The sequence below is a fragment of the Nuphar pumila genome, chromosome 1 (genome assembly GCF_984573655.1).
Source record: "Nuphar pumila chromosome 1, dmNupPumi1.hap1.1, whole genome shotgun sequence".
Lineage (NCBI taxonomy): Eukaryota > Viridiplantae > Streptophyta > Magnoliopsida > Nymphaeales > Nymphaeaceae > Nuphar > Nuphar pumila.
In genome coordinates this window covers 178,919,272-179,051,102 of record NC_143249.1, presented here as the reverse complement: position 1 = coordinate 179,051,102, position 131,831 = coordinate 178,919,272, and the positions used below count along the sequence as shown (strand labels likewise).

The window sequence follows — 131,831 nt, the reverse complement described above, 5'->3', positions numbered from 1 at the left end:
ATTGATTATTTTAATGTTGCTACTATTTATGAATACAATTGATTAGTTTGTCATGTATGTGTGAAACATATAAAAATACATATTTGTATATGTGTGTAATTTAATGATTAATTTCAGTAATTTTAATAAAATTAATTATGATTGCAAGATCTATAGTCAATTGATTCTGATGAGGTAACATCCCGCATGCACCTATTATACTGCAACCAAGCACACTAATGGTTCCTAACACCAACGGAGGAAGCAAAGGAATTGTTGTATCGAATGCATTTTCATAAATTCTTAGAGATCACACCATGAAACATCAGTTACACCCTCTTAGAGGCCGTTGTGCAATTTTGAAATCTGACAACCAACACATTCCAACTCAAAAATCTTGAGATGACCATCACGTTTGAGGACATGACACGAATTACCGGATTAAAGTGTCATGGAAAGCCAATGAGTGGACAACGATTGGGAGATTTCAAGCATTTGTGTGATATTTACTTAAAAGCAAATGTTGATGTGTTTAAAAGCAATAAGATCATGCTTTCATGGCTTACGTGCTACTATGTCTCCAGTAGGATGAGGAGGATGAAGGCGAAACTACCGTGTGTTGGAAGGAAAAGCGGTAATAGGGTGAACAACACGATGAGAGCATTTTTGTTATACTTCTTTGGCTCATGCTTATTCATCAACACTGGTGAAAAGTTGGTCTATGCATTGTATATTGAACTATTTCAAGACCTTGATTATGTCGATCAATACACATGGGAAGCAGCCACACTTGCACACCTGTATGCAAGTTTGAGTAGCATGATGAGTGAAAGAAAAAATGTTGTCAGGATGTTAGTATTGTGGGTGATATTTATTCCTTCATTGTACCTAAACTTTTGATTTATACTCATATTATTTAACATTGTACTATACTTGCATATTTTATATTAATCCTAAAGTTTTGATTTATAGATACATACTATGTATTAATCCTTGTTAATCATTGTATTCATCTTTATAGGTTTGGATATGTGAGCACATATCTATTGAAAGATTCATGAATTTTCACATGCCGCAATGTGGAGTCGGTCATGCAGCTTAGAGGGTTGTGATCGAACATTGGTGGGTCCTTACACAAGACGTGCCGAATGTGCTGCATTACTTCGCAGGCTGATCAGGGTAGACATAACTATTGTTAATATTTTATATATTTTTTTAATAAATGTATGTATGTAGGCCTAACCATGAAGAAAATGTAGGTAAACGGGTACCCTTATGAAGGCATGAAAGAAGATCAGAAGAATGCCAATGTGGTTGTAGGGGCGAAGGACATCACGAGGAAGGACATTTGGTTGCACAATATGATGAAGTTGAATGCCAAATGGCTAGCCAAGTCGTCCGACAGTTTGGGTTTGTTCAACAACCACCCAGTCACCCTCGTGCAATTAGCAATTTTTTGTCGCTTTTCACAAAAGATCGGACGAAGAATTATCCCACAATATTCTTCTTCAAACTTCAAGACCGATGCGAGGGTGACGAAGACATCGGCTTGTCGTCCATAGTATGTGTCACTAATGAAGATTTTGTATCTGCTCTACAAGTTGCGCATTCTCCCTGCACAAAGAGGGTCTTTCAGAGAAAGGAGAAAGTTGAGACAAAGCACAAAAGGACCTTAAGTGGATTAGAAGCAGAGTTGACTCTTGCACTTGAAGAAAACCACATGTTGAAGGATATGATACGCAGTCAAGATGGTTTTCTCGAGAACACAAATAAGGTCAGCGAAGAGCTACAATCACACCATTGACAACATCCTCAACAATGTCTACATGTAATTAATTTGTAAATTTGTCTGAAGATCAACATTGTAACACATTGATATTGTAAATAATGTCACTTGAAAAAAATTATGTAACTAGATATGTATGCTGCATATCTGATGTAATTTAAAAAACAAAAACCTATATTAAAAAATATGAACCACCTTTGTGATTAGTTTTTAGAAAATCTTCTCTATTATGAAGTATGAACCACATATGTTATATAGTTTTTGAAAAAAAAATGGTATTAATGAATATGAACTACTTATGTGATTATTTTTTAAAAAGTTTTTTGTATTATGAAGTATGAACTGCACATGTGATGTAGTTTTTGAAAAAAAATCTATATTGAAGAATATGAATCACTTATGTGATTAGTTTTTTTAAAAAAATTGTATTATGAAGTATGAACGGCATGTGACGTAATTTTTGAAAAAAAAATTGTATTGAAAAACATGAACCACCTTTGTGATTAGTTTTTAGAAAATTTTTTGTATTATGAAGTATGAACTGCATATGTGATGTAGTTTTTTGAAAAAAAAACTATATTGAAGAATATAAACCACCTATGTAATTAGTTTTTTAAAAAAAAAATGTATTATGAAGTATGAATTGATTATGTGATTCGGTTTTAGAAAAAAAAATCTGTATTGGGGAATATGAACCACCTATGTGATTAGTGTTTTAAAAAATTTCTATATTATGAAGTATGAACTGATTATGTGATTCAGTTTTAGAAAAAAGGCCGCATAAAATAATTACATAATGAGATAATTATTTGTGTAATGTGATTCAATTTTAGATAATTATTTGTTGACTTTTGTAATTATTTGCAAAACTTGACATTCCACATAAAATATTTGCAAAAGTAGACAAATATTTGCAAAACTTGACATTCCGCATAAAATATTTACAAAAGTAGACAAATATTTGTGAAATGATATTTGACATAAAATATTTGCTTTATTATCGCAAATATTTTTTAATTGCCGCAACTATTTTATGCGGACTTCCTCATTCTAGTACATTTTTGCTTAAGATTGGCAAATATTTGCGAGAATGAAGAAGTTTGCATAAAATAATTGTGAAAATTGACAAATTATGCAGACTTTCTCATTCCAATAAACATTTGCATCCATTTATTAGCATTCATTTATTGAAAATGAACCTTCTCCTACATGCTGATACAATCATTCATGTTTGCAAATATATTTATTCATACATGTGTGTGTTTGCATGTACAAACCATAAAAACCTAATCTAAACAATATAAACAACAAAAGAACAACAACAGTGTCCATAACTCATGTGTGTGCATTTACATCCTTAATGTTCAAAGTTTACAATACAAATGTAATGTACCCACAATTGTCCATAGCTCAATTGATGGGACATTGACATCCGACACCTTACTGACTGATATTGATTCAATCTTCGCCTTTTCATTTGTCTTCTTACCCTCTGGAGCCCTCTTCTTCATGTACTTATAAAAGTTAATCATATGATTCCTTATATCAATAACATAATGCTGAAAAAAAAGTTATTAGCAAACAACTAACTACAATGAAGATCCAAAAGAATTGAACAACTGACATATAAACACATACATATGTGAAATTCAATCCCTAGTTCCTGCTCGAGTATTGCATATACATCATGACAAATATACCACAATCATATACCAAGTTAAGAACATGGACATGTACAAATTGAATTAACAAACAAATACAAAGTAAATAATTGTTCTCTTGTTGAGGAATATCCTCCATGGTCAGAGTTGTCCAATCTTTGTAACACTCGACCCCAAATTGTGCTCAAAAAATGAACATACAACATATATGCAAGAAAACAAGATAACAAATATACACAACAAAACAAGTATATTATTAAATAAGTTATGTTATGATACTATTTATTTAAGGTTTTTATCTGCTAAATATGTGTGCGGCATAAAATTGTACAGCCTGAAGTCCTTTTTCTTCATATCCATTTTCCAAAGAACCTAGTGCTCATTGCCCCAATTAAAAAGAATTAAGAGTTGCAACATAAATTTAGTTTAAGGTTGTTGTGCACGTGCAAATTCAGGTTTTGTAAGTTTGCAAAGTTGTGTAAGTGATACCTTGTCAGCTTCAAGAAAATTATACAGCAAGTCTTGGCTCTCCAAGCAATTAGTTGCCCCACTTCGTTGCCATTTAGTTGCAATCATTTGCTATGAACAAACAAGGTTTGCTAGTTAGTTTTTATTAATCATTAAAAAAATAATATAAACATCGCTTTTCAGACTCACATAGAAATACAAGGTAAGCTAAAGGGTCTTCGACAAGTTGTTTATTTTTGTGTCTTAGTTGTGGGCTGCTTTGGGTCTATTTATGAATTTTGCTAGATGCTGCGTAGTATAAATCCAGTGTGGTACATTGATGCTAGATTCAAATGAGTTTACAAGAAAAAGTAACAAAAGAACAAACAAACAAACATGCAAACCTAACACTTACGTCACTTGCCAACATAGTTTCTTTGCCAAATTCATACTCTTGTCTTTTTGTGTTCTGTTATACAACTTTTTCTTTTTCATTAACCTATTCTTAACAACAAAATAAATAGTACACATCATGTACAATATGACAAATACACACATGACTCAGGATATTGATTATATCTAATGCACCACAATAACGTTAAGCACCCATATCTTTTTGTTGGAAAGTAATTGTTAGCCCAATGTTTCAGTTCATCGTCAGTGACAACATATTTATATGCATCTTTATTTTACTCTCAAACTTTCTGAATAAAATAAGTGCAATGTTCTCTCATGACTGCTCGAGTTGCACTCCATTACAGTGCACTTAGTGGTGAACCAAATTTCTTCGAAAAGTTCTCCATCAAATGCTTCAATCAAAATCCAACATGACATGTAGGCCATGTATATGGGACAACATACTTTAAACCCGGATGCCTATGTGAGATAATTGTTAATACTCTTCTCTCTAAACTCGTCGAAGTGCATGAATTCATGCTTAAGACGCTCTAAAAACTATGCCCATGAATTATTGAACTCCTTGTCAACAACTGCAAATGCTACCAGAAATATCTCACTACAAGGATCAATACTATGAGTCGACAACAATATACCCGTATATCTTTTTTTTAGAAACATGCCATATACCATAAGAACTGGAGGTCATCCTTTCAAAAACTCATCGATGCTTGGATGGAAGGATAAGAACATATACTGAAATCGATTTTTTCGATCAGTCTGAATTTACCCTAGCGATCCTCGGTTAGCCTTCATCAGATGATCCAAATAAGCGGGAAGCATCCTAAAGAACTCTTCGAATGAACCATATAGTGCTTCCTTAGTTTGTTCTCATCCACACTATTGTAAGCAACCTCCACACATTCCTCGTGAGTGATGTCATTTATGATTTTTCTTGGGGTTATCTTCAGATTATCCTATATGTGTTTGTGAATAACACCTAAAATCTACTTGAAAGACACTTTCTTCACTACAAGGTTGCCCAATGATACACCATATGTATGTTCGCTTTGATACTTCTTCACTTGAAAGAACTCTGCTCCACAAACCTTTGTACAATGAATCTTTCAAGGGCAATCAATAGTCATATGTGGGTTCTTTCATATTCATATGACAACTCTATTATTGCAGCTCTTTACGAATTTTGTTTTAGAGTTATTCCTGATTACATGATCTTTAAAAAACTCATGGCAGTGTTGGTGATCATTAAACCTTTTGCTGAAAGCAATTTCTCAATCGTTTAGTATGTTGTTAGCCACTGAAACTATTCACAATCATTAAGTTTTTTGTTACACAATTGATTATACAAATGAGATGTCTTTGCTTCAATGATTTTCAATTGCTTTTCATTGTATGAGAATTTATTGAACGAGAACATATTCAACATCATCTCATTAGTGTAAAAACATAAAGAAGTTATATTGCCCAACAAATATTCATATAATTATACAATATACCAAGGATTCAACTTCTCAAATGCCATTGATACATCGCTTTTACTCGCAATTATTTGTCTCATGTCATCATTGTCTTTGTACTATCCTATCGACATGGCATACTCATCATCAATGATATCATCCAATTTTTCACTGTCAATATTATCACAACTACCGTTAATTGATTGTTCAATTGCACAAACTAAACCAAAATTCATTGTATCTATCGTTTCATTTGCTTTTATGCATACAACATTCATGCATTTTCAACATTCAAGATTAACCATCAAAATATCACATTCATCATCATATGTACATCACAACCATAAATTACATCAAAATTATAACTTGTACCTAGCTTTGTCGTAATCCTGAAAAGGTTGCATGTTATTCAAATTACTGCGATGAAGATCACTGACTCTAGTTTGCCCACGTGGTTTCACATTTTTTGCAAGTATAGTACACAAGCACAAGACGAAAATCCAAATCCCAGCGTCGTAGGTGCAAGCGAGTCCAAGCTAACAGACATAAATGCCAATAACATCCTCGCAAGTTCTCGCTAGCCTAGCATCCCGAGCGAGCCCCCTTTGGGGGTGGCGGGCAAGCATCCCGACCGTGAGTGATCCTTTGATCATATACAACATCAATATTGTTCATTGTTTGGGACAATTAAATGACCGACAAAGGACTCAACTCGATAGATGGTATTTGAGATAGATGCACATTCTCCACTTTTTCTCTAGCTTTGCGAGCAACTAAGTAAACGTCGTCATACATTAACATCAATTTCACATCATCATTGCCCAATACAGTCATTCATATATGTTGGATATCTAGGTTTAGAGAAAAATTGTATTGGAGGCTTATTGACTCTTCCACATATCTAGTTTTACGAGACATCAAAGTCATAATTTTCATATAGCTATTGTTTGTTGAGACGATTATTGATCGCCAAGTAGAGTAATCAGTGCTACGATAATATACTCTAACCATTTCAGATTCCAACAGTAACTGCCTATACCAATTACACAACATAACATTCATCTAATAAAAATAGCATGTGAGGAAAAATTATTCATATATACTTCATACATTTAATGGTTGTGCACAGTAAATAAGGGTGTCAAAACCTGACACGACCCGCCAACCCGACTCTTAGGCGGGTTCGGGTTTGGCTATAAACGGGTTCGTGTCATAAACGGGTTAACCCGCCTAACCCGTTTATTAAACGGGTTGGGTTCGCGTTAGGGGTATGCCAACCCGCCAACCCGGCCGACCCGTTTAATAAATGGGTTAGGCGAATGGACCAACCCATTTACCCGAACTCGACCCGCCAACCCGCCCGCCAACCCACCCGCTAACCCGTTTACCAGACCCAACCCGTTTATTAAACTGGTTGGCGGGTCATGTCGGGTTACCCGTTTAATAAACGGTTCGTGTTTGCCACAGCCAACCCGTTTAATAAACGGTTCGGGTTCGGGTTGAGGTATGCTGACCCGCCAACCCCACCCCATTGCCACCCCTAACAGTAAACCTAGCCCCATTACACCAACACACAAACAACGAATATTAACTAAAGATTTAAAAAAACATAAATCATCTACAACAAAAACAAATATATAAATCTATGAAAAACCCTAAACATAATAAACTCTCAACAGTAAATCCGATGGCTGGGGAAGTCGATGACAACACAGAAAAACATACAAAAAAACATTTATAGTAACAACCATATAGAAATATGCATAGGCTATTAAATGATCGTATCTAAAAAAAAGTTCGGAGTGAAAAACAAATAATATGCATATATATTGTAAAAATAGAAGTCACCTTTCGAACTTGCGGGAAAGTCGATGATAATGATGATACCACAACTTCCTCGAAATGCAGCACTAAATTACATGGGAATCGTTGCAAGGAGAGAGGAACAATGCAGAGGGTTTTACCGAGAAGTTACTTGCACAAGTTTATATTAGGGGTGGCAAAACCTGACACGACCCGCCAACCCGACTCTTAGGCGGGTTCGGGTTGGGCTTAAGCCAACCTGTTTAATAAACGGGTCCACCCGCCTAACCCGTTTATTAAACGGGTCAGGTTCGGGTTGGGGGTATGCCAACCCGGCTGACCTGTTTAATAAACGGGTTAGGCGGGCGGGTCAACCCGCCAACCCGTTTGCCAACCCGACCCGCCAACCCAACCTGTCAACCCGACCCGCCAACCTGACCCGCGAACTTGAGAACCCGTTTACCCGACCCAACCCATTTATTAAATGGGTTGGCGGGGTCGTGTCGGGTTACCCGTTTATTAAATGGGACGGGTTCGTGTTTGCCACAACCGACCCGTTTAATAAACGGGTCGGGTTCGGGTTGAGGTATGCTGACCCGCCAACCCGTCGGGTCGACCCGCCAACCCGACACGATTGCCACCCCTAGTTTATATATAATTCGTGAACTCTGCAAATAATAAGAAAACTCGTATATATGTAATAAATTTGCAAATATTTATTATGGATATTTGCAATGTTGCGATGTTGTGTTTAAGTGGAGGTTCACACATATGTTTATGCGAATTTGTAAATATATATAAATAAGATATTTGCAATTTTAGTGGTTTCAGTCTAACCGAAGGTTCACACATATATTTATGTGAATTTGTGAGGTATATACAAAAAAGTAGGATGTTTGTGATTTTAGTGGTTTCAATATAATCAGATATACACAAATATATTTATGCAAATTTTTGAAGTATATGCGACTAAGTAGGATATTTGCAATTTTAGTGGTTTCACTTTCACCGAATTTTCGCAAATAAGTTTATGCAAGTTCGTGAGGTCCACATAAGAACATTTGTGATTCTAGATTGAAGTGTGAGTTTGCACTAGCAGACAAATGATACAATTTTATTGCAATAACCCGTCAATTCACAATTGCGCAGGCTAAAAAGGTCCTAACGATACATTAGGAGAATACTGAAAATTATAGGGTCTTTAAGAAAACATGTCAAATTAATCATACAATACAGTCATTTTTCGTATACTTATTGTGGTATAGAACATATGAAGCAACAAAAGTTCCTTTAGGTCTTGTTTGATGCCTCACCCAATATTGAATAGAACAAACAAACATAATAGACAAAACACATGTTCTGTCTATTATGTAACAACTGTATTAAAGCCAACATGTGTTTCAACTATACAAGAAGTTATGCTCTTTATGTCCAACGTTTGTTTTATGTTGTGTGCGAACAACATGAACACACATGGATAATGGGTTGAATAACTTCATTTCGGATCATACGGCTCGATCCACCCAACCATATGAGTATTTTAACATGTTTATTATAGATTTAACCCCGAATATGGATCTCAAATTGGATCTAAATACTAAAAAATATTTAAAATTAGAGTAATTTGAGAAAAATAAGAATTGATATATTTTTTATATATAAATGCTTTAATTAATGTCATATTATAGATAATTATGAAAGTTCATTATAAAAATATCAAAACTTAAAATCAAACTAACTATAAAAATCAAATTATCAAATCATAAAACCTTAAAATACAAGAAAATAAATTATAAATAAACCAAAAATTCATAAACTATAAAAAAATAAATCATAAAATTTCATAAAAAAACCCTAATCAAAGAAAAAAATAGCCCTCATAAAATACAAGAAAAGCCCTAATCAAAGAAAAAAATAGCCCTGATAAAATACAAGAAAAGCCCTAATCAAATTAACTATTAAAAGCCCTAATTTTAAAAATTTAATTCAAAACCCTAATCATAGAAAATCAAATAAAAAACCCTTATCAAATTAACTACAAAAAGCCTTAATTTAAGAAATTTGATTCAAAACCCTAATTAATGAAAAGAAAAAAAACTCTAATCAAATTAACGATAAAAAACCTTAATTTTAAAAAATTGATTCAAAGCCCTAATCATAGAAAATCAAATAAAAAACCAAATCAAATTTAACAAAAAAATGCCTAATTTAAGAATTTTGTTTTAAAACCCTAATCAATGAAAAAAATTTAATCAAAGAAAAACAAAACTAATAAAAAAAACCTAATTAATGAAAAAACTAATCAAAACCCTAAGAAGTAGAAGATCGAAGAACAATGAAAAAGAAGAATGAAGAAGAGACAAAGAGAATAACGGAGAAGAAAGGGAAAGAAAGAAGAAAAAAGAAAGATAGAGTCTAACAAAGAAAAGGGAGACTCAATGCCCGCCTCACCCCTCACTGCCCGACCGCAAGAAGAGAGAGAGTCGGGGGGGGGGTGCGCTCCCCCATTTTTTTTTAAATAACGCCCCCGTTCTAACCGTAACAGCCAGTTGGAGTGAAAATTACAGTAAATCACACGGGGACGGTGGATTCCCACATTCGCAGCATCCAAGGTTTGTTACATTCGCAGCGCAATTTCCGTCCGAAATCACGCAGGAACGGTGGATCAAACAACCCCTTAATATGCCAAAAAAGTCCAGGACAAAAATGGGAAGATAGTTATTTCTGCCTATTACAAACTATTTGTGTGTATTACAAACGCATTTTTCCATCAATATCATACCAAAACTCTTCAAAATTGAAGAAAACTATATGAACAATCAAATATGTTAGCTTGGGTGTAAGCAGCTTCTTCGTTGATACAGAACTTTGAAACAGTTCACCTATTTCTGTCTATGTACAATTCTCAAATGAACCGTCTTTAATTTTATAACACTTATTACAACATCGGAAAATGTAAGATTAGATCTATAGACAAGATTTTACATAATCTGGCATGAGATGATCACCTTAGCGGCAGAAACAAACAGAACCAGAACCAGACGCTAGTTCTTTATCCTTCTGCTGGCGGCCTTAGGAAGCTTGTCAGGGAAAAAGATGCAGGTGACTTAACAAGGATGAGATTACTGAGTACCACTGCTCCTGGAAATTCAAGACATCTTCGAAAACTAGGCAACACTTACAGGTAGCCATGTAGGCGCTAACGTTTGGATTTCACTTCATGATTTTATTGTTTCTGTAGTCACTCTTGAATAGTAGTATAAGCATCCTGCAATAAAGGAAGGTCTCAGAATGGAAGTTTATCTCAACCCTGGAACAACAAAATTTGTTGTCCAGCCTAGTGCTAAGCAGATGGTGAAAGTAATCATTTATTGATGGCCTTAAGGAAACGATTTAAAACTGGAAATCTAACTCTGACCTTCAGTTTCTTACAGTTTCTTAAAGTTTCTTCCTCCTTGTCAGGAGGATTCCTTTCCTCTGATAATATGTCAATCAAAGGCTCCTGTTCTTTGCTAGCCGCCTGCAACTTCTGCTTGTACAACTGAAGCTGTAGAAAATAGACAAATAAACAAATGTGTCAAACTCTCTGAAGATCAGAAAAATCAAAGAGGCAGTCAATAATGTCAGAGAAGTCTGATTATACATCACCAAGAAGCAACTTCATGGAATAAAGAAAAGTTCCTACACTGTTTATGTGCAATACAACAATAAGGACATGGAATTTGTGATCGTGCAAAAGTTAATGATAGAAGTGGATATATCCTGTTTGTGAATGAGCATGTACAACCAAGATCAACTGTCTCACTGTGTGTGTAAGTGTGTGCACGCATTAACATTTAATTTCAAATCTGTTGCTAAAGCATCTCTAACTTTTTGACAATGCATAAAGTTGGCATCACATCATAATAGCATTTAGAGGCAAGCCAAAACTTGAATAGCCTTTTCTTTTAATAATCAACACCAGCTTACACACAATTTACAGCAGCATTTCCTAGTAATCACTGTCACCTAACTAAAAAGGAATGCATTATTTTTCTGATGCCATTAATGCATCACCATTAACACTCCCATCCGTTATTCAGTGTCAAATAAAAGACTCAAATACAAGAAACATTTTTAAATGAATATTTCCCCTATTCTCTCCCTATACATTTTTTTATCAAGCATTACTATTGCCACTTCTAGAACATGAATTTATTTTCGTTATGGCATTCTGCCATGTGATTAGATGGTCAGTACTTGGTAAATATCTCTTAGTTTGAACTACAACTATTTATAGAATATAAATGAAACTCAGAATGGTGATTACTGATTAGGGGCCAATCAGGGAACCCCCATCACTTCAGGAGAACCCAGAAGGGTGGAAAATGGTCTAGAATTGAAATAAATAATGGATCTTTTAGGATTTCAGTTCCAATATTTAAAAATTCTGACGTTTAAACATGAATTAGTTAACAAAACATGGTCAACTATGAAAAACAAACCATGAAAAAAAAGAAGAGTACATGCTGAAAAAATGTACAAAAGAAATATTACAAGATAAGGTGGAAATTTTCTTTTTTTCAAAGAAAACCGTTTAGATGAAATCTAGTTTTTACATCTGCCAAAATGGAAAAAAAAAGCAACACATACATGAATATTTCAAGTGAGTACACACAGTACAAGGGATCAAAAATACCAAAGTTATATAACAAAGAGCACCATCCATGCATGAAGATATTTATCTAAAGATGAATATTTATCACACAAAAAGTTGTAATTCCCTAATCCCAAATTAGTAAAAAGGCATGACAAGGCTAGAAAAATGACTTAATGCAGAATATCATAAAAGCTACATTATATAAAGCCTCAAGTTGACTATAAAAATCAGCAAAAACAAAAAGTTCTAGAGAAGAATCTCACTTGGGCTTCCAATGACCTGTTTCTGTCTCTTTCAAATTGCAAACGTTGAAGCATTTTCTCCTCTAATGCTTTTAAATTTAACCTAAAAATCAACCAGAGTAAAAACAGATGTGAGTTGTCAAAATAATGTAATAGATAATGGAACAATTGGTTCAGTTAAACAGAACGTGTCTTTCAACCCATGATTTTCATCCTCCAAATGCTTTGCACTATCAGGATATGGCTTCCTAGGAACAGATTCATTTTGATGGCTAGCATTATTAGTTTGAAGATTAGCAGCAGAATGCCGCTCAGCTTCCTGTACATAGAAATAACTGAAAAACATCAGCACACACCTCTTAAATTCCAAGACATTTACCTATTTAATAGAAAGAAAGTAACACAATTACCACAATGCTAAAATCATTGTACACCCAATGATTTATGTAGCAAGGCAAGCATATGAGAAATATGTTAATAATTTCCCATGGCTAAAAGGGATTGTCACACAGCATAAAGCCCACAACTTAAACACTCCAAAAGATATGAAGTACAACGAATCACAATAAAAAATACATGCATGTTCTCTCTCCCTTTGCAGTCAAAAATCATAATGAATCAAGAATGACCATTATGAGTTTAATAAAGCACACAAACTAAAGAAATGTGAAAACTCATAAAAATCTTTGCCACTCAGTTCCAGTTCCTCCTCTACAATACAAACTCTCATATATAGAAACACACATGAACATGCACATGCACCCATCCACATATGCATGCAGCCCCACCAATGCACACACACAATTACTTATCAAGATACTGTATTTCTTTGAAAAGAAATATTTATATGTTGGTATGCTGTATGATACAAATACAGCTGGTAAGACATTCATTTTCTGAAAAAAGGTTGTGAGTGCAGCAGAGTATGCATCCTGTGTGGATATAGAATACACCATAGTCACAAATATCATTCCCAGCAATGGAATTTCTCGGGAGATTTTAAAAACTCCTGTTTTTATCAGGGAAGTATCGGTTTGTCAAAATATGATGAATAAATGTTTAATAATTTTTTTATCAAAATACATAAAAAGAATAATATTAGCAAAGAATAATATAGTGAAGATTTAATGCATAATAAGTAATGGGTAAAAAACTAAGATTTTAATGCATAATAGGTAAATAATGGCCTAATGGGTAAGAATCTAAAGTTTTAATGCATAATAGGTAAGCAATGTAAGTGATTCATGTCATATTCACTCGGAAGGAGAAACAAGGTCTCCTCCTGTTATTATTTAAAGAATATCATCCCCGTTTTCATCCACAAGGACCACAACATGGTGGCATTCAATGGGGTTACCCGCATAGCCTTTCTTGTGTGATTGGCTTTTCACAGCTTGTGTAATTGGGGAAAAAGTACTATTATGCCCTCTTATAATAATAATGTTTTTGTTATACATATAGTGATAATAACGCAAAATATTTAAAATGAGTGAGATTTTGAAAATCTCACAATAATATAAAAAAAAATGTCAAGATTTTTTTAACATTTAGTGGAGATTAAAAACCGCAAAAGCCTAACATGTTTTTTGGGTTACAAAGTTCCATCTTATCCCAACATGTCTACACGCACACACAAACACATGAGAGACAGAGAGAGCAGTAGCTAAGCAACTTTAAATATTATATAAAAAAAACTGGAATTATTAACCAGTATCAATGTCTCACACTTGGCAACACTAACAGTCCTAGCAAACAATTTAAAACTGGAAATCTAACCCTGACCTTCAGTTTCTTTCTTAAAGTTTCTTCCTCCTTGTCACGAAGATTCCTCTCCTGTGAAAATATGTGCATCAAAGACTCCTGACATTTGCTAGCCTCCTGCAACTTCTGCTTGTACTCCTGAAGCTGTAGAAAATGGACAAATAAACAAATGTGTCAAACTCTCTGAAGATCAGAAAAATCAAAGAGGCAGTCAATAATGTCAGAGAAGTCTGATTATACATCACCAAGAAGCAACTTCATGGAATAAAGAAAAGTTCCTACACTGTTTATGTGCAATACAACAATAATGACATGGAAGAAGTACCAACATTGTAATGAATGTACCAACGGGGGCTCCACATGGTTGGTAGGAGCTGTCAGTGCACGTCTCCCGGTGGTGGGGACGTCGCAGGTTCAAAACCCGAGTGGTACGATTGAATAATATCTGGTGGGGGTCTGCCTAACCCCAGATTGCCTTTCAAAAAAAAAAAAAGAACTTGTGATGATTGTGCAAAAGTTATTGATAGAAGTGGATATATCCTGTTTCTCAATGAGTATGCACAACCAAGATCAACTGTCTCACTGTGTGTGTGTGTGTGTGTGTGTGTGTGCACGCATTAACATTTAATTTCAAACCTGTTGCTAAAGCATCTCTAACTTTTTGACAAGGCATAAAGTTGGCATCGCATCATAATAGCATTTAGAGGCTAACCAAACCTTGGATAGCATTTTCTTTTAATAATCAACACCTTACATACAATTTACAGCACCATTTCCTTGTAATCACTGTGACCTAACAGAAACTTCCTCTAAAAAGGAATGCTTTATTTGATGCCAATAATTGCATTACCATTAACACTCCCATCCGTTATTCAGTGTCAAATAAGAGTCTCAAATACTAGAAACATTTTTAAATGAATATTTCCCTTATTCTCTCCCTACACATTTTTTATCAAGCATTACTATTGCCACTTCTAGAACATGAAATTATTTTCGTTATGGCATTCTGTCATAAGATTAGATGGTCAGTACTTGGTAAATATCTCTTAGTTGAACTACAACTATTTAAAGAATATAAAGGAACCTCAGAATGGTGATTACTGATTAGGAGGCAATCAGGGAACCCCAGTCACTTCAGGAGAACCCAGAAGGGTGGAAAATGGTCTAGAATTGAAATAAATAATGGGGCTTTTAGGATTTCAGCTCCATTATTTAAAATTTCTGACGTTTAAACATGAATTAGGTAACAAAACATGGTCAACTATGAGAAATAAACCATGAAAAAAATATGAGTACATGCAGAAAAAATGTACAAAAGAAATATTACAAGATAAGGTGGAAATTTTCTTTTTTCAAAGAAAACAGATAAGATGAAATCTAGTTTTTACATCTGCCAAAATGGGAAAAAAAAAGCAACACATACATGTATATTTCAAGTGAGTACACACAGTACAAGGGATCAAAAATACCAAAGTTATATAACAAAGAGCATCATCCATGCATGAAGATATTTATCTAAAGATGAATATTTATCACACAAAAAGTTGTAATTCCCTAATCCCAAATTAGTAAAAAGGCATGATAAGGCTAGAAAAATGACTTAATGCAGAATATCATAAAAGCTACAGTATAAAAAGCCTCAAGTTGACTATAAAAATCAGCAAAAACAAAAAGTTCTTAGAGAAGAATCTCACTTGGGCTTCCAATGAGCTGTTTCTGTCTCTTTCAAATTGCAAATGTTGAAGCATTTTCTCCTCTAATGCTTTTAACCTAAAAATCAACCAGAGTAAAAACAGATATGAGTTGTCATAATAATGCAATAGACAATGAAACAATTAGTTCAGTTAAACAGAACCTGTCTTTCAACCCACGATTTTCATCCTCCAAATGATTTGCACTATCAGTTTGAAGATTAGCAGCAGAATGCCGCTCAGCTTCCTGTACATAGAAATAACTGAAAAACATCAGCACACACCTCTTAAATTCCAAGACATTTACCTATTTAAGAGAAAAAAAAAGTAACACTATTACCACAATGCTAAAATCATTGTACACCCAATAATTTAAGTAGCAAGGCAAACATAAGAGAAATATGTTAATAATTTCCCATGGCTAAAAGGGATTGTCATACAGCATAAGCCCACAACCTAAACACTCCAAAAGATATGAAGTACAATGAATCACAATAATAAATACAAACATGTTCTCTCTCCCTTTGCAGTCATAAATCATAATGAATCAAGAATGACCATTATGAGTTTAATAAAACACACAAACTAAAGAAGTGTGAAAACTCATAAAAATCTTTGCCACTCGGTTCCAGTTCCTCCTCTACAAACTCTCATATATAGAAACACACATGCACAAGCACCCATCCACATATGCAGGCAGACCTACCAATGCACACACACACACACAATTACTTATCAAGATACTGTATTTCTTTGAAAAGAAATATGTATATGCTGGTATGCTGTATGATACAAATACAGCTGGTAAGATATTCATTTTCCGAAAAAAGGGTGCGAGTGCAGCAGAGTATGCATCCTGTGTGCATATAGAATACACCATAGTCACAAATATCATTCTCAGCAATGGAATTTCTTAGGAGATTTTAAAAGCTCTTGTTTTTATCAGGGAAGTGTCGGTTTGTCAAAATATGATGAATAAATATATAATAAGTTTTTTATCAAAATACATAAAAAAATAATATTAACAAAGAATAATATAGTGAAGATTTAATGCATAATAAGTAATGGGTAAGAATATAAGATTTTAATGCATAATAGGTAAATAATGGCCTAATGGGTAAGAATCTAAAGTTTTAATTCATAATAGGTATGCACTGTAAGTGATTCATGTTAATATATATATATATATATATATATATATATATATTGGATTTCTTTGTTACTTTTTGTAATGCCCACAAGGGGTAATTTAGTCTTTTTCTATTATGTAAATAGACATGTCCACTAGGGACATTTTTTGCTTTTTTGTTTTTTTGATTTTGTCAGGTCCAACCCTCCTCAACGGTCACAAATGTGACCATTAGGGAGCTCCCAACACTCTATGGGAGCCCCCCTTGGTCCCATAAAGTGTATAAAAAGGAGCCTTTTGTCCCCATCTCTCTTCAATGTTTTTCATAGCATTTCAATACATTATTTTTATTTCAAGCTCTCTCTCACATTGTGTTTGTGTGTGTTTGGTGCCTAGCCTTTTGTGGCTTATTGTATTTTGCCCATTAGAGGCTTCTTGTTTTTGTGCTAGTGCATTCGTTGTAGTCACTTTGTGACATTGTTATTTGCACTAGTACTTCATTACAATTCATGCCATATTCACTCCGAAGGAGAAACAAGGTCTCTTCCTGTTGTTATTTAAAGAATCTCATCCCCGTTTTCATCCACAAGGACCACAACATGGTGGCATTCAATGGGGTTACCCGCATGGCCTTTTTTGTGTGATTGGCTTTTCATAGCTTGTGTAATTAGGGAAAAGTACTATTATGCCCTCTTATAATAATAATGTTTCTGTTATACATATAGTGATAATATCGCATAATATTTAAAATGAGTGAGATTTTGAATATCTCGCAATATTATAAAAAAATGTCAAGATTTTTTCAACATTTATAGGAGAAATAAAATCGCAAAAGCTTAACATGTTTTTTGGGTTACAAAGTTCCATCTTATCCCAACATGTCTACACACACAAACACATATGAGAGAGAGAGCAGTGGCTAAGCAACTTTAAATATTATATAAAAAACTGGAATTATTAACAAGTATCAATGTCTTACACTTGGCAACACTAACAGTTCTAGCAAACGATTTAAAACTGGAAATCTAACTCTGACCTTCAGTTTCTTTCTTAAAGTTTCTTCCTCCTTGTCACGGCGATTCCTTTCCTCTGAAAATATGTCAATCAAAGACTCCTGTTCTTTGCTTGCCTCCTGCAACTTCTGATTGTACTCCTGAAGCTGTAGAAAATGGACAAATAAACAAATGTGTCAAACTCTCTGAAGATCAGAAAAATCAAAGAGGCAGTCAACAATGTCAGAGAAGTCTGATTATACATTAGCAAGTAGCAACTTCATGGAATAAAGAAAAGTTCCTATACTGTTTATGTGCAATACAACAATAAGGAGATGGAAGAAGTACCAACTTTGTGATGATTGTGCAAAAGTTATTGATAGAAGTGGATATATCCTGTTTGTGAATGAGCATGCACAACCAAGATCAACTGTCTCACTCTGTATATGTGTGTGCACGCATTAACATTTAATTTCAAATCTGTTGCTAAAGCATCTCTAACTTTATGACAAGGCATAAAGTGGGCATCACATCATATTCATAATAGCATTTAGAGGCAAACCAAACCTTGGATAGCCTTTTCTTTTAATAATCAACAACACCTTACATACAATTTACAGCCCTATTTCCTAGTAATCACTGAGACCTAACCGATGAAAAAGTCTATTTGTCTATGTATTCTTTACTTGTATTTGTTATTTTGTATTGCGGGTCTGGATAATATATCATACCTGACCCATACTGTAAACGAAGGATATATATATACATGTTTTAGGTCACGATTTCAGGATTGGAAATCGTGACAGCCGCAGCTCCTCCTTTCTCTTTCATCTCTCTTTTCACGTGTGACAGATCCTAGTGAAATCTGACATGATATCAGAGCAGAGATCCATCTAGGGCTTCGAAGTTGCTTCCAGAAAGTCTGACCTGAGAGATCGACCTGCATCCAATCAAAAGGTTTTCTTCTTCCACACTTTTCTTCCATCTTCTTCTTCTTTCTTTCATTTACTCCTTCTCTACTATTCTTCGTGCCTGAATATTCAGATTTCACGTGAATCTGCGTTAGACCTGAAAGGCTCCAGTTCTTCTTTCTATTCTCGTCTCACGGTTTGTATTGAATATTCAGATCTGATCGTGTATATGCATCAGATCTGAAATATTCAATCCTTGCGTCAGATCCCAAATTTTCTTGATTGTGCATATTCTCCGTCTCGCAGTTCCTCATTCTGTCAGATCTGATCATGAATATTCTTGGTCTCGCAATTCCTATTTCTACCAAACCTTGTCTGAAACAATCGGATCTAATCATCCATAAGTATTAGATCTGGAATACCATATTTCTTGATTGTTGAATCATGCAAATCGTTATGCCTACAAATCGTTGTGCCTGCAAATCGGTGTGCCTGCAAATCGGTGTGCATGAAATACACTTGTTGTCAAATTCCATATTCACTAAACCCTTTGTTCTTGAACCAGCATAGTTTCCATCTACGATTTATTAAAGTCTGTTCACCGTGAGTTGTTCTGCTCCCTTTCCTGCATTTATCACAGCAAAAAAAAGGACAAAGGCAAGAATGAACGACCGACAAGTTTCTCAAGCAGTGGACGGTGCTTCTCGTGAATACCTTGTTAACTTTTAAGCTATGGACTTCTCCCATTCTTCCCAATCTGGTCTCTCTTCGAGTTTTCTCAATCAGCTTGTTTATGAAAAATTGACCACCTCAAACTTCTTGATTTAGAAAAGACAGATCATTCCTTTTATAAGGAGTCAAGGTCTCTTAGGTCATCTGGATGAAACCGCTTCAGCTCCACTGGAATTTGTTGCGCGAGAAGAGAAGGATGATAAAGGGGCAATCTCAATTGTGTATGTCAAAAATGCAGAATATCTCAACTAAGAAAAGAAAGATCAGTCAGTGGTCGCGTACATTACCTCTACACTCTCTCAAGAGGTACTTATTGCAATTCCTGACAATTGCACAACTATACAACTTTGGGAGAGACTGGTTCAGACATATTCACAAGTTTCTCAGGCAAGAATGGTTTTTCTCAAGAGAGAATTTCAGCTACTGAGAAAAGACTCCATGACTATCATGGAGTATCTAAACAAGATGAAGACTATCACAGATCAACTTGCGGTTATAGGATGTGCAGTGAGCGATAGTGATATGGTGCAACAAACCTTGAGTGGATTGGGATAAGAATATAACATGAGATCAACTTGCGGTTATAGGATGTGCAGTGAGCGATAGTGATATGGTGCAACAAACCTTGAGTGGATTGGGATCAGAATATAACATGATTGTTACTTCATTACTGTGTTTGCCTGCTCTTCCCACCTTTGATGAGCTTCGAGCTAAATTAATTCAGTATGAAATTACTCTGAAAGTCTTTTCTGAAGATAATCACACTCATACGAATACCCAAGAGGTCTTTGCCACATGAATGACTTATGGTTGAGGACGAGGAGGACAAGGGCAAAATGGACACGGGGGATGTGGATTACTTCCCACTCCCACCGTTACTCAGGGATCAAGACCCATTCTCACATGCTTCTTTTACAACAAAAGGGGGCATATCAAGGCGAATTGTTGGGATAATCCTGAAAATAAAGGAAAGTCCCATCAAGCAACATCCAAAAGGAAGTCCAGCAACACCAAAGATAGTGGAGAGATTAAAGAGTTGTTAATATCTGCCTTGTCGAGATTGAATCTAAAGCAGAATGAACAAGGAACTTGGTTCATTGACTCTGGGACAGCAACTCACATGATCGGTGATGCAGGTAAACTTTTCAAACCTATTCTCTATTTTGGAAAAAGTAAGATTGTCACTGGAGATGGATCTTACCACCATGTTACTCACATTGGAAAGTCCATCATCCCCATGTCACATTTTACTCTTGAACTCTCCAATGTCCTTCATGCTCCCAATATCAAGAAAAATATTGTTTTTGTTTCTAAACTTGTTGATGATAATCATGCTTCAGTCGAATTTACTGTTAGAAAGTGACTTTGAATATTTTAGGTTCGATAATGAACCCATACACATTAAGTGCGAATATACCCACTTAAGGGAACAACACAAGCACATTAAGTGCTAATACATAAACCCATAAAAGGGATAAATATGACTTAAAGTCATAAGTTGAATATTATTGAAGAAATAGGAAGAAGAGGGTAAAACCCCTATACAATGGAGCATAAGCTCCTCCAAGGAGTGAGTAAATTACAAGGGGGAGACCCCTATTTATAACACAAAAGAGGAGCCACCTAGGGGGCTCCCAAAGGAGTCGTTGGGAGCCCTTTGTGACCGTTGGGGGCTCCCCAACGACTCTTTGGGGAGCCTCCCTAGGTGGCGCAAACCACAAAAAAAAGAAAAATAAAAAAGGAAAATTAAAAGTAAAATTACAAACATATTCCAAATGGAATATGCGTAAAACTGTGAAATGTCTAAACTACCCCTATGCCTATAAATAGCGAAATATATATTTTATATATATATAATTAGGATAATACATATGCATATATACCATATATGAATATGTATATACCATATATGAATATGTATTATCCTTTATATATATAAAATATATATAATATTACAAATGTTGAATGATACATTTTAACACCCCCCCTCAAGCTTTGCGTGGGGGAACGAAAAGATTGAAGAAAGCAAGAGGAAGAATCTCAAGGCTTCAAGAGCCTTCAGTACGAATGCCATTGCAAATGTCTTCCTCCAACGTCTTTAACGATGAGCACCTTCCATGATCTATCCAAGGTACTTCTTTTCCTCTTATCTTCAAGATCCTGAGGAACAACAATAAAGAACAAGTAAAAAATATCTTTGCACTGTACTAAAAAAGGAACATTCCTAACAAGGTGCAAAATTTATGCATAATAGGATCATTACTTTAGCATGAAAAGAAAATTTAGAAAACCAAAGTTTCAAAAATCAAATATCATGTTAAAGAGTGAGCGGAAACGAATTGCAAGAATACATAATGCATTTATAAGGTCCATCATTGGACAATCACAACCCCATAATGAGAAATAACAAAATGGTCCACTAAGGGACACCACAATAAGCCTACGAAGAGGCATAAGCTACATATGCTTTATTGAATGAGGGCCTTAAAAGGCCATAATAAGCATATGCATATACTATCATGAAATGAATTAACACTTAAAGAAAATTATTAATGAACATGCTCCAAACATACTTTAGTCAAAATGAACACGGATGCAAATGTTTCAAAAGCATGATGAATATGAACTTCAAGGGGCTTTATAATTTTAACACGCATAGATCAACAATAGAGTTTTTCACATCTTTAGGGCGAAGATCTATGTCAAACAAATGTCATATATAAGAAGCATGATTTGACTAAATATGTTAAAGCATCCACCCAAGATTCAAAAAAGAATATCATTTGAGACAAAAGACTTATTTTGCATATCAAATACAAAAGTCGTCGAAGAACATATCATAAATATGATCAAATGCTAAAATATCATTTTTAAAAACATATCATAAATATGATTCACTTGTATCAAAAAACACAATAAATTTTGTAATTTTCAAAAATAGTTTATCCACTACAAGCAACTACCTCATTAGTCCTCCAAAACCCGTAAATCAAGTATATAAGCTACTAGATCAAGAATATAAATATAATGTCATTAAAGGCCAAATGACACACACTAAGGTGTGTAAAAAATACCTTTTGTCTACATATAATAATACTTGAAATGAGTGCATTAACGATAAGAACAAGAGAATACACACCAACATGGACAAAAAACATCTCTTGTCTACGTAAAAATACACTCAAGATCAAGTATGTTCAGCTACTAGAACAAGAGTATTAAGCCAACTATGGGCTAAAAACACAATACATCTCTTGTCTACATAAAATGACACTTGAATTGAGTGAAAGAAGCCAACCATGGGCATATAACTCAGCGACTAGAACAAGGACACAAATGCCAACATGGACTAAAGATCACACACCATGGTGTGAATAAACGTGCCTTGTCTACATATGATAACACTCAAGACAAGTGTGTTTAGCTACTAGAATAAGAGAAACAAAGCCAACAAAGGGCTATCAACACACAAAGGTGTAATAAAATCCTTGTCTACATATGATGACACTTAGATAAGGGTTATAAAAGGAGAAGACTATTGAGACAATAAAACTTGTAATGACAAACATATAAATAAAACCTTGAATCAAAAGAACGATATCCTTCAAAAAGAATATCCATAACAACAATATTTTGAAATAAATGTGTGAATATACACACACTAAGAACACTTGTGCACAAAAGCACAAAACACAAATGTGCAAATGCACTCATAAGATCCATAAACAATAAAAGGTTGGGCAATAATCCCAAAAACCTTGATTTTAATATACCTTAAGACATTTTAAGGTTTCAAACATCATATATTCATCACATTTATATATAAATAAGAGCATCCATAAGATCAATGACCAACATTAAACTAGTGACACACTCATATACCAAATCATTCTAGAGTCCCAAGGTGCCCATAACTCACCTCAACCACCATCTATAATATGGCAAGTGGACAATCTAAAATGACATAACAAAGAGTGACACACTCATAATTAAAGATCATATACCAAATCATTCTAGAGTCCCAAGGTGGCCATAACTCACCTCAACCACCATCTATAATATGGCAAGTGGACAATCTAGAATGTCATAACACAAGGTGCCCATAACTCACCTTAACAACCATCTCTAATATAACAATAAGCCATAAAAAAAGAATTTGATGCATCATATAACATGTGATGGATAGAAGATAAAATGCCATAAAAAGACAATGAATTCTTAGGGAAAACATTTTCCAAATATGTGATTTTTACAAAGAGGGCCGATTCAAAGGTCGAACATAATTAATCACAACAATATGCCATATAACAATAATGATGCATATATACGAAATTATGTTCAATCATGATCATTATACAAAAAAAAAACTTTAATAAACACAACATGAAATATTTAAGCTATGTCATGTGTGAGAAAGGATTTGGAATAATCCAAGAACAAATCAAGCCTTTATAATTTGCAATTATATGTATACCAAGATGCAAAGTGGCAATAATCTTAAACGTGCAAATTTAGGACATGTACTAAGATATTACAAAAGCATTTTAAAAGAAACAATCTTACAAGTCCATTAAGGGATAAAAACAAACACAAGCCCTAAAGAAGGCAATAAGAACATCTCTTTATTGAAAAGAGAGTACTATGAGAAAATGTCTATGAATAGACAATACGCATACAAGCATAAATATTTTATAAAAGAAGTGTACAAAGACACTCTCACAATACTTAAACAAAATACGAAAAAAAAACGTAATAATATCAAACATGCAATAATGCATACATTTCATAAAAGATGCAAATGCTTGAGACTCTCATACTTTAATGCAATTTAAGACAAAGAAGACCATATTATGGCCAATGTAGGCATCCTTAGAGACACAATCAAGAGGTTTTTGAAACCTTATGTGAAAAATACAAACAAATATGTTTGCATTATTAGAAGAAAATCAAAAAATAAATGAAATCTTTTATACCAAAGGATGCAATAGATACACTATGCATTCTATATAGTGTGGGAAATTCTTTTAAAAGATCTTTTACAATGGTTCGAACAACCTATTTATCACAAACAAATTTTCAAAAATCCTTTAAATAAACCAAAAACATTGAAACATCTTTAGGAGTTCTCATGAATAGTTATCATTAACAAGAACTACTTATGATTCATAACAAAGATAAAGATGTGAGAGATTCTTATATAAGAATTATATCAAGATTTAAAAAAAAAACATGCACTAAAATCCATAAACAAGAGATGGACTCAAAACAAATTAGACTTTATATGAGAGAAAAGAGTTTTAAACAATGATCATTAATCAAGACATCATATATAATTTTTAAAAGGTAATTTACAGGTCAATCATGAAATACTTATGTAAACATCATAAATCCCATATAATTGAAGACAATTTTAACAACATAAATTACTATTATATATGATGAGGAATCGATAGCCAAGAATTATATATTTGAACATTAAACAAGTTCACCAAATTTAAAAATAGATATTTTAAAATATACAAACACACGAAATGTGAAAGGAAATGATTCAACTATCAAAAAACACTAAATGTGCAAGAAAAATAGTTTCATAATGCATAATATGTTAAGAAAAGAGATACATACCGAAAACTTCAAAAAAACGAGAAGGAACAATGAATACTTCACCATTTCTTGAGCACCACGCTTTCCGTTGCGCCAAGAGACAACCCCATCGTAACCGTGCTCTGATACCATGTTAGAAAGTGACTGAATATTTTAGGTTCGATAATGAACCCATACACATGCACATTAAGTGCGAATATACCCACTTAAGGGAACAACACAAGCACATCAAGTGCTAATACATAAACCCATAAAAGAGATAAATATGACTTAAAGTCATAAGTTGAATATTATTGAAGAAATAGGAAGAAGAGGGTAAAAACCCTATACAATGGAGCATAAGCTCCTCCAAGGAGTGAGTAAATTACAAGGGGGAGACCCCTATTTATAACACAAGAGAGGAGCCACCTAGGGGGCTCCCAAAGGAGTCGTTGGGAGCCCCCAACGGTCACATTTGTGACCGTTGGGGGCTCCCCAACAACTCTTTGGGGAGCCTCCCTAGGTGGCGCAAACCACAAAAAAGAGAAAAATAAAAAAGGAAAATTAAAAGTAAAATTATAAACATATTCCAAATGGAATATGCGTAAAACTGTGAAATGTCTAAACTACCCCTATGCCTATAAATAGTGAAATATATATTTTATATATATAATTAGGATAATACATATGCATATATACCATATATGAATATGTATTATCCTTTATATATATAATATATATAATATTACAAATGTTGAATAATACATTTTAACATTTACTCCCTTCCCTATGCAGGTCAAGGACCTTCGCACAAGAGAAACATTCACTGAAGGAAAGAGACAAGGCAATATGTATGTCTTTCAAGAAGATCCATGTCATTCGGCCTGTCCTACTCACCCGAATTTGAAGTCTTCATTAGAGTTATGTCTTTCTAAAAATGTTCTTAGTATTTTTTAATGTAATAAGCCATCTCTATGGCACAGTCGTTTAGGACATTGTGGGAGTCATTTTATTGAGAAACTTGTTTCTAATAATCTCATTCCAAAAGAAAATCTCAATGTAGAAGAGAGAAGTCAAAAGTGTTTCAGTTGTCTTTTATGCAAGAGTCATGTATTACCTTTTTGTTCCATTAATAAGAGAGCTTAAAAGCCTTTTGCGATAATATGTTCTGATGTATGGGGGCCTGATCCAGTCATCTCTGGATCTGGAAGCAAGTACTAACTAATTTTTGTTAACAGTTACTCTCGATACACCTGGATATACTTCATGAAAAATAAGTCTGAAGCTTTCCTTTTGTTTCAGAACTTCCTGTCCTTAGTAAAAAATCAATTCTCCGAGTTCATTCAATTTTTCCAATATGATGGAGGAGGGGAGTTCACATCCAGTGACTTCATTTCTTTTCTTCAAAATAATGGGATAGGAAGAAGAGTGTCATGCCACACACGCCACAACAGAATGGGATTGATGAGCACAAACATAGGCATATTGTTGAAAGTGCGATGAGTATGATTCATGACAGTCATCTTCCCATTAATCTGTGGACAGAAGCCTTTCATTATGCTATACATGTGATAAATAGACTGCCATGGTTGTTTTAGAAAACAAGTTTTCTTATCATTGCCTTTTTGGAATTCATCCTGATTATCATGACTTGCGTGTTTTTGGATGTGTTTGTTATGTGCATATTGATCAGTCCTTGAGAAACAAGTTTCAGGATAAGGCTCAGAAGTGTAGATTTGTGGGATATGCGGATGACTACAAAGGATACAGATGTTATGATCCCATTAGCAGACACATCAAAATCTTGAAAAATTTTGTTTTTGACAAGCTAAACTTCGATCATAAAATTGGCACAAGTGACATGTCCTCTACCTCAGTCGAAGTTTATTACCTTTGGCTAAATTCAGAGCTCTTGGATAGTTCGAATGAAGAATGTCATTCGGACTGTGTGCAACACGAAGAAGAGAGTCCCAAGATCGTTGGTACATCGGAATCGCATAACTGTGAAGCAACACCACCATTGGAATCGAGAAGGTATAAGGGAATTTCCTACACCAGACAGAGAACGACTGCTTCAGGACTCCTAAATCAAGCTCAAGAGGCTGCACCTACCTCCTCACACACCCTTGACGTCAAGAGATCCAGTCGCATGCGGCATCCTATTGATAGGTGGGTCAGCTACAACAATTCATGGATTTTCAACTCTTTTTTACTGCTCTCAACAAGGAAGATGAACCTATTATGTACTACCAGGCAGCCACATATAAGAAATGGGTAGAAGCCATGAATGATGAGATGCAAGCCTTGCATGAATGTGAAACCTGGGAAATTGTTCCCAGACTGCCTGACAGAAATGTGGTAGGACGCAAATAGGTCTACAAAATAAAATATAAACCAGATGGGACTATTGAACGATACAAGGCAAGACTCGTGGCAAAGGGTTTCATACAAGAAGCAGGACAAGACTATGATGAGACTTTTAGTCCAATGGTGAGAATGAGAACGATTCGAATCATTCTTTCCTTAGTTGTTGAGCATGGATGGACACTTAATCAACTTGATGTTAAGAATGCATTTTTGCATGGAGATTTGAATGAGGAAGTTTACATGGAACAACCACCTGGATACTATGAGGAAGATTGTAAGACAAATGCATGCAGACTAAAAAGGGCTATCTATGGCCTAAAACAGGCATCTCGCTCTTGGTTTGATAGCTTCTCTCTTGAGATTCAGAAGCATGGCTTTGCTCACTCCCTATTAGATCACTCATTGTTCATCTTTAGAGGGCAAAATGTGATCACCTTATTGCTAATTTATGTTGATGATATTGTCATCACAAGAAACTCTGAGGATCATATCAAAGAAGTAAAGGAACTACTGAGTCAGAGATTCAAAATGAAATACCTTGGTGCCCTGCGTTATTTTCTTAGAGTTGAAGTTGATAGCCAAGCTGATAGGTTGACTCTCACCCAACACAAGTATACGATGGACGTTCTAACCAAAGTAGGTATGAAGGATTGTAAACCTGTAGGGACTCCAAGTATTCTTCACCAAAAACTGAGTGCTCATGATGGAGACTTGTGTGAGGATCCCACCAGGTACCGCAACCTAATAGGGATGTTACAGTGTCTCACATTCACTCGACCTGATATTGTTTATTCAGTCAATCAGGTGTCCCAGTTCATGCATGAATCGTGTACTGAGCATATGGAGGCTGTTAAAAAGATACTCAGATATCTAAAAGGAACAGTTGGGGATGGATTGATATATTCTCCAAAACCATATGGCAAGGACATGCGCGAGATTACTGTATATTGTGATGCAGACTGGGCAGGGAATCCAGATGAACGAAGGTCTACATCAGGATATTGCATCTTCATTGGAAGAAACTTAGTATCCTGGAGCAGTAGAAAACAAAAGGTCATTGCTAGATCAAGTACTGAGGCTGAGTACAGATCCATGGTTGTCGCTACTGCTGAAGTCACATGGGTCAGGCATTTGCTAACTGAAGTGGGAGAAGGGATATCTCGATCTATCTTGCTCTGCGACAATCAAAGTGCTCTCAACATGTCATTCAATCTGGTTAATCACAGTCGTGCCAAGCACATTGAGATAGATCAACATTTTGTGAGACAAAATGTTGAAGAAAAGGAAATCGAGCCCGAATTTGTTAACACTGAAAGACAAGTTACAAACATATTCACAAAAGGCTTGACCAAGGATCGTTTTTGGACACTTAAAGGCAAGTTGTTCATGGTTCAAAACCATGATCAACTTAAGGGGGGGGGGGGGTGAAAAAGTCTATTTGTCTATGTATTCTTTACTTGTATTTGCTATTTTGTATTATGGGTCTGGATAATATATTAGACCCGACCCATATTGTAAACAAAGGATATATATACATGTTTTAGGTCACGATTTCAGGATTGGAAATCGTGACAACCGCAACTCTTCCTTTCTCTTTCATCTCTCTTTTCACGTGTGACAGATCCTAGTGAAATCTGACAACAGAGACTTCCTCTAAAAAGGAATGCATTATTTTTCTGATGCCATTAATTGCATCACCATCAACACTTCCATCCGTTATTCAGTGTCAAATAAGAGTCTCAAATATTAGAAACATTTTTAAATGAAAATTTACCTTATTCTCTACCTACACATTTTTTATCAAGCATTACTATTGCCACTTCTAGAACATGAAATTATTTTCGTTATGGCATTCTTGTTAAAATATGTATATATACATATACTTATATATATATAAGTATATATATACATATATACTTCTGTTTCTTCATTGTATATCCAAAAAGCCGATAGGAGTATTTTGGTAATTTTTATGTACCATTTTATTTTTAGGTTTTTCTTTTCTTTATTTTTTTCTTTTCTTTTTTATTTTAGTATGTAATAGGACCACATGGGGCCCCACCCATCTAGTCGTTGTTAAAATATATGTAATTCATATATATATATATTTATATATATATATAATATCCGATAGGGGTATTTCTGTCATTTCACAAGTACCCGATAGGGGTACTTGTTTTTCTTAGTTTATTTTTCTCTTTATTTTTTGTAAAATGTATTTTTTATTTTTTGTTTTTTGCTCACTCAAAAGGGGCCCCACCATGTAGTCGATGGGGCCTCCAACGGTCACATTAGTGACCGTTGGGGGCTCCCAACGACTACATGGGGAGCCCCCTAGGTGGCTCTCCTTTTAAGGCCTCTTGGCCCTCTCCCTCTCCTTCTCTTGTGTATAAATAGGGGTGCTCCCCTCTTGTATTTCTCACTCTTGAGAGCTCTCTCTCTTTCAATAAGAGGCATTTATATTTTTATGTTGTGTTGTCTCTTGTGGGTTGGGTATTAGCCCCTCTTTGTTTGTTCATTAGTAAATGTTGTAAGTGCTTAGTGCACTCTTTGCTTTTCCGCATATTTCATTACATGGTATCAGAGCCTTGGGTATGCTCTTCTTTTTAATATAGCTAGTGGTGTAGCTATATTTGTTTTCTTTGTTTCTCTCTCCTTGATATTCTCTTGTAAGTGGTTGTTATGGAAGGAGAACAAAAGATTGATCTCTCCTTCAAGCTCAATGGTTCCAACTACATGATGTGGGCCGCCGCCATGGAAAACAACCTCAAAGGGAAAAAGCTTTGGGGATACGTTATGGGCACCATTCCGGAACCACAACTCCAACTAACTAAGATGGAAGGCGATCAAGAAAAAGCTCTTGAAGGAGATGCCCGCATAAAGGCCATTGAAGATCACCAATCTAAAATAGAAGATTGGGAGAGTAAGCATGCCAAGATTCTTGCTTGGTTCATGAATAATGTGGAGCTCAAGATTTGCGCCAACATTGCCAAATTTAGGATGGCAAATGAAGCATGGTTCTTCATGAAAGGTATGTTTACACAAAAAGACCTTGCTCGTCAATTCTTTCTTCAAGAAAAAATCCGGACTATCAAGCAAGGAGAAATGAGTGTTAGGGATTACTTTAGCACTCTTGGCCCTCTATGGGATGAGCTATCCTTACTAGAACCAAAATGGGTTTCTAGTATAGATGTGGAATTAAGGAGAGAACAAATGGAAAAAGAACACTTTTTCCAATTTTTACATGGGCTTAGGCCCGAATATGAACAAGTGAGATCCTCCCTCCTACATAGATCAAAGCCTCTTCCCTTGGAAGATGCCATAGCCGAAATATGCCAAGAAGAAACCCGTCTTGGCATGATTAAAGGAGGAAATGATGTCTTGGCCGTATCCAAACCCGGCAACCATATGAAAACCTATAAACCTCCACATTTTGGAAGACAAAATAACTATAATGGCAACTACAGAAAAGCCATTTGCCATCATTGTCAAGAACCGGGTCATATAAGACCTAATTACCCTAAGTTGAATGAAGCACCAAAAAATAAAGTTGCTTCCGTTGAAGAAGCTACTCAAAAGAAAGAGGAAGCAATCAAAGGAACGGACTCTTTTTCTCTTGCTCAACTATCGGAGGCACTACAAACTCTACTCAAGATTCCATCAACTTCGGGTGCCGCCGTAGCTTCCTCCTCTCCTCCAGGTATGTCGTCTTGGATCCTTGACTCTGGAGCTTCCTTTCATATGACCCCCCTTGAAAATGAGCTTTCCGATTTATGTAATAGCTTTAAAAACTCCTATGTTTCAACTGCCGATGGTACATCTTTACAAGTTAAAAGTCTTGGAACCTTAAACTTTTCAAAAGACTTCTTTGTGCCAAACGTGAGAGTTGTACCTCAACTTAATTTAAATCTCCTCTCTGCTGCTCAAATATGCGATCATGGATGTAAAATCTCCTTCTCAACTAAGGATTGCTCTATACAGGATCTCCGGTCCGGGAAGCTGATTGGGCAAGGCCATAGAAGGGGAGATCTCTATTACATGAGCAACTTGAAACTCCCCATTAACTCTTTTTGTAACCATGTCCAAGATAAAAATATTGATATTTGACATCAAAGACTTGGACATCCAAGTTTCTCAAAAATGTACTCATTTCCATTTGGAAAGAAATTTTGTAATGAGAAACATTTTGTGTGCAAGAATTGTATTTTTGGCAAAATGAAATCTACTCCTTTTCCAAACCGGACTTTTGTTTCCAAAAGACCTTTTGAGTTAGTCCATTCGGACGTTTGGGGTCCTTCCCCTGTCATGTCTAAAGGAGGGTACTCCTATTATGTCACTTTCATCGATGACTATACTAGGTATGTATGGATCTACTTTCTCAATTTAAAATCCGAAGTCTTTGAGTTTTTTAAAAAATTTCATATGATAGTTAAAAATCAATTTTCAAGTAATATCTCTACTCTTAGATCCGATTCGGGTGGAGAATATTTATCAAATGAATTTCAAAACTATTTAGAAATAAATGGGATTTGTCATCAAAGATCGTGTCCTAGGACTCCTCAACAAAACGGCTTCCGAGAGAACGCATAGACATATCATGGAAACCACTAGGACACTCCTTATTTCCAAAGAAATTCCAAAGAATTTTTGGGCCGAAGCGGCCTTAACCTCAACTTATTTAATAAATAGAATGATATCTTCATCCTTACAAAATACATCTCCATACGAAAAACTATTTGAAAGAACACCTGACTTCAATAGATTAAGAGTTTTTGGATGTAAATGTTTTGTCCTTACTCATAAACGGGACAAATTATCTCCTAAAGCTATTGAATGCGTTTTCTTGGGTTATGGAGAAAATCAAAAGGGTTTTAGATGTTTTGATTTGAAAAATAACAAACTCTATGTATCCAAAGATGTAACATTTTTGGAAAATGAAAATGGTTTTGTGAAAACTAAAGATATTGATGAAAGTGAATATACTTTTTTATTTGATCTTCTATCTCAAGAAGATAAGACTCCTCAAGAAGAGGAAATCTCTAATGAGTCTTTGAATGACCTAGAGGAAATCCCTCTTGATAATGCTGTAGATGAGAATAATAGACCAATCCAAACATATGTTAGGCGTGGTCAACAAACTCAGATAAGTGCCTTAGAAAAATACTCTCAAGGATCCGACATTGAAGAAACATCTTTAAGGAGATCCAGTCGGATCTCCAATCCTCCAAATAGGTTTGTTTCCTATGAGTCCCTAACTCCTAGATATAGAGCATGTCTAATTGCATTACATTCATTTCATGAACCTTCACACTATAATGAGGCCAAAAATATTCCCCAATGGGTTGAAGCCATGAACTTAGAGCTTAGTGCCCTTGAAAAAGCAAAAACTTGGGAAATAACTTCGTTACCCACTGGAAAGAAATCAATAGGATGTAGATGGGTCTTCAAAATTAAAACCAAGAGTGATGGTTCATTAGAACGCTATAAAGCACGATTAGTAGCTAAAGGATATGCTCAGGAATATGGTATAGATTATGAAGAAACCTTCGCACCTGTTGCTAGAATGACTAGTGTTAGGACTCTTATTGCTATTGCGTCTGTAAAGAAATGGCCTATCTATCAACTTGATGTTAAGAATGCATTCCTAAATGGCGAATTAAATGAAGAAGTTTACATGGATCCCCCACCTGGAGTATGTATTGGTAAAAATAAAATTCTTAAACTTAAAAAGGCATTATATGGTTTAAAACAAGCTCCAAAGGCTTGGCATGATAGATTTAGTAATGTAATGACAAGTTTAAATTTTCGTTCATGTTATACTGACACTGCTTTATTTGTGAAAAGTGCAGGGTCTTCTGTAGTTATTTTACTACTTTATGTTGATGATATGATCATCACAGAAAGTGATGAGCAAGGCATTAATGATATTAAAAAGGTTTTGAAAGAAAATTTTGATATGTCTGACCTTGGTTTCTTAAGATATTTTTTAGGAATTGAAGTGGCGTACTCTCCTCGAGGGTACATTCTCTCTCAGATGAAACTTGCTGCTGACATCTGTTCCAAATCGGGTATCTCCGATGACAAGAAGACAGAAACCCCAAAAGTCATCAATGCAAAATTAAGGTTGGAAGATGGAACACCTCTCGAGGATCTTACTCCCTACCGGCAACTTGTTGGGTCTCTAACCTACCTATCCATCACTCGGCCAGACATTGCTCATGCTGTCCACTCTGTCAGTCAGTTTCAACATGCACCTACAACCGTGCACATGAGTGCAGTCTTAAGGATTGTCAGATATATCAAAAATACCATAACTAAGGGAGTTTTTCTTTCTTCTGCCTCGTCACTTGATTTAATTGCTTATACTGATGCAGATTGGGGAGGAAATCCCAATGACCGTGTCTCAACTACCGGTTTTTGTGTTTTCTTAGGTGACTCTATGATTTCGTGGAGATGCAAGAAGCAACACAAAGTATCATTGTCCTCGACGGAAGCAGAATATCGTGCTATGGCCACTACAACCATGGAACTTGTGTGGCTAAGAAGCCTCCTCAGTGATATGGGCATTGTCATCTCTACTCCTTCGAAGATGTGTTGTGACAACAAAAGCGCAATCTATATTACAAGCAATCACACCTTCCATGAGCGTACTAAACATATTGAGATGGACTGCCATTACGTTCGGGATGAATTCCTAAGAGGAACTATAGCACTACCTTACGTCACATCTGAGTACCAGTTGGCGGACTTCTTCACTAAGGCTCTTGCGGCTCCTCGGTTTTTGTTTCTCCTTAACAAGCTTTCGGTTATATCCCCGTAAAGCTTGAGGGAGGGTGTTAAAATATATGTAATTCATATATATATATATATATTTATATATATATATAATACCCGATAGGGGTATTTCTGTCATTTCACAAGTACCCGATAGGGGTACTTGTTTTTCTTAGTTTATTTTTCTCTTTATTTTTTGTAAAATGTATTTTTTGTTTTTTGTTTTTTGCTCACTCAAAAGGGGCCCCACCATGTAGTCGATGGGGCCTCCAACGGTCACATTAGTGACCGTTGGGGGCTCCCAACGACTACATGGGGAGCCCCCTAGGTGGCTCTCCTTTTAAGGCCTCTTGGCCCTCTCCCTCTCCTTCTCTTGTGTATAAATAGGGGTGCTCCCCTCTTGTATTTCTCACTCTTGAGAGCTCTCTCTCTTTCAATAAGAGGCATTTATATTTTTATGTTGTGTTGTCTCTTGTGGGTTGGGTATTAGCCCCTCTTTGTTTGTTCATTAGTAAATGTTGTAAGTGCTTAGTGCACTCTTTGCTTTTCCGCATATTTCATTACAGTCGTTGGGGCCCCAATGATCATTAATGTGACCTTTGGGGCTCCCAAGTTCCCAACGACTAGAAGGGAGCCCCATGTGGTCCCTCTCTCACTTCTCTTTTCCTCTATAAATTAGAGGGCTCTCCCTCTTGTAAAGTATGGCTTTTGAAGGCCTCACTCAATAAAGATCCATATTTTTTAAGTGTTGCCTCTTTGAAGGCTTTTTGTGTTGCCCTTAGTAGACCATTTCGATATTCCCCATTGTGGGTTCTTGTTTGTCCAATATTGGACCGTGTGAATGCATTAAGCATTCTTATTATACATTTTCGCATACTTTCTATCATGGTATCAGAGCAAGGTTGTGATCGAGTTGTTCTTTGATGCATCGAAAAGCGTATTATTCAAGAAATTTTAAGAAAAATGGTGAAATATTCATTTTTCTCTCTTTTCTTTCTTAAAGTTATTCGGTATGCATTCTTTTTCCTTAAGTATCATGCATTATGAAGAAATATCTACTCCCTTGATCATTTATATGTATGTGTTTTCTTTATCGTTATGTTTTTATTTAAAAAAAATTAAATCAAAATGTATTTTTGCACATTTAGTGTTTGTGTTACTTGATTGAACCTTTGCTTTTTCGTATATACACTTTTTCGTATGTTTTTTGAAAATTTTAAATGATAATTTTTAAAACCGGTGAACTTGTTTTTCGAAAAACTAGATATATGATTGCTCAAAACTTGCTTTAATGGGTCAATAAAAATTTATGACCATTGGAGCTTTGAATTTATATTTTATGCCTAACTTTGTTTGTAAGCATACCTTTTATATGAATGGTAAGTCTTTAAAGAAAGTTATGATGAGATTAAATTTTTTGTGAGATGTGTAAAACTATTGATCACGTACTCTTCTACACTCTCATCATATTTGTTGTTTCGTATTGAAGGTATGTGCTTATCCACTAAAACGTCTTATATGTGGCTTTTTCGGAAAAAATCTTGACATATATCATCTATGAAAAAATCCTTATTAAGTTTAAATTCCCTTTAACAAGGCTTACTTAATGCGTCATTTCATATGAGCAATATTTGTTTGGAAAAGTTTTTTTTTTATGATGCATGTTGAATTAAGATTAATTCTTTATTAAAAGGAATGGTCTTGTATTACTATCATATGAAATATGGTTATTTTCTTTGCATCTTGATGCTCTCAAAGATTCTTCAATTTGATTGTTGCATAATTGTCTTCAAGAGTTTATTTCATTGTAAAATTCATGGATTTTATTAATGCTTGTTGCATAATTGTTGAATTATGAGTTGGTTCTAACCTTTAAAGTCATATGTTTTTTATAAACTTACAAGTTTTTGAATTTTTCCTCCTCCATAAATATTTGATTTTATAGATTTGTGCACTAGTGCAATTTTTTGTTGTTGTGAGAAGATTGTTTGTGAGTATCTTTTATAGATACATTTGTGGATTTCCTTTTTCTTACATGATATCTTTCAAAGATTCATTAATATTTGTGAACCTTTGTGGTTCTTTTGAAATTGGTTGTGAGCATCATTTGAAGTTCCAATTGTAGATTTCATGATTTTTCACATGAGATTTTCAAACTTCATAATCTTACCACCTTTATTAAGAATGCCTATATTGGCCTAAATTTGTTATTTGCTCATTCAAGACTATTGTCATTCGACATCTTGTATTGCATCTATTATCATTTGGTGTGCATATAATTGCACTTTATATCTATCATAATTAAGGCTTGATTTGACTCTTGGATTATTCTGAATTGGTTCTTACACATGACATTGCTTAATATTTCATGTTGTGTTTGTTGCATAATAAGACTTTTTGGTATAAATGACTTCATTTTTAAGAATTGATTATGTTAAGCATGATCCGTGTTTATGCAAAATTGTTGTCATAAGGCATATTGTTGTGCATATGATTGATTATCTACCATTATTGGGTCTTTGATTTGATTTTTTCAAATCGGCTCTCTTTATAAAATCACCTATTTGGAAAATGATTTTCATAAGTGTTTGTTGCCTTCTTATGACATTTATATTGTCCATCACAAACTTTATATAATGCATCAATTTTCTTGGCCTTGTTATTATTGAATTAGAGATGTCTGTTGAGGTGAGTTATGTGCACCTCGTGTTATGTCATTTTAGATTGTCAACTTGTAGTTTGACTCTAAATGACATGTTATGTGATAATCTGAGTACGAGTGTGTGGTATCACTTGTTTGTTCTTTGGTCAGTGACTTTGTTACGGATGCTCTTAATTATGTGTACCTGTGATGGATGTCTAACTTTTGAGAGCATAGTGTTTCTAGATATATTGAAAAATCAATATTTTTTAATTGTATCTCCATTACAAGCAGTCTTGCCTCAAGTGTCTTCTCTTTTTATACCTCTTATCTAAGTGTCATCATATGTAGACAAGAATTGTGTGTTCACACATTTGTGTGTGCTTTTAGCTCATTGTTGGTTGTTTGCTCTTGCTTTAGTAGCTGATACACATGTTTCAAAAATCATTATATGTAGACAAGAGATGTTTAGTCATACCTTTGTGTGTACTTTTAGCCCATTGTTGGCTTTGTACTCTTGTTCTAGTCGCTGAACATACTTGATTTTGAGTGTTATTATATGTATACAAGAGATGTTTATTCACACTTTCATGTGTGATTTTTAGCCCATGGTTGGCTTTTGTACTCTTGTTCTAGTTGCCAAACATACTTGATTTTGAGTGTCATTATATGTAGACAAGAGATGTTTATTCACACTTTCATGTGTGATTTTTAACCCATGGTTGGTTTTTGTACTCTTGTTCCAGTCGTTGATACACTCATTTCAAGTATCATTATATATACACAAGAGGTGTTTATCCACACTTTCATGTGTGCCTTTGGCCCTTTAGTGGCATTATATTTATTCTTGTTCTAGTTGCTTATACACTTGATTTATGGTTTTTAGAGGTCCAATGAGGTGATTGCTTGTAGTAGGGTGAACTATTGTTGAGATTTGCAAAATTTCATTTATCATATGTGATTTCTTTCTAAATTTTAATCTTTACTACTTGTTTTTTCCTTTACATAGAAAAATATTTGTCGATAAAACTTCATATCATTGATGATAATATATATATATATGCATATTTGGAAATCACTTGATTTTACCTTTTTGGCATTTGCCCTATAATGGATGTGTGTATTTTACACATTAAGGGCTTGTGGTGTTTGGCCTTATAGTGGGCTTCTGTATTTTTCAAATATTTCATCCTTCAATGTGTGAGGTTCTCTATTTAAAATAGCATTCATTCTTGACTCTTAGGTGGGTGTTTTGGTTTATTCAATCAAGTGTTATACTTGATTGGAGTGTGTTCTTGCAAGTTCATACATGACCTTTGTTGACATTGATTTTTTTTCATTCTAAGGAGCGTGAGAAATGATTAAAATCATCTTTTGTTGATAAAATTGATTGTCTCTTCGTTATTGATTTATGTATATTAAACATGTTTTCTTTCGTGTGCCCTTGTGCATATCTCTTTGTGAGAGATTAGTTCTTTAATGAACATTGTCTCTTTGAAGACATTTCTAATGCATGAAGCTTTTCAAAAAGCTCTCTTATTTTTCAATATAAAGCTAATATTTGTATGCCTTTGTGCATGTGTATTCGTGCCTTTATGCACTTGTGGGTGTTTTTCTTGTGCCTTTATGCATATATCTTTTCTTAAGAATATAGTGAGGTTATCAAAGTGTGTTTGAGTTTAATCTTCTTAATGATATTTTCACATAGCGCTCGATTGAAATACGTAGAATATCTTTTGCATCATTATCTTGATGATTCATATGTTCCTCTTGATAAATGTTATGGTTTCTTGATTCATCTTGTTTGAAATATTCTATTTGATTGAAATGCAAAGATATTTTTTACTTCGAGCTCTTTAATTTGTTCCACAGGATCTTGAAAATGAGAGGGAAGAAATACCTATGATACATCATGAAAGGTGATTGAGGATGATCATTAAAGACAGTTGAAGGCTGACATTTGCAAAATTCTTTCATGTGCTATAAAGATGATGACTTTCATTAAAGAATCTTGAGGACTTGGAATCCTTCCTTTATATCTTCAAACTTTCCGTTATCCCCACGTAAAGTTTGAGGGGGAGTGTTAAAATATGTAATATATATATATACTTCTCTTTTCTTCATTGTACATCCAAAAACCTGATAGGGGTATTTTGGTAATTTTTATGTACCATTTTATTTTTAGATTTTTTTTTTAGTATGTAATAGGAGCACATGGGGCCTCACCCATCTAGTCATTGGGGCCCCAACGGTCATTAATGTGACCATTGGGGCTCCCAACGACTAGAAGGGAGCCCCATGTGGTCCCTCTCTCACTTCTCTTTTCCTCTATAAATTAGAGGGCTCTCCCTCTTGTAAAGTATGACTTTTGAAGCCCTCACTCAATAAAGATTCATATTTTTTAAGTATTGCCTCTTTGAAGGCTTTTTGTGTTGTCCTTTTTGTGTTGTCCCTTAATAGACCATTTTGATATTCTCCATTGTAGGTTCTTGTTTGTCCACTATTGGACCGTGTGAATGCATTAAGCATTCTTATTATACATTTCTGCATACTTTCTATCAATTCTGTCACAAGATTAGATGGTCAGTACTTGGTAAATATCTCTTAGTTGAACTACAACTATTTATAGAATATAAATGAAACTCAAAATGGTGATTACTGATTAGGGGCCAATCAGGGAACTCCAGTCACTTCAGGAGAACCCAGAAGGGTGGAAAATGGTGCTGTTAGGATTTCAGTTCCATTATTTAAAAATTCTGACATTTAAACATGAATTAGTTAACAAAACATGGTCAACTATGAGAAATAAACCATGAAAAAAATATGAGTACATGCAGAAAAAATGTACAAAAGAAATATTACAAGATAAGGTGGAAATTTTCTTTTTTCAAAGAAAACAGATAAGATGAAATCTAGTTTTTACATCTGCCAAAATGGGGGGAAAAAAGCAACACATGTATATTTCAAGTGAGTATACACTGTACAAGGGATCAAGAATACCAAAGTTATATAACAAAGAGCATCATCCATCCATGAAGATATTCTTTTAAAGATGAATATTATTAAAAACAAAAAGTTGTAATTCCCTAATCCCAAATTAGTAGAAAGACATGATAAGGCTAGAAAAACGACAATGCAGAATATTATAAAAGCTACATTATAAAAAGCCTCAAATTGACTATAAAAATCAACAAAAACAAAAAGTTCTTAGAGAATATTCTCACTTGGGCCTCCAATGACCTGTTTCTGTCTCTTTCAAATTGCAATTGTTGAAGCATTTTCTCCTCTAATGCTTTTAACCTAAAAATCAACCAGAGTAAAAATAGATGTGAGTTGTCATAATAATGCAATAGATAATGGAACAATCTATGTTATGGGGTACGGGTACGGGTGCGGGTATGGCATGGCAATTCCAAAAAACTATGGGTACAGGGACACGGCTATATATATATTGTTAAATTATATGGGCAATGTACATATATATATTATTTATGTTCTATGTAACTGAAATACCCATCAGGGGTATTTCAGTCTCTTTACCCATTTAACAGGTGCCAGCCTATTAGAGGCTTGTCATCTTTTTTATCTTTTTGTACAAAATAGCTGTTGTGGCAGCTCAACTTTGCATTGGGCTGCTCCCAACGGTCATATTTATGGCTTTGTTGTCCAGGTTTGGACTTGTCCAAACCTTTTTCTCAACTTCATTGACTAGGTTTGAACTTGTCCAAATCTGGACAACGAAGCCATGTGTTATAAAAGGGAAGGGGCATAGCCCCCCCCCTCTCTCTCTCTCTCTCTCATTGCAGCAAGAAGAAGAAGAGGAGGTACTCTCTCTCTCTCCCTTCTACAAAAAGAAGAACAAGAAGAGGAGGTACGCTCCCCCCCTCTCTCTCTCGCCCCTTTCCCTCTAGACAGAGAGCCGAGGGTTTCAGCAGAGAGAGACAGGGAGGGGGGTTTATCAGGTGGGACGAGACCAAAATGGCCCTGCCCCTTTGACTTTAGTTTGACCAAGGCAAAATATAAAAAAAAAATGGTCTAAGACCCGACCCACGGTGTACCGGTACCGTGCCCGTGTCGCCACGTGTCGATGCGGGTACGCCGAGCAAAATGTCGTGTCACAGTGACATATGGGAACAATTAGTTCAGTTAAACAGAACCTGTCTTTCAATTCACGATTTTCATCCTCCAAATGCTTTGCACTATCAGGATATGGCTTCCTAGGAACAGATTCATTTCCATGGCTAGCATTATCAGTTTGAACTTGAAGATTAGCAGCAGAATGCCGCTCAGCTTCCTGTACATAGAAATAACTGAAAAACATCAGCACACACCTCTTAAATTCTAAGACATTTACCTATTTAAGAGAAAAAAAAAGTAACACTATTACCACAATGCTAAAATCATTGTACACCCAATAATTTAAGTAGCAAGGCAAACATAAGAGAAATATGTTAATAATTTCCCATGGCTAAAAGGGATTGTCATACAGCATAAGCCCACAACCTAAACACTCCAAAAGATATGAAGTACAACGAATCACAATAATAAATACAAACATGTTCTCTCTCCCTTTGCAGTCATAAATCATAATGAATCAAGAATGACCATTATGAGTTTAATAAAGCACACAAACTAAAGAAATGTGAAAACTCATAAAAATCTTTGCCACTCCGTTCCAGTTCCTCCTCTACAAACTCTCATATATAGAAACACACATGCACAAGCACCCACCCACATATGCATGCAGACCCACCAATGTACACACACACACACACAACTACTTATCAAGGTACTGTATTTCCTTGAAAAGAAATATGTATGTGTTGGTATGCTGTATAAAACAAATAAAGCTGGTAAGACATTCCTTTTCCGAAAAAAGGGTGTGAGTACAGCAGAGTATGCATCCTGTGTGCATATAGTATACACTATAGTCACAAATTTCATTCTCAGCAATTTATCAGCAATGGAATTTCTCGGGAGATTTTAAACACTCTTGTTTTTATCAGGGAAGTATCAGTTTGTCAAAATATGATGAATAATATATACTAATTTTTTGTATCAAAATACATAAAAAGAATAATATAGTGAAGATTTAATGCATAATAAGTAATGGGTAAGAAACTAAGATTTTAATGCATAATAGGTAAATAATGGCATAATGGGTAAGAATCTAAAGTTTTAATGCATAATAGGTAAGTACTGTAAGTGATTCATGCCATATTCACTACAAAGGAAAAACAAGGTCTCCTCCTGTTATTATTTAAAGAATCTCATCCCCGTTTTCATCCATAAGGACCACAACATGGTGGCATTCAATGGGGTTATCCGCATGGCCTTTCTTGTGTGATTGGCTTTTCACAGCTTGTGTAATTGGGGCAAAAGTACTATTATGCCCTCTTATAATAATAATGTTTTTGTTATACATATAGTGATAATATCGCAAAATATTTAAAATGAGTGAGATTTTGAATATCTTGTAATATTATAAAAAAATGTCAAGATTTTTTTAACATTTATCGGAGATATAAAATCGCAAAAGCTTAACATGTTTTTTGGGTTACAAAGTTCCATCTTATCCCAACATGTCTAGACACACAAACACTGAGAGAGAGAGCAGTAGATAAGCAACTTTAAATATTATATAAAAAACAGGAATTATTAACCAGTATCAATGTCTCACACTTGGCAACACTAACAGTCCTAGCAAACTTCAATTATCCAATACCATGATACCTATATACTGGTGTTCCACTAATTACAAACTATGAAGAATTCCTCATAATTGTAACACAGCTTTCCTTTTTCTTTTGTTTTCATAGCGAAGCAACCTCGTGGTTAAACTGTGTCTAAAATTTCAAGCATATTGATGACTTATTTTTAAAATCATTATGAATCCTCATCGCAAAAGCTTAACATGTTTTTTGGGTTACAAAGTTCCATCTTATCCCAACATGTCTAGACACACACAAACACTGAGAGAGAGAGAGCAGTTGCTAAGCAACTTTAAATATTATATAAAAAACTGGAATTATTAACCAGTATCAATGTCTCACACTTGGCAACACTAACAGTCCTAGCAAACTTCAATTATCCAATACTTTGACACCTATATACTGGTGTTCCACTAATTACAAACTATGAAGAATTCCTCATAATTGTAACACTGCTTTCCTTTTTCTTTTGTTTTCATAGTGAAGCAACCTCTTGTGGTTAACTGTGTCTAAAATTTCAAGCATATTGATGACTTATTTTTAAAATCATCATGAATCCTCATCGTATGATACGATGTTCAGTACCAACGTGTCAACCCATAGTTTGATACCTTATGTTATTTTTTTTTTAAATAAGGGATATTGGGCTGTTATATACGATATCATACAATAATATTGTATAAGCCGATGCAGCCAGGAACTTCAAGTTCTTAACGACCAACAAAGTAACATCTGACCACTTTAAGAGGTGTTTCAAGTAGGGATGGCAGTGGACAGAGGGAAAGCGGGGCCCCGCCCCGCCTCGCCCCGATTGGACCGGGGATGAAGGGTATGAAACGGGGATGGAGGCGGGGACGAAGGTTAAAATCCATCCCCGTTCGGGGATGGACGTACACTTTTCCCCGCCCTGCCCCGCCCCCGCCACGATCCCTGACCCATCCCCGTCACTTTTCCCCGCAATATCCCCGCCCCGCACCGCCTCATCCCCGTTTGAACCGGGGATGGAGGACATGAAACGGGGATGAAGGCGGGGGTGGAGGTTAAAATCCATCCTCGCCGGGGATGGAGGTTGTAATCTTGAGGCGGGGCGGGGGTGGAGACCTTGTCCCCCGCCCCGCCCCACTACCATCCCTAGTTTCAAGGCAAAAATCTTTGTTTTGACCAAGGTTGCCAGACTAGGCAGCGAAAGTGGGAAACGATATAGGAAGCGGAAGCGGGAAGCGAGGAATAAAAAAAGCAATATAAGAATTGAATGGAAATTTAAATTGAATGCAAATAGAAACTAAAATAAAAGTGATTATTCTTAAATTCCATGATTTTTTAGAATAAGAATTAAATTTTTAATAAAATCCAAAAATGATGACTGCCAATTTAGAGAAAGCACATGAAAGTGAGTGAGAAGCGTGAGAGGAAACAAATAAAAACATGAAAAGTAGAGTGAGAGAACATATGAGAAGAATAGATGGAGTGTGTGGAAAGCATAGGAGAAGCGTGGGAAAATCAAGATTTGCATCAAGTTTTGCAAGCGGGGAGTATCATGCTTTTGAAACGAGTTTCTGAGAAGCAGGCTCCCCACTTATCTAAGAAACTTCTGGTAACTCTGGTTTTGACTCTATTTTCACACTCAAAGCTTCAAAAACCCTTTCTCTCTATTATTTTTGGATAAAATCACCCAAATATTTTATGGATTTACCTAAAGCCAAGCTTGGTTGTCAAAGGTGGCGCCTAGGCGGCCTAGACGCAGCCCCACCAGCTGGGAGACTAGGTTTGGGCGGTGGGGCACTATTTTAGCGCCTATGCGGTGCCTAGGCTAGGACCGCCTAGGCTTAAGCCTAGATTGGTCCTTCTTTTGAGTTGACCAAACGACCATATAAAAGGGGGAAAAGGGCCCTAATTTCTCCCTTTTCCCCTTTTCGCACTCTCCCTCTCTCTCTCTCACGTTCTTACTTTCTCAGGTTTTTGCAAGAAGAAGAGGGTACGCCCTCCTCTCTCTTTCTCTCTCTCTCACTGTCTTGGATTTTTGCAAGAAGAAGACCAAGATCCAGGTACGCCCTCCTCTCTCTTTCTCTCATACTCTCTCATTCTCACTATCTATCAGTTCCTCATTATCCCTCGTTCTCAATTCTCACACTCTCTTTCTCCCTCTTGTTCTCGCACCTCTTCCTTTTTTTCCTTTTTTCCATCCCTTTTTATTTTTTTTCTTCTTCATGTTTTCCTCTCTTCCTTTTTTTCTTCTTCCTGTTAATTATATTATTATACTGTATTTCAGCATATTATATATTATATATACTGCATATATATATATATATGAAATGTAATTTTATATATAATCTGTTTATATATAATACTGTATCTAAGTAATGTAATTTATAATATAAATCATTTGTTTGACTGTTTCTGAGTTATATTCCTTAGCTAATTTTGTGGTTGACAGGTTCCGATGTTATGTTTGAGTTATATTTCTGGTTGACTTTCTGAGTTGTGTCTGTGTCTTAATGAGTTATATTTCTCAGTTATATATAACTGTGTACTGCAGATATGATCTGTTTTACTGTTCTTTTTCAGAATTGACACTTTACATGCACCCACAGTCCACACACAGATGTGTGTGTGCAATGCGCAGTCAGTCATTGTACATGTTAAATTGTGCTAGTATATTGTGAGGTAATTTGGTCTCACTTGTCTATTTAAGATGTTTCCAGATATAGATTTTTTGTAAAATATAAAGAAAAGAGAACCTTATGAGAGCATCATGGCTAGAAATATTGTTTACTCCTTTTTTCGAAACTTGTGCCCTACTTATCTTTGAAGACAATGACAAGCTAATAATATTTGTTGAAACTGTGTGAGCAACCTGCTCTTCTGCAAAAGCTTCTTGAATTCAAATCAGTAAGATGTATCTAGTCTCCAAGATTTTCTAACTACACACTACACTGCCTTGAGCTTGGCTAAAATTGGTACTTAACCTGACCACAATATATATTGCACACACACAGATGCTGATGCACGGTTGCACACAGTCCACACACAAATTTATAATATTCAGTGTTTGTGTTTCATTTATATATATATACATATCGGTGTATGTAATTCATATATAATCGATTTTATTGTTTCTGAATTATATTTTTGGTTGATTGTTTAGTATTCATAAGTTATGTACATTGTATAGTTTATGTATTTGTAATTTTGTATATAACATATTATAACTAATAACCATATGCATTTATGTATATGTATATATTGTATAGTTTATGTATTTGTTTTTCACATATATGATATATATGAGCATCGTTGCTTACTCCTTTTAATTTAGCCAATTTACATTTTTTTTTTAGATTCTTTAGAACAATGGAAGGGGCTTCTTCTATATGTACTATCGGGTTACTCCAAGTTCGACATTTCGAGAATTGGAAGATGTACATAACTTGAAGCGAAAATTTAATGATCCAACATGGAATTGGGCCTACTGCAAGGATAAAAAAGATTTGAATTCTGTGACGTACGGTCAATGTAGATCAACTCATAAAAGAGGCATATACAGAATAAAGCAACATATACTTGGGATTGGAAGCAATGTAAAGGTCTTGATAAAACAAATTCAGAAATCAAGCCAGTAGAATGTGGTTCAAGTTGTTACCGACAATGCCTTCAATTACGTCAAAGCAATTACATTGTTGATGGAGAAAAGAAAACATTTGTTTTGAACTTTTTGTGTTGCACATTGTGTGGATCTGATGTTGGAAGATATAGGAGAGTTGCAAGATTTAAAGAACATTTTTAAAAAACCAAAGCAATTGATCATATTCATATACAAACAAGTTAAAGTGTTGGGTATAATGAGAACATACACAACGGAACCTACAGAGGTCAGCAGTGATAAGGTTTGCTAATAGATTTTTTAACCTAAAAAGCATATATAATTCCAAAAAAGGCTTGAGGTTCATGTTTATTGGAGATGATTGGTCAAAATGCAGTTTCTCAAAAACATCATATGATAAAAGATGTGAAAGCATGATTTTAAGCTCAAAATTTTAAAAAGAAGTGAGTCGTGATCTTAAAACAATGGCCCCTATGATTGATATGCTTTGAATGGTTAATAGCAATGAAGAGTCAACTATGAGCTACATCTACGAAAAAATTGACCGTGCAAACGAACAAATAAAGGTATAAATTTTTTTTTTTTGTATTCTACTAATTGTAAATTTTGTTTTTAAATTTTAGCTTAGCTTTTATAATGGTTACTTTCAATTATTTTACTTAATAGATAAATTTGTGTAATGATAAAGTAAGATATGACCCGGTTTGGGAGATAATCGATAAAAGATGGAGCAATCAATTGCACAAACCTTTGCATGCAATAGGCTTATATTTCAATTCATCTATATATTATGAGTATGAAAATATTGAGTCAAATAAGGAGATAAATAATGACTTGTATTATTGTACCAACTGTCTTGTTCGAAGCGAAGACAATCAATGTGCACTAGTAGACCAACTGGTAAAATATAAAACTGCTAATGGGCCTTTCGGAATGGAGTTAGCTGTTAAAATGTAAAACTGTACATATATGTATATATAATAATATTATATTATTATATATATATATATATACATTTTTCATTTCTTTCTTTTCTGTAATTTTTTTCCTTTATTTTTATTTTTTGTCTTTATGTCATCTAGTTCAGTTTGAACTAGAATGACTGTTGCTAGTCAAGTCCTGTCCAGACTTGACTAGCAATAGAGTTGTTGGACTGACACATTCCAACAGCTCTAAATAGAGTTGTTGGACTGTGCCCAACAGCTCTATTGAGTCCTCTTTCAGCTGTGTATATAAAGGTGTGCAGCCCCTCTTGTTTTTTACTCCAATGCTTCTTAAGCAATTGGTTTTTCATATCAATAAAGAATACATTTTTATTTTTATTTTGTTTCCAGTTATACCCTTTTTAAGGGTTATGCTTTAGTGTCATTCTTGACACTTGCCCTTGTTAATCTAAGCTCGTGTTTCGAAGATCCCCATTTCATTTCATGGTATCAAAGCCGCGGAAGTACTAAATCTTGAGGAAAAGCTGCCTCGGTTGCCGTGCCCGTTTGCAAAAGTGTTCGCCACTTGAAGAGAAGTGTTTTATCACTTCATTGGAGAAGATTTCACATCTTGTTGTATTGTTTTTTTTTTCTTTCTTTTTCATTTTCCTTCTTGTTTCTCTTCTATCCCTATTCTTTCTCTCCTTGTAATCGATGGATGACAATGATAAAGTCACCATCATGCCTATGAAACTAAGCGATACGAACTATGTAACATGGGTTTCAATCATGAAGCACCATATATGGGGAAAAGGCTTATGGGGGATTGTGGATGGTTCCGATTCGGAACCTAAGCTATCTCTTACTAAAAAGGAGGAAGATAAAGAGGTCCCTCTATCGGAAGAAGAGAAAATCAAGGCTATTGCCTCATACGAGAAGAAATGGAAAGAATGAAGAATATCTCATGCGAAGATAATGTCATGGCTTATCAATAGCGTTGACATTAAAAAATGTTCAAGTCTTGCCAAATTTGATCATGCCGATAAGGCATGGGAATACCTTAAGAATATGTATTCCCTTAAAGATATTCAACCTCCAAGAAAAAGTTTGAATGATGACACAAGGAGACAAAACTATTCGTGAATATTACAATGGGTTGTCCGAACTTTGGGAAGAACTTTCTCTTTTAGAACCAAAGTGGCATTGTGTCGAAGACATCGAGCTTCGTCAGAAACAACTCGATGCTGAACATTTTTACCAGTTTATCACTGGATTAAGGTCGGAATTTGAAACCACTAAATCGGCCCTACTTCACCGGAAAAAAAATTCCTTCTATTGTTGAAACTATTGAAGAGTTAACAATGGAAGAAAATCGTCTCTGGAAAGGTTCTTTAAAAATTGAAGATGATTCCGTTTTAGCCGTGTCTAGACCAGGGAATCATGTTCGATCATATAGGCCTCCTCACTTTAACCGACAAAATGGTGACTATGATAAGAAAAAAGTTATTTGTCATCACTGTCATGAACCGGGACATTACAGACCACAATGTCCCAAACTTAAGGAGCTGAGAAAAAAAAGAGCTGCAATTGTTGGATCGGAGCCTAAAGATCAGGATGCACCAGTTTCCCTGGCCCAACTAATGGAGATTCTTCAGCCTCTCATCAAAGGTGCCTCTTCCTCATCTGAAGCTTCAACCGGCGCAGCAGCCTCATCTTTTTCTGATCTAGGTAAAATTTCTTGGCTTCTTGACTCTGGTGCATCTTTTCATATGACCCCAAATAATCAAAGTCTATCCAAATGTGTTAAAAATAAAACAAGTGTGTCAAAGGTCTTTACTGCTGATGGGACTTCTCTTGAAATAGAAGGAATAGGAAATTTGGAAAAAATTTATAAAACAAAAAATTTTTTTATTCCAGAAATTAGACTTGTTCCCAAATTAAATTTAAATCTTTTATCTGTATCTCAAATTTCTGATTATGGGTGTAATATTTCTTTTTCTTCTCATGGTTGTTGGGTATAGGATCGCCAGTCAGGCAAGCTGATTGGGGAAGGGCCATAGAGAAGGAGGACTCTATTACATGGATTTTTTGGAAATGCCGAAGAAAGCTTTTTGTTATAATATTCAAAAAATAGAGTTGGAACTGTGGCATAAGAGACTTGGTCACCCACATATAGCCAAAATCCAACATTTTCGAAATCTAAGGAAATTTTGTAACTCTGGATCATTTGATTGTAAAGATTGTATTCTTGGCAAAATGAAAAGATTATCATTTCAGAACAGAACCTTTTTCTCTTCAAGACCACTTGAATTAATACACTCGGATGTTTGGGGTTCTCCACCAGTAATTTCTAAAGGAGGATTTGTTTACTATGTTATTTTTGTCGATGATTTCTCCCGACATACGTGGATGTACTTTCTCAAACATAAGTCTGAAGTATTTTCATACTTTCAAACTTTTCATAATATGGTTAAAAACAAGTTTCAAAATGATATTACTATTTTTCGCACAGATTCAGGGGGAGAGTTTTTATCCACAGATTTTCAAAATTATCTTAAATTGCATGGCATCACACATCAAAGATCTTGTCCTTATACACCTCAACAAAATGGACTGGCAGAACGAAAACATCGCCATATTATAGAAACCACTAGAACTTTATTAATAGCAAATCAAGTCCCTAAAGACTTTTGGGCAGAAGCTGCCTTAACTGCCACCTATCTCATTAATAGGATGTCATCTTCTTCGTTACAAAATATCACTCCCATTGAAAAACTTATGAACATTTCTCCAGACTACTCTAGATTAAGAATATTTGGGTGCAAATGTTTCATATTTACTGACAAAAATGATAAACTTTCCCCTCGTGCGATTCCCTGTGCCTTTTTAGGATATGCTGAAAACCAGAAAGGTTATAGATGTTTTGACTTCAAAAATAATAAACTATATGTGTCTAGAAATGTTTCCTTTCTTGAAAAGGAGAGCTTCTTTGATTTTAGAAAATTAAAAGACGTCACTGAGTACTCCTCTTTGCTAGATCTAACATCAACATCTGATGAATATGACCTTGATTGTAACTTTGATGATGATCCAAGAATTATTGATCTTAATGTTGAAAATGAAAAAGTTCATAGAGATACTAGTATTCAATATTCCAGGCGACAAGAGTCTAATACTCCATGTGCACTTGAGAAATATTCTAACATTCCAACTAGACAATCATCCCGAATCTCGAGGCCTCCAAGAAAGTTTGTATCATACGAGTTTTTTTCACCCACATATAGGGCAATTATTGCATTAATTCACTCATATGAAGAACCATCCACATATTTTCAAGCAAAAAATGATATCAAATGGATAGAAGCCATGAAAGCTGAATTAGATGCACTTGAAAAGGCTTCTACATGGAATATTCAAGATCTTCCTCCAGGGAAGAAAACTATAGGATGTCGATGGGTTTATAAAATTAAAACCAAGAGTGATGGTACTCTTGAAAGATATAAAGTCCGTTTAGTAACCAAAGGTTATGCCCAAGAATATGGGATTGATTATGAAGAAACCTTTGCTCTGGTGGCTCGTATGACTATTGTCCGAACCTTAATTGCCTTAGCTTCTATCAAAAAATGGTTTATTTTTCAAATGGATGTCAAAAATGCTTTTTTAAATGAAAAGCTAGTATTCCTAAGGGTATATATGAAACCACCTCCTGGTCTAAGTATTCCTAAGGGTAAAGTCCTTCGCTTAGAAAATGCTCTTTATGGACTTAAACAAGCACCAAAAGCTTGGTATGATAGGTTTAGTCGTGTTATGATTGATATTGGTTTTCAATTCTGTTTAACTGACACTGCTTTGTTTATTAAGAATTCTGATGCAGGGATCATTGTGCTTCTTCTCTATGTGGATGATATGATCATCACCGGAAGCGATAAACAGGGAGTTGAAACAATCAAAACACTTCTTAAATCTCATTTTGAAATGACTGATTTGGGCTTGTTGAGATATTTTTTAGGCATTGAAGTTGCTTATTCTCCTAGAGGATATTTATTATCTCAGACTAAATTTGCTTTTGATATTGTTTTCAGGTCTGGTATTACTGATGATAAGAAAGTTGACACTCCAGAAGTTGTTAATGTTAAAATGAAGATTGATGATGGAGAACTTCTTGCAGACCCTACTCCTTACAGACAGCTTGTCGGGGCACTTTCCTATCTATCCATTAAAAGACCAGATATAGCACATGCTGTTCATACAGCAAGTCAATTTCAACATGCTCCTACTTCTGTTCATATGGGAGCAGTCATGCGTATTATCAGATACATCAAGTCCTCTCTTTCACGAGGACTTTTCTTATCTTCCTCCTCTTCTCTTGATTTAATTGCATATACTGATGCTGATTGGGGAGGTGATCCCAATAACAGACACTCAACCACTGGCTTTTGTGTCTTTTTAGGAGAATCATTAATCTCGTGGAGGTGTAAAAAGCAGCAGAAGGTATCTCTCTCATCCACCGAAGCTGAATACAGAGCCATGGCAACCACGACCATGGAAGTAGTTTGGCTCCGACGACTGCTTGCTGACATGGGAGTTGAAGCAACAAAGGCTTCACAAATGTGTTGTAACAACAAAAGTGCGATCTACATTGCCAGTAACAGAACATTCCACGAACGCACCAAACACATCGAAATGGATTGTCACTACGTCAGAGAGGAATATCTACACGGGATAATTGATCTGCCATATGTCACTTCAGAATATCAGTTAGCAGACCTCTTTACAAAGCCTCTCGCTGCTCCCCGGTTTCACTTTCTCTTAGACAAACTTTCGCTCATTGTACCGTAAGTTTGAGGGGGAGTGTTAAAATGTAAAACTGTACATATATGTATATATAATAATATTATATTATTATATATATATAAATACATTTTTAATTTCTTTCTTTTCTGTATTTTTTTTCCTTTATTTTTATTTTTTGTCTTTATGTCATCTAGTTCAGTTTGAACTAGAATGACTGTTGCTAGTCAAGTCCTGTCCAGACTTGACTAGCAATAGAGTTGTTGGACTGTGCCCAACAACTCTATTGAGTCCTCTTTCAGCTGTGTATATAAAGGGGTGCAGCCCCTCTTGTTTTTTACTCCAATGCTTCTTAAGCAATTGGTTTTTCATATCAATAAAGAATACATTTTTATTTTTATTTTGTTTCCAGTTATACCCTTTTTAAGGGTTATGCTTTAGTGTCATTCTTGACACTTGCCCTTTGTTAATCTAAGCTCGTGTTTCGAAGATCCTCATTTCATTTCATTAGCAAAGAAGAGGAAAGTACAAACGCCAGGTAAGTTGATTTAATTTTATATAACTTTCGCTTTACATTATTTTTATAACTTATATATTTTAATTACATCTAATTTGATGTTTTTTTTATAGTGGATTGGTAGATTTCCTTTGGCATTGGTTGTACCCAGCTCCAGACCTTTATTGTTCGAGTCTTAGGCCTCACATGCAATGCATCTAGTTGTGAACGTAACTAGAGTACTTTTGAAGTGATAAACTATTATTTACTACTAAATAATATTTGTCAATTGTATATATTTTAACTTTATATTTCTTTTTGTAAATTTATACAAAGAAAAAAAACTGACTTTTGAACAAGTTGAATGATTTGGTTTATGTGCAATATAATCATAGATTGAAGCGAAGGTATGAAGGGCGAATAAGCAAAGGATATATCCTCGACCCCATCATCTTAAGAAAAGTTGAAGGAGCATCGAGGCATAAGGTGGGGGCAAAAACGCATCTTACCCAAGACCCAAGGAAGAAAAGATCTGACAATGAAAGAAGATAGTGAGGGTGAAAGAAGAAGATGAAGAATCAAGCTTTGCAGAAAAGATAATTCATATGATGATGGACTTTTAAGTTCATCAACTAAGGATTAAATTCAATTTGTTATTGCAAACTTATTATAAACCTATTGAGGTTCTTTGACTATTTTAAACTTGAATGCACTTAAAGTGTTGAATGTCTATATATTTGCAAATATATTTGAACATGCTACATATTTGCCACCTTTGACATCTAAGTTGCTTGATTGATTTTTTTTTTACTTAGTTAAGTTTGTTATGTGTGTGTAGACCATAGCTGGCAAACCCGGCGAGTCAACTCAAGAATCGCCCAAGTCGACTAGGATCGAACCCCTAACAAGCCACTGATTCAGGTTACTGATCCTAATGCCTATTATAATTTTTTATCATGTATTTTACGATTTTAATGCACAATTCTTATATAAAGTCGCTTGTTATGAAGAATTGAATATTGTTCAATGTAAAAAGTTAATAATCATATGTTTTTATAACTTAATTGTTGACATATTAGCTTGAAGTTTAGTTGTTTTCATGTGTTATTCATGTGCTTACACTATAAAATAGAGTCCCTCACTCGTTCGAGTAACTGAGTCAACCTGCTGACTCGCGAGTCAAAGATTAGGCGATTCGAACCCGAGTCACGAGTTTGACAACTATGGTGTAGACTTGTTGAATATTTGTATGCCTATATTTTTATTTTATGGTTAATTGATTATGCTTTATTTAAAAAATTTTGATGTCGCCTTCACGAGATGATACTACATGGCAATACTGCAAAAGTGTTGATAATATACCAAGACCAAAGTCATCATTGAGATGGGTGTTTTGTACTTATATTGTTAGAGGTGGACTGCATATGTTTAAGCAATATATTGTAGGTTTTCCTCAAAATCCACATCCATGTCCTTATCCATCTATTTATGTCACTTTTCGTGATACTATTATTGCTGAACTAGAAGGAATTAAAAGAAAACGAAGGTTGCAAAATTGCAAAGAAGACATTCCAACCATTGTTCCAAATTTTGAAGATGATAATGATAACCCATAACAAGCTCAGTTAACTTCACTTGCAAAAAAAAAATGTGAATATGAAGAGATGGTGGTGTGGCACTTGATGCAACAATGAGGATTTTCTATCCTAATTTTTTGCCTATGAAAAAATAGGATCTTTATAGTTTAGACCAAGGTTGTAAGTATCGTATCTTAACTCGTATTGGTCAGGCCCAAAATAAGATATGTATTGTACCATGTCATATCGTAAAAAATTCTAAAAAATCATAACACATGAAACAATGATGAAATGCATAAAATGCAACCATAAAATAACATATGAAGCATTTTTGTCTCTATGAGTTGCATGAAACATCATCAAACATAAACTATATCACAAGAACAAAGCAAAATATTAAATATCTTGCAACTAAGAACATGCCACAAGACTCATACTTTCATATTACATAAGCAAAAATATTATGAAAATAGTTGCACTCGATTTTCAATCAGTTTTCATTCATTACTTGAGTGCTCCATTGTCATGTCGGATAATTTGATGTCATCTTCGTTGGGGAGTGTGAAGCCTGATTTCTACCTTGATATAAATCTTTAATTTTCGCAGATCCAACTTCGTGGTAAGTTGGTAGGGAGTTGTAGAGGTCAACTCCCCCCCGAGGCAAAAAAAAAAATTGAGAGTAGCTTTGTAATTTTACTCATAATAAAGATTTTTTACCTTAACCCATTTTCTTGAATGGAAAAATGGTGCAAATGAACTTTTTTTAACTTAACCCACTTCTTTGGGTGAAAAAATGGTGGAAATACACTCTTGACAAAATCATGAAAGCCCTCTCCCCAGCACAAAGATCGAAACCAAAACGGTCTCACAGTTCCTAGGGTGCATGAGAAGCTCTCCAGTATATGCTATACGAATAAGGGTTTCAGCCCTCAAAAGCTATTTAAAACACAAAAACATAAAAGCACAGTTTTGCCCATTTTTAAGTTTGCATGCACCATATCGTACGATACAACAATGTATCGTACGATACATGCAATACACCTACAATACACACTCATATCGAGATACGAGTGTGTATCGTAGCGATCTTTTGCATTGATACGATAGAGACAACAATGGTTTAGACTTTAGAGATGAAGATTAGTAGATAAGACCAGTGTTGTAAGTGTCGTACCGTATCGTATGATACGGTACGATACGTATCGTAACTTTGAGACAAACTGATACGATACACACTCGTATTACGATACACCCCTTATCGACCCATATTGTATGATACATGGGCACGCCTCATAAGCTTTAAGGTCAAATAAGGGTCAAAGCATCCATTTGACCCAAAATGGATTCTTTAAAAAAAAGAAAAAGAGGGCCCAATGGGTTACAGCATCCCTCTCTCTTCTTCTTCTTCTTCTCTTTCTTCCATTCTTCTCCTTCTTCTTCCCTCCTCCTTTTCCTTCTTTTTCCCTCCTTGTTCTTTGAGTTTTTCATAATTATTTGGCTTTAAACTTTAGTTTTATATTCTTTTGATTAATCAAAACTCGTAGTAATTATGTTCATGTTTAAAAATTTATTGTGTAGTGTACATTTATAAATTAAACTTTTAAGAGAGACATCATGTCCTCATTTTCATAAAAATCAAGTATTCATGTCTCATGCCCATAGTTTATCTTGGACATAACCTTACCTAGATAGATACTTTATTTGCTGCATTAATGTTATTTTTACATATTATTCTCGTATCTTTCCTTATTTATTTAAGATGTCCTATTTCTTATTGCTTGTTGCTTCATCAATAAAGCATTTCTTTTATTTATTTGTGTTTTTAGATATTTTGTTAAGTTTTTAAAAATGTGTTTTTGAGGCTTACGCTTTATTCCTCGCTTCATATTTTGGTGGAGTGATCGCTATGCCTCAACGCTTTTCACAACATTGCATGCTACTTTTCACATCATTCCTGTAAATAGTCTTGCCTGTTAAGACTAAAACTTAAAATTCATTTTCACATATTTAAACAAAATAGCATTTTTTTCCTACATGATTGAAAGGTTAGCAGCCATGTGATGTCAAAGGAAAATTGCTAGGAGCTTTACAACTGTGGCTGGTCAACATGTAAATTGCTGCCTTCAGCCATCGCTGCAAGATATTTCAGCTTGCACGAATTTAACAAACTCCTGATCAACTCAGCCAACTTGGGTTAAGTTTTCAAAGCAAAGGTAAGATTCAATTTGACAAAACAAATCTTTGAAGATCCATTTGCCAAGCTAGCTGCTTTTGAGCCCAAGCTGATTGAATTGTGACATCCAATCAACAATCCCAAGTAGGGAACTGAGTCTTGACACCACAATCACATCCAAAACATAGCCACAAGATAAATTATAGAACTACATGGAAAACATCGTACAATACCTTCAAAACACTGGGCGTAGCAGTGTCATCACTTCTACCATTTAAACAACCAGCTTCACCTAACAGCGTGTCATGAAAGCTATCACAGGAATCACCAGCAGCATTAACACCATCCACCTTCTCTATAGGGCTGCAAGGTGTCTCATGATCACTATCATCACCAAAAGATTGTGAACGGTCTTGATCCCCACGAGTTCTTTGTGAACTTGTCAACCTTCCAGATTTGTCCAAAGACCCAGATGCACGAGACTTCTTGTAAGGTGATTGTACTGCCTTGCTTAAATAAGCTGGTGTTGAACACTGTGAACTTCCATTACCCAGTCTAGTTGATTTATGTTCATTAGTTTGTTCATTGTCTAAAATCTCTGACGATGTCAAAGGCAAAAGGCCTCTGCTTTTCATATGTTTAGCATTTGACTGAGAATAAGATTTTCCAGAATCAAGAAGTTGGGGTGGACCATGTGACCTACTGACAACAGAAGAAAGAGCTTTATTTCTATGCCTCGATGAGGGAGGTTCAGAAGATGAACTATCTGCAACAAAAAGTACTTGGGTGAGGCATAAGCCATCTTAACATAACAAATCTGAAAGGGACATGATTTGCAAAAGCAAGAGCAACTTTCACAAGTATGGGTCATTTTATATCTGTGACCTCAATGGCATGGGTCAGTTTCAAGATCACTGATTAAGAGAAGAACATCACATGCACTAATCTGGAGATAAAGCTATCAAGAGTCAAGACACACCAATACCTGGGGAAGAATCTTTGATGAATTTCTTATTACGCCTAGGGGCATAACCGATTTTATGGCAGTTGGATGACCTGAGTGAAATGATACATAAACACATGATCAGGCTAAGTGGTTTTAAATACATGGTGAATTCTACTAAGAGACCGAGATGTTAGACAAACCAGTATGTTTTCTGCATCTGAACAAGTCGTGCCTCAAGTCTGGAAAGGACAGTTGTGCGTTCAAAACCTTGCTTATCATGAGCTGGCTCGACAAAATTAGCTTCCAGAATACCTGTATCAGAAAAGACAGTATTCAGTACAAGGCTCATCACAACAGAGAAACAATAATATCATCATGCCATTACCTATGGCTCCACGCCCATCACTTCCCGCAGCATTCCAAACCCTCCAAAATGGCTGAGAGAGAGAGAGAGAGAAGAAGAGTTAAGTCTGGATCATGAAATAAACAAGCATGATAAACTCAATCGCAACTCATCCAAAAAAAAATCAAATGCAGCTAGACAGTAGAAATTGGACCAATTAGATTCAAAGCTAAGGGAAACTTTTGAATCCTCCACGTAGAATATTAATTGCAAGTCATCCACCAGCATCAGAAGATTGATATTAGATCTTCGAAATTAATACGGATGCATAAGAGGGCAATCCATCTAGAAATGAGTTGTACACTTCCCTTACCCTATCTGCATTTCTACCAACTTAACAAAAAACTCAGCGTCCCAATAAAGAAAGATAAAAGAATATGGTTAAATAACAACTGTGAGGACTACATGAAGAGAATGAATATATACACAACTAAGGTTAGACTATGCCAAAGACCACTTTAAAATCATACAAGTTTGCGTTAGTGACAGATGAAGTAAGATGAATAGAAACAGGTCAAATTTAATACAGATGTCAGCATAATTGAATCCCACACAATTTGATATGGCTTAAGTGGATTCAGAATCAAATTTGAATTTGGGTGCAAAAAGCTACCACCAGATCTGGATCCGATTAGCCTAAATAGCAAATTTACATGTAATCAGATTTGAAAGCTAGTCAAATTCGGACTCGGATTCAGATTCTCATATTGTCTCTTTTACTAAATCTTACTAAATGGATTTAGATTTAGTCAAATATCCAAACAATTGAGGTTCAATATCCCTAAACAAGAGATCCCTTGGTGCTTGTAATTTTTAATCAGGACAAAAATAACAATAAAAATAGAAAAAATGGGAGGGGTACATTAGAAAAAAATGATTTAATAATGAGAAGAGTATAACATATGAAATATAAGTTTGGTGAAGAAGCTAGCAAAGAAACTGTCATAATTGATATACTATACAAGATCTTGTGATACAATAATTTCAAAAGTTGTCGACACAGCAGTAGAAACTCCTCCCATGAAAAAAATCAATAATGAAGGCATTAGTGCCTTTCTCTGATGGCGCTGCACAAACACAGGTGATACAGGTACTGCAGGCAAGGGGTTGGCAGTGCATTGCAGACCTCCGTTACCATAAAAGTTTTTCGTCTCAAAAGTTGACACTTAAACTCTATGATACAACAAAAATAGGTTCGATGTGAATAACACTAGTAGGATCAAAGTAGTGACAAGCCAGTCAAATGATCTTTAATAGATGGTGCCTCTATGAAGAATGTATCTACAAGACCACTGTAAGACGGACACTCTTATATGTGGATCAGTGTTGGGCAACTAAAGTAACATAATGTGAGAGAGTGCATGTCATGGAAATGCATGTTAAGATGGATGTATGAAGCAGAGATAAAATATACTAAAAGATGTCTAAGAGTACTGCCAATAAAAACATTAAAGAATGTCATTTAAAAATTATGTCACAGGGACTCGGCAAAACAGATGCCGCACCCGCGTCGACGCGACGCGACGCAGGTGCGCGTGCGGGTGCGGTCAACACGACCCTGAGTGCGGTCAACGCACCCAGGGTCATTTTTGTCCACTATTTGGGCGTAAAAAAAAATCCCCGATGAAAAGGAGGATTAGGGCAAAAAAAAAATTTTTGCCCTAATCTCTCCTCTCTCTCCCCCTGAGCTCGAGCTCTCTCCCATCGCCGCCCCAGCTCTGCCTCCCAGGCTCCTCCTCTCCTTTCGCAGGTATGTACCCTCTCTCACTCTCTTCTTGGGTCGGCAGGGGAAGGGCCGAGCACCCCCCCCCCCCCCTCTCTCGATCTCTTGTTGGGTCGACAGGGGAGGGGCTGAGCCCCCCCTGCTCCCTTGTTTTTCAGCACAGGAGGGGCCGAGCCCCTCCCCCATCTGGCTCTGTTTTTGGGTCGACAGGGGAGGGGCCGAGCCCCTCCCCCATCTGTTTTATTTTTTGGGTCGACAGGGGAGGGGCTGAGCCCCTCCCCCATCTGTTTTTTTTTTTTTGGGTCGACAGGGGAGGGGCTCGGCCCCTCCCCCATCTGTTTTTTTTTTTGGGTCGACACGGGAGGGGCTCGGCCCCTCCCCCATCTGTTTTTTTTTTTGGGTCGACAGGGGAGGGGTCGAGCCCCTCCCCCATCTGTTTTATTTTTTGGGTCGACAGGGGAGGGGCTGAGCCCCTCCCCCATCTGTTTTTTTTTTTTTGGTCGACGGGGGACGGGCCGAGCCCCTCCCCCATCTGTTTTATTTTTTTGGGTCGACAGGGGAGGGGTTGAGCCCCTCCCCCATCTGTTTTTTTTTTGGGATCGACAGGGGAGGGGCCGAGCCCCTCCCCCATCTGGCTTTTTTTTTGGGTCGACAGGGGAGGGGTCGAGCCCCTCCCCCCTCTGGCTCTCTTTTTGGGTCGGCAGGGTAGGGGTTGAGCCCCCCCTGCTCCCTCTATTTTCAGCAGGGGAGGGGCCGAGCCCCCCTCGCTCTCGCTCTCTTGTTGGGTTGGCAGGGGAGGGGCTGAGCCCCCCCTTCTCCCTGTGTTTTTGAATTGATTTGAAAATTTTAATGTATTTTTTTTATGTTTTCAGGATAAAAATGACGGATAAAGGGAAAGGACTTGCGTCATCCTCATCCCAACATGTGAGTTCTGCTGCTAGTTTTGCTGATAGTTGCAGTGGGATTGATGATGTGGGGCCACTATGGGTACATGTAGATAAACTTGCAAAAACTGGAGAAGGAGGTGGTGGAAACAAGAGATTTCGATGCAAGCTCTGTGAAAAAAATTTTGTTGGGTCTTACACAAGAGTGAAGGCTCATTTGTTGAAGATACCAGAACATGGCATTTCAGCTTGCAGAAAAGTTGATGAGGCAATGCGAAGACAATACAAGAAAATACAAGAAGAATATGAAAAGAGAAAGGCAATGGCCGATTCTTTTGCAGTAAGTGTGCCATTTGCAAGCCACCAAGAAGATGCTGAAAAAGAAAAGAAAAGTCAATGTAGGAGGTAGAGGAACGATACAAGCAGCATTCAATACATATGGAAGAGAAGAATTGGATAGAAAAGTTGGAAGGTATTTTTATTCTGGTTCACTCCCATTTAATGCGGCTAGAAATCCTTATTGGAAGGATTTAGTAACATCCTTGGCAAATTGTAATTTGAGTGGTTATGTGCCTCTAAGTTCAGAAAAAATACTAACCACACTTCTTGCAGAAGAGAGGGCAAATGTGGAGAGGTTGCTAGAGATTAAAAAATATTCATGGGAGCAAAATGGAGTTTCTATTGTGTCTGATGGATGGACAAATATTCAAAGGCGTCCATTAATCAATTTCATTGCTTGTTCGCTTAGTGGCCCAATATTCTTAAAAGCAGTTGATGCATCTGGGGAATATAAAAATGCAGAGTATTTGAAGGGATTGTTTATAGAAGTGATAAAAGAAGTGGATTATCATAAAGTGGTACAAATCATTACAGACAACGCTCCTGTTTGTAAAAGTGCAACGTTGAGTTTGGAGAGTGAGTACCCTCATATTTTTTGGACTCTCTGTGTAGCACACAGCTTAAATCTAGCCCTAAAGAGCATCTGCAACCCCAAAGAAGAAGAAAATTCATAAGCATATGCTTTATGTTCATGGATTGAAGATTTAGAAAGAAATGTCAAAAGCATTAGAAATTTTGTTGTTAACCACCATCGTGCTAATGCTATATTTAATAGGCATTCTGATTTGAAATTGTTGAAGGTCGCTGAAACACGTTTTGCGTCCATCATTGTGATGATGAAGATGATTAAAAGAGTGAAGAATGCTTTGATTAACATGGTGACTGATGAAAATTGGACATTCTATCGTGCTGATGATGATATGAAGGCTTAAGAAATTAAGAAATTCATTCTTGATGATGAGTTTGGGGACAAAGTGATATACTTCCTTCAATTTACGCAACCTATTTGGGAAATGTTAAGAAAAGTTGATAAAGATGAGCACATGCTTCACAGAGTTTATGAAATGTGGGATAATATGATTGAAAAAATACAAGTTATAGTTTTGAAGCATGAAGAAAAAAAACCTGCATTGGATGATTCAAAATTTTTTAATCATATTCATTCAATTTTAGTCAGAAGATGGGATAAGAGCAACACTCCTTTGCATTGCATGGCACATTCTCTTAATCCAAAATATTATGCAAATAAGTGGTGGGCTGGTGGTATTGGTCGTGTCCCTCCAAATTTAGATCAAGAGCTATCAAGACATAGAAATATGTATATGACAAGACTTTTTCCAGAAGCATATCTTCTACATCAAGTCACACAAGAGTTTGAAAAATTTTCATCTTCGAGATTATATGGACCGGCATTATTCGCGAGAGAAGAAGATAATATAGATCCTATCACATGGTGATCAACATTTGGATCAGAAACACCTCTTCTGCAATGTCTTGCATTAAGATTGTTATCGCAAACTACTAGTTCATCTTGTTGTGAAAGAAATTGGAGCACATATTCTCAAATCCACAACATGAAGAGAAACAAACTCACCAGCAAGCGTGCAAAGGATTTAGTATATGTTTATTTAAATCTTCGATTACTTTCGCGAAGCAATGATGAATACATGTACTAATTTGCTCTCTTAGTTATTTGATTATTTCTTAGTTTTCATTTAAATATACTTGTATTGTATTTATCATTTTCAAATTGGGTTTATAACGCAGACAAGGAACATCCAAATTTTGGGATGTAAACCCAGAAGAGTGTGACTTCGAGGGAGAACATGAATTCAACGTAACAAACATGGATTTAGCTTAGCCCAGTATTCCTTCTAATGATGCATTTGATGATGAAAAAGAAAATTATTAACATCCATTACTTCATCAGGATATACTTTGGTATGTAATTTAGTTCTTTTATACAATACTTATTTGATTGATAATTTGATATTTAGGTTGATATACTGCATGGATGATGAATCATATTATGAGTTTATGATAATGTTTATTGTTAAATATTAAACTGTTAAAACTTCAAAATTATATATATATATATATTTTACATTTTTGCCCCTGCCGCACCCCCGCACCCGGGTTTTTTGGAAGTGCCGCATCCCCGCACCCGCACCCATGTGACATAGTTTAAAAATGTTTAGACATGATGTAAAAATATGTTGCAACACCAACAAGAAAAGTTGACATGATACAGTAAGAACAAATTAAGAAAAGAGATTAATACCCCTGAACACTTGGAGGGAAGTTATAAGAGATGGGAAAGATGGGCGACTAAGGATTTAGCTTTAAATAAAGGAAGGAATGAAGAAATATGACTCATAAATCCAACCCCATCTAGTTCAAATAAAAATTGGTGATGATGATGTCAATCAAAAGAATATGGTTGAGGGATCAAACTTTAACAAAATGTCCATTTGGAAACCACCTCAATTCAGTCAAGTACTTTAAAAATGTAAAAGAAAAGTAGATTTAGCCATACGTAAGTACATGTAAAAGACTAAAGGTGAAAAAGTTAGCATAACTCACTTTGATAAGCCGATTCTTGTGATACACATTAAATCCTTGAATATCAATATGATCTTTTGCATCTTTTACAAACCCAATTGTCACAACAGCAATCATCTGTTGATTGAAAAAAGGGAAAAACAAAACACAAAGTATATAAGACTTTAAAAGTTGTGATAGCTACAGTCGGACACAATATTTTAAAAATAATAATCATTTCCAATTTCTCTTCTTCAAAGGGCAACTTGCAAATGCTATTAGTGCATAATCACAAGAAGTAATGCATAATTATTTTCCACATTTGGATACACCTGAATGTATTATCCTTTAATCTAAAAATTATTCTTAATGAAAAAACAGAAGGAACCAACTTAAGTTGGATGTAAATTGACAAATAACAACCAGGAAGTTATTACATTAGCATCCTTTGGAATTCCATCAGCTTGTGGCCTGTAAGTGATCTCTTGCCTTAGCATCATATCATTCACTAAGTTATGGTGTTCAACATCTTTTCCACGCAGAACCATCCTGAAGCCAGCTGGAAGTCTAAGATAAATAATTGATGCATAGCTCTGCATTTGTTCAAATAAAACATTAACTGAGAGGGTGGACAAGACAATGATCAACCAGAGAGAGAGAGAGAATAATGGTAAAAGATATAGGCCTCCTTTCTGGAAATAATGAGATGTCTGGTAGTACAAAAAATATACCCTCAAGGAATGCTGATATGTAAGGAAGTGCCTAGAATTGGGAAACTGCTTAGCCATCTGTATCTTCTTCTCATCACGGTTGACGCCTCTTAATTGAATGTCCTGCCAATTTGAATTTCAAATAAAAATAAGATATGCATAGCTCCAGCGCACCAAACTGGTCTAAATCCAGAATTTCCGAGTAGTGTACCTTCCACAAAGTTTCTTACATGCTACTGAATATTTAGTGGAAATTATAGAAGAACATCTAAATGCATATCAAACATTCTATCCTGAAGCTACAGATGATGGAACATTCAGATAGCGTGAGGAATAAACATTACCAGTACCCACTGAAATACTTACATAGGGATCTGTATCAAAATCAAGTTCAAGCTCTCCTTGGTCATCCTCCCATAGGTTGTATATGATAATGCAGGTGCCATGTTCTTTCAAACTACTAAACTGTAACCAAAAGTAATAAGAATAAGAATATTTTTCTTTTGAATATAGACCATGCTTCCACTGCTCAATGGAAGCAATGATCAGGAAAAAGAAAAGAACAGTTATCTTGTATTAGGCAAGTTGTTTATGTAAATCAAAGCAAGTCAAAGTTCTGGTCTCGAAGTGATTTATTTTGCCATCCCCCTGAGCCCCACAGCTCATTTGTGTGAAATCTTATTTTTTATGGAATAGAGAGCTTTCAAAAAGTCTAATCTATACAACAGGTAAACTAATACAAAACATAACTAGGATATCATGGCCAGCTGATCATGGTAGCACAGGGAAAAAAAATACTTGGTAATTCTTGAGCTTGCAATGGCAGGTGGTTCATACTCATTAAGAAAAACAGCAAATTCTATACAAGATTTTCTTCTAAAGCCAATTGACGACCTCATAGTTTTTATGAAAACAAGACAGCCTATTCAATGACCATCAGCAAGCTCCCTAATTTGCATTGAAACATCTTTCTTTTGATAACCAAGCTGACAGTGGCCCTCATGAGCTATGTCACACAGACACTTCACTTAGCACATGTATCCTGTGTCGACACGACATGACACAACACCCGGACACTTCATAGACATGGTCAAACCAGTTTCACACAGTCCACATTGTGTCATTAAATTTATCTATTTTCTTTTATGATCTTATTTACTTATTTCATATTCACTTGAATTATTTTTCTTTTAAAATCCGTTGCCAATTACATTACATTTCATTTTCAACTTAGTTTCATTGTTTGATGATCCTAATTATAGTGATTTAGAATTGTTGTTTTATACATACACATGCATACATAAATGTGCATATACAATCGTGTCCTTGTGTCCTAATTTTTTAAAATTATCGTATCATACCAAGAGTATCAGCATCATGTTCCGCTCCCATATCTGTATCCATGTGACATAGCTCATGGGATTCAAAAATGACACTATGATGTGTTAAAATAGTGTATATTATATATATATATATATATATATATATATATTATAAATGATATGTCTGTAATTTACTTTTTGAGTCAGGGGTATTTTGGTCATTTTTTGTAATAAAATATCCACTAGGGACTACGTGTAGCCTTTTTTATTTTCTTCTTTTTGTCCTTGACCAAATGACCAAGTGCTCTTAGGTTATTGACCAAAGAGCTGTTGGGAGGCTGCCCAACGGTCATATTTGTGACCGTTGGGAGCTCCCAATGGTCTCCCCTTTAAAGGGGGTTTTGTGTACAAATAAGGGTAGAACCCCTCTTGTTTCTTTAATGCTTGTGTTAAGCATTTGATCAATAAAAGGATTACATTTTTTATATTTTGTTCTTGTTATTGTTGCCTTGTTAGACTTTTGTAATGTCCTGTAGTGGACTTGAGCATGCGCACTTGTATGCTTCTACATATTTCGTTGCATGATATCAAAGTCATAGTGCTCTTGGACTTATGGAAGGTTGCCATCAAGTGATCGTGTTCGTGACAAAGTCTCCTAACAAATAGTGCTCTCCTCTTCTCATTTCCACTCTCTTCCTCTTCCTCTCTTGCTCACACAATGGAGACCAAAACTGACTTCTTCTTCAAGCTCAATAGAAAAAAACTACATGATATAGGCTTCCGTTATGGAAAACAATCTCAAAGAAAAAAAACTTTGAGGGTATGTGATGGGCAATATCCCCGAACCTCAACTCAAACTCACAAAACTAGAAGGGGGTCAAGAGAATGCCTTAGAGGGAAATGCTTGTGCCAAGGCTATTGAAGATCATCGTAAGCAAGTGGAAGATTGGGAGAGAACCATGCAAAAATTCTTGCGTGGTTCATAAACAATGTCGAGCTTAAGGTATGTGCAAACATTGCTAAATTTCAAAAAGCCAATGAAGTTTAGTTTTTCATGAAGAGTATGTATACCCAAAATGATCTTGCAAGAGCATATTTTTTGCAAGACAAAGTTAGAACTTGAAGACTTAAGTGTCCAAGACTTTTATAGCGCTTTGAATCCTACTAGCACTTTTGAATCCTAAGTGGGTTGCTATTAAAGATGTGGAACTTAGGCAAAAACAAATAAAACAAGAGAGATTTTTTTAATTCTTGTATGGGCACCATCTCAAATTTGAGCAAGTTAGATCTCATCTCCTACATAGATCTATTCATCTTCCTCTTGAAGATGCTCTTGCCAAAATTGTTCAAGAAGAAACTCGTCTTGGCATGAGTAAAAGTTGTGATGAAGTGTTGGCGGTATTTAAATCCGGCAACCATGTTAAGACCTAACTCCACACTATATGAGGTAAAATAACTATAATAATAATAATAACTATAGTGGTAGAAGAAAAATGATTATTTGTCATCATTGTAATGAGCCGAATCACATTAAATCTATTAAACCTAAGTTGAATGAAACCTTAAGTATAAGGTTTCTTCCGACAAAAGTGGAGAGGATCTTAAAAACACACTTGGCCAAATATCCATGGCACTTCAACAAATTCTTAAAGCAACTTCATCTACATCAGGTGCCGCCATCGCCTCCTCATCTTCACCCGGTATGTATTCTTGGATTCTAGATTTGAGAGCATATTTCCATATGATCGCTCGTGAGAATTTCATATCCAATATATGCACTAACTCAAACTTGTTTTGTGTTTCTACAACCGATGAAACCATTTTGAAAATTAATAGTACAGGAACATTAGATTCTAAAGATTTTCAATAATTTTTTGTCCCAAAAGTTAGAATTCCCAAATTAAATTTACATTTTTTTTCAGTTTCTCAAATTGTTGACCATGGATGTGAAATATCTTTTTCATCTAAGGGTTGCTTTGTGCAGAATCTTTGGTCCGAGAAGCGGATTGGGCAAGGCCATAAGAAGGGAGATCTTTACTTTATGGACTCATTGTCTCTTCCTTTAAAATCTTTTTGTAACTATGTCCAAGATAAAGGTATTGAAACTTGGCATAAAATACTTGAACATTCAAGCTATTCTAAAATTTATCTTTTTGTTTTTGGAAGAAAATTTTGTAACAAAAAAGATATGACTTGCAAACATTGTATTCTTGGAAAAATGAAATCTAACCCATTTCCAAAGAAAACCTTTGTTTCAACAAGACCTTTTGAATTGGTGCATTCGGATGTATGGGGTCCTTCTCCGGTCTTATCTAAAGGTGGTTACTCATATTATGTGACTAACTGATGACTTTACTAGATATATGTGGATTTACTTTCTTAATTTTAAATCGGAAGTTTTTTCCTTCTTTAAAGAATTTCACATCAAAGTTAAAAATCAATTTCAAAGCAATATATCTATTATTAGATCGAATTCGGGTGGGGAATATCTATCCAATGAATTTCAACACTATCTAAAACAAAATGGGATTTGCCATCAAAGATCTTGCCTTAAGACACCTCAACAAAATGGACTAGCAGAAAGAAAACATAGGCATATAATAGAAACCGCTAGAACTCTACTTATTTCAAAAAATATTTCCAAAAGTTTTTGGGCCGAAGCCGTTTTGACTTCCACTTATTTGATAAATAGAATGCCATCATCCACTTTAAAAAATGTTTCCCCATGAAAAACTTCTCAAAATAACACCTGATTTCAATCATTTACGAATTTTTTGTTGTAAATGTTTTGTGCTTTTACACAAAAGAGATAAGTTATCACCAAAAGCAATTGAATGTGTTTTCATTGGATATGGTGCAAATAAAAAAAGATATAGATGCTTTGATTTCAAAAATAATAAACTTTATGTTTCCAAAGATGTGACATTCTTAGAGGATGAAAATGGTTTTGAAGAGCATGATAAAAAGGAGGAAATAGACTATGTTTTTATATGCTCTCTCTCTAAAAGAAGATATGCATACTAATGATGATTATTTGAATAATCATGAAATAAAATTATAGATGATGTCAATCATAAATACCCTAATATTGAGACATCACCGAGTAGTGATGATGTCATTAATAGATCTAAAAATATTCAAGTTTATGTCCAGCGTGAGCAAAATAATCCTACTACTGCCTTAGAAAAAATTTCTCAATATAGTAAGCCTATAGAAGAAACTCCTCTTAGAAGATCCAGTAGAGAATCTATTCCACTAAATAGGTTTGTCCCTTATAAGTCATTATCTCCTACTTATAGGACTTGCCTAATAGCATTACATTCATACCATGAGCCTTAACATTACAATAAAGCTAAAAATGTTCCTCATTGGATTGAAGCTATGAACATAGAACTAGATGCTCTTAAGAAAGCAAAAACTTGAGAAGTAGTTGTGTTACCTTCAAACAAGAAACCTATTGGATGTAGATGAGTCTTTAAGGTTACAACCAGAGTTACCGGAAGCTTCTTAGATAGGTGGGAAGCTCGCTTCTCAAAAACTTGCTTCAGAAGCGCAATACTCGTTTTCGAAACTTAATGAGAAGCTTGATTCCCCCACGTTTCTCCTTTGCTTTCCACACACTTCATCTATTCTTCTTATATGTTCTCTTACTCAACTTTTTTTGTTTTTTATGTGTTTTCTCTCACTCTTCTCAATCAATTCCATGTGCCTTCTCTAAATTGGCAGTCATCATTTTTAGATTTTGCTAAAAAAATAATTCTTACACTAAAAATCATGAAATTTAATATTTGTCACTTTTATTTTTATTTTTATTTGTGTTTCATTTTGAGTCTCATTTAATTCTTATATTTCTTTTTTTTTATTTCTCGCTTCCTGCTTCCTATACATTTTAAAATGCATCTCTTCTCGCTTTCGCTTCCTGTATCATTTCTCGCTTCCGCTTCCTAGTCTGGCAACCTTGGTTAAAACTAAGAGTGATGGAACTCTAGAAAGATATACAGTTAGTTTAGTAGCTAAAGGATACTCCTAAGAATATGGAATTGACTAATGAGAAAACCTTTTCACCTGTAGCTACAATGACTAGTGTTAAAACTCTAATAGTCGTTGCATCAACTAAAAAATAGCTTATATATCAATTAGATAATGGAGAACTAAATGAAGAAGTTTATATGAAAACTCCGCCGGGATTTGATATTAAAAAAGAAAAATCTCTTAAACTTTTAAAAGCCTTGTATGGTCTTAAACAGGTTTCTAAGGCTTGGTATGATAGATTCAATAATGTTATGATTAATTTGGGTTTTCATTCCTACTATACTGACACTGCTCTTTTTGTGAAAAGTACAGGTACGGGCATAGTTATCCTTCTACTTTATGTAGATGACATGATAATAACAGGAAATGACAAACAAGGAGTTAGTAATGTTAAAAATGTTTAAAAGATAATTTTGATACGTCTGACCTAGGATTCTTAAGATATTTCCTAAGAATTGAAGTCGCATATTCTGTCAGAGGGTACATGCTTTTAAATTAAGAGTTGAAGATGTGACTCTTCTTAAAGATCTCACACCTTACATACAGTTATCACCAGACCAGAGATAACACATGCAGTTCACTCTTCTAGTCAATTTCAACATGCTCCAACAATTGCTAAGGATCGTCAGATATATCAAGAACACCATAACTAAATGACTCTTTTTATCCTCGTTATCATCTTTAGATTTATTTGCTTACATTGATTAAGGAGAAAATCCTAATGATAGAATCTCAACTACTGGTTTTTTTGTTTTTCTAGGAGATTCTCAAATTGTTTAGAGATGCAATAAGCAATAGAAAGTCTATTAAAGTCAAATACAGGGTTATGGCAACTACAACTATGAAACTTGTATGGTTAAGAAATCTTCTCAGAGATATGGGTATCGACATCTCCAAACCTTCGAAGAGGTGTTGCGATAATAAAATTGTAATTTACATTGCCAGCAACCACATCTTCCATGAGCGCACCAAGAACATTGAGATGGACTGTCATTATGTTTGTGATGAATTCTTGAGAGGAACTATTGAGTTGCCTTTTGTGACTTCCGAATTCCAACTTGCGGACTTCTTTACTAAAGCTCTTGTTGCTCCACGTTTTTTGTTCCTTCTTAATAAACTTTCAGTGTTTACGTGGTAAGTTTGAGAAGGGGTGTTAAAATAGTATGTATATAATATATATTATAAATGATATGCCTGTAATTTACTTTTTGAGTCTGGGGTATTTTAGTCATTTTTTGTAATAAAATATCCACTAGGGACTGCGTGTAGCCTTTTTTATTTTTTATTTTCTTCTTTTTGTCCTTAACCAAATGACCAAGGGTTCTTTGGTTATTGACCAAAGAGCCGTTGGGAGGCTGCCCAACGGTCATATTTGTGACCAATGGAAGCTCCCAACAGTCTCCCCTTTAAAGGGGGGTTTTGTGTATAAATAAGGGTAGAACCCCTCTTGTTTCTTTAATGCTTGTGTTAAGCATTTGATCAATAAAAGGATTACATTTTTTATATTTTGTTCCTATCATTGTTGCCTTGTTAGGCTTTTGTATCGTCCCATAGTGGATTTGTGGATGTGCACTTGTATGATTGTGATTTTGTAAGCTCTTAGTGGCTAGTGGCATATTTCGTTACATGATGCAGAGCCTACCATTCAGTATCTCATCTGACTCCCAGGTAGTTTAAAGTTTTAAACTTTAAACATCTAGTTTATAGGAAAACCATGAGCTTATGGTTAACAAAAAAAATTTACAGCTCATCACTTTTTTCTCATTCTGTCCAGAGTTGATAACAGCCATTGCAAGCAGTTCTGGCCTATTATTTATATTATGACCAAGTTCAGTTACCAATGAGCAACATGCAAGTAAATTAGCATCACCTGTTGCAGAAGATCTGCTTCACTTGAATATGGAGACCACTGTATAATAGTTTCCAGATTTCTGCTCCAATCAGATTGAGATGAACGAACAAAAGCTTTCCAACTTTGCCGCACTTCTTCATAGTCAACCTTATAAGTTAAAACAACTTAGCAACATTGAAAAAACGATAAATATATCAAACAACATACTCATGTGTAATAGTGCTGGATTAACTTGGAAAAGCATATTCCAGTAAAAAAATTATAAAAATGTATATTCCAGGGAAAACCCCATTCCCACAGGAAAAAGAAGCTACCATGCTCCCAAATAATCACAAATAACCTCCATTTCTTCCACCGAACAAACTACTCAAGAAGGAAGAAACAGAGCGAATACCAACTGATAGCATGTGACAAGATTCACTTCATTGCAATGTCCAAACAGCAGAAAAAATGATAACAGAAACAAAGATGTGCTGTTTGTTATGAACTGATTAATGTATAGTATAGCAACAGCTTGGAAAGGACCAGTTGGCTAACAGCTGTGTTGTAGAGGTCCTAGAGGGTTTTAGTGCTGCTGCTCTTCGGGAAAACTTGGCCTGTCAAGGTCGGCTAGAACCGGCCACAGTTTGGTTCAGGCTGGTTAGAGCTGGTTGAGTGTTAGCTAGGATTCTAAGGCAGCAACGGGACCCTCTAAAACAGCAACTTGATGAAGCATAGGGCTCCTTCCAGGCAGCGTCATGCTGGTGCTCAACAATGAAAAAGTCAAACATGGTTGCTGCGAGCCAACAATGGGAAAGAAACAAAAAACATTTCAGCAGCCTCCAACAAAAGGTGAGAGAGAGAGAGGCATGGAGACAGATTGGATGGTTTTCTTGGGGAAAAAGATAGATTAGGGAAAGAGAGACTTACCCTGGGGGGACGCCGCTCTAAGGATTTACTTCACTTTGAGGGGAACACTCTTAAAATCTCTAGCAAAAATCAAAATTCTCTTTCATAAATTTCAAATTACTAATTCAATAAAATATTTAGGCAAACCTTAGATTCTAGACTCTTCCACAAGGGGGACTCATTCTATATTAGATCTATCACTCAACCCGAACAAGACCCCTACAAAAACCAAAAAAAACCTAAGAACCTAAACCAAAACCAACGTAAGACCTGTACAACCAACTTGATGCCAAACCCAACTCTAGGTTTGCTCGATGTGTACACAAGTGATCCACAAAAGTACAAACCATCCAGGTAAAGGTTCCTAATCCTAGCAACATATAGCAAACTTGGTCATCAACTGTCTAGGCTTTAACAAGACAAAATCATGCTTCCTTAAAAAGCAAGTTCTCTTGAGAAGCCTGAATTGATACTTTTCTATTCAATCATACATGAGATTTCTTCTGCTCTCTTCTTTTTTTTTTGACATGGCTTCCACATTCCTTGTACACTACACAAAGATGTAAGCAGACTTGTAAGTCCACCAGAAATATAGAAATCTCATCCCAAGTTGGCGCCATCCATCTTTAAGCCTTCAAAAAATCTGGTTGTTCAACCATTTCACCCCTCCCCACAAAATGACAAAACATCAGTTTGAGTTGCACTTGACCTTAATAACAGAATAGGTGTAAGAATTGGTGAATGGTACTTCAATAATCCTAGTTCTACAACTGGGTTATCTAATAATGCTAATAGTTTCTGAACCAAAAAAACAAGTGACCACACTTTCTCCTAAAAGAGTGTTCTGAATGAGGATGGTGTAAAGGCTCATTACTAAAATAGAATCAAAATAAACTTCTTCAACACTAGAATATTTCAAGAGTTACAATATTACTAAAAAAGGACAACTAATAAATATAACATGCAAAAGGAAATTGAAGAGAGAGAGAGATAAATGAATTCTTGTACAGTTTGGATTGGATTTGACTAATAGAACACACACACACACACACACACACACACACACACACACACACACACACACACACACATATATATATATACATATATATCATGTCTTTTGAATAAAATTATGTAGAAGGGTCATGACTGCCTTCACTTCTATATATTGTACGAGAAGCAAAGTTTATATAAAATTCAAAGATCCTAAAAAGAAGATAGATGCTGGAAAAGAACCAACAAATCATTCATTAATGGAGTCAAGATTTTTCATAATTTGCATACAAATTACCACTTCAAGGCATGTTGCTTATTTTCCCAGTCTTTAAACATATAGCATCAAAGACATCCTTTTAGTTGGCCTTCATAATATGGAGATGAGAAAACAGTAAGGAATATCTTACCATAGGAACCATTATATCTTCCTTCCCAGTGCTCCGCAAGAATGTGTAGGAAAGTAACCCAATGCTCTGTGTGGGGCTGCAACACCACAATCAAATTTAAATAAGTGACATACCATTAAAAGCTGAGGAACCATTCAATAAATTCTTTCACAGTATAAAGGCCAATGACAATACATATTAAACGTCTGTCAAAATTCAGATACAACATCAAGCAACAAAAAATGGCAAACCTACAAGCATAAAAAGAAAATCAGATGACATAACAAATCCATTCTTGTGATCGAAGTACCCCTTGCAACATGAGGTAAAAGATTTATTAGTCCAACAACTCCAACCTAGTCAGAATTCAACAACCCACTATAAAGGACAAGCAAGTGGAGGAAATTATGAATATCGCTAAGGACATACAATGGGAAATTCTTGGCATCAACACCAGAAACAAATTGGTTTCATTCATGGCCCATGAAAAGTGGCACACCTAAGATCATTTCTTTCTTGGAACACACCGAAGATCATTTATGAACAGATTGTTTAATACAACTGTTTACATTGACAATGAATTGTCATCTATAAATAAATCTTTTGCATGATAGACTGCAGTTACTCAATGCCTCAACTCAAAGGACAATCTATGTCCAATAAACAACAACAAGATCATGGTTGGAAAAATAACGTTCCTAAAAAATGAAAATGGCTGGGAAAACATGTTTATAAAAAGTAAATTATTTCCCCATAAATAGTAAATGTTAGTGTCCAGAAACATTGATTTTTGTGTGTATATGTGTGTGCATGTGTATGTGTGTTTGAGAGAGAGAGAGAGGGGTAACAACATCTCCAAGCCAAACAAATTGAGGGAGAATCAAAGCCAAGATACAAATATTAGCTGAAAGCATATGTGAAATCAGAGACGATTTTTGCTGCTAGACCTTATCATCCCTTTGGCAGGGACAAAGAACCCATGCATCCTCATCAAGATAGAATAAAAGATGACATAGAAAACCACAATAACATAGAGAGCTTATATCACATGCTTTAGAATCCTAACCTCCTTCCATCTTTCCCAGGATAGCGAGAAAAGACAATCACATCTGCTCCAAGCCTCATGGTACTTGTTTTAAAACCATTTCCATCTATGCATGGCAAGGATAAGACACTTGATCAGCAAACAAATTTAACATACCGAACAGAAATAACAGCACTAAATATGAAACTAAAAGGACGAATGTGAAAGGTCAACCAAAAGACACCCAATGACAAATATTTTTAAAAATCATTTCTTTGTTAAGGCTGTGATGAAATAATTCATTAGTAAAAAGTAGCCATATCACTTAACACTATTCATCAAATGAAAATAGTTCATCACCCAATAGTCAATGATATATGCTCCACTGGATAACAGATAGATATGCAGCCTACATCCAGAAATGATGTCTAAGAACATTCCTCTTCTAACAGTTTGCATAGCATGAGTAATACAAAGAAGAAAATAGCTCACATTGCCCAATAGTATTCGCTAACTTGCTCTTTGCTGAATATCCAAGTGACATGCATTGCCTCATTTTATCCGGATCCATGCCACCACCATCATCTGCACAGAAACGAATATCAGGAAACTATTGTAAAATGAGAATATTAAACAGTTTAGTCAGGCTATATTTGAAATGGTGCAAGTCAGTTGCATAAAGCCAGTCCTCTGCACATCTTTAAACTTTATTGAGCAAAAACTACACTACACAAAAATTGATGCATTTTCTTTCCTACATGTCACATCCATTATAAGTAACCAAATATATGAGATCAAAAGGATGTACCGACAAAAAAAACATAGTTGAAGTTAAAAAAATAGCAAAAAACAAACAAGAATGTCTACCTATGTCACACGGACACTCCATTTTGACCTCCATACCCATGTCAACATGTGTGTCCCCATGTCGACACACATCAACACCTGGACACACCATTTTACCCTCCGTACATACAAGTTTGTATTCAATTTATAATTTATAATAATATTTTAAGTTTATAATTTTATATTTTCAGTATATAATATATATTTTAGATATACCATATATATTTAGATTATATTCAGTTCATTTTGAATTTATTTTGTATTTATGTGATATTTAATATATATAACCATATCCTCATACCCGCACTTTTGAAATTGCCATGTCGTACCCATAACCATGTGACATAGATGTTGTCTACAATCAAAGCATAACAAAGCAATGTCAACCACTGCCAAGTATTCAGATTGCATCTAAGACTCATCTGCTCTTCTAGATAGACAGCAGCAGCAGCAGCAGCAGCATTCAAAAAAAATCATCAATCCAGAACTGTAAGAGGACATGCCCAAAGATGACTAAAAAAAATGCTTCACAAGAAAAGCATGATTCCCTAGAAATTTGATGGAAAATTGGTAGCTGTGAAATGCTTAGGTACTAAATCGGTGGTCAATCGCACTGACTGTTCATCACGTGCATTGATGGACGGTCACATGAAAAAAAAAAAAGCATCAAATTGACGAGTTTTTCTGCCAAAGGGGCATTAGCAGCAACAAATTTGTCACCGCCAATGCTGAATTGAGTATTAGCGGCCACAAAAATTGCCACTAAAGGTCATTCGCGGCGATTTTTGTCGATGCTAGTGCTCATTTTTCCTCCCAGAGCATTAGCGGCGACAATTTTGTCGCTGTTAATGCCCCTTTGGAGGAAAAACTCGTCAAAAACGTGATTTTTTGTTTTGTTTTGAGCTGGTCGTCCATCAACGCGTGCGATGGACGGTCAGCGTGTTTGACCACGGATTCAGTACCTATGGATTTTGCAGCTACCAATCACTCGAAATTTGATTGCATATAAGGTAACAGTCAGAAACAACTTTAATCTTTGATACCATCACCAAGAGCACACATATGATGAAAGTCACATCTAAGTAAAGCCAAACACCAGGAAATTTGCAGACAACAACAGATCTAAGTAGGCAATGAAAAACAGGTCTCTACCTTCAACCAGTAGCATCTTACTTCCATCCTTCTTGTTTATCAACATATCCACTTTAACATATGTAGCTCCATTGCATACCTAGGAAATAGGGAAATATGTGAGAATAGAAAACTGCCAACATATGAGTGATGAAGAAACAATTGCAAAATATGTATAGTTAGATTACCTCATCAAGAGAATTGTCCAAAAGCTCTGCAAAAGCTGTGGAAGCAACACGTAGGTGAGAGACATAACTCTAAATGTGGAAAGACTATGAAACCATTTTATAAGAGCAAGACAAGCTTCCAAAAATTATTCTAAATGATAATGATGTACCTCCCAAAGCCCATTTGTGACTAGTAGCATTTGAATGTAAAAACTTCGGGTGAACCCTAACATGATCCATGCCAACTACAACAAAGAATTATCAAATAGAAAGGTTAGACATATATAATGTGCGAACAAAACAGTAGAGAATCCCACGGAATAGATTTCCTATATAACCAAAGAGAAAGTGTCGCTACACCAGTAGAATTATATATGACAAAAGCATAAGTCCATATCTATAACGTCAACTACCACTTTGTTTGAAAAATAGATACTCGCACCAGTGTCATAATTTTCTTAGAGAGACAGCTTACAAGTATGACAAGGTGACGCATTAGAGGCCCCACGTTGTAAGCCTCAAACAAATAACTAAATAATTAGGAAACCATAAAACCTTAGAATAATAGGAACAAACAAGAGAGCTTTGAGAGGAATTTAGAATTGTAATAAGACTAATACTTTAAGAAGACACAACTAACTACTGGGGTCTGGACACAACAGCATGATAAAGTAACAAAATCTAATTCAAGAGATCTTGTTTCATGTTATTAAGATAATAACGGGGCTTCAGCCTTCACCACACTATACACAATATACAGGGAAGAACAAACAATAGGGTCGGTTGTTAAAATGTATCTTATATATATATATTCTGTTTATTACATCAATACCCGATAGGGGTATTTTTGTAATTTCACTAGTTGTTTTAGAAAACAACTATTTTCAGATTTTGTTAAAATGTATTTTTTCTTTTTTCTTTTTTTCATTTATTTTTTGTATTTTTTATATCACAAAAGGGGCTCCAACCATAGAGTCGTTGGAGCCCCCAACGATCACAAATGTGACCGTTGGGGGCTCCCAACGACTCCATGGGAGCCCCCTTTTGGGCTCTCCTTTTTAGGCATTTTGCCTCCCCTTCTCTCCTCTCCCTTTTGTATAAATAGGGGTGATCCCCTTGTATGTGATTCATTCTTGAGAGCTCTCTCTCTTCTCAATAAGAGGCTTTTATATTGTTGCCTTCTTTAAGGCTTGTGCTTGTATTGTCCCTTTGTGGACTTGTGATATTGTCTCTTTTTCATTGTTGTAAGTGCTTGTATGCACTCTTTATATTTCCGCAATATCTCATTACATGGTATCAGAGCCACTCGATTCTTGAAGGAAAAGTGTGGTTCGTGTATTTCATATTTAGTGGATATCTTCTCACTTCTTGGCATCATCATGGAGACAAAGATTGACCTATCTTTCAAGCTCAATGGAAAGAACTATATGATGTGGGCATCGGCAATGGAAAATAATCTCAAAGGAAAGAAGCTTTGGGGTTTTGTCATGGGTACCGTTCCGGAACCTAAGCTTATGCTCACAAAGATGGAAGAAGGTCAAGAAAAGGCTCTTGAAGGAGATGCTCGCCTCAAGGCCATTGAAAGTCATCAAAAGGAAGTGGAAGATTGGGAAAGCAATCACGCAAAAATCCTTGCGTGGTTTATGAACAATGTGGAGCTTAAGGTATGTGCTAATATAGCTAAATTTCGTAGAGCCAATGAGGCTTGGTCCTTTATGAAGGGTATGTATACCCAAAAGGATCTTGCAAGGGCTTATTTCTTGCAAGAAAAGATTAGAACCACCAAGCAAGGTGATTCTAGCATTCAAGACTATTATAGTGCTTTAAACCCACTATGGGATGAATTGGCTCTCTTGGAGCCAAAATGGGTTTCTATGGAAGATATTGATTTAAGGCAAAAACAAATGGAACAAGAGCGATTGTTCCAATTTCTTTTTGGGCTACGTCCCGAATTTGAGCAAGTGAGATCTTCACTTCTCCATAGATCTATTTTTCCTCCTATTGAGGATGCTATTGCCGAAATCACTCAAGAGGAGACAAGGCTTGGCATGAGTAAGCATGTCGATGAAGTTCTTGCCGTATCAAAACCGGGTAATAATGTTAGAACCTATAAACCTCCTCATTTTGGGAAACAAGGAAACTACAATGGAGGAAGAAAAATGATTATTTGCCATTATTGCAATGAGCCGGGTCACATTAGACCCACTTGTCCAAAGCTTATTGGAACCTTCAAGCCTAAAGTGGCTTCTCTTGAGGAAACCACCACCAAAGAAGATGAAGGCAAGAACAATGACATCAAAGAAACTCTTGGACAAATATCCATGGCTCTCCAACAAATGCTAAAAGTTTCTTCCTCCACATCGGGTGCGGCTATTGCTTCATCATCTTCACCCGGTACGTATTCTTGGATCCTTGACTCCGGAGCTTCCTTTCATATGACCCCTCGTGAAGATGCACTTGTTGATGTTTGCACCAATTCAAAGGACTCTTGTGTTTCTACGGCCGATGGAACCTTTTTGAAAATTTCAAGTATTGACTCTTTTAAAGACTCACAAAATTTTTGTGTTCCAAAAGTAAGAGTTGTTCCCAAACTAAATTTAAACCTATTTTCGGTTTCTCAAATTGCCGACCATGGATGTGAAATATCTTTCTCATCTAATGGTTGCTTTGTGCAGGATCTCCGGTCCGGGAAGCGGATTGGGCAAGGCCATAGAAAGGGAGACCTCTATTATATGGACCATCTTGATCTCCCTACAAATTTTTTTTTTTCTTATGTCCAAGAGAAAAGCATGGAAACTTGGCATAAAAGACTTGGTCATCCAAGTTATTCTAAAATGTATCTCTTTCCTTTTGGAAACAAATTTTGTAAGGAAAAAGAAATTAATCGCAAAGATTGCATTTTTGGAAAAATTAAGTCTACTCCTTTTCCAAATAGAACTTTTTTTTCATCAAGGCCTTTTGAATTGGTGCATTCGGATGTGTGGGGGCCCTCTCCGGTTATGTCTAAAGGGGGTTATTCGTATTATGTTACATTTATTGATGACTTTACTCGATATGTTTGGATTTATTTCCTTAGTCATAAATCGAAAGTATTTGCTTTCTTTAAAGATTTTCATAAAAAAGTTCAAAACCAATTCCAAAGTAACATATCCATGTTAAGATCCGATTCCGGTGGCGAGTACTTGTCTCATGAATTCCAAAACTATTTAACCCAAAATGGCATTTGCCATCAAAAGTCATGTCCTAGGACTCCCCAACAAAATGGCCTAGCGGAAAGGAAACATAGGCACATTATAGAAACCACTAGAACATTACTTATTTCTAGAAATATTCCAAAGAAGTTTTGGGCCGAAGCCGTTCTAACCTCAACCTATCTAATCAATAGAATGCCCTCTTCTAAGTTAAAAAATGTTTCTCCCTATGAAAAACTCTTTAAATTTTCACCCGATTTCAATCGTCTTCGTATTTTTGGTTGCAAATGTTTTGTCCTATTACATAAAAGAGATAAGTTATCTCCAAAAGCAATTGAATGTGTTTTTTTAGGATATGGTGAAAATCAAAAAGGGTATAGATGTTATGATTTTAAGAATGATAAACTATATATTTCAAAAAAATGTAACATTTCTAGAAGAAGAAAACAGTTTTGATAAACTAGAAGAAACAAATGAAATTGACTATATATTCTTACATGACCTTATTGATGACATACAAGAAGATTTTCTTGAAAACATTGATCATTCTCATGAGGTATCCCCTCTTGACATAACTCCCTCAAATGATAGTGATTTGAATATAAATGTTTACTCAAGAAGAAATCAAGAAAATCCTATTAGTGCCCTCGAAAAATACTCTCAAATTTCGAAATCCACTGAGGAACCACAAGTTAGGCATTCTTCTAGAATATCAATACCCCCAAATAGGTTTGTATCCTATGATTCCTTAACTCCCAACTATCGGGCATGTTTGATAACCCTACATTCTTATTTTGAACCAACACACTATAATCAAGCTAAATCGATACCTCATTGGGTTGAAGCAATGCAAGTTGAACTTAATGCATTAAAAAAGGCCAATACTTGGGAAATAGTTACTCTACCCTCACACAAAAAACCTATTGGTTGTCGCTGGGTCTTCAAAGTTAAAACAAAAAGCGATGGCTCTTTAGAACGATATAAAGCTAGATTAGTGGCTAAGGGATACTCCCAAGAATATGGCATTGATTACGAAGAAACATTCGCTCCCGTAGCTCGAATGACTAGTGTCAGGACCTTAATAGTTGTTGCATCAACCAAAAAATTGCCTATTTATCAACTTGACGTAAAAAATGCTTTTTTAAATGGAAGTTTAAGTGAAGAAGTTTATATTGACCCGCCACCCGGAATAAATATTAAGCAAGGTCAAACTCTTCGGCTTTTGAAGGCATTGTATGGCCTTAAACAAGCGCCTAAGGCTTGGTATGATCGTTTCAGTGATATCATGATAAAGTTAGGATTTCACTCTTGTTATACTGACACTGCTCTTTTTGTTAAACATGCAGGTTCTAGTATCGTAATTTTGTTGCTTTATGTTGATGATATGATTATCACTGGGAATGATCAAAATAGTATTATTGATGTTAAAAATATGTTAAAAAATAATTTTGATATGTCTGACTTAGGATTTCTCAGATATTTTCTTGGAATTGAAGTTGCATATTCTCCTAGAGGATATATTTTGTCACAGATGAAGCTTGCTGCGGATATATGTTCTAAGTCTGGGATTTCTGATGATAAGAAAGTAGAGACTCCCGAGGTTATTAATGCCAAATTGCGGTTGGAGGATGGGGTTCTTCTGGAAGATCCCACACCTTACAGACAACTCATTGGGTCTCTTACCTATTTAACCATCACCAGACCAGATATCACTCATGCGGTTCACTCTGTTAGCCAATTTCAGCATGCTCCTACAACTGTGCATATGAGTGCCATTCTCCGAATCATCCGCTACATTCGAAATACCATCAATAAAGGGCTATTTCTATCCTCCTCTTCTTCCTTGAATCTTCTTGCTTACACTGATGCAGATTGGGGAGGTAATCCCAATGATCGAGTCTCAACTACTGGTTTTTGTGTTTTTTTAGGAGACTCTTTGATTGCCTGGCGATGCAAGAAGCAGCAGAAAGTTTCACTATCATCCACTGAAGCTGAGTACCGGGCTATGATAACCACGACAATAGAACTTGTGTGGCTTCGCAGTTTGCTTAAAGACATGGGAGTTGATATTACCGAAGCCTCAAAGCTATGTTGCGACAACAAGAGTGTCATCTATATTGCGAGCAATCATACTTTTCATGAGCGTACAAAACATATCGAAATGGATTGCCACTATGTTCGTGACGAATTCTTGTGAGGAACTATTGCTCTTCCCTATGTCACTTCCGAATATCAGTTGGCGGACTTCTTCACTAAAGCTCTTCCGGCTCCTCGCTTCATGTTTCTTCTTGGCAAACTTTCCGTTATTTCCCCGTAAAGTTTGAGGGGGGGTGTTAAAATGTATCTTATATATATATATATATATATATATATATATATATATATTCTGTTTATTACATCAATACCCGATAGGGGTATTTTTGTCATTTCACTAGTTGTTTTAGAAAACAACTATTTTCAGATTTTGTTAAAATGTATTTTTTCTTTTTTCTTTTTTTCATTTATTTTTTGTATTTTTTATATCACAAAAGGGGCTCCAACCATAGAGTCGTTGGAGCCCCCAACGGTCACAAATGTGACCGTTGGGGGCTCCCAACGACTCCATGGGAGCCCCCTTTTGGGCTCTCCTTTTTAGGCATTTTGCCTCCCCTTCTCTCCTCTCCCTTTTGTATAAATAGGGGTGATCCCCTTGTATGTGATTCATTCTTGAGAGCTCTCTCTCTTCTCAATAAGAGGCTTTTATATTGTTGCCTTCTTTAAGGCTTGTGCTTGTATTGTCCCTTTGTGGACTTGTGATATTGTCTCTTTTTCATTGTTGTAAGTGCTTGTATGCACTCTTTATATTTCTGCAATATCTCATTACATCGGTATATGTACAACTGTAGTGACTGATAAATTATAAAAGGTAAGTAAAAAATAATATTAGTCATATTTTCTTTGTGCGAACTCTGTATATTTTCCCTCTGAAAAGTAATATCAACCGGACCTGGACTCTAGAGGTCCCGGATCGGGGTGTTACTATTAAAGTCAGGTTTACACAGAAGATACATCATTCATAACAAGTTCAATGACATAAAATATAGTATAAGTCTTTGTTCGCTAAAAACATAATAGTGACTATGTTGTTTTATAATTAGGAATGGCTAACGAGCACGATAACCACAGAGACCCTAGGACGTAAGGACTTCCTGAACCGTCAATACTAAGGAGAGAAGAATTTATCGCAGTGATGGGATTGGCTACTGGAGTCATGGCAAGCATAACTCAAATTGTACGAGAGTTGACACCACGGCCCCCGCCAGTCTATATCATAGCCGAGCAAGGAGACGTGTACCGGCAAAACGACCCTCCGGTACACCACCTTGACACTACTCAAGGGCGACAGTTAGAGTCCTACGGGCGAGGGACTCAGCAGTCCTACCGTTAGAGAAATCGGTCAGTACGTGGGCGAACGGTGAGGGACTTGATGACGGTTTGAGGAGGAGTCGGAAGGAGAGCATCCCCAGGTGCGTACTCTGTGTCTCGTGGAAAGTCCAGGATGGCTAGTGCAGGGGGACGACACATGTCTCAGACTAGCCATGCGACCTTGGTACCTGCATTGAGGGTTTGAGGAGGAGCCGGAAGGAGAGCATCCCCAGGTGTGTACTTTGTGTCTCGTGGAAAGTCCAAGATGGCTAGTGCAGGGGGTCGACACATGTCTCGGACTAGCCATGCGACCTTGGTACCTGCATTGAGAAAACGAGAGAGAGACGAAGAAAGGATTACGAGAAGGGGGTTGCGGCTCACGATTTCTTCATAACAGAAATCGTGACCTAATGCCTATATTAATACACTTAAGTGTACTCAGTGGGTCGGGTTAGGTCTGGTGTATTATCCGAACCCGGATACAAATAAAAAAAAAACATACAAATAAAAACAGACTTATACAGGAATGGAATTCGGGTCTGGTACAGGATCCAGACCCGAAACACTATTCACCTTTTTCACCCCCCCCCCTCAAGTTGATCATGGTTATGGACCATGCACAACTTGCCTTTAAGCGTCCAAAAACGATCCTTGGTTAACCCTTTCGTAAATAGGTCCGCAACTTGTCTTTCAGTATTGACGAACTCAGGCTCAATCTCTTTTTCTTCAACTTTCTGTCTCACAAAGTGTTGGTCAATCTCAATGTGCTTAGCACGACTGTGATGTACTGGATTGAATGACATGTTTATAGCACTTTGGTTGTCACATAGCAAGATAGTGTGGGAGATCTTTTCTCCTACTTCAGTCAGTAGATGTCTGATCCATGTGACTTCGGCAGTAGCAGCAGGCATAGATCTATACTCAGCCTCAGTACTTGATCTAGCGATAGCCTTTTGTTTTCTACTGCTCCAAGAGACTAAATTTCTTTCAATGAAGACACAATGTCCTGATATAGATCTTCGTTCATCAGGATCTCCTGCCCAGTCTGCATCACAATATACAGTGAATCTATGATCATCTTTGCCATATGACTGTGGTGAGTATGTCAATCCATCCCCAATAGTCCCTTTCAGATATCTAAGGATTCTCTTGGCAGCTTCCATATGTCCAGTACGTGGCGCATGCATAAATTAAGACACTTGATTGACTGAATAAACAATATCAGGTCTAGTGAATGCGAGGTACTGTAACATTCCTATTATGCTTCGATACCTGGTGGGGTCATCACACAGATTTTCATCATGAGCGCTAAGTTTTTGATGAAGCACGCTCGGAGTTCCCAGAGGTTTGCAGTCTTTCATGCCTGCCTTGCTGAGAACATCTACGGTATACTTGTGCTGAGTGAGTGTCAAGCCATGAGCCTGATTATCAACTTCTACACCAAGAAAATAGCGTAGAGCTCCAAGATCTTTCATTTTGAACCTCTGACCTAGTAAGTCTTTTACTTCTTGGATGTGGGCCGCAGAGTTTCCTGTGATAACAATATCATCGACATATATTAATAACAGAGTGGTCACAGTCTGACTTCTGAAAATAAACAATGAGTGGTCCAGCATGGAACGTGAAAATCCATGTTTCTGAATCTCTAGTGAGAAGCTGTCAAACCAAGAGCGAGATGCTTGCTTCAGACCATAGATAGCTCTTTTTAACCTGCACATATGAGTTTTACAATTTTGTTCTTGATATCCAGGAGGTTGCTCCATGTACACTTCCTCCTTCAAGTCCCCATGCAAGAAAGCATTTTTTACATCAAGCTGACTCAACTTCCATCCATGTTCAATAGCCAGAGAAATAATAATTTGAATTGTTCCCATTCTTACAACTGGACTAAAAGTCTCATCATAGTCTTGCCCTGCTTCTTGAGTGAATCCTTTTGCCACGAGCCTTGCCTTGTATCGTTTAATGGTTTCATCTGGCTTGTACTTTATCTTGTAGACCCATTTACATCCAACAACATTTTTGTCAGGTGGTCTGGAAACAACTACCTAGGTTCCACATTCATGCAAAGCTTGCATTTCATCATTCATGGCTTCTACCCACTTGGTAGAAGTGGCTGCCTGATAGTACATAGTGGGCTCATCTTCCTTATTGAGAGCAGTTAAAAAGAGTTGAAGATCCAAGGAGAAGTTGTTATAGCTAACCCACCTGTCAATGGGATGTCGTATGCAGCTTGATTTTCTGACCTCAAGAGTGTGAGAAGGAGTCGGATTGCTGACTGAGACATGATCTGAATGGCTTAATGTTGTTGGTCTCTGTCTAGAATAGACAATGCTTTGTATCTGCCCGGTACTTTCTCTGAATTCTGTGGCCCCGACGTCTCAGTGTTCTCAGACATCTCTTATTCTTGTTGCACGCAATCTGATGAACATGCTTCATTGGAGCCAGCAAAAAGTTCTGAACTCAACCAAGGATAGTAAACTTCAGTTGGTATATTCGTTGCATCAGCTTTGTCATCAAAATTTTGTTCATCAAAGACAACATTTCTTGAGATTCTGATGCGTTTGTTGGTGGGATCATAACAACGATATCCTTTGTAGTCATCTATGTATCCCACAAACCTACACTTCTGGGCCTTGTCCTGAAACTTGTTTCTCAGGGACCGATCAATATGCATATAGCAAACACATCCAAAAACACGCAGATCATGATAACTAGGATGAGATCCAAAGAGACAGTGATAAGGAGACTTACTTTCCAGAACGACCATGGGCAATGTATTTATCACATGCACGGCAGAATGAAAAGCTTATGTCCATAGGTTGATGGGAAGATTGCTGTCATGAAGCATACTCATGACACTTTCAACAATATGTCTATGTTTTCGTTCAACAATGTCATTTTGTTGAGGAGTGTGAGGGCAGGACCAGGGTTACCGGAAGCGCCTAGCTAAAAGGGGAAGCGCGCTTCGGAAGCGCGAAACGTCGCGCTTCGGAAGCGCGAAACGTCGCGCTTCCGAAGCGTGGGGGGAAGCATCCCCTTTTTTGGGAAGCGTGTTTTCCTTTAATGGGGGACGCGTTTCCCTTTAATGGGGGACGCGCTTCCCTTTAATGGGAAGCGCGCTTCCCATCACGCTTCCCCCACGCTTCCTCCTCGCTTCCCCCATGCTTCCCTTGTTTTTTTCAATTTTTTTGTATTTTTTATTTTTTATTTTTATTTTTTTCGCTTCCCCCTCGCTTTCGAGGCGCTTCCGAGGTCGCTTCCGAGACACTTCCCGAATCGGTCCTAAGTGGTCCCACGCTTCCCCGCTTCCTAAAATTTTGAAAGTGCCTCGCTTCCCGCTTCCCGCTTCCCGCTCCCGCTTCCCGTATCGCTTCCCGCTCCCACTTCCTCAACTGACAACCATGGGCAGGACACCCTTCTTCCTATTCCGTTATTTCGAAAAAAAGAAATAAAATCACGGGATGAGAATTCTCCACCTCCATGACATTGGAAAAATTGAATGGACTCAAAAAATTGATTTTTGACCAAGGAAAGGAAGTTTTGAAACAAAGAGAAGACTTCTGACTTATTTTTTATGAAATATATCCAAGTGTATCGAGAATAACTATCAACAAAGATTAGATAATATCTGCTTCCAGACCCAGAGACAATTGGGGCAGGTCCCCACACATCAGAACAAATAATTTCAAAAGGTTTTAAAGCTCTCTTATTAATAGAATGGAAAGGCAATACATGACTCTTACATGAAAGACAACTAGAACATTTATGACTACTCTCATCCCCATTAAGACTTTCTTTTGGAATGAGATTATTAGAAACAAGTTTCTCAATAAAATGACTCCCACAATGTCCTAACCGACTATGACATAAGAATGGCTTATTACATTCAGAGATACTAAAAACACTGGAAGAAGAGGATGAACACGACTCTAACGAAGGCTTCGAAATCAGGTGAGCAGGGCGAACATCATGACATGGAGCTTCTTCAAAGACATACATGTTGCCTCGTCTCTTTCCTTTAGCGAATGTTTCCCTCGTGCGTAGGTCCTTGACCTGCACAGAGAAGAGAGTGAATTCAACTGAAGCATTATTATCATCAATAAATTTAGAGACAGAGACAATATTTTTCTTAATGTCAGGAGCATGAAGAACGTCAGAAAGAGTAAGAGTGGAATGTGACATGGGAATGACAGTCTTTCCAACATGAGAAACAGGATGGTGGAATCCGTCTCCAGTGACAATCTTACTTTTTCCGAAATAAGGAATAGGGTTAGAAATTTTACCTGCATCGCCGGTTACATGAGTTGCTGCCCCTGAATCGACAAACCATGTGCCTTCATCACTCTGCTTCAATTTTAACTCTGACAAGGCAGATATCAACAAATCTTTAATTTCTTCATTGTCTCTGGTATTTGTTGTTAAAATGTAAAACTGTACATATATGTATATATAATAATATTATATTATTGTATATATATAAATACATTTTTAATTTCTTTCTTTTCTGTATTTTTTTTCCTTTATTTTTATTTTTTGTCTTTATGTCATCTAGTTCAGTTTGAACTAGAATGACTGTTGCTAGTCAAGTCCTGTCCAGACTTGACTAGCAATAGAGCTGTTGGACTGTGCCCAACAGCTCTATTGAGTCCTCTTTCAGCTGTGTATATAAAGGGGTGCAGACCCTCTTGTATTTTACTCCAATGCTTCTTAAGCAATTGGTTTTTCATATCAATAAAGAATACATTTTTATTTTTATTTTTTCAGTTATACCCTTTTTAAGGGTTATGCTTTAGTGTCATTCTTGACACTTGCTCTTGTTAATCAAAGCTCGTGTTTCGAAGATCCCCATTTCATTTCATGGTATCAGAGCCGCGGAAGTACTAAATCTTGAGGAAAAGCTGCCTCGGTTTCCGTGCCCGTTTGCAAAAGTGTTCGCCACTTGAAGAGAAGTGTTTTATCGCTTCATTGGAGAAGATTTCACATCTTGTTGTATTGTTTTTTTTTCTTTCTTTCTCATTTTCCTTCTTGTTTCTCTTCTATCCCTATTCTTTCTCTCCTTGTAATCGATGGATGACAATGATAAAGTCACCATCATGCCTATGAAACTAAGCGATACGAACTATGTAACATGGGCTTCAATCATGAAGCACCATATATGGGGAAAAGGCTTATGGGGGATTGTGGATGGTTCCGATTCGGAACCTAAGCTATCTCTTACTAAAAAGGAGGGAGATAAAGACGTCCCTCTATCGGAAGAAGAGAAAATCAAGGCTATTGCCTCATACGAGAAGAAATGGAAAGAATGGAGAATATCTCATGCGAAGATAATGTCATGGCTTATCAATAGCGTTGACATTAAAAAATGCTCAAGTCTTGCCAAATTTGATCATGCCGATAAGGCATGGGAATACCTTAAGAATATGTATTCCCTTAAAGATATTGCACACGTGTGCAACCTCCAAGAAAAAGTTCGAAAGATGACACAAGGAGACAAAACTATTCGTGAATATTACAATGGGTTGTCCGAACTTTGGGAAGAACTTTCCCTTTTAGAACCAAAGTGGCATTGTGCCGAAGACATCGAGCTTCGTCAGAAACAACTCGATGTTGAACATTTTTACCAGTTTATCACTGGATTAAGGCCGGAATTTGAAACCACTAAATCGGCCCTACTTCACCGGAAAAAAAATTCCTTCTATTGTTGAAACTATTGAAGAGTTAACAATGGAAGAAAATCGTCTCCGGAAAGGTTCTTTAAAAATTGAAGATGATTCTGTTTTAGCCGTGTCTAGACCAGGGAATCATGTTCGATCATATAGGCCTCCTCACTTTAACCGACAAAATGGTGACTATGATAAGAAGAAAGTTATTTGTCATCACTGTCATGAACCGGGACACTACAGGCCACAATGTCCCAAACTTAAGGAGCTGAGAGAAAAAAGAGCTACAATTGCTGGATCGGAGCCTAAAGATCAGGATGCACCAGTTTCCCTGGCCCAACTAATGGAGATCCTTCAGCCTCTCATCAAAGGTGCCTCTTCCTCATCTGAAGCTTCAACCGGCGCAGCAGCCTCATCTTTTTCTGATTTAGGTAAAATTTCTTGGCTTCTTGACTCTGGTGCATCTTTTCATATGACCCCAAATAATCAAAGTCTATCCAAATGTGTTAAAAATAAAACAAGTGTGTCAAAGGTCTTTACTGCTGATGGGACTTCTCTTGAAATAGAAGGAATAGGAGATTTTGAAAAAATTTATAAAACAAAAAATTTTTTTATTCCAGAAATTAGACATGTTCCCAAATTAAATTTAAATCTTTTATCTGTATCTCAAATTTCTGATTATGGGTGTAATATTTCTTTTTCTTCTCATGGTTGTTGGGTACAGGATCGCCAGTCAGGCAAGCTGATTGGGGAAGGCCATAGAGAAGGAGGACTCTATTACATGGATTTTTTGGAAATGCCGAAGAAAGCTTTTTGTTATAATATTCAAAAAATAGAGTTGGAACTGTGGCATAAGAGACTTGGTCACCCACATATAGCCAAAATCCAACATTTTCCAAATCTAGGGAAATTTTGTAACTCTGAATCATTTGATTGTAAAGATTGTATTCTCGGCAAAATGAAAAGATTACCATTTCAGAACAGAACCTTTTTCTCTTCAAGACCACTTGAATTAATACACTCGGATGTTTGGGGTTCTCCACCAGTAATTTCTAAAGGAGGATTTGTTTACTATGTTATTTTTGTCGATGATTTCTCTCGACATACGTGGATGTACTTTCTTAAACATAAGTCTGAAGTATTTTCATACTTTCAAACTTTTCATAATATGGTTAAAAACAAATTTCAAAATGATATTACTATTTTTCGCACAGATTCAGGGGGAGAGTTTTTATCCACAGATTTTCAAAATTATCTTAAATTGCATGGCATCACACATCAAAGATCTTGTCCTTATACACCTCAACAAAATGGACTGGCAGAACGAAAACATCGCCATATTATAGAAACCACTAGAACTTTATTAATAGCAAATCAAGTCCCTAAAGACTTTTGGGCAGAAGCTGCCTTAACTGCCACCTATCTCATTAATAGGATGTCATCTTCTTCGTTACAAAATATCACTCCCATTGAAAAACTTATGAACATTTCTCCAGACTACTCTAGATTAAGAATATTTGGGTGCAAATGTTTCATATTTACTGACAAAAATGATAAACTTTCCCCTCGTGCGATTCCCTGTGCCTTTTTAGGATATGCTGAAAACCAGAAAGGTTATAGATGTTTTGACTTCAAAAATAATAAACTATATGTGTCTAGAAATGTTTCCTTTCTTGAAAAGGAGAGCTTCTTTGATTTTAGAAAATTAAAAGACGTCACTGAGTACTCCTTTTTGCTAGATCTAACATCAACATCTGATGAATATGACCTTGATTGTAACTTTGATGATGATCCAAGAATTATTGATCTTAATGTTGAAAATGAAAAAGTTCATAGAGATACTAGTATTCAATATTCCAGGCGACAAGAGTCTAATACTCCATGTGCACTTGAGAAATATTCTAACATTCCAACTAGACAATCATCCCGAATCTCGAGGCCTCCAGAAAAGTTTGTATCATACGAGTCTTTCTCACCCACATATAGGGCAGTTATTGCATTAATTCACTCATATGAAGAACCATCCACATATTTTCAAGCAAAAAATGATATCAAATGGATAGAAGCCATGAAAGTTGAATTAGATGCACTTGAAAAGGCTTCTACATGGAATATTCAAGATCTTCCTCCAGGGAAGAAAACTATAGGATGTCGATGGGTTTATAAAATTAAAACCAAGAGTGATGGTACGCTTGAAAGATATAAAGCCCGTTTAGTAGCCAAAGGTTATGCCCAAGAATATGGGATTGATTATGAAGAAACCTTTGCTCCGGTGGCTCGTATGACTACTGTCCGAACCTTAATTGCCTTAGCTTCTATCAAAAAATGGTCTATTTTTCAAATGGATGTCAAAAATGCTTTTTTAAATGGAAAGCTAGTTGAAGAAGTATATATGGAACCCCCTCCTGGTCTAAGTATTCCTAAGGGTAAAGTCCTTCGCTTAGAAAAAGCTCTTTATGGACTTAAACAAGCACCAAAAGCTTGGTATGATAGGTTTAGTCGTGTTATGATTGATATTGGTTTTCAATTCTGTTTAACTGACACTGCTTTGTTTATTAAGAATTCTGATGCAGGGATCATTGTGCTTCTTCTCTATGTGGATGATATGATCATCACCGGAAGCGATAAACAGGGAGTTGAAACAATCAAAACACTTCTTAAATCTCATTTTGAAATGACTGATTTGGGCTTGTTGAGATATTTTTTAGGCATTGAAGTTGCTTATTCTCCTAGAGGATATTTATTATCTCAGACTAAATTTGCTTTTGATATTGTTTTCAGGTCTGGTATTACTGATGATAAGAAAGTTGACACTCCAGAAGTTGTTAATGTTAAAATGAAGATTGATGATGGAGAACTTCTTGCAGACCCTACTCCTTACAGACAGCTTGTCGGGGCACTTTCCTATCTATCCATTACCAGACCAGATATAGCACATGTTGTTCATACAGCAAGTCAATTTTAACATGCTCCTACTTCTGTTCATATGGGAGCAGTCATGCGTATTATCAGATACATCAAGTCCTCTCTTTCACGAGGACTTTTCTTATCTTCCTCCTCTTCTCTTGATTTAATTGCATATACTGATGCTGATTGGGGAGGTGATCCCAATAACAGACACTCAACCACTGGCTTTTGTGTCTTTTTAGGGGAATCATTAATCTCGTGGAGGTGTAAAAAGCAGCAGAAGGTATCTCTCTCATCCACCGAAGCTGAATACAGAGTCATGGCAACCACGACCATGGAAGTAGTTTGGCTCCGACGACTGCTTGCTGACATGGGAGTTGAAGCAACAAAGGCTTCACAAATGTGTTGTAACAACAAAAGTGCGATCTACATTGCCAGTAACAGAACATTCCACGAACGCACCAAACACATCGAAATGGATTGTCACTACGTCAGAGAGGAATATCTACACGGGATAATTGATCTGCCATATGTCACTTCAGAATATCAGTTAGCAGACCTCTTTACAAAGCCTCTCGCTGCTCCCCGGTTTCACTTTCTCTTAGACAAACTTTCGCTCATTGTACCGTAAGTTTGAGGGGGAGTGTTAAAATGTAAAACTGTACATATATGTATATATAATAATATTATATTATTATATATATATAAATACATTTTTAATTTCTTTCTTTTCTATATTTTTTTTCCTTTATTTTTATTTTTTGTCTTTATGTCATCTAGTTCAGTTTGAACTAGAATGACTGTTGCTAGTCAAGTCCTGTCCAGACTTGACTAGCAATAGAGTTGTTGGACTGACACAGTCCAACAGCTCTTAATAGAGCTGTTGGACTGACACATTCCAACAGCTCTAAATAGAGCTGTTGGACTGTGCCCAACAGCTCTATTGAGTCCTCTTTCAGCTGTGTATATAAAGGGGTGCAGCCCCTCTTGTATTTTACTCCAATGCTTCTTAAGCAATTGGTTTTTCATATCAATAAAGAATACATTTTTATTTTTATTTTTCCAGTTATACCCTTTTTAAGGGTTATGCTTTAGTGTCATTCTTGACACTTGCTCTTGTTAATCAAAGCTCGTGTTTCGAAGATCCCCATTTCATTTCATTTGTGAACTTTCTTTTGGTTTCTGTTTGCGGACCCTTTTCTTTATTCTCTGGATTATGCCAACAATTCGCCTTGATATGCCCCTTCTTGTTACAAAAGAAGCAAGTATGAATGGATCTTGGTCCCTGCGCATGAGGTGACATGTTTGGAGTGGAAAACAAACCACGCCCTCCGTGTCCACTTCGCCCTTGTCCTTCTCGTCCCCATCCTCTACCATAAGTCACTCCTGTGGTCAAAACTTCTTGAGTATTTGGATGATTATGAGTTTCTTCAAAGAATCCCTTCAGAGTCATTTCATACTGGATCAATTTGGCTCGTAACTCATCGAAGGTGTGAAGAACAGGAAGGCACAGTAGTGATGTAACTATAATATTGTAGTCAGATCCCAATCCACTCAGAGTTTGTTGCACCATGTCATTATCACTAACGGCACACCCTATAACTGCAAGCTGGTATGTGATAATCTTTATCGTGTTCAAATATTCCATGATGGTCATAGAATCTTTTCTTAGCAACTGAAATTCCTTTTTTAGAAAAACCACTCTTGCTTGAGAAACCTGCGAATACGTCTGAACCAGTCGTTCCCAGAGTTATAGCGTTGTACAGTTGTCAGGAATGTCAATGAGAATCTCTTGAGACAGAGTTGATGTGATGTATGCAACAACTGATTGATCTTTTCTTTCCCAACTGAGAAATTCAACATTTTTGACATACACGATTGAACTCGCCCCTTGGTCATCTTTTTCTTCTCTCGGGATAAATTCTGGTGGGACTAAAGTGGTTCCATCCAGGTGACCTAAGAGGCCTTAACTCCTTATGAAAGGAATAATTTGTCTCTTCCAAATCAAGAAATTTGAGATGTTTAACTTTTCAGAAACAAGCTGGTTGAGAAAACTTAAAGAAAGGTTTGATTGAGAGTGATAAGAATCCATTGAGAATTAGAATCAACAGAAGTATCCACAAAAAATTCTAACCTTTTTTTGTTTTTGTTTTTTTTTTTTGGGGGGGGGGGGGGGCAGAGGGTCGTAAATTGACAGAATCAGAGGATGCAGGAACTCAGGTTCAACTTGTGAAAACTGTTATTCAACGATGTGTGAAAAACACCTTCACACGTTAAATATATTTGCAGAAATAAGAATCAGGAAGGGAACTATACAGTAAACATATATTTGAATGTGCAAGTACGAGGAGAAGGGTGGTCCTAAGAAGATCGAACAGACAAGCAATAAAGAAATGTCAAACAGGCAATATCAATAAAAGAAACAGGAATCGTGATTGGTCTGGTGTTTCACATGAGTCGATTTTAGCGATTCACGTGAAACACAACCACTCCTTTTACGGTTTGGGTTCGCGTGAACAGAATTCACGTGAGCCTCAGATCCAAGAGAGAAACAGACCCACTTGAGGTGTGGGTGCACAGAATAATTCAGGAAAGAGAAGAAGAATGAGGAAAGAAGAAGAGAAAAGAAGAAGAGTAGATAAGGGGTGAAAAAAAAAATTTAAATTTCGATTGGATGTCAGAACCTGTTTAGAAGAGATGAGGGCTTCAGATTGGCTGTTGATGGGTTCGGCTGAAGGAGATGGAGAGGACTCGCTGAAGGAGTTGTTGATGGGTTCGGCTGAAGGAGATGGAGAGGACTCGCTGAAGGAGTTGTTGATGGGTTCGACTGAAGGAGATGAAGGTGGCTCGCTGAAGGAAGAAGATTAAGACGTGTTGCACCTGACGAGAACCTTTTCCGGCCCTTAGACAGATCTCCGCTCTGATACCATCTTAGAATTCCACCTTGGTACCTGCATTGAGAAAACGAGAGAGAGAGAGAGAGACGAAGAAAGGATTACGAGAAGGGGGCTGCGACTGACGATTTCTTCATAACAGAAATCGTGACCTAATGCCTATATTAATACACTTAAGTGTACACAGTGGGTCGGGTCGGGTCTGGTGTATTATCCGAACCCGGATACAAATAAAAAAAAACATACAAATAAAAACAGACTTACACAGGAATAGAATTCGGATCTGGTACAGGATCCAGACCCGAAACACTATTCACCTTTTTCACCATAGAGTTTTTTGTTGAAGAGACAAGGAGAGCGGCAATTCAGACCGCAAAGATAGCATGAAACGTTGCACAAGTTAATAGAGGCGGCTCAGGGTTGGCCCAAGGACAGGCAACTTATAGGAGTTTGTGGGAAGAAGGTAAGAATGATGATCGCACTATTACCTTCGCCTCACCCACCTATACTCCAGCTTCGCCCCAATACAATATAAGTGTCCCTCATGTGCCACACCCTCAGCAGACGCAAAGGGATTCAGGGAGAGAAGCAAGCTTCAAATGAATTGAGGAGTGATACAATGTTGTTGTGTCTCTAGATGTTTAATCCTGTTTGGTCTTGTCTAGTTATGTCATGTCTTGTCTTGTTCTGTTTCATTCTCATTTCGTCTGGTTTTGTTTCTTTCATATGTACTGGGATGCTATTAATGAAATAAAATGATGCAGGAATGTGATGGAATTTGGTGCAAAAATAACCTAACTCAATTAATAATAAATCAATTATGTGGTGATTTCAACGCAGTACATAATGATTACTTGAAGAGAAACGTCCTACCTGCCTAAAGACACCTTAGCTGCCAGATGCGAGATGGGACAACCAGAGGCAGTGACTGGTGATGGCGAGCGCATTGGCAGACGATCTCGGAGGGTGCCTTCATCGTCCCGCACTTTGAGAGGTTTGATGCGTTGGATTCGTATCACAGAGAAGAATCTTCTTGTCCTATGGTTTTTACCAAACCATGGACACAAAAATCGAGATATGCCAGATCACCTCAAAAGGGGTATTTTATCAAAATATAAATAATGTATATATTAATATGAACATGCTTGTGTGATTATCAGATTCTATTGTTAGAGTCACTTGAGACTTGATTGCGACTAGAATGCAGCATTCACATTCAAGGTAAGAGATATTATAAGTAACCTTAGTTATAAACATGGTTGTCAGTTGAGGAAGTGGGAGCAAGAAACGATACAGGAAGCGAGAGTGGGAAGCGAGGCACTTTCAAAAACTTAGGAAACGGGAGACCACTTAGGAGTGATTCGGGAAGCGCCTCGGAAGCGACCTAGGAAGCGTCTCGGAAGCGAGGGGGAAGCGAAAAAAATAAAAATAAAAAATAAAAAATACAAAAAATAAAAAAAAAACAGGGAAAGCATGATAGGAAGCGTGTTTCCCATTAAAGGGAAGTGTGTTTCCCATTAAAGGGAAGTGCGCTTCCAATAAAAGGGAAGCACGCTTCCCAAAAAAAGGGACGCTTCCCCGCACGCTTCGGAAGCGTGACGTTTCGCGCTTCCGAAGCGCGCTTCCCCTTTTAGCTAAGCACTTTCGGTAACCCTGGTTATAAATAAATCATGTTACATTGTATGTTAGCATTGTTTGTTACATGTTTAGAAATGTATCTCTTGAGTGTGAACATGATTGCAATGAGATGAATGTGTACACATGTCGATTGTGATATGTCATGCATACTAGAAAGAAAGATTATTTTTTGACAATATATCTATGTTATACGCTCCGAATGACATGCATTGTAACGAGAATTGTGATTAGCCTTGAGTCTCTTGAGTTTAGTCATGTTGTTTGAATTTAAATTGAGATTAGCATGCTTAACCCCTTAAAAAAATGGCGACCTGTAAAAAGAGCTACCTGGTTCGCGACCAGAGTGCAACCACCATGGAGAGTGGGCCGCCGGCGATTTAACGATAAAGAGACTTTATCTCGTTACATGTTTACTATGATACAAAGCATGAACCCTAGTACAATTTTGAGAATGAGACCTGTCGTAATTATTTTACAATGGCACTCGTGGGAAAACGAGTGAAACACGAGCTTGAGAGTAAGGTTCAAGGTAATGAACTTAAGATATGACTTAGAGTTTTATATTAACACAGTATCATTGATGGTTGAAAGTTATTTATAGTTATGATGTAGCATGCACCATGCCGAGTTTTAAAGTGAGCTCTCGGCTAGCTACTGGTAGAGTCCCCCTTGTTGTTTCACTGCAGTGTCTAGTGATCTGGTGATCATTGAGAGCATATGGTTCATAGTATAACGAACAATGTAGAATTGGGGTATTTTATATGGATTGCTACACCCATAGACAGCTATGACCGGTATAGCCGACCTAGTATTATAGTCTGTTGTGAGTGAGAGTTAAATTGAGAGAGTTAAAGAGAGAAATTTAAAATATACAAACCTTGTGCGGTGTATCGAAAACTAAACTCAGATTAAGAGCTTAGATTCCAACACAGTTGTAAGTTAAAGTCATTTATTGCTTATAAATATTAAACTCACCCTCTAAATAATTACAATTGTAGGTTCCAGGTACACTAGCGAAGGCAGGACATGATCAACTACTGTGCAGATGAGTTATTTGTTAGTTTTATTTTTTGTCATTAAACATTCAAGCAATCTTTATTTTCGTATATTATAAATGATGAACCATGTTAAAGAATTTGAGTCTATTAAAGAAAAAAAATTAGTCAGATTTTCTTTGTGTAAACTGAGAAGTAATACCAACTGGACCTGGACTCTAGAGGTCCCAGGGGTGTTAAAGAAATCTAATGTAAAAGCAAAAGAGGAAGGTCTCACATGGAACCAACCACCAGCCATCCTCATATGACACTACTTAGATGACAAAGAGTTACCCATTTACAACCATTGATTCCAGAGTTCTGAACAATGGAGTCAAGAAAAGCAAGTCCGTTTGATCCCAAAAGAACATAAACCAATTCACCCAGTATTGACAGGTTCTAGTTTCCACTCAGGCTCCTGCATAATCCAACAATTCCATGCATTCAATTCAGACAAAAACGAACCTATAGAAGATTCCCTACCCGCCACATTCCCCCACCCAAAACACTGTAACAAAACTGCCACTAGGGGTGGCAATTTCTGACACGACCCGCCAACCCGACCCGCCAACCCGCCTCTTAGGCGGGTTCGGGTTGGGCTTAAGCCAACCCGTTTAATAAACGGGTCGACCCGCGTAACCCGTTTATTAAACAGGTCGGGTTCGGGTTGGGGGTATGCCAACCCGCCAAACCGGCTGGCCCGTTTAATAAACGGGTTAGGCGGGTGGGTCAACCCGCCAACCCGCCTGCCAACCCGTCAACCCGACCCGCCAACCCGTCTGCCAACCCGATCCGCCAACCCGACCCGCGAACCTGAAAACCTGTTTACCCGACCCAACACATTTATTAAATGGGTTGGCGAGTCGTGTCGGGTTACCCGTTTATTAAACGGGTCGGGTTCATGTTTGCCACAGCCGACCCGTTTACCGTTTAATAAACGGGTCGGGTTCGGGTTCGGGTTGAGGTATGCTGACCCGCCAACCCGACCCGATTGCCACCCCTAACTGCCACTAACGAATCCGCAGCAATCGATTCTATAGCTTTAATCCCTATAGAATCCGAAAACATTTTCTTTAGCAGTAAGGACACTGAACCAATAATCTCTTCCCTATCATTACGTTTACCGAAACCGACTGCTGCTCCTTCTTTCTTATTGCATCTTCTAACACAAATTCAAGCATTACCTGAATTCGGTACATTGCTAAAACCATCTTTCTCATCATTGCAGGCGATACATAGAGGGGAAAAACTATGATAAATCCAATATTATGCAGAGTTAAAAAACAATGAATACGGTTCTAACCAACAGAAACTCTCAAAATCGAAACAGGAAAGAAAGCAAACAACATAAGCACGTCCTTAGAAGCAATCCATAAAGAAAGAAAATCCGATAAACAAACTCGAGCGTAATCCTTACCCGAAGACGCCTCCGCATGCACCATCTCATGCCCCTCATAATCCCCGGCCTTCCAAAACTGCCTGAAAGGCTTCGGCTTCGCTGGCGTGGCCTGCGATACGGGCGTCGCCGCGACCACGGGACCGCTCACCTCTATCGCCGGAGAACCCAACACGGCAGAGTCCGGCGGCAGAGGATCCAGGAACCCGGCAGGGAGGACGACGCCCAATCCGTTGTGCTTCTGCCTCTTCCGGCCGCCGGGCTCATCGTGAGACCAAGATCTCTTGCCACCGGCGAAACAGTCGTCGTCGCTATCGCTGCTGGTGCTGAGATCGATGAAGGAGTCTGCCAGGCTGGCATCCCCGGGTCGCCTGAAATCCGCCGGGAAGTCGCCGGAGACCGGAAGTTCTTTCTTGACAATTGAACTCATGGGGCCAGAGAGAGAGGCAGTGAAGGAGAGGAGGAGGTTGGGAAATCTATCTTCTTTTCTCTTGCTTCCGATTTGGAGTTTGGCGCTATAAATTTCTCTCTCACTTCTGGATGCTTGTATGTCCTGTCCGCCGCCTCAGTTTCTAACTTTGAAATGTTAAGGTTGTCAAGTAGCCAAACAGGAAACAAGATTTTCCTAGGTTCATCTAAAATAAAAAACGTTTATATATATATATAAATGGGTAAAAGATTGGTAATGACATCATTATTACAAACGAGTTTGGATCTTTTGGATGTGTAAGTGCAAGCTGTTTTGATCCAAACCAACCTCATGGATGGATTTAGCATGTTCAAAATAGTGACAACCTGCTTTTGGATCATGTTTTTTTTATGAAAAAAAGATTTTATGGCTCATTGGATTTATGAAAAAAAAACAGTTTGTAAGTCATGGCGACCAAGTATATATATATATATATATAAAAGGTGGTAGCTGCTAACTTTTTTTTTTAGCAAACCAACTAGCTAATGGGGTTTTTCATGTTTTCCTTAAATATGACCGATACGCAGATAAGATTTTAGAAGGTTTAAAAAAATTAACTAAGAATTTTTTAAATATTCAAAGCTTAAAAATCGTGTTTTCCAAACAAAAAATACAATCCGAGTATTGTTTTCTAGTAAATCAACAATGACAAATGCATTTGTATGATCAGATTTAAGTAATACATGGGAAAAACCCTTGAAAACTAGACTAGTTAGAAAAGTTGTAGTAGCTACCACTTAGCCTCTGTTTGGGATCGGTAGCTGAGATGGTTGTTCATGGAGTTATGCAGTTGTTGCTTTGGCAGCTGCTTTGACTGTCAAATCCATCTTTTAGTGTAAATACAGAGGAGAAAGCGCCTCACTTCCTATCCCAAATGCATAAACGCTCATCCTAGCATCGAGATTCCAAACAGGACCACCATGGGCATTTGACCAAGTTTTTGCCTCAAGAACACCAAATGCATAACTCTATCCCAGCGTCGCGATTCAAAACAGACCCTTATAGTATGTGGTAGCTGCCCACCACTTTTCTAGTTTATTAGCTTTTGAAGTGTTTTCATGCTCTCCTTAAATTTGGCTATAGATATGTGCTCTACATGCTTGATTTTATAGGAATTAACTCTTGGATAGTCTGATTTCAACAGGTTTTTACAAAGTTTGAAAAATGATGTATGATTTTTATTAATATTTAAGGCTAAAAATCATAATTTCATTGAAAAACATGATCCAAGTTTTGTTTACTAGCAAATTAACCATGCCTAACACATCTCATGGTCAGATTTGTGAAAAACAACTTCAAAACACCTGTGTGCTCATGGTAGTGTCATGTGGTGTGTTATATGATAAAACCTTCTAACATAAGTAATTAATGTTAAAACACATATTTTTGGTTAGATGTAACATTTGGTAGTTATATTCATTCAAACAAGTGTACTACAATATAGTTTCATGGTACAAAAGTAACAAAACCACTATAAATATATACATACATGTGTGTAAAATTTCAAAAAGCTATAAAAATTTTAGGCTTAATTCATATATATACACTAAAAGTTGGGGGTTTGAGAGTTATACAAAAGTGTTATTGTTAATCAAATTTCTTCAATCATAAACTGTGGTTAGTTTGTCCTTCAGTTAACAGACTCATATTTTTACATTATGAGTTTGCCCTTGTAATGTTGAACAACATGCAAGAGATTTTTCTCATTGTTAAAATTATTAGTTTACCTTTAAGTAAATTTTCAAAAAAAAAAAACTGACAGACATGGGGGTACGAACGTCAAAACAATGTGTGAGGGTATAAAGAAAATAGTGTAATTTTTTTTATAAGGACTCATATTTTATTTGATATTTATGTTGAGTACCACTGTTTCTAAAATTCCTAATGCAGACCATTTTTTCTGAAAATTGTCAAACAGTTCAGGTTACGTAGCAAACTTTATAAAGTGCAAGTTGTTTGGCCTTCAGTTAAAAAAAAGAAAAACACATAACTATCATTAAAAACAAACAAAAATATTGCAACAGGAAGTGAAGTAGGCTCAGGCTCAACTTGACCTCGTTCAAAAAATAAATGAGCCTAGCTAGAACAATGGTTGAAGCTCGGTACACATAAAAGAGCCAAACTTGAGCAATCAATCAAGCTCAAATAAGTTCAGTAAGCTCGATTAGACTCAATTCACATAATTATATAAAAAAACTACATTTATATATGTATATATTTTGTTCATGAGTTTAAATCCCACCATCTACATCTCTTTTAAAAAGGTATTTTACATGATTTTTAGAAAAATTAAGAACATTTTTTAAATCAAAGGTTTTAAGCCGTGCTCGAACAACCTGTTTTCCTTCACTAGTCGAGCAGAGCCAGCCCAAGCTCGGCTCGAACCCTACACCCTAAAGAGAAGAATGGCATGGACAGGGAGGAAAAGAAAATGAGTGAAGGGTATTTGCAAGATCTTAAGATAGGTAAATTATTTCGCGATTAACTATAAAAATACATGAATGCCCTTTGAGTTTACCAATAAATTACAACAGGTTTGTCTTTGACCATTGTGAGGAAAAGTTGGGTCTGTATTAGGAATTTGAAAAAAAAGTGGCACATGAAACGAAATATCAGGTAAGAGGTGGTCTGTGTCAGATAATTATCTAGCATAATGTTAAATAATCCTGCCACTTGGCCTTTGACGCAGTTAAAAGATTAGTGTATACGTGGCAACAAAAATTTTCAACAGGCATTTGAATCACCTTGGGCCCCACTTTGAGTTTTTTTTTTATTTTTGATCCCTCACATGCATGTGAATCCGGACAGTGATTTGAGTGAAAAAAAATAAGTACCCGGTCCCAAATATTTATGTATTATGACCTGTACACGCAGGGCTGAGAAGCGAGTTCGGCTCGGTTAAAAATTGAGCTCGGCAAGCTGAGAAGTACTAACATTGCAAGCTCGGCTCAGCTAATATATTATATACTTTTATATTGTATATTATATATTATATATATCATATACAAATTATATATGTTTTATATATTTATTATATATATGTGAAAGACCCAGAATGATTTTCTTTGTTGGTTCATATCGCCGACCCCAATTGTTTTGGTAAGAAGGCCTAGTTGTAGTTGTAGTTGTAGTATGTATTATATATATTATATATTATCAAACTTTAAAAATACTTTAAAAAAAATAAAAAAAAATGAGAACTCGTGATTGGCTGGTAATGAGATTGGGCTTGGTTCAACTCATGATGAGCTCACCAAAGCTTGGGTGTACCCTTAACGAGCTGAGTCTGAACAACCTAATATTGATTTATTCAGCTCGTTTACCAGCCTTATATACAAGTGACAAGGATTCATTAAGAAAAACTACGGGTTGGTCGATCACTCTTTGTCTCTCCTAACATCCTCACTTTATCATAATCTCTGCATAATCGAAACTAACTTAGCTTATCTAGATTACTTCAAGCTTGCATCAAGCCTAGACTAGGACCCACATCCTCAATTTTATACCTATTTTGAGCTCATACCAAGCCAAAGTATTGTCGATGCTCTCGCACTTGTCAAACATATAAATGGTTGCATAAGCTTGAAGTGAGATTTGGTTATTCTAATATTTTAATTTAATTTTTTTTTGTATTTTTTTAAGTTTTGACAGCCCTAATAATAATATATTGTTTGTGTTTTTATGTTTTCTTGAGTTTTGGTGGCTCCCGCCATCGAACTCATCCTTTTTGTAAGTTTGCACCCGAGGTACTATTATGGTTCAAGATTTAGGAAGAACAATAAATTCATTGTTTCAGGATCGGATGTTACCTTATCAAGTCAAAGTGGAGCCCAAGAAGGTAATGTGGCTGCTGATGTAATTTCTCTTCATATACATGTTCACACCACAATAAAGGAGAGGTAAGCAATTGAGGCCATAAGGGAGTACACTTGGAAGGAAGAGATAAAAGGCAAGAGAGCCCCCTCCCCCCCCCCCCTTTCAAAAAATGTTTCCCCCTCTTTCCAAACCTTTCAAATTATGAGAATTTGTAAGAATAGTCTAACAAGTCAAAATTTTTTATTTATTATTTTATAATAAAGTCAAGGTAATTAGGATCCGATTAGAAACTCTAGTCAGAATAACTGACCCCCTTCCTAGTCTAATTCTAAATGTCAGTTAGGACCACATTTTTGTGGTTAGAAAGTGTATGAGTTAAATGAGTTAGATTTACCTTTTAGATTGGAGTTGACTTAAACTCAGTCAAAATACTATAAATAGAGGTTTGGAAACCCTATTTGAAAGTTATGCAATTTGGATTTCAAAGTCTCTCTATCTCTTCTCTTGCTCTTTTCTCTCTTTGGTTCATGTGAGGATCATGCCATAGAAGTTGGTCGATCACCCCTTTTGAAGAACCCAAGCTCATGTGATCTTGATTCTCTAATGAGTCGGCCCATGTTTCTTCGTTGCAAATCATGTGTTCATGCTCCATTAGGTGTGAGGCACTTCCCTAACCTGCTACAGACTCATAAGTGCACCCTAGACTCATATATCAACCTTAGCCCAACCCCTTCCTATTTTTTGGAATTAAAATCCCGAAATTGCATCACACTATTAGACCAACCTACCTGTGAGACAGATTTGATATATTCGGACTGTCAAATGGCCACTTCAGCCATACATTGTCCAAACCTTAAATCATACCCTAAGCCTTCGTCACCAACCTCGAGAAACCTTGATAAACCCCGGTGATAGCCCCTTATCCTGAACTCCCTAAGCCAACCCAAAACGGTCTTGCCGATTAGAAAATCTTGTGAGGTATGACAGTTTGACCTCACCAGCCCACACTGAAGCCTTACCTGCTATCCTAGACCCTATGTATGTCCCAATATAGACCTAGACCCTCTATACCAAGTCCTGCAAGTTCTAGACCTAGACTCTAACCCAAACTGCACATACCCGGCTAGCCGTTTGAACTAGCTCCTTTTCGTTCAAAACAATAAGGAACCTCTGACCTCTCCCCCACCATGTCGACAAGGGTGCTGACTCCAAGACACGTAACCCACAGGCTCCAAGGCCTAAGTCCAACATGTTTGATCTACTTCAGTCCACTGAACTCAGATTGACGTAGCCATCGATAGCGAATCAGATCTTTCAATTGGGCCCAATTTCAGTTTCAACTCCAAAATTATAGAGGGTGCAATAGGTACATACTTCACAACATCTTTGTCCCAAAAAAGAATATCGAAGGTCCTGGTTTGCCTGATCCTTGCTCAACGGAGGAGAAAATGCGTGAGATTTTAAAGAACAATCTCCATATCTCAAGCTTGGATCCAGGTTTTTTAATTCATTTTCTAATAAAACTATAATTTTTATGAAAACCTTGTTATACTTTTTTCCAAAAATATGAAGAAATTCATAAAATGTCGATCACAGTGAGATTATGCGTTTGACTTGAAGCTCCAAGTAAGGGTTGGCATTAGGTTGATCAATCAATGATGGGTCAAGCCAAAGGCCCGGTTTGGGTTGGCCCATTGGGAAAACCTTAGCCCATAGCCCTCCCATTAGGCCCATGGGCCTAATCGGGTTGGACCAGACCAATTATATAATATATAATATAATATATATTATTTATATAATATATTATGTTATATACAATGTATTATATATATAATATATAATAATGGGATGGATCGGGCCCGCCCATGTTGGCTCGTTTCGGGCCGAACCAGGGCCAAATATACCAGCCCAAGCCTGACCCATGGTGGCTGAGCTGGGCCAGTCTATAGGCTACCCAACCCAGTGCCCACCTCTAGCTCCAAGTTTCTAGGATTTGGCGCGGCGAGGTTATTAGCTTCTATGTTTTTTTTAGATTTTTAGATTTTGGATACACTTTGGCTCTAAATCCTGTTTTTTTGTGTTGTCTTCTCTGATACTATCATATTGACAAGGTCATATCTCCCTGACCGTAAGTTATTTTTTGATGTTCTAGGACTCATTGGAAAGCAGATGGTTGGCTCTTTGATTATCATGTTCAACATATTTTTAGATTTTAGCTCTACGGTCTCTAAACATGCAACGTGCAAAAAAAAAAACAATTAGTTTTCTGATTGTTTCTACAAAAAGTTTTCAGATCTCAAACCTATATCTCTGCAATATGATGACAAAAATTCACGTTTTTACATTCATTAGAAAGCTGAGAAATAGATATGAAACTTTTTAGTTTTGACCTAAAATCGAAAACCCCTCTAGGGTTCTCATTTGTGAGATAAAAAATTAAAACTGAAAAAACATTTTGCAGAATTTGTTAGTCGGCTTGTCTGCCCTCCTATAGGTGTTTCTATCTAATCGTTCATTAGATCGAGGTGATCTTAGTGGTGTTGGAAAGCTAATTTCTTCATATTCCCCTATTATTTTTGTTGTTTCTTCAAATTTCTAGTGCAAGTGACTAAAAAATAGAACAGATCAAACAGAATAGCCGCAATAGTACATGTTCACCACCTGTTTAAGGAGCATTCCCATGGTTGTAGCTCCCTATTAGTTGGATTCCAATGAGTAAAGTATTGTTGGAAAAATCCTTTAATTTAGAATCTATGTCCTATTTTGTGTTTTTCCATATTCCTCTATTTTCTAGGTCAAAAATTGATAGCAAAATTTGTTGTTGGTCTTCGACTTAGGCACAATCATCAAACCCTCTTTCTTTGGTTGGATTCCTATACCCATGCATGCATCTTGATTCTGAGTGGTATTGCTGCATTTGGATATGGGTAGAACTTTCAACTAAGATTTTATTTTGGATCCATTTTTAGTGATCATTTTCTCATAAAAACCATAATGTTTTTTATATGTTTTTTTACTATTTTAATAACTATAAACCCTAGGTAGATTGGGTGTTTAGTTTCTCATTTTAATTTAGGAAAAATTAACTTAGAAATCTTTGTTAGAGAATTACACCTCACTTAGATTTTCTTAGAAAAATATAAACTTCCAACAAGTTAGAAAATCACTTTACTTGAGACATTGTTTGCTTATTGGTTGTTCTTCAGTTCTTTATTCTCATTTTTTATGATTTGGATTGTAGAGTCACATTCTTCTCGTGTGAATTTTCAAAACCCCACCCTCTCCTACATTTTTTATATATAAATCCCCCTGGTAGTACGAGAAGCCATCAACTTAGGTATATCAGTGGAGAACCAAAGAGACTGATAACTCGCTTGCAATACCAAGAACTATAGTCAGGGTATATCACGAAAGGTCTGCCATCTAAAACATCATGCATTCATCCTTATGTTAACATCACTCATATCACAAGTCATATCATTAACATTTAAGCATTCATTCGTATCAAGTGCAAAATCATGTACAATCATCAAAGTCATCAATGCATATGATATTTTGTACAAGAGAGACAACAAAGTAAACTAGGGAGTCATCCCCTGACTATCTCCGACCCCTTTGACTCATTAACAACAAGTGGATTCTTGCTCGCTGCCCTCTAGGTAGTGTCTCGAGTCGAGGATGGCTGCACCTCTGGCCGATCCACTCCGCTTCGTGCAGGTATCTGTAGCCTACCCCGAGAAGTGCTCACTCCGAGTATGGGAATCTGGATCCCATGAATCTCCAACTTCTCCTGATAGAATGTCATTGACACCTTTGTCTGAGCATGCAATTCCTTAATCAGTGTCAACTCCTTCAGAAGGATCCACGATTTCTCACGATACTACCTGTGTTTTCCTTTCTAAAAAAAAAAAAAATCGATGTCAGCATCTAAAAAAAAGTGGATCTATGAGCATAGACAGGGTATGTGATGCAGATCATCCTGAAGATTCAAACTTTGAAGATGAATTGGATCCAAATCTAATTCTCAAGATCCAATCCAGGATGCGATCCAAGGCAGATCCAATCGAGCAGGACTATCAAGGTCCAATTAGATCTTTGTCAACCCAGACCCATTTTGATTATCGTGCTACAATATCTGAGATATTTTGCATCTTTCTTAAAGATTGTATTTTTATTATTCGATTTCATTTTGGCATGTGTGGAATCGCGTTAAATATGTTTTCATTTGTAATCTTTTTTTTTTAGGAGCCAGATTCTACGGATCCGGATAGTTCTGGTGCCTTGGTAGGATCTTTTTTGTGGTACTAGAGGGTGTATGGAAAATGCAGGTAGTTTTTATTTTTCGTATTTGCATTTTTCTAATGTGTTTTTTGTGCAAGATCCAATTCGCTGCACGATCCGAATTTGGATCTCGATCCATCTCAATGGAGCTCTAGTTGGCGCCACTTTGGAGTAAACCAATTTGGGCCTGGTTCAAATACAGTTTTGACTATTTCAAGTCAAAAATAGTTGTTAGCCCTTGTTAATGCTTATAGCCAGAAATAGGCTAATCAAGCTCGTTTTTTGAGCATGGCTTGGGAAGGCCATTTGGCTTTTTAATGTGGCAATTTCCCAAGCCCCAAGCCTTTTAATGTGTGGAGGTCGACCAAGGGGGGAGGAGTTTCTTCATTTTTGTTTTTTGTGTGTGGCTGGTTCTAGAGTGAGGGAAAATTCTGTTTTGGTGGCTGGTTTTAAGAAAAAAAAAGCTCATTTTGTGAAGGTGGAACTCAAAGTCATTTTTAGTGTGACAGTGATCTTGTCAAGATCGACCTTGCGAGTTGATGCTAATGTTCGTGGTTCGAGTTGGCGGCTGATTCAAGTGGTTGTTCGTGAATCGTCGTTCCGATGTCGGCTACTTCCCCGCGACATCCATTGCCTTCTTCATCCGGATATCATATTCCCGGGTTCATTTGTTCTTATATTATTGTTAGTTTATCATTTGTTTTTGTTTTTTTCTATCAAAGTATATTGCCTGTGAGTTGCAATAGATTATGTATTATTTTTCTAGTGAATAAATAGCAGTCTTTTATGCTACGGAGTGATTCTATTGTTCAAAATTATCCAGTTTTATTGGTTAATACATAACTCAGATTTTCCTGTTAAAACCCGATTCCCGAATCCTGAGTTGTCTGGAACGACTCTGAAGAATCACCTATATCGACTTCGATACTAATCAGATTCTTGCGTTCTTTAGCTTCCTGAAAAGCTAAAACATCTTCCTACAACTTTGTAGTTGAGGTCATTTCGTGAATCGACCGTCTGAGTCCCTGAAAAGTGTTGTTAAAGTTTCGGACTGACAGAACTCCACTGTTACCAGTTTGGTTCAGAACACTCCTAGTGGTGTTCGGTATTTCTTCGTTATCTGGAGATTTCCTGCATGAAAATTCAAGTTTTTTGATTACGTGGAAAGCTAGAACCTAGATCTATAATGTTCATGTTTTGAGTTTTAATTGAATCTTCGTTTAAGTACCTCAAAAATATCAATCTCTGTTGCTGTGAAATAGTGGAAAATTTTGTTCTTTATTCAATAACTCATATCATTTTCTAGAATTAAAAAATCTGTAGAGTCTTGTAGAAAACTCAAAAAAATCCGAATTTTAGTTCGTTGAAAAGGTCTGGACCTGACCTTCGATTTCTCAGTTGGGAGTTTTTGCAAACTCCACTGTTTGCAGGGTCAAAAACCCCATCGAGCAGACTATCCGTAGAATTCGAAAGTCTGTCATAACCATGTTCATCAGTCCCAGTTTCGAGTTCGTGGAATGGACACCATGATTTTGGATTCGTTGGAAAGCTGTGTGAGTCGCACACAACTTTTATTTGGGCTGTATCTATCAAAGCGGAGTGCACGGGTCCTGAAATTTCATTTTTCCAGAGTCTTGTTCGAACTCATTGTCATATAAGCTTCTGCGCGTGTCAAGATCTGTTAGGATCATAGATCGATGCATACTGAGTCCACATCATGTTAATCTCTATCATTATTCTAAGTGTTAAAGACCTACATTCCCTAATCACAAAAAGCAACAAAAAAAGTGAAACAAAAAGAGAAAAAGGTACCCTGTACGCCAAGCTAGCCCAAAGCTTTATCAGCTCAGCCTGAGCCACTACTCGACCCTCGGCAAAGGCTACATCTTGTGCCTGCTCATACTCCTCCAAGGTAGCTCTCAACTCCTCCATAGTGGACCTCAGCTCTGCTACCATTGAGCCTTTTCTAGCTCAGCTTGCACCCTCTTTAAAGTAGTGGTTTGCTCCAGACTCCCCGGTTTGCACCTCACTCATCTGCCTTTCTTGTTATTGAAAAAAAAATAACAAAGTCTAGACGGTCAGATCATATACACCAAAACAAAAAAGAAAAGAAGGAAGTGACAAGAGCAGTACCTTTGGAACTGGGACAAACTCAGTTTGTAAATGTCGACGGGGTGACTCCTCCTCGGGATGCTTTGGATCATGATAAAGACCCCAAAACTCGCCCACCAACTATGAGTAGAAAAGCATGGAAGGCTCGTCGCCCACCCTTGGTTCCTCCTCTGTGGGGGTCTCGCCAGAAGCCGTTGTGTATTGCTTGGGGACCTCTGTTGTCTCTACGCCTGGCTCTAATGAACCTCCATCCTAATCCAACCTGCAACAAAGTGGGCCTAGCTGCACAGAATTGTACCACCACAAGTACTCTACGTCGTCCTCAGGTGTCTCCCAAGGTGTCGCGTGCAGTATCTGAGTGCCTCGCCCCTTCCAAACGTTCCCAGCAGCAAGCATCTTTGTAGCTCCAGACTTGTACCAAGGGGCAGTGAACAATCTCTCTCTCTCTGTGGTGCAGCAGGGACACCTTGTCGAAGACCAAATCGCCTCATCACCCGATTTGGGTAGTAAGGCTCTCCGATCCGATCAAACAGGAGGGTGCAAGGAGCACGATCCAGCAAAATTGCAGCTCCTAGTGACTGCTCCTCCTCTGGAGTGTAAGGCCTCCATTGTACCTGAAAGCAGAAATACCAAGTGGCAAAAAAAGGTAGAGAAAAGCAAAGCCAGAAGGAAAAGAAGAAGAAGAAATCCTCACCATGGAATGGTCCAGTGTATCGAGTGTCATCCTGAGCACCGACTATGAGTACTCATCTCTCGCAAGGACTACAAGAAGAAGCTGGAAGAGCCATCTTACTGATAGGGATCCACATATATCCCCACAACAGTGGCGGAGCCAGGGGTGGGCATGGGTGGGCGGTCGCCCACCCCAAAATTAGAAACCGAAAAAAAATATTTTCGAACAAGTGTCAGGTTAATATCAGTAATAGTTTTTTGCACATTATCCAATAATTCTGTTACTTTACCTTATATTTTTACATACATTAGCTTAAAAGAGTCTTTGATTAGCCCATAAATGAATTGATTGGGACCTAAATTCACACGGGTCTGGACTGTAGTCCGACCTGTATGCAGCCTTAGACTCTCTATTTCTCTCTTTCTGTATGTCTCTCTCCCTCTGCCGCCAAGGCCGAAATAGAACAGGAGAAGACGACCGTCTCTCTCTCTGAAACCGATGGCCTGCACCATCAATTTTGGGCGTCTAAATAAAAGGCTGGGAGACCAGAACATCAACAAGCGGAAGAGATCGGCTGCCGACGACGGTGTTCAGCCCCTCGCCATGGAGATCGATGACCACCCATCTTCGAAGAGGGCAGCCCTCCCTTCCGCCGAGTACCCGGACAGTCCCACCTTCAGCAATCCCACCTACGATGGAGTCATCGCCGGGAACTTCTGGCATTGTCCCTGAGACCCGAAGTCTGCCCACCCAACGAAAAACTTCTGGCTCCGCCACTGCCACTAATAGATCCAAAAAGCAAAAGTTAGGAGCAGTAAGAGAAAGAAATCATAATGATAATGATAGGTATAAATTCAAAAAAAGAAAGTTTTGTACCTCCAGAAGAAGGCCTAGCAAATGGCAAACTTCTGGTGGATCGATGGTCATCTCACCCCAAAGAAAATGACCATCGATCCACCAAGTTCGTATCAGCTCCAAGTGCTCTCGCACTCTCTTCTCCGGGATATCCTGAAATTTATAAGTCGAGTCAGTGAAATGCGAAAAAAAATAGAAACAAAAAGTCATAAGCGCACCACTCCCACGAGAGCCAAGCCGGTTTCTTCCTACAAAGCAAAAACCCTCATCTAGTGTGGTGGTGAAGATCGTGTCCTGCAGAACCACTGGTTTCTTCCTACAAAGCAAAGAAATGCCCCCAAGTAAGTATTTCTCACCATGTTCGTCATCCTTTTTGTTACACAAGATAGTGTCGTCAGTTGAGCTTTAATAACAAATTGTCTTCTTGTTAATGGACGCTGATGACAAATGAATTTGTCATCAACTTTCTGGCGAGAAGTGTTGATGACAATTCAAATCGTTTGAATTGTCTTTAAAACCCTCGGATTGTTGTCAACACCTTGACGCTAGTGATGAAGTATCATTAACGTTTGTTTTTGTTTTTTTTACAAAACTTTGACCCATTTTTGGCCGATTTTCACCGTTTAAATCCTATTTTTGAGTTTCTAATCATGCCTGAAACTACTCTAAATTGATTTTCGAATAATTTAAGCTTAAAACCCCAGTTTTTTGTGCGGATTTGGCCCAAAATTGAATTTGGAAAATTTTTCAAAAAACCGAAGGGTCACCCTTCGATTTCGGTTGTTGTTCAATGTTTTAACATTGGGAAAATCTCCCGGCCTCGCTCTTTTTGCGATAGAAAGTTTTTGCATCGATCAAATCGGGTGTTCAGACACCAAAAAAACGAGAATCAAAATTGAGAAAAGAGTTTTTTTTTTCTCGTACCTTATTTTTAATTGATTTCAGGGCAAAGAACCTACCGATGTTGTCGAATCGAACAATCTTTCTCTTGTCGATGTCATCAATTTCAAAATCTTGCTAAACAATCAGAGAATCACAAAGAAATGTTGGCCCACTAATGACATTTCTTGCCCAAGGATTGTCGTTACCAGTTGGAGATTATCGTTATTGGTTTTCCACTTATTATCATGCCTTCGCTTCTGAGACCTTCAGACCGCTTCCAAGGCCTCCAAAACGAAATTTTCTCATGTATTCATATAATTTTCTTTGAGTTTTGCACACGCAAAAAACATAAAAATTGCATTTGTTCATAAAAAAGTTGTATCTTTGTTCATTAGATAAACAAAAAAATTAGCATTATCCATCATTTATCACTATTCATGTATCTTTGCATTGGATCACTATGAGTTTCCTTCATAAAATCATTTTGTGCATTCGATGCATATCCTAACCTGATTTCTTGGATGAACTCAACCAAATCCCAAAGAAAAGCTTACCCATGTCTTAATTTTAAGATCATAGATCCTTAGGGTGCCCCACAGATTGATGAGGTAATCAGAAACCTCTGATGAGCATATAAACTATCCTAAACCCAATCCTTAAATAAAATTATTTCACACCATTCCATGTCTTTTAAAAAAGCCCACAAATATATCTTAAAAAGGCCCTCTTGATGCTTTTGCCCCAAAGTTTGTGTTTGTCTCTGTCTTTCTAAAAAAAAGTTTTTGACTTTGTCAAAATCATCAAGTCTTTTATGTGATTTTCAAGCAACACTTCACACTTGTCGTACATAGTTCAAGGGAATGCCCTCTATGAGACAAGGTACTAGCTTAGCTTGTTGTCCAACTTTGTTTGGCCAAATATTCCAGCTTATATGACATGCATCACAAAGAGACCCTCACGTTGAGCTATATGCACATCTTTAGCCATTGTCTTGTGCCATCAAGACATCCTTGTCAAGATCTCTTCTTTTTTGAACAAACTTTGTCTGAGCCAATCTTTCACTCTTTTTAGCTTGGTGTGTCTACTTCTTTGTTATCAATTGAGTTTCGCACACTCGATAACAAAGAGGGGCATTTTGTAGACACTTAATTTTGGACTGAAATATTTGGCATACAAAAAAACTTTATTTTTTCTACTAGTGTTTGTTTCAATACGATTTTGGACCATCAAAACTTTTTTTAAAGGTTTTTAACCAAAATAAAAGTTGAAGAGGACGCTTTTAGCTTTCCAACGCACCAAAAATCAAGTTGATTCAACACCAAGATCAAAAGTTATAGACAAAGCAAGCGGTAGAAAATTATGACGATGAACTTTTTTCCTGAATTGTCGTTATCGCGGCCATGAATTGTTGTGAATCCCTCAGTGTCGACGACAAATTGGCATCAATTGTTGTGGGTTTCTAGCGACAGCCCAACCCTTTTTCGATCAATTTTCGTCCTTCAATCTCAGTTTTTTGAGTTTCTAAAAAGGCCTGGACTTATCCTAAACTAGTTTTTGAATTATTTAAGCCTAAAAATCTAAGTTTTTCATGTGGATTTGGCCTCAAATGAATTTGAGAAAAAATTCAGGAAAACGAAGGGTCACCCTATGATTCCCACCAATTTTCAAAGTTCTAAACCATAGAAAGGGTCCTCATGACATTGTTTTTGTCCTAAAAAACATTCACACCAATAAAATTGGGCATTTATGTACCAAAAAGCAATATTAAAAATTTATGAGAAAAGAGTTTTTTTGTGCACCTTATTTCAAAGTGATTTTTGGACAAAACGGTCGATGTCATTGAATCAGATGTCCTTCCACTCGTGGATGCCATGGATTTCAAAATTCTTTCAAAAACTACAAAAAGTCATTTTTTTAAAAAAAAATGGTAAAAACTGAGTCCCAAATGAGTTTTTACCCATCGCAAGGCAGACGACTCAGCATCAACTTTCTAGTTTGTCAAGATGTGTGGCCCAAGTCCAGACCCAATTCGCTAACGACACATTTATTTATCATCAACATTTTTAGTTTGGCCTTTGCATTTGTCAGATCAAGGGACCCATATCCACATTGTCCGCTAACGACACATCTCTTTCCAAGAATTATCGTTAGCAAGTGAAGAATTGTCATTAATAGTTCTTCATTTGTCGTTAGCATCTTTTCCTTTCTGAAGCCTACAGACCACTTTTGCGACCCCAGAACACAAATTTTCATGAATTACATTCATTCACAAAAAATAGATTTATTCATAAAAACATCTTTATTCACATTAAAAACCCAAAAAATTGCATTATTCATGCATCATTGCATAAGATCACTAATGAGCTCTCTTAGTGATCATTTCACACATTTGAGAAATTGTTCTCTTGCATTTCATGTATTTCATGGCATTTTCTATATTTTCTCATGCATTTGAGCATTTTCTAATGTGCTTGTTCACACATTTCACATATTATTTCCTCGTACATTTCATGCATCTTCTAACATATTTTCTTGTAAGAGACCAGTCAAAACACTTAGAAAAGCCAACTCATGTCTCAATTTTAGGACCATCATATGGATAGATGAACATTATGTTCTTAGAAAGTCCTAAAGAATGATGGAGCAATCCAAAACCCTTAATGAGTGCATAAATCATCATAATTCTAAGCCTTGTCCTAAGAGGCTTCTTTATGAAGCAAAATGATTTCATGTCTTTGAAAAAGTTCAAAATATCTCAAGTTCTTTTTTATGCTTTTACCCCAAAAGTTTGTCTGTCTTTGTCTTTTCAAAAAAAAGTCTTTGACTTTGTCAAAATCATCAGCCATCTTTTGTGTGATTTTCAAGTGACAAGACAGGTGTTTCATTTTTGTTTGACCTTATTCAACAAGACTTCTCACTCATAATCATCGAGTTTAAGGTAAAGCCCTCATGTGAAATAATGTACTAGCTTAGTCCGCAGACTAACATTGTTAGACCAAACCTCTATGACTATATAAACATGCATCACATAAAGACTCTCATGTTAAGCTGTGTATACGCTCATAAAAATCATCTTGCATTGTCAAGTAATTTATGTTTTTGTCTTTGTCAAAATCTTTTTTCTCGAAAATACTTTGTCCGAGCCAACCTTTAGCTCTTTTCAAAGCTTGTGTATCTACTTTTTTGTTATCGATCATGTTTTGCACACTCGACAACAAAGAGAGGCATTCTGTAGACATCCCATTTTGCATCAAGATATTTTCATGTTAAAATTCTCATATTTTATCATCAAGACTGATTTCAATCTGGTTTTTTATCGTCAAAATGACATTTTTAAGTTTTTTGACTAAAAAAAAGTTAAAGAGACGGTTTTCAGCTTTCCAACGAGTCAAAAATGAGGTCAAAACGACACAAAAAAAAAGTTATGACAAAAATGAGTTTTAGGTGATAACGACAATCGACACATTCAAGTGTCGTTATCACACCTTGAAATGTCACCATCATACTTTGAATTGTTATCAACTCTTTCTAATTGTCATCAACATCAATAATCTTTGAGTCGTGATGTCTACATCCCTTAAGAACACATTTCACTATTGCCAAGAGCTGGCACTCCCCCATAAATTATTGTCAACAACTGTAACTTCCTCATGATTTGTCATCACTAGATGAGTTAACAACACATTTATTTGTCGTTAATGCAAAAAGTGTCATCAACACTATTTGACATTTTTTCATAAAGCACATTCACCAACATTTGCGCCAGCCATCCAAAATTAAATTGTGATATCCTCTATCTTAAATTTCATTTACAAAAATAAATTTCTATCCTAGGCAACAATCTCTATATCTAATTATAGCCCTTTATTTCAAACCTATCAAATAGGAACCATCCATTTGATTGGATCTCGAATACGCAGAAAAAGTATCTACTCGTGCTCGTCAAACTTAGAAAGGGTTAACAAAGCCCAAGATGAGATTTGTTCATTCTAATCTTTTATTTTGTTTTTTTTATGTGTTCTCTTAAGTTTTCATAGCCCCAACATTAGTACATTATTTGTGTTTTCATGTTTTTTTTGAGTTTTGGTGGCTCCCACCATCGAATCCGTCTTCTTTCGTAGGTTTGTACTCATGGTACATACTTCAGCAACACCGTCGCCTAAACGAAGATCAAAAGTACCTGATCCGGCTGATCTATACTCAACGGAGAAAAGCAGCTAAATCTTGAAGACCCCCACATCTCAAGCTCAAATCCAGTTTTTTTTAATCAATCTTATAAAAAACTATATTTTTAGTACAAAACCTTGTTATTTTTGTTTTAAAAAATCCCAAGGGATCCACACCCCTATCATCCCTTTGGCAGGGACAAAGAACTCATGTCAAGATAGAATAATAAAAGATGACAGAAAACCACAATAACATAGATAACTTATATCACATGCTTTAGAATCCTAACCTCCTTCCATCTTTCCCAGGATAGCGAGAAAAGACAATCGCATCTGCTCCAAGCCTCATGGTACTTGTTTTAAAACCATTTCCATCTATGCATGGCAAGGATAAGGCACTTGATCAACAAACAAATTTAAGACATCGAAAAGAAAAAACAGCACAGTATGAAACTAAAATGACAGATATGAAGTCAACCAAAAGACACCCAATGACAAATAGTTTTAAAAATCATTTCTTTTTTGAAGATGTAATGAAATAATTCATTAGTAAAAAGTAGCCATTATCACCCAACACTATTCATCAAATGAAAATACTTCATCACTCCATAGTCACTGCTATATGCTCCACTGGTTAACAGATAGATATGAGCTATAAATAATCTCTTCCCTTTCATCAAGTTTATAGAAACCGACTGCTGCTCCTTTCTTATCGTGGTTTTTAACAGGAAACTGATCCCCATCATTTGAAATAGGATTGGTTTCATCATACACTCAATCCTAGCCAACCAGAAGACCCATCTAGCCATTGATTGGATGGTTAGGATTGAATGTATGAAGCTATTTCAAATGATGGGATCCGTGTTCCTTCTAACTTGAATTTGGCACACTGCTAAAACCATCCTTCTCATCATAGCAGGCGATACATAGAGGGGACAAACTATGATAAATCCAATGTTATGCAGGGTTAAAAACCAATGAATAGGGTTCTAACAAACAGAAACTCTCAAAACCAAAACAGGAAAGAAAGCAAACAACATAAGCAAGTCCCTGGAAGCAATCCATAAAGAAAGAAAATCCGATAAATGAACTCGAGGGGAATCCTTACCCGGAAACACATCTTGATAAGCCAAACAGGAAACAAGATTTTTCTATGTTTTATCACACACATATATATATATATATATATATATATATATATACAATAAGTTTGGATCTTGTATGTGCAAGTTGTTTTGATCCAAACAGACGTCGTGGATGGATTCAGCTGGTTCAAAATAGTGGGAACCTGATTTTGGAGGAGGTATTTTTCAATGAAAAAACACGATTTTAAGACCTAGGAAAGTATCACATTGTATGCGATCCATTTCTTACCTACATGTCTTAATCGGATGATTCAAAGGCCTATCACCACTAAATGAAACAAGTATATCACAGTTGGTTTTATGAAAAACAATCGAATTAAAAAAAGATACATTTGTAAGTATGGCGTCATTACCAAGTATATATATATATATATATATATATATATATATATATATATATATATATATATATATATATATGGTAGTTGCCTAACACTTTTTGAGCTTATTGAGATCCTATAGAGCTTTGGAAGGATTTTTCTATTTTTTAAAAAATTTGACCTGCATGATTTTATAGGAATCAACTTTTGAATCATCCAATTCCATTACACAATTAGGTTTTTATAATATTTAAAAATCAATGGTGAATTTTTTTTAAAAAATATTCAATGTTTAAAAAATCACACTTTTATTGAAAAACATGATCCAAGTGTCATTCCTTAGCTAATCGACCAGGTTGAACACATCTGCAAGGAGATTTGCAAAAAACAACACAAAAACCTTAACCTTGAGTAGTAGGTTGGCGGTAAGCTCAAAAAGTGTTAGGCAGCTACCAGTTTTTACACACACACACATATATATATAAGATGGTAGCTGCTAAACACTTTTGTATCAAACACCTAGCTGGCTAGACTTTCCAAGGATTTTTTCATGTTTTCCTTAAAGGCACATTTATATGTCACGAAACGTGGGTTGTTTTCCTTAGAAATGCGTCTATGGGCATGTGTTTCCACGAGGCCCACAATGACAACACAAATACTGGAATCATGTATTTGCGCAAAAAACCCTTGACAGGTGTGCCATTTTTATATGTTGGAGGTGGATTTTTCGTGAAAACGGTTCTTGTGGGACGGGATCCGATTCCAGTTCCACAGCAGTGGAATGCATGGAAGGGGGTGCGACAGCACCCCATTCCGTGACATGCAAACACCCCCTAAATCTGTCAGTACAGATGCAGCCTACATGCTTGATTTTATAGGAATCAATTCTAGGATCATCTAATTTCGTTACACAGGTAAGATTTTATAAGGTTTAAAATTTTGACGATCTAAAATTTTTTAAAATATTCAAGACTTAAAAAATCATATTTTTCATGAAAAAAAATACACAATTCAAGTATCATTTCTTAATAAACCGACAATATCAAAGACATTTGTATGGTCACATTTAAGTAATACATACCTTTAGAAAGCCTGGTTAACTAAAAAAGTTGTAGCAACTACCACTCTCTCTCTCTCTATGTATATATATAATCACTAGAATATGAGAACTGAAAATATAAGAATTTTTAACACTTTTTTTGCAAATCCAATAACGTGAATGTGCTCGGTGTGATGAATTTGCTAGGAATCAACCATTGGATAGTGTATTTTCGATGAAAAATATGTTTTTTGAATGCTTAAATATTTATGAAGAATATGAGACAATCGATTTTAAAGCCTTAAAAAATTCTCATTTATGTATCAAAATCGGATGATTCAAGAGCATGTTCTTATGAAACCAAGCATGTAGATCATATTGGTACAGTTAGATTCAAGAGAAAAAAATAAAAAAATTGTAAAAATTGTGGTTCACACATTAGTTCTTATATTCTAGTGACTACATATATATACTCGCTTTTGAAGTGATTGATTTTTTCCTTAAATTTGACCATAGATATGTGCTCTACATGCTTGATTTTATAAGAATCACATCGTCTGATTCCAACAGGAAAATAGGTTTTTATAAGGTTTGAAAATTGATGGTCTATGGTTTTTATTAATATTTAAGGCTAAAAAATCGTATTTTTATCAAAGAAAACATGATCCAAGTTTAGTTTACTAGCAAATTAACCATGACTAACACATCTTAGTAGTCAGATTTACGAAAAAGAACTTAAAAACACTTGTTTGCTCGTGGTAGTGTCATGTGGTGTGTTATATGATAAAACCTTTTATCATAATAAGTAATTTCTCATGGTTAGTGAAACATGAGACAAAAGTTGTGAATATTGTTTTGTGATATTTCAAAAAATATGGTTTTTAGAGAAAATCTCAAGAAAATATCTGTATATAAAACAATAGAGTGAACCTAGAAACAATCTAAATTTTGCAAAAAATAACTGCAAATTTAACATAATATTAATGCATTAAAAACATAATATATCACGACTTTAACAGCAAAACAGCACTTGAAAATATCATGTTAAATCCGTGATGCTTTTCAAAATATCAGCGATATTTGTGACTATGTTTTCGACGAGAGCTTGGTCAAAGCATATCCTGTGCAACATGTTGCATCTTAGACAAGCCAGAAAATCCTGTGAAGAACTTCGCCATCTGGGAAAGTGGACATCTTTTCCCAAGTGATCAGGCACTCCACAAAGTTTACAAACGTTTGAATCGTTTTCCCACGAGTAAATGCTCTATATCCTCACTTGTGAGAAAGCTTCTCATGACAAATTTTCCCCATCCACAGGCGGAAGATTAATTTGCATGCCCTTTTCAAGAAATTGCAGGATAACATTTTATTGGTAGCTGAGTTCTCCAATTTCAATATTCACCGCCACCTTTTTGCTATGACAATTTAAATCAGGTCAATCGTCAAGCTGAATTGGATATTGACTATGGATCTGTATCTCTTGTACTATTGTGCATTAGGAACCGGTTCATAGCCCCGGTATTGTTGACCCAATCCAAAACAAGAATCTAGAGTAGCTCTCCTTACGGGGGGGCGTTTGCATGTCACTAAAGGGGGTGCCCCTTCCGTGGAAACCCTTGTTGCAGAAACGGAATCGGACCCCCCTCACATGTGTACCGTTTTCACGGAAAACTCACCTTGAGCGTGTATTTCGGCACCAGCCGAGGGTTTTCTGCAGAAACGGTCATTTTCACTGTTTGTGTTGTCACGGTGGGCCCAATGAAAATGCATGGTAGTTGATGCGTTTCTGCTGAAAACAGCCATTTTCCGTGACACACAAACATGCCCTTAGAGAAATCTGGTGTGATTTCTTTGCAATAGAAAGTCTACAACCGACCACCGACCATTGGGGGTTCCGCTTGTTTGGTATGGGCTGTTAGTGCATGTCACTAAGTGTTGGGATGTTGCAAGTTCAAAACCCAATGGTATATTGTGTAACTAGTGGGGGTCTGCTTAACCCAGCTTGCCTATAAAAAAACTAAAACAAAAAAAAAAGTCTACAACTGGTTGTGCAGCATTTATCAGTCCTATTTACTTGGAGCTCTAAGAAAACGATGAGCTGTAGTTATTCCAAGCCACTAAATAGTTTAGATCAACTAATTATACAAGAACTTAGCATTTTCCGGTGAACATGGGCCTCAAAGGTTTTACCAACCAGAGGCCAACCAAGTTCCCTTTTTTTATGATAATCCAAGAGAAAACCCTCAAAAACCACTATAAAAAAAGTAGCAATAGCAGCGATTCCAAAAAATGGTTGCTATTGGGTGAAAAATAGGAGCCACATTAGCAGACACTATAGTGGTTGTTATTGAATAAGAAGTAACGCCCATACTTTTAGTGGTTGCTCTAATATACATGTATTAGTAGAGATTTTTTAAATTGGCCAATAATAATTTATGAAGGTCACAAAAGTGATTGTTATTGTTCGATGGACAATAGTGGTGACAAGGGATACACAGATAGTAATAGTCACTTTTTCAAGTGTCCTTTGATAATTTACTATAGCTATATTAGTGGCTGCTTTTGATTAAGAAATAATGACCACATTTTTAGTGGTTGATAATACACATATATTAGTAAGGTTTTTTAAATTAGCTTCTAATAATCTTTGTTGAGTGGGCAATAGCGATGACATTAAGGGTGGTGGCTAATACACAAGTATTATCAACCACTTTTCTCAAGTAGCTTTTTATATTCTACTACAACCAGTGGCGGAGCCACAAGTTTCTCGTTGGGTGGGCAGACTTCGGGTCTCAGGGACAACGCTATGGTCTTGAAGGACGATCCATTTATTTGGACCAGTGGCGGACCAAAAATTTTTCATTTAAGGAACAATCGTTCGTGGAGAGATAAAACTTAAATAAGCCTTTGAATTAAAATAATAATTGTTACAAACACAAACAACTAAATTTATGAACATAATAAGATAAAATCTTAAATTGTACTTTTAGACTAAAATAAAGATTGTTTACTTAAGAAAATACAAACGACTAAATTCATGAAAATTTTACAATTGGCATATTCTATTTTTCATATTTTAAAAATAATTCATAATTGCATCATCACTGATGGTATCAAATGTCTCCTTCTCTATATAAGTAACCAAAGCATCATTATTCCATTCATCTCTCATTCTATTATCTGGATGACTTTTGATATTGTTTATAGTTGAAAATGCTCTCTCAACACTTGTTGCAACTGACAAAGTTAATGTCAACTTAATCAATAGATACACATGAGAAAATACAATGTGCTTTTGAGTTGCTATCATCATCTTTGTTAGCTCTGCTAAAGATTTTAAACTTGAAAATTGATCATTGTTTCACATTTCTGTAATATATATATATATATATATATATATATATATATATATATATATATATATATATCCAATTGATTTTCAAGTCTAATTATGTTTACTCTAAAAAAGTCCTTAGGATAAAGCTCAGCAAGATTAATCAACTTATCTTTATCAAAAGCAGAAAATGAATTCTTTTGACTCAAGCATGCCATTGAAAGGAGGAGCTCTATATTTACTTCAGTGAAACGATCATTCAACTCTTGAAGTTGCAAATCAATAACAACATAAAATACATCAATACGATAATAATGCAATATGGTGATCTTTTTAACCTTACATCTTGGTCGTCCTTAAGGTGTATATGAGTCCCCTAGATCAGGAATCAGAATATCAAAACTCTTACAAAATATGGATACTTTGTTTATGAGAAAGTCTCATTCATTGTCACTCAGACCTTAAAGGCATTGTTTTGATGTAGTAACTAAACTCATAGCATTCACAATGTCTTGATCTTTTCGCAGAAGTGCTTGTGAAAGGTCATCAGTTATTCCTAAAACTTTACACATCAAACATAAGCAAAAAACAAATTCAAAATCTTGCAACTAATGATATAAAATAATTGCATCTGAATTTTTTCCTGAATATGTATCTTCTGCAATGAAATCTACCACTTGAATAACAGAAGAATACATATTGAGTAAATTAACCAAAGCATCGTAATGAGAACCCCACCGAGTATTACCAGGTCGTTTGAAACTTATTTCTTGATTTAATCCTGGTCCTGCTTCAAGTTCACCCAATGCAAGTGCTTCAACAATTCACATAAATTTTGCTTCTCGAATAAGCTCAGATCTCTTGCATGAAGTGGAGAAAAAAGTTGACAACCTGCCTAATATATTGAAAAACACATCAAGCAATGATTTTTTTTTAGCAACACCAACTAATATCAATTGAAGTTGATGTGCAAAACAATGAATATAATATACAGATGCATTTTCATGTAATATGAGACTTTTCAATCCATTAAACTCCCCTCTCATATTACTTGCTCCATCATAACCTTGTCCACGCAAACTTGATATGCTTGATTTATTCTTACAAAATGCTTCTTCAACTACTTGTTTGAGTGATATAAAACTTGTTTTAAGAGCATGCACAAGAGTAAGAAATCACTCAACCACTCAACCTTTTTCATTAACAAACCGTAAAACAATAACCATTTGTTCTTTAGTTGATACATCATGAGAACCATCAAGTAAAATAGAAAAAAAAAAGTATCTTTAAGTTCCATGAAAATAGCATTGTAATTTGTATAGAAGTAGCCTTGACAATATCTTTTTATATGTCAGGAGATATCAATTTGTTATTTTTCTGGAGCACTTTTCAATACAACTTTATTTATGTCATCATTGATCTTTGCAAATATCTTCAAAAACTCAATAAAATTTCTTATATTAAGAGATTATTTAGTTTCATCACACCCTCAAAATGTCAATCCTTGACTTAACAAATATCTGATTACATTAACAGATGCCCAAAGGCGAAGTCTATATTCATCTTTCTTTCAAACACTTTGTTTATAAAGTATAACATCAATATATTGTTTTTGTTGCATCAAGTTTGGACACTTCATTCGTGCTGAATTGTGAAAACTGCTAGAGCTTACAACACTAATATTCTTTGTGCTTTTTAGCCTAAAAAGATAACACTGCAAACAATATGCTTACTTATACTATACTCCAATCAATCCTTATATTCATCATACAAAGCTGAAATAAACCTTCATTTTTTGTGGTTTGGTTGAAACGTACAATCTCGAGGTTGACAAGGACCTCAGATCATATATGCTCTACGAACATTATCTTGGATATTAGGATAATAACTAGAAATAGAAGGACGAAGTGCAGGGTCAACAAGTAACTCTGATTCATCAAATTCTGTTTTTCTTATTTTCTGACTTGGTTCTCCTTCTCGAGTTACAAAAGATTTATCAAAGATTGACATTCTCATTATAAACTTATTCATTTATATACAAAGAAAAAAATAAGATAATGTTCTATGAGCCAAATCTCATTGCAAAAAAAGATCGAGCAAAATGAAAATGACAATTTTCTATGAGGCTAGTAATATGTCGCTATGCTTAAAACATTAGTAATATGCAGCTAAAAGAATAAACACACAAGCATAAGTTGAGCCTTAACCCATTATCGTATAATCATGCGAAGGGGCTCCGTTCCCCGCTTGCAGGCAGTAGAGGCTTCCTGTCTGCAAGCTGTAGAGATAGGGGCAGAGACACTGCACCCTACCTGCAAGGGTGCCAGGGGCAAGAGCTTCACCCCTGTCTGGCAAAGAGCAGCAGAGGCAAGGAGCAAGAGCTCCTTGCTTGTCAGGAAAAGAAAGGCAAGGGAGGGAGAAGGGACTCCCTACCGAGCCTGCCACAACAGAACAGGGGGGCATACCCCCCCCCCCTCCCCCGTTAGAAAGGAGAAAGGCAGAGGCTTCACCCTTGCTGACAATCAGAGGAGGTAGGGGGAGCAAAGCCTCTGCCGACAATCGAGGAACAGGGGGGCAAAGCCCCCTATTGGGAAGGGCTTGCAGAGGCAAGGGGGGTGAAGCCCTTTGCCGGAAACACCAACAGAGGCAGGGGGTCGCCCCCCCCCCCTGCCGAGAAACAACAAAAGGGGGGGGGGGGCACCCCCTACCGGGAACCAAAAATAGGACAGGGGAGGCTTCGTCGTTTGCCTCCCTATTGGAAAAACATCATGGAGGCAGGAGGCAGAGCCCTTGCCATAAAACATAAGAGGGAAGAGGGGGCCTCACCCCCCGTCGGGAAACAAGGGGACCGGGGGAGAACCCCCTTGTCGAGAAACAACACAAGGCAGGGGGAGCAAAGCTCCCTGCCGAACAACATCAAGAGGCAGCCCCCCCAAAGCCCCTATCAACCACACCTGTCGACAGACCGCACCATATCGAAAAATGGAGCGACATGCAGGGGCTTTAGCCCCTGCTGATTGACTAGAAAAGCAAGAGAGAGAGGGGTGGGGAGGTTACCTGCGATGGCCGAGAGCTAGCGATGGTCACCGATGAAAGGAAGATGATGAAGGAGGAGGAAGGTTTGACACTGGTGGCTCGCATCGTCGGAGCTTGCAACAAAGAGGGAGAAGCTCAGAGGGGGGCATCGCGGGTTCACCGAAGGAAGGCCGACGATGCAGTTGCCGATGGCTACAGAGCACAGGGGAGGAGAGTCGATGAATGTGGTCGTCGACTCGCTGGTGACAGATGGGGAACGAAGGGGCAAAGCAGAGGAGTGAGGAAAAGTGGCGAGGGTTTTACCCCTCACCCCTTTCGGTCTGCGTCTTTTAAAGACGCAGGCTCTCGAATGATCGAGAGCCCGGGTCCTGGTCTGGCTTGGATCCGATCCGGGTCCGACTTAAGGGAGCACCCTCGATACATGTCCAGTTTTTTTTTTTTTTCCGACTCGGTTTCTAATTTTGGGGTGGGCGACCGCCCACCTCTGGCTCTGCCACTAACTACAACTACATTGGTGGTTGTTATTGGGTACGCAATATCGACCATACTTTTAATGCTTGCTAATACACAAGTATTAGTAAGGATTTTTTAAATTGGCCTTTAATAATCTATTGCAACTACAAAATTGGGTGTTGTTGGGTGAGTAACAAAGGTGACAGCTGATACACATGTATTAGCAACCACTGTCTCAACTAACCTTTGATAATGCTATAACAATCATACTTTTAGTGGCTGCTAATACACAAGATTTTTTAAATTTGCCTCTAATAATCTATTGCATTCATAAAAGCTGCACTAAGAATATGGCTGTTGGGTTTATATCTATAAATTTACAACATTTTACTCATATTTTTCAACTCATCACTCTCCCCTTAGGAAGAAAGAACATAGTGGTGTTCAACTTCCCCTCTACCTGTTACACAAATAGTCATTGGATATGGATAACTCTTCGAGCAAGCTAAAGAAAGACCGTACAAGTAAATCGAGTTTTGCAATATAATCTAAAACTGCCGATAATTATCATCGTCAATATTATATCACCGGTGATATTTATCATCGTCAATATGCTGATTATTTGTGTATTAATCCAATCTAAAATTGACAATAATGATGGTCAGACTTAAATATATCTTTGATGATATTTACCGTCATTAATATGATGATTATTTGTGTATTAATTTGATCTAAAACTCATTGTCAATGGTATATTTCCGATGATATTTATTATCTCAATATGTTGATGGTATCGAGTTGGGTTTGATTCGGACCCATGTGGAATCAGACCCAAACTTCATTTGAGATAATGATACCGGGTCTGGACCCGAGTGTATTCGGACACACCGTAAGAGAAACCATACCCGGATCCTCACCCTTTCCCTCCTTTGTTTCCCCAAAAAGTAAGTTCATTTCTTTTGCCGCGTCCTTTCCCTCCTCTATTTCGGCTCCTTCTCCCTGGAGGCCACGCTGCTTTGTGTCTCTCTCAAACACCGGACGCTCTCCCTCTCGCAGAGCGATTCTCCTCCTCTCGCCAGAAATTTTGGGTTTTTGGTATTATGTCGGCCTTTGAGATTACTGCGGCAAAAGCACGATATTTTCAAAATATTCAGTGATACAAGTGACATAGGTTTCTTCTTCATCATCTCTCTTCTTCTTTCATATATGCCGATTGTTGTGCTTGTAATGCCTATGCCATTAGCATGATTGATCCACTGGACCACATTATTGGAAAATAAAAACTCATTTCTTTAATGCTGTAACTTGAAAGGAGTGCTATGATCAATTAGATTTATGGGCTGCAGTCTGATCTCCACGACAACGATTCTCTAGTTTTCTTCTAATCTTTGAATGAAAAGATCGAAAAGTATAGCTGCTCTCATTTTCTGTTTTTTTGGTAATAATGTGGTATTGTATAGGCGATTTACTTTATTTTTTTGGTAATAATGTATGTTGGTTTCAGATTACAATTGAAGATTTATAGTCTGGAAACTAACTTGTAATAGGTGCTTCATCCGTTATCTTGGTTCTTGTGTGAAACTGCTATTCCATATGATTCAGATAGTTGGCACCATGTATCTTCGATGAAAGTTTATGTTTCTTTCTCTAATCACGGTTATCCATGATACTAAACATATGATTATAAAGATTTTTCAAATCAGTATGCATTTAGTTTTTCAAGTACGGTTATGTTTGTTAAATACTCTTGCTCATTCCATTCTCTCTATAAATACCAGTATTTTTATTGGATAACTGGTGCATGTTTGTGGTGATCCTGGTCTAGATTGAAGATCTATATTATTTTTTCTATCAATTTGAAGATCTATAGCATTTTTTCTATCTTTTTTCTTGCGTTATTCATTGTAAGATTCTGGATATTTTGCTGCATTTTAATGTAGAATTCTGGATATATGCTTCTTAACTTGTGTATATGCTTATGCATTATACTTTTGATTAACTGATCGGTAGTATCATATCTCATGTAAGGATGCTGGTTTTCGCAATAATTCACGACTATTCTCTGAATGTGATTTTTCTCAGGTTCATTCTGTTTACAGGTGCCCAACTGGTTTCAAGTGTGGAATCAATTACCAACCGCCAATGGTTGTTCCCGGAGGGGATCTTGCCAAGGTCCAGAGGGCCGTGTGCAGGATCAGCAACAACACTGCTGTTGCGAAAGTTATCTCCCACATCGACCACAAGTTCGACCTCATGTATGCTAAGAGGGTCTTCATTCATTGCAACCTGATTACTGAACATGATCGTGTTTGGTGGTTGTTAAGTTCCCATCTCTCCCCTTTTCGTGATCTTTGTATCTTGTGCTTTTGCTCCCGAGTGTTGTAGGAGCTTTATATAGACATAAAACTCTACTGCGCTTCTAATATGCTGATTATATCCTACCTTTTGCAACTGTTATTATCTTCTAGATCTTGATGGATTTGAAAGAGCGTTAGTTTTGCAACGTTTGATTTTGATGGGGTATGGTGGAATATATCTTTTAGTAAAACTCGAATTTCTTGTAGTGAGACCTGCTAGCTGTTTCATCATTTGCATCTTATCTAGCTGTTTCATGTTCTTTCTGCTCTCCATTCTCTAGATTCCAAGTCATTCTTTTAGTTGAACTCATTTTCTCCTCATTCAGTGCACAAACGACCTGCAATAGTAACTTGTATGGTTTGTTCAACTCAGCATGATTTGTGCCAACACTTTGTCTTAAAAGACTTGAGTCCTAACTGTTTTTTGAGCTTTTCATCAGCTTGAATGACTTAATTAGACAAAAACTGTCATGATTCATGCTGGATAAAAGGACATCAGCATTGTGTTATTTAGCATGAGTGACACTGCAATTAGAACACAGTTGTTGGTTGGCCATTAGGTGCTGATAATAATTATGGACTTCAGACAACATCTTCTTGGTCATTTGGTGGAAATAATATATAGTGGTGGATATGTCAACAATACGAACCATCTTCTTGTGGTTCCTAAAGGATGGCGTAATGGGGACTGGATTTGGAACTGTGGCTTCCATGACTACTCTTCTCGTGCTGAGGTAATTAGGTTGTGTTAGTATATCCTCTTATTTATTTATGAGCTATTTGAACTGGATATAGTGTTTATATTCTTTATCATGTTAAGGTTTGTAGATTGGTGTTCTATTTCTGATTTCAAGCTAAATGCTGTTTGTCTTGTTTCTTATGAGGTTTGATGGTGTTTGCAACTCAGTTCATGTGTAGGAAGAAAACACTAGATTTTTTCTTTTTTTAAATTCAAGTTTTTGTTCTAGGCCCTCCACTGCTTGCGGTATTATAAAACTGGATGATGTATTTATATTTTCTGGTACAGACATTAGGTCTCAAACTTCTCTCGCAATGCCAATTTTTCTGAGTTAGCCTTCAACTTGTGAGTTCAAAAGAAAGGAAAAACAGTTACTGAACCATGTCCAAGTTTTTCTTTCAGAATGAGTTGATAGTGCCTTTAGCTGAGCCACAATTGAGTTTTTCAAGTTCAGCCAACACCTGAAAGGGTTGGATACTGTTCTGTTAAATAAATTATTCTGTTTTTTCAGCTCAGTTTACAAAAGTTCCTTTTACGTCACTGTGTGATAAAGGCTTTTACTTATGTTGAACTGTATATTGTATAGGATGTTCCGTTATTTTGCGTATATGCTCAGTCATTTGGTTTTACATTCTGTCCATTTCATCTGTCTGAACTCATGTCATGCTTGTTTAGTGATAATTTGCTTTACCTCTCATACAAGCTTTAGTCTCTCTCAACCTTTATCAAGTCTAGGGCTTCCAAGAAAAAAATTTACTGGCTAAGTTCGGCCGTTATTTGGTCTTATGTTCTTTGTACATGCAGGTTTTGATTTGTACCTTTTGTTTTTTAGGTATATGGTCAGCGACACTTTTGTGTGGCTGCTATTGCTAATAGAAACAGCAGCCACTTCTGGTGTGGTTGTTATAGACAGCAATTGCGGCAACCCTTTTGTCCCATCTATTACTTTATAGCAGCCACATTAACATTGCTGCTATTGTTAAAGTGGTGGCCTTGCTATTGCTAACAATATCAGCCAAGCAGCCACTTATAAAGTCGCCCTGATTACTTAAAAAGTCACTGTTGTTGGCTGAATCAATAAGAGCAACTGGAAAAGTGGCTGCTAATAATGGTACCAATAGCAGCGACCCAATTTTCTACCTGCTTAAGAACAACAAAAGCCAGGTATATTTAGCCATATTTGTCACTACTATTGACTTGATAGGAGCGGCATTTTTTTACTAATAGCAGCCACAAATGTCGCTGCTAAAACTCCTTATCCTTGTGGTGCACCGACCACACATTGACTGGCTTCCTGTTGGTAAAACCCTTGAGGTCCCCTTGCCCACTAGGGAGTACATCAGCTTCCACCTTGCTGCAAGGGACCCCTTGCTCACCAGGGAGTACATCTGCTTCGACCTTGCGGCAAGGGGCGCCAACCTTGGGGTTTAAAATAAAAGAACTTAGTACTCCTCAATGGGGTATACCCATCTTTCAATACCGAATTACCCCTTATATTCTTCAAAAAAATAATATTAGTACCACTTTAATATTTCACAATCGAGTAAGCATATAGAGATCAAGTTTTATATTGAGACTTGAGAGATGATTATGTATATTAATAACTTTTTATTTTATAATGGTAATTATCTCATTGTCAATATATATCACTAACCCATAGATCACGTTTTCTTTTCTTTTTTTAAATGCAAGCTGGGGTTAGGCAGACCCCTACCAGATATCTCTTACGCCCCTTGTGGCAGAGGGATTCGAACCTGGGCCTTCAGCTTGGCACAGGACCCTGCCTACCACATGGTCATAGATCACGTTTTCTCCTGAGAGTTCTTCTGTATAATCTTCTTTTTGGATTGGGTCAATGACACCGGGACCATGAACTGGTCCCTTGGCCAAAACGGATAATCTTCTGTAGAATCTTCTTGTACCTGAGTGACATTATATAGATTGAAAATGGACAAACAGATTGTTTTTCATGTGAAAAATATGAAGTGGTCAGGTTATACCCAAATTCATTGCGGACCCGATCTGACTAGACCAGATCATATGTTTTTACGAATCTGGTTTGGATTCGGATATATACCTATCCAATATAGGTTTTGCAAAAGAATGGGTACAAGAAGAATGGTGGCAGTGCAAGATAGTGGTGAGCAATGAGCTAACCAATGGATTTGTTAATGGTTTGCACCCTGGTCTGACCCGGCATGTCGAAAGCTGGGGCTGGGCCTAATCCTGGGTTGGGCAGGGCTAATGGCATAAAGTCCAGTCCATACGAGTTAGGCCGTGAAGCTGAACTTCGTCATCGCTGATCAAGCCAGGCCTAAACCCTTTTTTGGGTTCATTCACCTCACGAGAGAATTACCAATTCCATTTTGGTAAAGGTAAGAATTTCTGAATCCTTATTCCATGAGAGGATCCGTTTCACAATGGAGACCACCGCCTAGATGTTACCAAACCCCTCTCGGTGATTCCTCCTTTATAGCAGAGATTGAATCGGATGATTTAAATCGAATTGGACATGTCAATTCACTCTAGGGTCTAACTAGGTCCTACTCAAAAAATTTGACCCATTCAACCCGAACAGGCCCAATTAGGCTGAATTGGCCTAATTAAAGCTGAATCAGGATCGAATCAACCCTTTTTATTTGTTATATTTTGTGAATTTTGTGGAATTAAAAAAAATTAATCGACATATTCAGTCTGACTCGATTTGAGTCTGAAACAGCCGATTCTTTGAATCATTTTGAAAACTGATTCGGGCTGGCAACTGATTCGACAAAACATTTGGGGCCTGTTTGGAATCTCGGTGCTGGGATGGGCGTTTATGCATTTGGTGGTCCTGAGGTAAAATCTTGGTCAAACTACCTTGGTGGTCTTGTTTGGAATCTGGACACTGGGATGGGCGTTTATGCATTTGAGATGGGAAGTGAGGCTCTTTCTCCTTTGTATTTACACTAAATCATGGATTTGGCAGCTGCCACTTCTTTAAATGCGTAAAAAATGAGTGATATTTTTCAAATACCACTCATTTTTTTTGTTTTTTTGGATAACGAGAAACCCTTAGAAAGAGTTTGGTCACTTAATAGGCCTGCTTTCCTGCGAGGTAAATCTCAGGTGGGTTGACCGACACCTATGTCCTTACAGAACCCACTAATTAAAGGTACCCACAGACTCTTTGCGAGTCGAACATGAGACAAAAGGTGATGTTCACTAACTGTTCCAGCCAGACAAGCTGAGCCCCCCTTGGATGCTTCTTCTAAAATTGTTTGGTGAAATATCACCTTTTTCTTTTTTTTTGACAGAGAAAGCTAGGGTTAGGCGGACCTCTACCAGTTATACAACCATATACCATTGAGATTTGAACTTGCAATGTCCCAAACACAAGGTGATCATCCTTCAAAAAGATTTAAGAAACCATTAACATTCAAAGAATAGATCAGAGTTACCAGAAGCGTCATATGCAGTGGGGAAGTGAGCTTCCATGAAGCGCATTTCAGAAGCGTGAAACATCGTGCTTTCGAAATGCACTAGGAACACAAATTTTTTTGGGAAGCGCGCTTC

At 36.6% G+C, this 131,831-nt stretch overlaps 1 protein-coding gene across 2 annotated transcripts; it reads right to left on the bottom strand.

The window, feature by feature from the left end:
- Window positions 1-10,347: 10,347 nt before the first annotated feature.
- LOC149851462 (protein MICRORCHIDIA 7-like) lies at window positions 10,348-99,161 on the bottom strand. Of its 2 annotated transcripts, XM_090000804.1 has the most exons (26): window positions 98,621-99,161; window positions 76,645-76,719; window positions 76,496-76,530; window positions 76,329-76,407; window positions 74,823-74,915; window positions 74,373-74,457; window positions 73,328-73,403; window positions 71,055-71,183; window positions 64,197-64,295; window positions 63,852-63,953; window positions 63,558-63,713; window positions 63,163-63,258; window positions 57,616-57,667; window positions 57,431-57,542; window positions 57,270-57,340; window positions 56,518-57,050; window positions 41,170-41,306; window positions 40,237-40,312; window positions 18,049-18,171; window positions 16,048-16,130; window positions 15,887-15,962; window positions 14,214-14,336; window positions 12,632-12,750; window positions 12,453-12,534; window positions 10,969-11,097; window positions 10,348-10,818 (listed from the first exon to the last, which is right to left on the bottom strand). In XM_090000804.1, exons 1-26 carry the CDS (start codon window positions 99,027-99,029, stop codon window positions 10,792-10,794), a joined length of 3,177 nt encoding a protein of 1,058 aa, XP_089856930.1. In that variant the 5' UTR covers window positions 99,030-99,161; the 3' UTR covers window positions 10,348-10,791. The 2 variants fall into 2 exon arrangements, with proteins under 2 accessions (XP_089856930.1, XP_089856934.1); XM_090000808.1 differs by lacking the exons at window positions 10,348-10,818; window positions 10,969-11,097; window positions 12,453-12,534; window positions 12,632-12,750; window positions 14,214-14,336 and adding an exon at window positions 14,525-14,667 and having other exon boundaries at window positions 98,621-99,160.
- Between the last annotated feature and the right edge of the window lie 32,670 nt (window positions 99,162-131,831).

Excerpts from the sequence above, each read along its gene's own strand:
- LOC149851462 (XM_090000804.1), bottom strand. The coding sequence starts at position 99,029 with ATGAGTTCAATTGTCAAGAAAGAACTTCCGGTCTCCGGCGACTTCCCG. Across the intron at positions 63,954-64,196 it reads ATTTTGATACAGATCCCTAT|GACATTCAATTAAGAGGCGT; the intron begins GTAAGTATTTCA and ends TCAAATTGGCAG. Across the intron at positions 14,337-15,886 it reads ACAGCTCATTGGAAGCCCAA|CTTCAGGAGTACAAGCAGAA; the intron begins GTGAGATTCTTC and ends CATTTTCTACAG.